At 35.6% G+C, this 112,161-nt stretch overlaps 2 protein-coding genes and 1 non-coding gene across 9 annotated transcripts; 1 reads left to right on the top strand and 2 right to left on the bottom strand.

Annotated features, from left to right (window-relative positions):
• The first annotated feature begins 9,878 nt into the window (after positions 1–9,878).
• On the top strand, positions 9,879–55,416 carry NBN (nibrin). The gene is given in 17 exon segments (XM_004321482.3): positions 9,879–9,983; positions 11,815–11,945; positions 13,095–13,243; positions 13,698–13,857; positions 16,574–16,677; positions 24,998–25,115; positions 25,729–25,919; positions 31,044–31,141; positions 36,475–36,604; positions 38,848–39,123; positions 41,097–41,532; positions 45,334–45,367; positions 45,370–45,398; positions 46,591–46,746; positions 48,016–48,129; positions 54,040–54,089; positions 55,247–55,416. Coding segments are annotated over 17 exon segments (2,244 nt in total). The 5' UTR covers positions 9,879–9,946; the 3' UTR covers positions 55,278–55,416.
• On the bottom strand, positions 17,908–17,980 carry TRNAE-UUC (transfer RNA glutamic acid (anticodon UUC)). The gene has a single exon. It is a non-coding gene; the product is annotated as a tRNA-Glu (tRNA).
• Positions 55,417–66,714: 11,298 nt separating the features above from the next.
• On the bottom strand, positions 66,715–89,433 carry OSGIN2 (oxidative stress induced growth inhibitor family member 2). 7 transcript variants are annotated; one of them, XM_073794580.1, is made up of 7 exons: positions 89,055–89,428; positions 85,066–85,734; positions 81,327–81,434; positions 75,805–75,941; positions 75,055–75,246; positions 72,423–72,514; positions 66,715–70,003 (listed from the first exon to the last, which is right to left on the bottom strand). In XM_073794580.1, the coding sequence occupies exons 3-7, from the start codon at positions 81,391–81,393 to the stop codon at positions 68,968–68,970; spliced, it is 1,524 nt and encodes a 507-aa protein (XP_073650681.1). In that variant the 5' UTR covers positions 81,394–81,434; positions 85,066–85,734; positions 89,055–89,428; the 3' UTR covers positions 66,715–68,967. The 7 variants fall into 7 exon arrangements, with proteins under 7 accessions (XP_073650681.1, XP_073650678.1, XP_073650679.1 ...); XM_073794577.1 differs by having other exon boundaries at positions 81,327–81,481; positions 85,319–85,734; positions 89,016–89,427; XM_073794578.1 differs by having other exon boundaries at positions 81,327–81,481; positions 89,055–89,427.
• Between the last annotated feature and the right edge of the window lie 22,728 nt (positions 89,434–112,161).

Below are 112,161 nucleotides of genomic sequence, written 5' to 3'. Positions count from 1 at the left end.
GTGTAATATCAATACTTTTATGGTACCTAGGTTTACTACAAGTCAAATAAGTTCTTATCATTCCTGTTGCAAAATTTGTCAGCAAGAACATTAACTTGATGTGATGAAACTTTAAAGTACATTAAATATAAATGAGGTAAGAGATTTTTAAGTGAACTCTAGGAATAATGATGTTTTAGGACTGTCTACTTAAAATAGTTTCTCCAGATTTTTTGGTAACTTGAAACTGCTAAATTAATTTAAATGATGGGACTCTCTAATTAAAATAGAACTGTCTACTTAAAATAGTTTCTGTATACTTAAAATAGTTTCTCTTTTAAGGACTGTCTACTTAAAATAGTTTCTGCAGATTTTTTGGTAACTTAAAACTGCTAAATTAAGTTAAATGATGGGAATTCATTGAATATCCAGATCATTCCAAATAATGTACTGGAACTTTAATTGCTAAACAAGTCTAAGTTTACATACCTTTGTCTTCTTATTAGAGAAAAACTAAAGATATTTGGGTTCTTTAGATATATATTGTGCCTCACTGAGGAAAGAAATTAGGTTATAGAATATATTCCTAAGTTTGCCAATCAGGAAGTGCTTGTATGACAAATAAACAGTTCATAATTACTTGCCTGTTAGTTTGAGACAATAAGGTTTTAAAGTTAAGAATTCTAATTAAAATATGTAATTAAAACTACTAAAAATTAACAAGGAAAACATCTTTGTATGCAAGGAAAAAGAAGGTATAAGGATTGGAAATGAGTTTTCTTAAGGGAAAAGAAAGTAATTTTTGTCCTAAAGCTGGTTATTTCTAAATGGGAAAGGAAATAAGGGACAAATTAATATGGATATAGAAAGTTGTAGAAGGTGTGTGAGAAAGAAAATGAAAGAATCTTTAGAAAAGAATTCTATGTCAGGATTTGCTAAGATTAGAATAAATTTAATTGAGTAAATTAATTTTAATATTAAAGGTTAGATGGTGTAAAATCTGAACTTGGTGTTTTCTCTGTTAAGAGGGCAAAGTTTTCTTAGGATGCTAATCTGCTTTTGATAACAGATTGTAAAGTTTCTTAACCTTTTAAGTAATCTGTTAAAACTTTCTGTATTTTAGAGAGAAAAGATTATGTTTCGGTGGACATTAAGTTCTAGTGTGGTTTAAAAAGAAGTTCTAGTGTTGTTGTCTTTGAGGTTATTTGTATTTACTGCATAAGACTCAGTTCTCAAATGGCTCCTTATTGCTATGTTACATTATTGTAAAGTTTGTTTCTGAAGCTTATCACAGTAATCTATATTTGGATGAAGATCAGATGCCCCATGACCAGGAGATTATGCATACTGAAAAAAACATCAGATAAAGGATTCTTTACAGCCCTGATGGAAGGGACCATATCAGGCCTCTTATTCTCCTGAATGAAGTGCAACTCCTGTTTCTGACACCTGACTAACTTAAGACCAGCACTATCAGACCAGAACAAGAAGATGACATCTGAAGTAGACAGCTGACTCAAGATGCTAAGCCAGGCCTGTATTACTTTAGTAAACTTTTGTTTATGAACCAAATGTATTTCCTCCTTGGGCTCAAGGTCACCTACAGGTAGGTGGAAACAGCTCCTGCCAATCTGCCTTTAATGTGAGCATTCTGTATTCAATCAGTTTTCCAACAGTATGACCATTTGGTTACAATATTTGTTCCATCACTTGGAATAGAAGATGGCATTAATCACATAGAGGCTTTAACAAAATTTACTCAGCAAGCTTTGAATAATAGTAATCAAGTCATTATCTTGCTCAATTCAGAAGTCTCCATGAAGATCAGAATCACATGGTCCTCAATATTCTAACTGCTTCCCAAGGAGGAACTTGTGCTATAATAGATACTGAATGTTGTGCTTTTATACCTGATGAGTCTTTTATTGTAACTCATCTTATGACACATATGAAAAATCATATTGCCACTCTGAATGATCCTCTTCCCAGTTTAGGGGTAATACTAAGGAAATGGTTTGGTTTAGGAGGGTCTTGGCTTAAACCCTTACTAAATGACATTGTTACTTATACCGTCAATTTGATTACAGTTTGTGTAACTCATAAAGTGATAATTTTTTTGCCTTTCACACTATGCATCACCTACTCCTACTAAGAATGATATATAAACAACTTGAAATTATTGATTACATCTATAGTTCTCTATAAATTAATGAACATGCACAATGCACATGCAAGATAAAATTGGTGTAAATCCTATTGGACAACTTGGAATTGACATTAGTTCTTACTAGTACAACGCCTAAAAGGAAAAAAAGAACCAGGCTATTAAGACCTGACATCAAGGGACATGATGGACCCAGGGCAGATAAGCAATCACCCTATCATCAAGGGACCAAATATTTGATCACTCAATGCTTTCTCTCAAAAGATTAGTGATCAAAAGGGGGAAACTGATGAAATAAAATTCATTTTATGGCAGGACAAAAATTTGATCATAAATTTTTTTCCACCTATTTGGGCCTTCTCCATTCCCCTTAGTGTGTATTGTGCATCTGCATTAACCAGACCTCCTTAGGAGACAACCATCCTTCTTAATCCTGTAAAGGGTCATAATGACCAACTACTTGCTTTGTACATGCAGTCTGGATTGTGTAAACAGTCAATACATCATTTGATGTGTAACCCTTTGTCTCAAAAATTTATATAACTGTGCTTTGACCTCTAATGTGTGGAAAGTCCTCAGAGCTTACTGAAAGACTGTCTCCCAGGTTATAATTCTCAGGTTGGCTCAAATAAAATTTCCCATTTCTTTCTTAGCTCAACTATTGATTAAATTTTTGTCAACATTATATAGAAGGATGAGATTTCTTTCTGTCTTTGCAATCTCTTTAACAGATCACCTGTAATTCCAGTTTATGCTTATTCAATAATAAAGCTGTTCCCTTTCTCTTTTATCTTTGTGGAGAGGTTTTCTGGGGTAGCAGGAGATTTTGTTTTTAGTCATGCCCTGCCCCCCAGCAACAAACCACTCAGTGAGCAAAGCCAACAATGCCCAGTACTAAAGCCATATAGTCACACCAGGCTTGGGCCTGGACTGTGGGGTACTAAAGAACCATGACTTCCAGAAATGGCCAGAGGGTTGTTTAGTATTGTCTTGAAGAAGGATTAGAGTGACTAAGAAGTCCTGGCTTCTATCTCACTACTAGAGAATAGCAGATGTCCTGCTTATTTTAGGTGAGAGGTACTGAACATGTGACCTGTAACATCCTTAAAGGTATATGTCTGAGTCTGAGAAAAAGAAGAAACAGTTGATAATGTTCCTCCTTCTAGTTTCTGATCCAGTGTTCACTTCCCAGGCTGCACTACACAGGGATTGCTCAAGGGTAGGGCTCCAAGGATTTGGTCCAGGTTGCAGCTGAAGGGATCCAAAGAGAGCTGCACTGAGAAGCAGAAGTTTGTTCTTGTCATGACTCTACTGCACAATGGCTTTCTGCTACTGTGCAAATAAATTTTTATCAGCTTTATTTTCCTCATCCATGAAACTGGGGTGTTGGTATAAATTATCTCTAAAATCACTTGTAGTCTAAAAATCTGTGGTTTTACAAATAAATGAGATTTGGTAGAATTATTATAGACCATCTGGTATGGTACTACGAAAGTCATTGTTAAGTGCTGTTAACATAAAGTAATTGATAAGATATGACTTTCTTTAGAATAGTAGCTCTTATGTATTCTAGTATTTACGTACTTCATCTAATTTACACTTTTAGATGATTATTAAGCTTCAGATTTTTAAAGTGCTTTGCAATCATTTAGGGTGACTTGAGTGACTTCTGGAAGTAAAGCTAACCCATGCTTCCATTACGTAGACTTATTTGTTCTCATTCTGTAAAGTCAAGTCATACATTTTGCAACTTGGGGTCTTGCATTCTTTTAACTTCCAATTTTTTAACAAATAAATTCTGGTCAAACAGCCAATTTGATAATTATAATCCAGTAGATTAATTCATTAAGTTACTAATAATGCATAGATTAACATATATACTATTATACTCCCATGTAAAGACAAAGCAATTTAGTCACATAGAAATTAAATTGTTTATTCTCAAAAAATATAAAATCATTATAGTAGAATAATTCTAGTAAAATAGAATTAGGATTGGGCTACAAAAAATATAACTCATTGTTCTTTATTATCAGATAATCCTCAGAATCATAAAGATACACCTTGAGTCAACACTGTTTCTCCACATGCTTCTTATTCCCCCACACCCCATCTATCTTCACAGTTCCAATATAAGTAAAGGTTGGAAAGAGGGATATTCAATGAGATATTCAAAAGACATCAATGAGCAGTTAAGTTCAACAAACACTTATGTACCTGTTTGTGCCCATCACTATGGTAAATATTAGAGATATAAAAATGATTTATACAGTAGGGACTCAGAAATGACTTAGACACAGCCCCTACCCTTAAGGAACTAGAAAGGAAGGAAAGAAAAGGAACTAATATTTGTTTAACATCTACCATGCATAGTACAGTATCTCATTTAATGCTAACAATAATACTTCAACGTAGCTATTATTTAATCCCACTTATATGTCAGAGGAGACTGAGCTACCTTAGTTAGTTTGTGATCTTGAGACAATTAAATCCTAGCTCTATTAAACCTATGCTTTAGCTTAACATTTGTTATAAAATAATGGCAGAGTTAATGGAATTTGGGGGGAAGACAAGATAGTTTTTTTAAATGTTTTTATGATAATGTGAAGAAAACAAACAAAGAAATTGAAGATATGTAGTATAAAGAGGTAACTCATAAAACAAAACCTTAGTGGAAATGAGAGGAGATGGGTTTAAGTTAAGTACAAATGGAGAATTTGATCCCAAACTGAAAGGTCAAATCACACCCTGAAATAAGAGATAAGAAGGCAAGAATGAGGGACTTCCCTGGTGGTCTAATGGTTAAGACTCTGCCCTTCTAATGCAGGGGCCATGGGTTCGATCCCTGGTTGGGGAACTAAGATCCCACACACTGTGAAGCATGGCCAAAAAATAAAAGAAGGCAAGAATGAGATGTAGGTATAGCTTTTAAAAGAAAAGAAGTTTGTCTTATGATGGGGATAGAGGCAGAGTAGGAACAGAAATTGCAGGGAAGTTCTTGCATCAATTTCCTCAGTAAGGTATGATACCATATTCTTAGAAGGGGGCTAGGAGATGATCAGATTTGAGGAGATTTGCGAAGCTGTGGAATAGCTCTTTAGGTTTATAGGGAATAAATTTAAAAAAAAAACAGGAAATGGGACTGATGAATAATGCTCTGTAGTTCAACTGATATTAGAGCTTATGAATTTGCATTCATTTCATGTTTTCAAAGATAGGCAGATTTTATCCAGAAGCTTCAGTCTAGAATGTTACTGTATGATTGACTCATGACTGAGGGGTTGTTAGGGTTCATAGAAAAGTGAGCTATAGAGCTGAAAGTGAGAGTTGAAAGCTCGGAGAGTAAAAGTTATTCTGAGAGCTATTCTCAGTACTGAGAGATGAGCTAAGAGTAAAAGTAGTTCAAGCTCAGATCCTGGTGTCTATCCTGCATATGATGGAGGATAGAAGGATACAGATAACCTGGGTAAAGTGGAGGGCTCAAGTGGCTGGATACCTGGAAGAAGCTAAACAGCAGGTGTAATGGGAGTGAACATATAAGAAAGCGAGAAGGCCAAGCAGCTCCAGTCAGAAAGTTGGATATTAAAGCTGGAGAAGATTCTGGTGATATAAAGAGCTAAAACTGACCATCAAAGGGGTAGTATGTTTGAAGCAGAAATGAAAGTCACAGGAGCTGAAAGTCAAAGAAATGTGAGCCTAGTTGGTAGAATATGTTGTCCAGCTGTGTCTTACAATTACTTGAGAATGATGGCAGGAGTTGGGATGGAGAAGAAAACTCTCATATAGATGGCAATGTCCTCAATGAATATGGGCAAATGACATGGACATACCTGCAGTTAGTAACAATAAAAGGGGTATAGAGGGTGGGTAGTCATATGAAATAATCCTGACCTAGAAGAGATTTTGCAAGGCAGGGAAGATGAATATCTTAAAATGGAAATGAAAGTTTAGGGGGAAATAGTAATTCTATTGGCCAATAAATATGGTGCATGTCAGTGGGAGAGGTATTGGAATGACTATCCTAGAACTCATGGAAGGAAGCTGTGACCTAGGGAGAGAGCCATGTTTCATTTAAGGCAAGATGTAGAGGGAATTTTCCATGAAGACTTTAAAGATCTAAGAGAGTTTGTTTATAACAGAACAGAGGTAAGAGGAGATGCCAGCAAACTACACGAAGCAAGGAGCATGGAACAATGAGCAGACCAATTTGCTACCAATCTTAAATTCTACCCGCATTGTGTCCCATCTTTTTAATATTTCTCAACTCTGATTAACAGACATATATTGTTGCCAAGCAACAGTTAAGTTTTCCTTAATCACTCTGAGACTACTCAATCTGTCCTTCTGGTAATCAGACATAAACAGGACAAAGTTATAGCAAAAGCCAGCTAGGGAAGGACTTGCTCTGAAAAGGGAAAAAGTGACCTTATAGTGATGGAGCTGCAGGACCTCACCAACATGTACCAGCAGGAACAAGAAGAGTGCTTATGAGACTGTATTCTGAAATTGCTAAACAGGGAGCAGATGGAAAATAAATTTGCACAAGGGAGAGTTTATTGATTTGGCAGCACTCTCCAGGGAGAGAGGATTTAATACTATCAAGGACCCTAGGAAATATGACTATCATTCTTCCATGATGGCTCTTAGAAGCTTGAAGAAAGTGGTGGCCCACACGAAGAGAAGTAGAAATGGAAGAATTGTCATGGCAGATGGAAGATGTAAGGAGCAAAATGCTCAGAGAAGTAGGCATGCCAGTATTCCAATACAGATGCTCTATTTATCAAAGTGACTAGGAATTCTCTGGTGAGAGGGGCACCAGCATCACTGAGAAGCTCAGTGGTGGCTCTCCTCGTAGGTCATGGGGAGTGATAAAAGATGTCGTTACAGAACTGGGTTCACATATAAACAACAAGGCTAACAGAATCCTGAAACAGTAGAAGCCAGGTGGCAGCACTTCACCATCAGAAAGGTACCACTACACGTATCCAAATGAGTGGCAAAATAGGAGTGACAGTCAGAGATCCTGACCTCTGAAGATGATTAATAGAATACGGCATCCCTAGGGGGAAAGATAGAGGTTAGCTAACAAGGGCATGCTCAATCTATACAATGACAAGAAATCAAGGATGGGTGACATAAGGCTGAGAGCAGCAGTCTCAATAAAAAGTCAGTCTCTTACCCAGTTTTCTAACTTGAGCCAGTTTACCAATCCAGAACCCATTTACTGAAGGAGAGGCAGGATTGCCAGGAGGAAGCACCCTGTAACACTTTGGTGAGAATATATGGTAATGATTTCCCCGTCCATGCCCACCCCACCCTCAGTCCTTCCTCGAAAGGACCTATGGCCATTCCCTCGGGAAACCATACACTGAGGAAGAGGGAATGCTCAAACATTTTGAGGATTGTTGGACACAATCATTATTGACACCCAGGAACACAAAGAATTATTATGGCCCGCAGTTAGAGGTAGATAGGAGCCAGATAATAAATGAAATTTTTGCCCAGGTGTGGAAGAAGTACATCCACTGAGCACAGGGACCTATCTGGTGGTCATTTCCACAGTTCCCAAATATATAATTGAAAAGGACATATTTGGTAGTTAGTAAAGCACCCACATTAGTACAGTTCTTTGGCCTACGGAATAAGAGCTATCAAAGCGGGAAAGGCCAATGGGGAGCCTCTGAAATTGCACAGGCAAGATAGTAAATAAAAAACAATATAGAAATTTCCAGTTGTGATGTACAACATGACTATAAGCTAACAATACTGTTTTGTATATTTGAAAGTTTGTATGTGTGTGAAGTATGGGGTCAGTCTTCATTTCTTTTGTAGTGTTAACTAATAACCCTAGGACCATTTACTGAAAAAGGAAGAACTTTCTTCCATTGATCTGTAATATCACTTTTGAAAAATCAAATTACATATGCAGATCAACATGGTTGACCTAACATGGGTTAGGTCTATTTTGACACAGTTGCCTATTTTTTATCCTCGTGTCAACAGAACACTGACAATATAACTTTATAAATACATCCTGATACTTGGTAGTTGTAAGCACTCCAGCTTTATTCTTCTTCAAAATTTCCTTGGCTATTCTCAGCCTTTGCATTTCCATATAGATTTAAAAAACTGCTTATCAATTTCCACTCAAAAAATTGGGACTTTTTAAATTCATTTTTCATTGTATAGAAAGATCAATTTTGTGAGAAATGGCATCTTAATCCACGAACATGGTATACTATACTGAATTTATTTAGAACTTATTTTCATTTCTGTCAGTAGTTTTTTGCAGTCAATAATGTTTTGTGTCACATCTTTTGATAGATTTCTTATAAGGTATTTGATGACTGTTGGTGCTACTATAATTAGCTATTTAAATGTCACATTCTATTTATTTTCTGGAATAAAGGTATACAACTGAATTTTTTAGACATTGTGTTCAGTGACCTTATTAAATATACTTTTCAGTTCTTTTAGATTTTCAATGTACATGATCATGTTATTTGTGAATAATGACTGTTATTTCTTCCTTTCCAATCCATATGCCTTTTCTTTTTCCCTTTTACATTGCTTAGAACATCCGAAACCATGTTTAAAATAAATGGTAAGAGCAAATATGTCCTTATTTCATTCCTGATGTCAGGGGGAAACATGAAATAATTTACCTTAAGTATAATGTAAGCAGCAGTTATTTGGTAGATGCCTTTTATCTGATCAAGAATGTTCCCTTCATTCCAATTTTGCTGAGAATAAATGGATGAATGTGGAATTTTATCAAAGAATTTTACTGCAGCTACCAAGATGATCATTATTTTGCTCCCTTTTTCCTGTTATTCTGGTGAATTACATTTATTTTTTTCCCCCAGTTAACACCCACCCTTCTATTTCTGGAATAAGCCCCACTTAGTCATGATTATCCTTTTTATATACCACCTGATTCAATTCACTAATTTTGTGTATAAGATTTTTGCATCTATGTTCATAACAGAGCCTTTCATAAACCAGCCTTTTGAAGTGACATCTTTCTTCCTTCTCATTTCAGAATGCTTTTGAAAACCAAAAATTATGTGAATTATTACACATCAGAAGTGTACTCTAGGGTGTTTACTTTGTAGTGTGTAGACTGTAGGATGGATTAGTGCAGGAGGTGGATGGTGAAGGATTAGGAAGCTACTATAGCATTAAGAGAAGAGCTTGCACCAGCTTGGTACAAGTAGAAATGGAAAGGATGGATAGACTCCCCAGTACTTAGCTACTGATTAGATGAAAGTGCAACATTATGAAACAGAGAAATTAGGAGAACTTTATCTGAGCTTGGAGAAGAGTAAAAATAATTGGAGTGAAATACTTATCTTCACCATAATTATCACAATCATTAGGATCCATACGAAGGAATGACCGCAATTTAAGCAATTGCAAATGCATGGAAATACGTAACTGGTCACTACGTTAATATCTTTAATTAGAAAGTTTCCTTACGTTGCTTTGAAGCTGATTTTTAAAATCATTTCCATTCACAATCAGAAAAAAAATCGATAATCTTGTATTCATTGAACACCTTAAAATGGGATCCTTTTAAGACAGCACATTTCAATACACATTGCGCTATTCCTTTCCTAACCACAGGGTGGCGACTAGGCGCCAACGCCGCACTTCTGTCTACCCCTCCGCTTCTTAGGCAGGTGTGGCTTCCAGGAGCGCGCACGTCCCGGAGTCTGCGCCAATCGCAGGCGCTGCGGCCGCGCACGTCGGTCAGCCGCGGTTACGCTGTCGCGCATCGGCCAGACCCTAGTGTTCCAGGCCATGTGGAAGTTGCTCCCAGCTGCGGGCCCTGCCCGAGGTAAGGGCGGTAGGGAGATGTCCGGGGACCGATTTCCCGGGAGCAGATGCGGTGGGCAGAGGGTTTGCGGATGGTTACTTTCGGACCGTTCTCGCCCTGGGAGACTGCGAAAGCTGGTGCGAAAGCCGCGCATTTGTTGTGTGGGGACTGCGTAGTCTTTCTCGGCGGGTGCGCAGTGCTTGCGAACCAGGCTTTGGTCTGACGGGGGGAGGAGGCATGCGACACTGGGCCGTTTAGTGACCGCCGGGTCCTTTCCTCCCGGTCTACCGCCAGGTTCTCCGTGGTTGGGACCAACTCCTCTGGCGGGACTAGCTCTGACCTGGGCTTAAATGGTCTTCCGGATTGAGTCTTGGCCGGGTATATGTTACGACATCTAGCGTTTTAAGCTTTTGAGGAAACATCCAGAATAAGTTAACAGTCTGGAAGACTCTATGACTCTGTCTTGAGCGCATTGTGAGGAGCCACGGAGATGACTTGTGTAAATGGCAACTACAGGAAAGCATAATTTTGGTTTTGTTTCGGAGCCTTTTACCGTTTTGTCATCACAACAACTGAAAAAAATTTTTTCTGCATTTCTAGCAGCGGAAAATGGTAATTGCATGTAAATTGGTTGCCTAATATATGTAAGCACTTATTAGTTGATAGGTAAGCAGTTGTAGCCTATGATTGGCCTTGCCCTCCGGAAGTTTACATTATGAGTGAAGAAAAGATCTACGTAGAGGCTAAATGGACTGACAGTGTAAGGAAGTATGGAGAGGGCAAACTAATGGTAAGGAAAATAAATACTGTAATAATACTGTAGATACTAAAAAGTATAGAGACTCAAAGATCAAGTTTCACTGTGGACTTGGAGCATTGTGAGGTGTAACACAGTAGGAACAGTTTCCAGAAACAGTTGTAGCCTGTGGCTGGCTCTTTGAGTTCCTTTAAGGAGGCAGCAGAAGAAAAATGCCCCTAGTGCCAGTGGGTGGCATTCTTAACTTTTGGGGGATCTTGAACTCTTTTCGGAATCAGATGGAGGCTATGGGGTTCCATCCTTCTAAGAAAAATGTAGGGAAACCAACACAAAAGATTTTTGTTGAAAGAGTCCACTCTAGGTTAAGAATCTGATTAATAAAATATAATCCACGTCTCGTCAAGGTTTACCTGGACTCCTTTCTACTTGTCTAGTTTATTTGCCCTAATCACTCTACCACTCCAGTGGTACCAGACTAAACTCTACAAGTCTTCAACGTACATGCTATTCTTCCAACAATTTGTGATTTCCAAATTTTTTTAAAACTAATAACCTTTTCACGTTCTAAAAGCTACCTTTAACATAAAAAAAAAAATCCCCAAATTATGCACTTGAATCTGGTCCGGACTTTTCTTGCATTGATCTATATTTTTTACTCTTGATCCAATACCATACTTTTTAACTGCTTTCACTTTGGCATATTTTACCACCTGGTAGAGGAAGTTCCCAAAATATTCACATTTTTCTGGACAGTTTTTCACATTATATTTTCCTGATGGAATTTTGAATTCGCTTATCAAGCTCCAAACATAGTGTTGTGATTTTATTTGGTAGTGCATTAAATTATAAGTTAATTTGGGCAAGCATTGACAAAATTGTTTTCCTGTTAGAAAAATGGTAGAGCTTTCTATCTATTTAGATTTGCCTCCTTCAGTGAGGCTTTACTGGAAAACACAAGTTTGATTTATGTAAAGTTGATTATTAGCCTTTAAATAGCAAAATAAAAATGTTTAAATATTTGCCATATGTATATCTTAAATACATGTTTATGTATGTGTGTACCTGTTAATTTACTTTTTAAAAAAATTCTCTTAGAACCATACAGACTTTTGGCTGGTGTTGAGTACATTGTTGGAAGGAAAAACTGTGGCATTCTAATTGAAGATGATCAATCAGTCAGCCGAAATCATGCTGTATTAACTGCTAACTTTTCTGTAACTAACCTGGTAAGTTACTAATTTTATTTCACTAGCTGACAGTAAGAGGATTGAAATCACAAAAGTTTACCTTGGTGTATATGTAAGAGTTTGGGAGACTTTTTATAAAGCTGTTAGTTTTCTTTAAATGTTAACAAAATTAAGGACGTTTGGGCAGTGGTACTGGTGATATTTGTTTATTTAAGATTTGAAGTTTCTGTTTCAGTATTTTACTATTTGTTTTAGTGATTTAGAAACTCAGGGGAAGTAGAACATATTTCTATTTATTTACTTGAACATTTATTGAGTGCTTACTGTGTGTCAGTCACTGTGCCAAAGCCTGGGAATAGAACAGTGAATAGACCATCATGACTCCTGCTTTAATGAGTTAACGCAGCCATATGAACACTGGTGTTTCCTGTATATCTTAGGTTTTCACAAGGGAAATTGATTGCTTTACTAGGGAAAACAGCTGTTGTATATGCCCCACAGCTCCTTTGAATGGCTTTGAGTTTGTTTTGGTGTGTTAGTTGTTTTAATAATAAAGGTAGATTGTAAAAGTAATATAAATATATACAAATAGCTGTGCTCATGGTAATGCTGGTGGTAATTAAGGAAGAAAAGCCATTATTTTGAGCAAAGACTGCATGTTGGCAAATACTGGATCTGTTCAGTAATATTTAGGTTTTGTGTCTGTATTCTTTTAGGTATAGAAAAACATTGTTGAAAATACTAAAGAAAAAAAATTGTTACTGCAAGTCAGACACTCTAGCCTTTTTGCATTGGACTGATTTTTACTATGTGATTTTGATAATTTAAAAAAAAACAAAAACCTTAGGAATGAAGCTGTCATGTTATACATGAAACAGACTGTACAAAAGCAAACAATTCTCAAATTATGAGGGGTCAGGAAAATCTCCCCTGACTTACAAAAATAAAGAAAATGTGTGTTCTAAGAGGAGTGATTCTGGAATTGACATTTTTCTCTTAATTGCTAGTTGAGTGATCATTCTTTGCTTGCAACCAAAACAATAACTCTGTTGCCTACTGTGTTGGGAGGTTAGCCACCTATCACCTATTCCAGAAGTTATCAACCTTTTGTTTTGAAACCTTTCCCCTTAGGAATAGTATTTACTGAGCAGTAAGAGACTTTAAATTATGTATTGATTTTTTTTTCAGAGTCAAACAGATGAAATCCCTATATTGACAATAAAAGATAATTCTAAGTATGGTACCTTTGTTAATGAGGAAAAAATGCAGAATGGCCTTTCCCGAATTTTGAAGACAGGGGATAGAGTTACCTTTGGAGTGTTTGAAAGTAAATTTAGGTAAGAATTTTTAAATTGATATTAAAATGGACAGCTTTATTTTGTACCAATCAGATTCTAAAGGAAAAGGATATTTATGGATAATGAATTGGGACCAGTCTATTTAGTTCCTACTTAGGACAGTGGTGAACTTTGCACCACACGTGGTTAGTGCATTTTATTAATCATAGATAGTGAAAAGAGTGAATGAGAGTTTGAGTGGGCCCTAAGAACCTTGATAGGAGCTACTTTTGTTTGATTCTGCATAGGTCAAAGTATAATGTTAAACTTTGATCACTGTTTTTTTCTTAATTGCGACTTAAGACTTAGGAAGTGATCATTTCATAAGTTAGAAAGTTTAGTAATTTAATAAAAATTAAAATAATAGCATATGATGTGAGCTTAAAGTTTAAAGTACCATAAGTTGCCATCTCTATAACTATGATAACTTTGTGTAACTTATTCTCATTTACAGAGTAGAGTATGAACCTTTGGTTGCGTGCTCTTCTTGTTTAGATGTCTCTGGGAAAACTGCTTTAAGTCAAGCTGTATTGCAACTTGGAGGACTTACTGTAAACAATTGGACAGAGGAATGTACTCACCTTGTCATGACATCAGTTAAAGTTACCATTAAAGTAAGTTGAATGCCTTGTTATTATGTTAAAGTAAGTTCTCTGAATTTAAGTTTATTCCTTTACCCACTATACACGGATGTTTTAAAAGTCACTTGCTTTAAAACTATCAGAACTGTTAGTTGTAGATGTATATATGCCAATGAATCCCATATCTACCGTATAGGCTAGAATGGGGCAAGCAAAAGCACATTAAATTATATTTCAGATATTGATTTAGCATTTAAATGATTTATATTATCCTTTCACCAAGAAGTTATTACAGCCTATAGTTTGTGTTTTCAGTCTAAAAGCAAAGCAATTAGAGATCAACTGCCAATCTTCAAAGTTAGCAGCTCATGTCTTTCCTTCCTCCAGTCTCTGATACCATCTCATATTTTCATGCTCTTTTCTTTAGTTCTTATTTGGCTTTAGACCCTAATCACAAAGACTTTACATTCTTACAATATTACCTTAATGTATTGTCACAATCTAGAGATATGTAGATATATGTTATTTGTCAAAGCAGTGATATATTTTTGGATGTTTCAGACTTTGCATCATCTTCAGATTTGGTTAATCCAAAACTAATTGAAGAATGATTTTGGGAGGTGATTCGTCTCCTTCAGCAGGTTGACTATAGATATGTGAGATTGTTTTAGGTTAATATCTATAGTGAAAAGCAACAGTAGATTCCTTTATTCAATGATACAAAAATCCTTTAATATATAATTAATTAAATTAGAATATGTGTCTTATACCTAAATAGGTGTCATAGAGAAAGGCTTGCTGTTCAAATTGAACCTCATGTTAAACTTGGATCAAAGATTGTTTCATCTTTGTAAGTTTATGAAATTGATTTATAAATTCAACAGTGATTAGCCTCCTGAATAGTAATTTATGCTAATAAACCCAAATAATAGATTCATAATTCAAAATGTCCATTTATTAGTTTATAGTAGGGATGTATCTTTATAGTGACCAGAATATTTACATGTAGACTCCAGCATGGTCCCCTTGAAGATACCAAGGTACCTGAGAAATGGAATAGATAATCATGCCATTGCTTGGTGGGTATGAAATAAGAGCAAAGGCAGTTAGATTGTCTTGAAAGATATTTTACTGAGTCTGTGACAGACCTGGAAACTAGGATCCATTTACCATAGTACACAGTATTCCAGTGACTAGGATGCTAACGGCCACCCAGTCCCTGGATATTAGAGAGTACTGTATATATACCAACAAAGGCTTGCAGAGCAATACTCCTTTTTCAATATTTATGATCAATCGTGTGCAAAAAATATTTGTCATTATATTATTTTTTTAGTAAATTTTCCAAAAATACAGGTTAGTTTATGTTTTTTAAATTGTTGAATGTTAGAACCAAAAGGTAACCTAAAGAGCATTCAGTTCAGTTTTTATTTTCTGAAGAGGAAACTGAGGCATGGAGCAATTGAATCCTTTGCCCAGGATCACATGTATTGGAGTTTACTCAGTCCAGTGTTGAATTGCACATTACTGCTTCATGCAAGAAGTCAATTATTTCATTCATATTTGAGGTTCATAACTTTCAGATTTCATTCTTGAGAGATACCCTAAATTGCTTGCTCACATTTAGGTAATTTCCCATGTTTATTAGAAGCATTCTTACCAATTCTTTAGTTGTATTATTTCCTGGAATTATGCTGAATCTTATTTTCATTGCCAGTGATGGTATATTTTAATCTGTCTCAAATTTTGTGGATACATCTTATTTGAGGCTTATAGTTTAATTCACTTGCTAGTTGAAGTTTCTTCCCCCACTCCATCTGTATATACTTATTTTCAGCTTTTGTCCAACACTAAAGAGTTATTCCTTTATTTACTTTCTTAAAAAGACTTTATTCCATAATTAAAATCAGTTTGAAAGGCAATTAAGGTGAAAGAACTCTCTCATGTTTATCTCTTGTTACTGTCTTCTCTAGGGCAGACATTACATTTCCTTAATTCTAAGATGTACATTTTAATGTTTTTAAAATGGTATACATTTTTAAATTGACTTGTATTTTATGTTATGTTGTTCTGCCCTCCCCAGGCAGTTTTTAAATTAATATTGTAATTGGTAACTTCTTTTTTTTCACCTTTAATAATGATTGTTTATTGTTTATTGCTACTTGCCTGTATGTTACATTTATTTGTTATTTCAACAGTCTTATTGCTATTTTAGCATATAGGCCTTTGCTTTGCAGGATTCTGACTTACATGAGTTGTAGTTACCACAGTTTGTTTATTTTTAATTTTTATTTTATATTGGAGTATAGCTGATTAACAACCTTGTTAGTTTCAGGTGTACAGCAAAGTGATTCAGTTATACATACACAGGTATCTATTCTTTTTCAAATTCTTTTCCCATTTAGGTAGTACAGAATATCAAGCAGAGTCCCCTGTGCTATACAGTAGGTCCTCATTGGTTATCTATTTTAAATATAGCATTGTGTATATGTCAATCCCAAACTCCCAATCTGTCCCCCCCTGTATTGTAATTGATAGCTTCTAATAATCAAGTGATTATACAGGGATTTTTATACTAAAACTAGGCAGTGACCAGTACTGACTTCTGTTTTATAGATTGTGTCTCCTTTATAAATTTAGAGAGACAGGAGGAAAAACAGAATAGAACAGCCTCTTTGTAGTCTATAACTTACATCTTTAAAAAAACTAGGGTATGAGTATATGTATTCACATGTTTTCTTCTTTTTAGACAATATGTGCACTCATTTGTGGGCGTCCGATTGTAAAACCAGAATATTTTACTGAATTTCTTAAAACAGTTCAGTCCAAGAAACAGCCTCCAGAAATTGAAAGGTATATTGCTTATTTTAAATATAATAAAATATGACATACAAAATATGATAGCACTGGTTTTATTTAGGTTAATTCCCTCTTTATTGACTATTTCAGGATGTAATGTTACAGTTCAGTATTATTAATGAAGTTTTCTTGTTAGTATGTGAAGAAAGTTTCCCAGTTCTTTGTTGATTGTTCTTATCTCTGTGAAACACATGTTACATATGTGCCAATATTAAAAGGAAAATATTGAAGGACAGTAATAGCATAGAGGTGAAATCAGTAGAGCACACATGCCAATGCTGGGCATCATGCATGCAGGACACCAGGAATTGTGTGGTGCAGCATCCCTGTTGTGGAGCCTCAGAGTCCTGGGCCAGAATATTAACAGCGCTGTGGCCTTGGGAATTGAGCTGATTTCTTCTAAGTGTCCGTTACCTCCTTTGAAAAATGAGACTAATACCTGTCCTGCTGAGTGTCTAAGTATTCAGTATTGTTAGTATTAGTATAAGTATTATTTATCTTAACTAGTGGCATACATAAAGTCTGAGCATATTGCCTGGCATCATAATAGGTGCTTATTAAAAGAAGTGTAGCTAATTGCAATATCTGGGAAGATTCATAGTAGCTTGATTATTTATTATTTTTTGGATGCTCTGCTAAATTTGTGAACCACCAGACTAAAGGATCTATCCACTGTATGTATTGTATTAGTAATGTTTGCAGTAATATAAGCTATGGTTGAGGAGGAAGATATTTGTGATTTTTCTTTTTAGATTACATGGTTAAAATACTGGTGACTATAAAACGGTGGGTGTTTTTAGTCAACATAAGAACATGCTTGCTTAAAATGTATGTCAGTAGCTTATAGTCTATATGGCATAATAGATTTGAGGAAGTTTTAAAAATCTAAAATTCTATGCAAATTAAGTATTTTATAACCCAATTTAAGTTAAGTATTACCTATTCAAGCTAAGTATTTTATTACCAATTTAAAAATATTACTAGCTATTATAAGCTAATTTGCCCAGTACATATATTTTTAGGAACTATTTATACCTGATAATATGTATTTGCTTTTAAAAGTAATTGAATATCAGATTTTTCTCTTTGTTTTTAATTTTCATTTGGGAGGTTTCTTGTATTTTATAATCTGGTTAACAGAAAATATGCTTTCCTCTGGAAAGAGATCTTCAGATTTTATTTTATTTATTTTTTGGCCACACCAAGTGGCTTGTGGGATCTGAGTTCCCTGACCAGGGATTGAACCTGGGCCCTTGGCAGTGAAAATGCAGAGTCCTAACCACTGGACCACCAGGGAATTCCCGAGATTTTAAAATAGATGATTCTTAACCTTTTTTGAGTCCTAGATCCGCTGTGAGAAAATGAAAGCACTGGTCTCTCCTCTAGAAACTTCACTTACTACCAACTTACATAGTATTTCAACAGAATTACATTTTTCCCTGAAGCCTATTTATGACCCTCCCTAGAAAAGTTGATAAATCCTATAAATAATGACTCTTGTTACAGATAATAAACCATTGTTAATTCTAGATTACTTAAGAGTGGAGGGGTCTGATTTTTTACTACTGGTGATATGTTTTATGGTCTTAGAGTTTTTAGAATTAGTCATTGATTCTTGCTTATTTGTTTAGATTCTCAGGTGTATTTAACCTTGGTTTTTTGGTTTTTTGTTGTTTTTACTTTAGATTAGGCATAGTTTTTTTCTGGCTTCAATTTGCGATTGTATTAACTTAGATGACTATAATAAAACATCCCTACTCTAAGATTGTTCACTAACTCCTAATTCAGTGTTAACCAGGAAAGACTATTACATTAGTTCATGTTTGATGATGGCAACTGATAATCAAGTTTTTAATACTATTTTAAAGTATGTAGTTTTTTTGCCTTAATAGATTGCTATACTTATTGGGATCCATTTTGATATGTTTGTTGAAGACTAATTTGACTCCATACTCAATTAAATAGAAAAATGATTAAATTTAAGATATTAAATAGTAGTAGGATGGGTTATAAAAGGGATATGAGATAAATTGTGGTGGCTCTTCTATTACATAACTACCTGTTCTTTTAGTTCTGTAAAAGCATTATCACTAGTCCTGAATTTAAATTAGGAGGCATACTATATTTTTACCTAACAAAATGTGTAGTCCTTTTTGGTACAGTTATGTCTGCATCTTTGCACTGTTACCACGAAACAGAGTAAGTGAAGGGTTAAGATAGAGTACCTGATATGGTTTGTGATACCTAATTTTCCTATACTGTTATCAAAGTACCAATGTAGATGAAGTCATTTTTAGATTACATTTAAAAGAAGTATTTAATTTTGATACTCTGTGCTCTAATAAAGGACGTTCATTAAAATATTATATATGTCTGAATGTAAAAAAAATGATCCTCAAGAGAAAAAGGGAGTTTCCCTTTCTCAGTTTATTTTAAACAACAAGCAGCATTGTTTACAGAAAACACTGTTGGGAGAGAGTCCTTACATCATACAAAACTTGCTGGTTATGCCAAGAATGAAAGGCCCTGACTACCCTATACCCAGGCCATTTCTCAGGGTTATGTTTGCAGTGAGAAACCTGGAGGGATGAGGTAATATCTCCTTCCCAGGACAGAGAGCAGGCCTGCTTATAGCTTGTTATAAAATGGGTGGATTCCCAAGTTCAGTGTAACACTACCCATGGTATATACCTCTCCTGTAACACAACCCATGGTATGTACCTTCTGTGTCATCCCCAGGGGACTTGGCATGGAAGGAGACCTGCTGCAAACACACTGAGGCTTGCTGCTTGCTTTGTCTCTGACCCAGGAGTCTTGTGTCTTCTGCCAGCATCCATGAAAGAGGAATAGGTTAACTTATTAGCTTGTAATAAAATCTCAGACCCAAGAGACACATTAGCATGAAACAATCTTGGTAAATGAAAGTTTAGGAAGCTTATAGAGTTGACCTTAAATAATCAATTAAAATTTAAAGCAAAGAAATTTAACACACACTAGAGATTTTTTTCCTGGAGATACAAGCTCAGATTTACAAGGTGTGGATGCCAATGTAATTCAAACCTTTTGGAGATCACCAAAAAAAATCATGAAATCATGGACATGTACCTTTGGTACTAATGAAATAAACAGCTATCCAGATGTTGGGCAAAGAAATATTGTGGCTTGGAATAGTTTCCACAGCCATGAATTCAGAAAATTTCTGTATTTGGAAAATCTTGGGACAGAAGTGAAGATGATGTGCTTTGAGTTAGATGAAATTTATTGAACATCATGTGAAGAATTTATATAAAGTTATAAAATGTACATAGGAAAAAGTCAATATTTCTAGATTAATATTTTATAGAATTTGTGAATGATATGTACCAGTTACTACATAATAAAGCATAATTATTTTATTTGTAGCTCTTGAAGTTTCTGTGTAAGTATGCCAAAAAATGTTTTAATTTTTTCATTATAGAAGTTAGAGGTCACTTTATATTTGTGGTATTCTTATATTCAGGCAGTGTGCCTCTAACCTAGGTCTCTGCCAAGTTAATTTACTGTTTTCCAATTTTATTACTAGCTGTCAAATCACTATAGCCTCAGTGATGCTTTAAAACTTCTAGAATGTAATTTTTCAGAAATATTGACTTTTTAATGATGTTTTCTTCACATTTATCACTAGTCTCTCCTTTCTTGTTTTCATCCTTAATACTACTAAAGAGAGAAAGATTTTTCTGCGTATATGAAGTTCCAGAACATGGTCTATTATTTGTCACTGTATTATATATATCATATATGTATATATATATGATATATATATTATATGTATATATATATGATATATATATTATATACATATATACGATATATATATATCGTATATATGTATATGTATGTATGACTCCAACATTTGATTCGATTCTTGATAATACGGTGGGTTTTTTCCTTTCGAGATCAGTCTTATTGAGTATTGGGGCTCAAATTTACCAATATTTTTAAAAGAAAACCAAAATACATTTTTCTAGTCCCAGAATTTTAATACTCACATTTGTATTGAGGGATGTTTTTACTTTGTCTACTTCTAATTTATTAGGCGAAATTTTTATTTCTGTTTTATACTGCGGGTTTATTAAATATTTATTGAACCAGGCAAGATAGACCTGAGGATATAATGATGAGCCAAAAAGCATTACAGTTTCTGCCATCTTGGCACTTAGTAGAGGAACCAAACATCAAAGAATCACACAAATAAAAGTTAGAACTCTGGAAAGCTAATTGCATATCATTCTCATGGAATGTGACTTGGTATAACAAATGTTCACTCTTCATTGAACTAAACTGTAGTTAACTGTTATCTGTTACCTGTGGCAAAATTAAGAATGACAATGTGAAAAACACAAAGCTGTAGATAATTTTAAAATGCTATTTTAGTCATTAGAAAGCAGTAGGAATCTCACATTTACTCAGTCATATGTATGTATTAAACATTTACATTCTATTTTTGTCTGAGACTGGCCCAATAATCTAGTGTTGTTACATTACTATGTAGACTAATTTGTAAACACCCATTTGTATATATATGAAGCCTTTTACACTAAAAGAAGTGTAAGCTACAGAAGAATTTTCTTGAAAGGGATGTAAGGTGTTTGATGAAGAGATATTAAAATTTTTCCTATTTATGAATTAGAATGCCTGTTAATTTTTTAGTGCTACCTATTTTCTCATTGTAGATTTAATTAATAGTTAAAATAGTTTCCACTATTCTCTGTATGTGTTTAAAAGTAGAATAAACAGAATTTTAAAGTCAGTTATTTAGAAAACTGCAATAACTCCCCGGGTTTGCATTCCATCCTACCAACTAAATCTGCTCTTACCTGCAGATAACTCAGTCATTTGACATTGCAGATTCTAGGAATCACTACTTTAAAATAGCCTTAAAACATCCATTAGTAATCTAGCAGATTAAAACCCATGCATTTGTGGTTTAGTCAGTTATAAAAGTTTTTTTTAATTAATAAAATTTTAGTCATGACAGCTTACTGTATGAGATAATGTATGTTTCCAAGGAGAAATCTGGGGGGTGGGAGGAGGGAAATGTAAGGAAATTAGTTCTAAAATGCTGGATTGTGACTCTTATGACCAAAACATTTTTGTCATATTGGATGTTGCTCTCTGTGGATAGTTAACTCTAGTGACTGTCCAGATTCCCCCCCATCCTACATTGTCCCTTCATCATCACCATTATGCTTTAGTAATTTTTTTAAAATCTTTTTTAAAGACTTAATTTTTAGAGCAGTTTTAGGTTCACAGCAAAATGGAGAGGAAAGTACAGGTTTCCTGTATTCCCATTGCTCCCACACATGCATAGCCTACCCCATTATTGATATCCCCCACCAGAGTAGCACATTTATTACAATCGGTGAGCCTACATTGACACATCATAATCACCCAAAGTCCATAGTTTACATTAGGATTCAGTCTTTGTATTGTACATTCTTTGGCTTTGAACAAATGTAGAATGACATATATCCATCATTATAGTATCATATGGAGTATTTTCACTGTCTAAAAACCCTCTGTACTCTACCTATTCATCCCTCCACTTCCCCAACTCCCAGCAATCACTGATCTTTTACTGTCTTCATAGCTCTGCCTTTTCCAGAATGTCATATAGTTGGAATCATACAATATGTAGCCTTTCCAAATTGGCCTTTTTCACTTAGTAATATGCATTTAAGTTTCCTCCATGTCTTCTCATGGCTTGATAGCTCATTTCTTTTTAGCACTAAATAATATTCCATGTTTGAATGTACCACAGTTAATTTATTCATTAACTACTGAAGGACATCTTGGTTGCTTCAAGTTATGGCATGAGTTCATCTCCTCTGGGTAAATGCCAAGAAGCATGACTGCTGGATCATATGGTTAAGAATGTGCTTAGTTTTGTGGGAAAGTGCCAAAGTGTCCTCTAAAGTGGCTGTACCATTTTGCATTCCCACCAGCAATGAATAAAAGTACCTGTTCTTCTACATCTTCACCAGCATTTGGTGGTATCAGTGTTCTAGATTTTAGCCATTCTAGTAGGTGTGTAGTGGTATCTCTTTGTTTTAATTTGCATTTCCTTGATGATATATAATATTGAGCAACTTTTCATATGCTTATTTGCTCTCTCTATTTCTTGGGAGAGGTATCTATTAAAGTCTTTGGCCCTTTTTAAAAATCAGGTTGTTTGTGTTCTTGTTGAATTTTAAGAGTTCTTTGTATATTTTTTATAACAGTCAGATGTGTCTTTTGCAAGTGTTTTCTCCTGGTCTGTGGTTTGTCTTCTCATTCTCTTGATGTTATCTTTTACAGAGTGGAACTTTTTAATTTTAATGAAGTCTAGCTTATCATTTATTTATTTCATGGATAAAGCCATTGGTGTTATATTTAAAGAGTCATCTCCATATCCAAGGTCATCTAGATTTTCTCCTGTGTTATCTTGCAGGAGTTTTATAGTTTTGCATTTTATGTTTAGGTCTATGATCCATTTTGAGTTAATTTTTGTGAAGAGTGTAAGATCTGGGTCTAGATTCATTTTTTTTGCATGTGAATGTCCAGTTCCATCACCAATTGTTGAAAAGACTAAGCTCCATTGTACTGCCTTTGCTCTGTTGTAAAAGATCAGAATTGATTCTATGTGAGTTTATTTCTGGGCTCTTCATTCTCCTCCACTGTTCTATTTGTCTATCTTTTTGCCAGTACCATGCTTTTTTTTTTTAATTAAAAATTTTTTTTTAATTTTTAAAATTTTTTGGCTGCGTTGGGTCTTTGTTGCTGTGAGCAGGCTTTCTCTAGTTGCGGCGAATAGGGGCTACTCTTCGTTGTGGTGTGAGGGCTTCTCATTGCAGTGGCTTCTCTTGTTGCGGAGCACGGGCTCTAGGCACGCGGGCTTCAGTAGTCGTGGCATGTGGGCTCAGTAGTTGTGGCGCACGGCCTTAGTTGTTCCGTGGCATGTGAGATCTTCCCGGACCAGGGCTCGAACCCATGTCCCCTGCGTTGGCCGGCGGATTCTTTTTTTTTTTAATCTTTTATTTATTTATTTATTTTAATTTATTTATTTTTGGCTGCTTTGGGTCTTCGTTGCTGTGCGCGGGCTTTCTCTAGTTGCAGCGAGCGAGGGCTACTCTTCGTTGCCGTGTGCGGGCTTCTCATCATGGTGGCTTCTCTTGTTGCGGAGCACGAGCTGTAGGGGCGCGGGCCTCAGTAGTTTTGGCGCACGGGCTTAGTTGCTCTGCGGCATGTGGGATCTTCCCGGACCAAGGCTCAAACCTGTGTCCCCTGCAATGGCAGGGAGATTCTTAACCACTGCGCCACCAGGGAAGTCCCACACTCTCTTGATTACTGCCGCTTTACATTAAGTCTTGGATTCTGTAGTGTTAGTACTCCAACCTCGTTCTTCTTCCTTAATATTGTGTTGGCTGTTCTGGGTCTTTTGCCTCTCCATGTAAACTTTAGAATGTTTGTTAACATTCACAAAATAACTTGCTGGGAGTTACTGGGATTGTGTTTAATCTATAGATGAAGTTGGGAAGAACTGACATGTTAACAATATCGAGCCTTTCTATCCATGAACATTAATAGTTTTTACTAGAAGGTAGAGAGAAACTAAAAGTCTGCTCAGTTATGAATAGCTGTAACAAAAGATCTGATTATATAGAAAGTTATATGAACTGAATTATCTGTTGATTTTACTTCTCTATTTTCTTCTTTTCCCTAATCTCTATGGATGATTAAGATGTGTTTATAGTGTTACATTAAAAAGCTAAAAGATTGTATTTTTAAATCTTTGGGAATTTTATTTAAACTCACAAAATGTAGGTTTTAAAATTCCCTGAGCTTCTCCAAAGAGATTTGTAACAAAACACTTATAGCAGTAGTTCATAGAATTACAATATGAACATTATTACTAATACTTACTGGTTCCTAAGCAAGCACAGCATGCTAATAGAATTTGATCTTTAATGGATGATGTTTCAACCATTTGGTTTTGGGGTTTTTTTTTTGGTTTGTTTTTACTTTTTTAAAAAACTTTTTAATTACTTTTTTCTCTCTTAACTATTTGTAATTTACATAAGTTGTTTGATTCATATATATTTAATTGTATCTCATTATGAGTCCTTAAGTCCCAGATAAAACTCTTAATTTTTTAATAATATAATGGTATTATGGAAATTAAGCCTTTCTAGTGTCTAGATTGCCATTCCATTTAAAAATCTAATGTTATACATTAGATTATACATACATACAGTGTAGGGTATAATTAGAATGTACTTTATTTTATTTTTTATAGTTTTTACCCACCTATTGATGAACCAGTTATTGGAAGTAAAAATATTGATCTGTCAGAACGACAGGAAAGAAAACAAATCTTCAAAGGGAAAACATTTGTCTTTCTAAATGCCAAACAGGTAATGTTATAAGCTAAATTTTTGTAAAGAAAATGTTATAAACTAGGATAAATTATTACTGTTGTCAATAGTTGTTAATACACTTCCTTTTGAGATTTTGTGTAGAAGTGTGAAGTGAAATAAAAAACTGCCCAGGCACCAGAACTTGCCCAGCGTTCATGTATATGACTATGGCATTTCTTAATATCTCTTAATTGGCTTATTAATTGTTTATATAAATACGTACAGGGAGGAGACCAAAAACTTTGGTTTAAGTTCTAACTTGTTCGGTTAGTAAGCAGCTGTTGAATGTCTTCTGTGTGCTGAAATGACAGTTCCAGGAGTTAATGTTGCAAGTGGAAAAATCATGCAAGTAAGCCCACAGTTACAGTGCTGTGTGAAGAGGAGCTGTAGATGATGTAAGGATTCCAGGGTGCAGTGGTACCTGGTGAACTAGGGATTTTCTCAGAGTGGAAGCTCAGATTGTCCTCTCAGGAAGTATTATAAAATCAATTTTTCTTCAATTCTGCTTATATTTTATTTCCCAAATCAAATGCTTATAATTTTAAGAATGTATTCAAGACATTAATTATGGCTATTTCATTACTTTTTTTCTTTTTCTTTCCATTTTTAGCATAAAAAATTAAGTGCAGCAGTTGTATTTGGAGGAGGAGATGCTAGGTTGATAACAGAAGACAATGAAGAAGATAGTTTCTTTTCAGCTCCTGGAACTTGTGTTGTTGATGTAGGAATAACAGATTCACAGACCTTAATTCCTGACTCTCAGAAAAAACGGATTCATTCAATTATGGATATACTCCAGAGGTACAGAATTATCTTTATTAGTTAAAAAAAAGGGCAAGTAGGTGATTTTATAGGTAACTTTTTTTGCACTCCACATAATAATGTAAAGGTATATACAAGAATTATTGTAAAGATTTTATTGTGTATGGTACTTGGAAATTTATTGTGACTTAGTATGCTAGAAATAGAATATATTTATCCATGTCAGTTTTATCTCAATATTTATTTTCTGCTGCTTTTTTGTTACTTTAATAGAATTTGCAGAATATACCTCTCTTAATAAAGCAGTATTTGTTTTTCTCTAGAATATGTAGTTGAGGAAGTTAAAACTCAAATGTAAAATTGTTCTGAAATAGCCTCAAGCTGGAATGTATTTTTCCTTTGTTTATTACCCATCGAAAATTTGTATGAAAATTAGGCTATTATGGCTATATAGGCTGTTATGGGAAAGCAGGAAAAAAAGTATCAAGTATCCTAGAATAGTGTTTGTAGTGTGGAGGGGAGGCAGTTTGAAAGCACTAAAGCAAGGGTTTTTTTCCTGGACTCTTTACTGGTGTTAATAATCTTAGCATTTTTGAAGCACAAAGTAAAAAAATCAGCCTTGGCAGTCCGTTGACTGAATTTCTATTCACCTAGTAAAAAATAGTTAGGGCTGGGACTTCGCTGATGGTCCAGTGGCTAAGACTCCACGCTCCCAATGCAGGGGGCCTGGGTTCGATCCCTGTTGAGGGAACTAGATCCCACATGTTGCAACTAAAAGACCCTGCATGCTGCAACTAAAGATCCTGCATGCTGCGACTAGAAGATCCTGCACACCACAACTAAGACCCAGCATGGCAAAATAAATAAATAAATATTTTAAAAAAATAGTTAGGGCCCAGGGTATTTATATGTCTAAAAAGTCCATAAAATAAGCTCTCCACAGTATTCATTTTTCCTGACCCAGGAGTCTTTCTGACCATGAAGACTGCTTTTTTTAAAAATGGGTTTGCCGAGGTAAAAAGTAAAATGTCAGTCATGTGTCCCATAAATATTTTGCTTAATGGAGATGTGCTAACTGCTGTGAAAAAGAAAATATTTGTGTAACAAAAATACCATCTTACTACTACAACCAAAATATACTGTGATTCTATTGTGTTTTAGGCACTGGGAATATAATGGTTAACAAGATAGCTATGGACCCTGCCACCACTGGAGCTTACAAGTAAACAGATAATTACAACTGTGTATAAGAAAGCAGAATAACAGAGCAGAGGGGAGAAGTTTATTTTAAATAGAGAAGGCTTCTTTCAGGCAGTATTTTACTTATGACCAGTTTACCAATCTTTAAAAGCCATGCTGAACAATAGCAATAATAGCTTACTTACATAATACTATATACTGTAGCAGGTCCTGTTCTAAGAGTTCTACATATATTAAGACATTTAATCCTCATACAATCATGTGTATTTTTACTGCTATGTTCCCCGTTGTGCAGAGAGGGCAAAAGGGGATTTGAGTAGAACACAGGGAGCGAGCAGAGGAGCCAGGATGTGAATACATGCAGTCTGGTTCCAGAGTCCATGCTCTTTACCATTACATCTTGCTGCCTTGCTGGAGTGGAGGTTGCTCAGAGGCTGGTGACTTGATCATGAGATGACATTTTGTTCTGTACTCTCTGGATCCTGTTTCAATTTGGTCATAGAGAGAGGACAATTTTACAGTTTGAGAAAGACTATCACTTAAAATAACACCTGTCCATTTAGTCCAAGCCGTTGATAGCAATTGAAGGTACAGTTATATCAAACCAGTAAAGTCAGCTATTGACTGAATTTCAGACAATAGGGCAACATTGGGATGGGTTAGTGCCATGGTGCTATTGATTAGTTGTCAGAAGTGGGTATAGGAAATCAGTGATTAAAATTAAATATCTCTGAAAAAGATTAGAAGTCTAGGGGAACAATATAACCCTGATTTTTGTTCTTGCTGAGATATTTTCCCAATGTCTTAGCCCATATTTGGGAACTCTTCCTGTTACTAATTTAATTATTTTCTCTTTATCCTCTCCTCCTTTGCCTTATCCTCTTCTCACCTGTTCCATAGCTTTGCATAAAATTGAATGAATCATAATCTTTGGATCATGATACATCGTCATCACTGAACTATAAATAATACACATTCATTTTGTTCACTAATTATTTAGTTAGTTATTTTAAATAAATTTTTATTATTGTAAACTGCTACTGAGATTATCTTTGTATGTTTCCTATTGGTACTTGTGCAGGATTTTCTTTGGGATATATTACTACATTACTAGAGTTAGAACACTCAACAGTATCAAACTGTTTTCCGCTTTATACTCCCACCCACGGTATATAAGAGATTAAGTTAGATGCACGTCATTTTCAATACTCGGTATTTTCAGACTATCATTTTTGCCAGTTTAATGGATATATAATCATATCTTGTGATTTTGATTTGTATTTCCCTGATCACCAGTGATGGTTAACGTTTCTTCAAAAGTTTATTAGATGTTAATTTTTCCATCTTTGTGAAATACATGTCTCTTGCCCAGTTTTCTATTGGGATAATTGTATTCTTTTTTTGTTTTAAATACAGATTTCCCCAGTTTTATGTGTTCTTGTGTGTGTAGTGTATGTGTGTGTATTTAGTTCTATATAATTTTATTACATGTGTAGGTTCATGTATTCACCATAGTTAAGATACAGAACAGTTCCATCACCACAAGAATCCCTTGTGTTGTTCTTTTATAACCACACACCCCTCCCTACCTCCCCCTCCATGTCCCTAAACTTTGGCAACCACTAATTTCTTCTTCATTTCTAAAATTTATTATTTAGAAAATGATATATAAATGAAATCATACAGCATGTAACCTTTTAGAATTTTTATTTTCACTCACCATAATTCCTCAGAGATTCATCTAGGTTTTGTGTATCAGTAGTTCATCCTTTTTTTATTGCTGAGTAGTGTTTCATGGTATGGATAACCATGGTATGGATATTGTCTCTTTAATTACATTTTCTAGTTTACTGTTGATGTATAGAAATTCAGCTGACATTGATATTAATCTCATATCCCACCACCTCGTTGGACTCCCCTTTTATTTCTAATACTTTATAGTCTTTTTTTATATAAACCATATCATCTGTAAATAATATTTCTCTCCTCCTTTTTAATCCTTTTTGCCTCTGGTACTGCTCTCTCTCTTTTATTCTCTTGGTTTTGGACCAACTGGGACATCCAAAGGTGTTGGATAGAAGTGGTGATAGTAGCCACCACATTTATCTCACTATTGACTTTAAAAGTAATGCTTCCAGTATTTCCCCATTTAAGATGATGTATGTCTTATAACATCATTATTAAATGTGTATTTTGTTTTACATAGCCAATCTTTTATAACTAATTTTCATGATATGACGTATGTATAGTTTCAAAAGTATTAGTAGGGTAGTAAAATACCAATTTTGAATTGCCTGAAATACAAGTAGGTGTATGTGATCACTTGATGATAATACTTTTTAAAATCTTTTTTTGTGTGTTATTATAAATTCACTTAGAGTTCAAGTCTAAGTTAAACTAATACATATAAAACAATGAATGTTAAGCATTTGAGAAATAACTTTTAGACTACTACAGCCACTTAAAATACATATACATATGTATATTTTACGTATTCTGTAGTATGGATATACTATAGTTTGTTGAGTCATCCATCCATTGAAGGACATCTGCATTTTTCCAGCTTTTGTTACAAATAAAGCTGATATGAACATTCATATACAGGTTTCTTTGTGAACATAAGTGTTTATTTCTCTGGAATAAACTCCCAAGAGTGCAGTTTCTGGATTATATGGTAATTGCATATTTGTGTGCCTTTTTTTTTAATTTGTAGGAGTTTTTTATATATTCTTGGCATTAATCCTTTTTTCACTTGTATGTGATTACATAAAAGATTGCAGAATCTGTTACCACTTTGTAAATTAACTTTTTATTGTGTTGATGAATGAAAGCCCTTAATTTTAATATCCTAAAAATTAACAATCTTTCATAGTCAGTGCTTTTTGTATAAGAAATCTTTTTCTACTCATAGATCAAAAAGATATTCACCTATATTTTTTACTAATTTTTACTAGTATTTTGATATTTTGTTTTTGAAATTTATTTTTGATCTATCTGGAATTGATTCTGTTTTATACCAAGGGACCTTACATGCATGGGAATGTTTTTGGCCGTCTTTTCCATTGAGCAATATGTCTCTTAAACTAATACCACGTTTACTACATTGTCTTAATTACTATAACAGTTTAAGTCCTCATATCTAGTAGGACAAATATTTTCTTTCTGCTCTTCTTCAGAAGCATCCTGGCTATTCTTGGCTTTTTATTTTTCCATATACATTTTAGAATTATCTTTTTAAAAACTTAACAAAAAAACAAATGTTAAGCATTTGAAAATGACTTGTTAAGCTACTACAACCACTTAAAATATCTCTACAATAAGTATTAAAAGGAGTTGTAAAGCTCTTAAAATTTGAGGTTTAGTTTCTATGTAGCATTATTAAGTTATATTAAATTATGTTTTATAAAATCAGTCATTATTCACATTACAGAATAACAGAAGATAGGTTCACCATAAGATTCCTTTAATAAGAAGATTCATTAATACATGTAAATTTGGTAAAATGATTTGATTTACTAACATACGTATAGATGTAGCTTATTTATAGTTCTTTGTACTTTTCTCCCTCCTTATCCTTCTCCCCTCTTTTTCTCTCTTTTAAGTTTTATCTTAGGATTCTAGTAACCATAGATTTGCTTTAAAAAATCTTTTTTATTGCTTCATCTGGGTATTACTATTATTCTGAAAATTACAGAGTTTTAGAACTGGAAGGATCTGTATCCTTTACTCTAGACCTTTGTTTTACAGATGAAATAATTGAATTACTAAAAGGTGGTGAACTTGCCCAATGTAACATTGCTCCAGTGAATAAGCTAGTACTATAGGTATTTGCAGTTCTCTCTGTACCATAAAATAGTGATGTCACTTTGCGGGGGGGTGGAAGATAGATTCAGTTTGACATCATCTTAATAAAAGTTGTTAGTTTTAATATATCATCATACTTAAACTATTTTATTCTAACAGGCAAGGTCTTAGACCTATTCCTGAAGCAGAAATTGGATTGGCAGTTATTTTCATTACTACAGAGAATTACTGTGATCCTCAGGGCCAGCCCAGTACAGGTAATTAAAATACTATTTTATTGATTCTTTAGCAACTTTATTTTATAAATTGCTGATTGGCTGTATCTCCATTATTTTTTTAAATATTTATTTATTTATTTGGCTGCATCGGGTCTTAGTTGTGGCACGCAGGATCTTTGTTGCAGCACGCGGGCTTCTCTCTAGTTGTAACGTATGGGCTCTAGAGCGCACGGGCTTTGTTGCCGCGCAGCATGTGGGATCTTAGTTCCCCAACCAGGTATCGAACCCACGTCCCCTGCATTGGAAGGCAGATTCTTAACTACTGGACCACGAAGGAAGTCCCTGTATGTATGTACTATACTTGCCACAGGTGACCATCTTCACCGTCTTTTAAAAGCCATATGTTTATCTGTTCATTTATTCATTCGATAAGTATTTGTGGCTGCCAAGTACTAGGCACAGTTGTAAGTACTGAAGATACAGTGGTGAATAAAGTAAACAAGATACTTGTTACTGTGAACTTTATATTCTAAAAGTCAGGATTCAGACAGTTAACAAGCAAACAAACACATCTGATAAGTTCTGTTAAGGACAAGTACAAAGAGAAAGCTAAAACAAGATGATGTGATAGTGACTGGGAGTAGGCTATTTTAGATTGGTAGTCAGGGACAGTCTCACTTAAGATGTCATATTTGAGCCTCACACGTCCTGAATGATGAGAAAAGGCAGCCATGGGAGGATATGGATAGCAGAATTCCAGGTAGAAGGAACAGATCACAATCGTGTCTGCGTGGAGAATGGATTCCAGGGGTCCAAAATGGAAGTGGGGATATGAGTAGAAGCTTTTGTGGAGGTCCAGGTGAGAGAGAGCCTGGTGCCTTGGACCATGGTGGTAGTAGTAGAGATGCAGAAAAGCAAATAAATTCAGGCCAAATTTTGGAACTAGACCCAGCACATCTTGCCCGTGGAGGATTTAGAAACAACTCCTAATCTTTTGGCATGAGTAGCTGGTTGGGTGGTGATGCCATTTTACAGAGATGAAGAATACATATTATAATTATCTCAGTGTTGACTATCACAAAAGCCAGTTTACTCAGGGCAGCTATTACCCCTTGGTTTGTTTTTTGTTTTTTGTTTTTTTGGTACACGGGCCTCTCCCGTTGCGGAGCACAGGCTCCGGACTCGCAGGCTCAGCGGCCATGGCTCACGGGCCCAGCCGCTCCACGGCATGTGGGATCTTCCCAGATCGGGGCACGAACCTATGTCCCCGGCATCGGCAGGCGGACTCTCAACCACTGCGCCACCAGGGAAGCCCTACCCCTTTTTTTTTTAAAACTCATTCCCCTACTTTTCTTGATAAGGTGATGTTGCCATCAAGAAGATGGTTCATTTATTCTTTTCTTCTCGCTTCTTTACCTTAGATATTTTTACGTTTATTCTTCCTCATAACTTTTCTTTGTCTAGTTATGTGTGCATCCATTTGGTATTTCTTTATACATTTATTTGCCTCCTAAGTTCTTTTTATAGCTATTTGTCAGCAGTTATTGGACTTTGGCTAAAAGACAAGTAAGGGCAGCACTATGTAATAATACACTCCAGGGGATATCATTTACATTGTAGCCCACTGAATGGCACCTATAGAATTGGACAGTGTGCCTCCTGATTAGTAATAATAGCTGCTGTCTCTTGAGTCTGCAGAGACTGAAGTATGTGCTTTACACAAGGCATTACAATTTAATCTGCAAAACAATCCTTTTAAGATAGATGACATTGTTTGCATTTTATAGATGAGGGAACTGATGTACAGAGAGGTTAAGAAATTAGCCAGAGGTCACATAGCAAATAATTTGATTCAAACTGACTCTTGAAGTCAAAGCTTTTATGATGTTATTACACTGCTATTATGATTGATGGTGTAGGGGTTACTGGGAGCAGATATAAAAGGATAAACAGACTAGTACTTGGATTTTATGATTTGGTTAAGAATGTTTATTCGCCTGATATCTGTACCCTTTCCCATGAGTACACTAGATATGTTTCTGTCTATACGTGGGTAACCTTCAAATACAGTTTTAAGAGCTTGTGAAGTTTCCATAATAATTGTGATACGGTGAATGTTTCCTCAAAATTCAGGACTAACATTCTTAGAATTTATCCTTAGAGTCAGAAGTCAAAGACCAGCTCTTCAACCTCTCTTAGAGAGAAAACTACTTTGATGTGGATACCAAAATGAGCCATATTCTTATAGAAGCTGTCCATTAGAAAGCTCCACAGCCCTTTAGAAATAGCATGTACTGTAAATACTATTTTGTTGATTGTGCATTTCTGTTCTGTTACAGAAAAAAATAAAATGCTATGTGTAATTTCAGACTTTAACAACACAACAAAAAATATGTAAAAATAAACAATCATTGGGTCTATGTGAGTATCTCCTCTTGTCCCAGGTCCCTGTTTGGAACAACTGTCCTCTGTTCTCTTTTAGAAAACTAATCTCAACTAGCTATATGCTTCAGAAACATTTTTTTAAAATTCAAATTCACATTCTCTGTATTCCAGGATATTCTGGGATGCAGCCAAGGCATCAGATTTTTTTGGTTTCTTTTGCTTGATTTTAACCTCCTGTTTGTCATATAAACTCCAAGAAACTAGGGAAGGACTGAACTAGAGAGGAACCTTCTTTTATATAAATGGAGGAGGCACTCAGACTATAAATTTAAGTCATTTTTTTACTCATACAAGTAAAAAAATTGTTTTACATTTTTTTACATTTTTTTACATTTTTTTTACATTTTTTACTCATGAAATTGTTCCTCTGTAGCTTCTGCTCAAGAGGTCTGCTACCATCCCTTCCCACAGCCACTGCCCTATTTAACCCTCCATGTCTTTATTTCCTGAGGGCTGTTCTAACCGCCCTCAGTAAGGTCCTGCCTCCATATTCATCTCTACAGTTAATATTTCACTTTGCCACTAGAATCACCTTCCCTTCTCCTAAAAACTTTTACTAGTTCTTATTATCTATAGAATAAATCCCTGAGCCCTTTGTCTAGACTTTCGAGCCTTCAACAGTTTAGCTGTAGCCTATCTCTTCCCATCCTCATCTTTTTTTAATATACTTCCCTACAGAATACATACGCCATATTTTTTTATGTGCCATACTCCTTGACCTTGCTCATCATGGTCCTTGTTCCTAGAATGCTAGCACTGCTCTTCAAAATCTGACTCCTTCCACAAATGCTCACCTCTTTCGTGAAGTTTTTCTAGGTTTTTTCCTCTCCCATAACTCTTCTCCAAGTCAGGTTAATTATTTTGGTTTTTTATACCCCAGTAACTTTTTTTTTTGCATTCCAGTTAGAACTTTTTCCTACTTTGAAGCATAGCCAGTTGTTTCCATGCCTCTTTCAACCACTAGACTGATTATAAACTCTTACTAATTTTGGTTTCTCTGACATCACCAAGCCCAATACTTGTTTATAGTTGGTATAAATATTTGCTTAATTGAACTAAGTTATTGGTACACAAGATTATCTTTGCTAGGGTGGAGCAACAAAATTTTATCATCCACTGTTAGAAATGTATTTATGGCCAGAAGGTCCTTAAAGATCATCTAATCTTTCTATTAAAAGGTAAGAGACCTCAAGGCTGAGAAAAGTTAAGGTCCCATAAATAAAACAGCCAAGACAATCCTAAAATTGGGGTTTTGTGACTGCTAGACCAGCATCTTTTCTATTGTGTTATTTCATATGGGAACAAGGTCGTAAGGAATTGATAAAAAAATCTACATTATAATTAGTAGTATTATTTCTTGCACATATTCATAGGTAGATCTGTGTGGGTTCCAAGTCATAGACATCAGACTTACAAACAATTTTAGAACACGGCTAGTTTTGGGGGGAACAGAGTGAATGCATGTCTTCTTTCCTCCCTTTTTCTCCTTTGTTTCCTCCTTTCCTTCCATATTCATTCATTTATCTTTCAACAGGTATTTATTGAACCTTGTTATATGCCTTTAATTACTCTAAACACTTGGAATAAAGAGGTGAGCAGAGTAGAGCAAATCCCTACCCTCCTGGTATTTTAGCAAGGAGAATATTATAAATAATCTTATTGGCAGACATTAGTTATTCTGGGTCATTAGATTCAGCTTATGAATATTTCTTTTAATGGTTATATACACATTTATAATTATTATTTTTTGCAAACTGTGCAAGCTAAGAAGAATTTTAGGGATATGTATGTATAAGGAAATGCCAGTGAGCTAAGGTGGTCATATAAGGAGAGTGGCAGAAGTAAGTTAAATACCTGAATTTGGAATCAGTTATAAACATTTTATTAAACACATCCTGTGTCAGGCGCTAACAGAGTGGTAATTTAGCTTTGATACTTAATAAATGTCAACTTAAAATTTTTTTTCAGTTAATTTAATTCTGTTAACTTATTTATATCCATAATATACCAAACATTGCTCAGAGATGAGATACAGAAATGAGCAAGACTCAGTCCCTGTTCTCAAGGAGGTTCCAAGTCTAATAAGAGAAAGTAACAAGTAAACAAGTACGGTATACAGTGATGATAACAGCTAACACTTCATAGTCCTTACTATGTTCCAAGCATTTTTCTAAGTGCTGTCCATATATTAGTTCACTTTGCCCTTAAAACAATATGTGAGGAAGAAACAGCATGTAATTATCCTCATTTCATAGATGAGGAAACTAAGGCATAGAGAGGTTAAGTAATACAGGTCACACAGCTAGTGTTAAAAAGTTAGTAAGAGTGTGTTAACAGTTAGTAGAGTGATGTAAAGGGTGGTATGGGATTTAAAATGAGGGGTATCTAATTCAATGTGGGAGGTTCAAGAGAAGTATTCCAGAAGAGTGGCACTTGAATTAAATTGCTATTTTGGTATATAAAATGATGAAGTAATCATTATGGTTTTCTGGAGTAGCCAAAAAATTTATGTCTAAAACTGTTCATCTCTTCTTTTCAAATAGTATATTCCTTCTAAAAATTAAATTCACATTGATTTTGATTTGTGTAGACGGTAGATATACTTTCTGTGGGGGAGAAATTTTAATTTTTGGTCTCCTGACTAAAGCATAATTTGAATTAGAATTTAAGTTGAGTTTGTTTTTATTTAAGTTGATAATAGTTTAACCTGAAGGATTTGATGTGTCTTTAAAATGATTTATTTCAGATAAGCCCATCACAGATGCCAACAGGCTGCTGCTCATAGGCTGTTTTGTTAAGTATTTGGAGACAACTGTGTGCTATAGTTAATTCTCTCAACATGGCACAGTCCTAACAATTCTAAGTGACCAAATGTCTATCTTGTGTCTAGCAATTGTGATTCTTTCTTTCACTTCTGTGATTTACAGGATTGAAGACAACAACTCCAGGTCCAAGCCTTTCCCAAGTCTTACCAGCCAATGAAAACTTAATGCCAGGTGCCCCAGTGAATACTACAACATATGTAGCTGATACACAATCAGAGCAAGGAAATAAATGGTAAAGCTTCATTGTTAACGAACTATTGTTATTATTCTATCAATAAATTAATGAAGTAAAGTCAATGCCTGTATCAAGTCATCTCTTGGGAGATAAAGAATTGGGAGTGTGGGATGCCAGGGAAAATAACATTTTGGGACAGGGTTTAGCAGACTTTATAAAGCACTAGAGGGACTTCCCTGGTGGCGCAGTGGTTAAGAATCTGCCTGCCAATGCAGGGGACATGGGTTCGATCCCTGGTCCGGGAAGATCCCACATGCCGCAGAGCAACTAAATCCGGGTGCCGCAACTACTGGGCCTGCGCTCTAGAGCCTGCAAGCCACAACTACTGAGGCCATGTGCCGCAACTACTGAAGCCCGCACACCTAGTGCCCATGCTCTGAAACGAGAAGCCACCGCAGTGAGAAGCCTGCACACTGCAAGAAGAGTAGCCCCTGCTCACTGCAACTAAAGAAAGCCCATGTGCAGCAACGAAGACCCAACACAGCCAAAAATAAATATAAAAATTAAAATGAAGCACTAGAGAGTAAATATTTTTGGCTCTGTGGGTCACTGATCTCTGTCACAGCTACTCAACTCTGCCATTGTAGGATTAAAGCAGCCATAGACAACGTGTAAATGAATGAGTGTGGCTGTGTTCCAATAAAACTTAATTTACAAAAACAAGTGGCAGGCCAGATGTGTCCTGCAAGCTGTAGTTTGCCAACTCCTGAAAATGATAAAGTTTTTTTTTTAATTCCGTGCAAATGTATATGGAAGACTACAAAGAATTATACTGTTTTATTTGTGACTGGTGAAATAAGTTTGAGATCAATTTGTTTCTATTATATGATGTTGCCTGTATGTGAACATTACACAGTTTTAGAGGTACTTTATATGTGTGTACCTGGCTATCTAAATAATCAATATTTGTTCATAAAGGTAGTTTTTTTAGTGGTTCTCTATTTTTTTAAATTAATTTATTTATTTGTTTATTTTTGGCTGCACTGGGTCTTCGCTGCTGCGCGCGGGCCCCCTCCAGTTGTGGCGAGCGGGGGCTACCCTTCGCCGCGGTGCGCGGGCCTCTCACTGCGGTGGCCTCTCCTGTTGAGGAGCACAGGCTCCAGGCGCACGGGCCTCAGTAGTTGTGGCACGCGGGCTCAGTAGCCGTGGCTCGCGGGCTCTAGAGCGCAAGCTCAGTAGTTGTGGCACACGGGCTCAGTTGCTCCGCGGCATGTGGGATCTTCCCGGACCAGGGATCAAACCCGTGTCCCCTGCATTGGCAGGCGGATTCCCAACCACTGAGCCACCAGGGAAGCCCAGTGGTTCTCTATTTGAAGAGGGTTTTTTAAAATAGTTTTTTGGAATTTTTTTTTTTTTTCGGAGAGCAAGGGTAGCTCATATGTATCCTATGGCATTTTTCACTTAAGACAGTGTATTTTAAATACTCCATAGTGAATTATTCGTATTGGAAGATACTTCTGATTGCACTATATTAGACCATACTTAAATTTTCACTATACCTATGTTTTATATTGAGATCAAAACTTTTAAAAGAGAAACTACAAATTTTTTTAAAACAGAACTTTTAATATAACTTTTAAAAGAGAAACTTAATTTTTTAGAAGTCAGTTGAATGACAAGTTTGGGGTTTTTGGTGAAGTAAGAATAGCAAAAGTAGTATATATTCAACCATACATTGTAGAACTGTGTGTTTGTGTGTGTGTGTTTAAAATATTTTTCTGATGATCTAGAGTTCTACTCTAGAGTTATGTTCTAGAGACTGCCATCTGGTTGGAATATAACCGTATCAGTTCATCAAAAGTGATCTAAATACCTCATTATATTTGAAATTGGAATGATAGCTTATTCTTTTTATAAATTTCCAGTTTTTATTAATTTTTTTACATGGAAATAATTTTACAATTTTAAACAAAGCAAACATCACTTCAGTATATGACCTGGTATAATTTATAATAGGATACTAGGTTGTTATTCCATGTGTGTTTGGCAGTTTTTTATAGAGCATTCCTGACAGTATGTGCTATAGGGGATGAAGAAGAGAAAGGTATCTTGTCTTCAGGGAGCTTTGATGACAAAGGAGCTACTGTCTTGGGATAGTAAAATATATTCACTAAACTACTGTCTCAAGATAACTATGTTCTAAAGCTGTATTACGTTAGTACTACTTAAAGGACTTTGTTTCTGGATAAAAATTGCTGTAAATGTGATTGTTTACCTTGCATTCCTTTCTTTTGCTGCAGTATGAATTTGAGTGAAAGGCCAAAAGAAATCAAAATCTTCGGAATGGAACAAAAGTTCAGAATACCTTCACAAGAAACATCCACTGTGAAGGAACCCCACAAAGTAAACTCTAGTAATAATAATATAGTATCAAATACTCTTGTTAGTATGAAAATCCCAAAATGTCAGCTTTCACCAACTAAATTCCCAGGTGTAAATAAAAGTGGAGATTGGGCTTCTCAGCATCAGCAAACCAACTCCATCAAAAACTACTTTCAGCCATCTACCAAAAAAAGGTATAATTTTTAATAATACTGCTCTGTGTGTCTAAAAATATTAATATTTGTTATACGATTGTAGAATGGTACTAAGTCCATGTTCTGCTTAAGTATGCTTCTGTGGAAAGCTGTGGCCCTTTGAGCTTATTCCCTCTCAGAAATGTCCAAGTCTCCTTCTTCACTAAGGTCATTAGATACATTTTCCCTCATTTTTTTCCTTCTGTTGTTTCATTTGCTCTACTTCTGTTGAAGAAGAGGTTTCCCACACCTCAGTTTTTTTGACCTACCTATTTCCCTTGGTCATGTCTCTCATTTCCTCTAGGACCATGCTTCATCAATTATTCTTAATTTCTAGCATGTTTAATATCTTCTTCTAGGTCCTTTTCGTCTGTGTTCAAAGACTCTATCTCATTTTTAGTTTTTAGAACCTTCCCTTGACTTGATTTGTTCCTCTAGCTACTGCCCTTTATCTTTTACAATCACTGTTAAACTTCTCATAAAGAGGAGATTATTGTTATTGTTCCCATTTCTATGTGAAATATTTCTTAACTCGCAATATTTCATCTTGACATGACATCCTTGAAAGTAATCATTGACACAAGTTGCCACCTCTTGTGGCCTTTTGGTAACACTCAACTCTTGAACTTTTGTTCTCCTTCTGGTCTCTTCTTGGCTTTTGTGGTAGTGTCCTATCCTGGGTTTTTTTTGCCTCTCTGACTTTCTCCTTTGCTCCCTTTGAGGACTTCTTTTCGTCCTGCTATGTATATTGTACTTCAGGTTACAGATGATCAGTATATTTGGTCCTGACTTATTCTTTAAGCATCATTTCTACTTTCCCACAGAAATCTCCTGCTTTTTCCCCTAATCATAGGCCTAAAACTTTCTCCCCTATCACTGCCTTGTATATATATTTTTGTTTGTAATTTACTTTGTCAACATCTTTGACTGTTTCTCCTCTGCCTCCCCAAACCAGTATTGCTGATTCTTATTTTCCTTGTCTTATAAATTCCTCTGTTTCCATCTGTTTGTGTTGCTAGCTTTCTGGTTCAAACGCTGATCATGTAAATTATTACAAAAAACTTCTTGATTGGTTTATTTAGGACCCTGACATTAGATTAGTATTATTAAAATATCACTCTAACTGTTCCAGTTCAACATGAATCCAGTAAACTAGAGAGCAGAGACCCAAGTTTTTGTGGGCCTCAGTACAGTTTAAGTGAGTCAGGTATTCAGTACTCATTGAATGAATGATACAGTATTGTATAGAATACCCTTAGTCATATATTCACATATTACTTGCAGTATATAGTTTATACTGTATTCTGGATTTAGCCACTTTAACTTACTATCTTGAATCTAGCTCTCATTAACCCATCAGGATTTAGTCCCAGGGTAATTTTTCCATGTCCACAGGTTCCCTGCATTATAAAGTAAGCTGTTGTTTTCTGACAAGTCTTTTTTTTTTTTTTTTTTTTTTTTTACGGTACGCAGGCCTCTCACTGTTGTGGCCTCCCCCGTTGCCGAGCACAGGCTCTGGACACGCAGGCTTAGCGGCCATGGCTCACTGGCCCAGCCGCTCTGCGGCACGTGGGATCTTCCTGGACCGGGGCACGAACCCGTGTCCCCTGCATCAGCAGGTGGACTCTCAACCACTGTGCCACCAGGGAAGCCCCAAGTCTTTTATATTTTATATTTTTCTACCTTTTCCTCCACACTGATTCATCAACTACTGCAACTTCCAGAAAAGAAGATAGACATTTCCCTATTTTTTAAGCCATGGAATTGACCAGTCCTATCAAAACAGTAGGGTGTGTATGAATTATGTACTGTTTTCAGATGTGTTTTTTTATTTCTGGTGAGATTGTTAATCAGTAAAACCAAGAATATTGTTAATTAAATGAAGAAGGGGCTGAATACTGCCAAACTAAAAAAATTACTTAGCTGTGTTCATTTCCTGTTTTTGTTTTCTTCTCTCCTTTTTTGAACCTAAGGGAAAGGGATGAAGAAAATCAAGAAATGTCTTTATCTAAATCAGCAAGAATAGAAATGTCTTGTTCTCTTTTAGAACAAACACAGCCTACTACATCCTCAGTATGGAACAATAAGGAGCAGCAGAATGAGCCTGTGGAAAGAAACCCAGATAACTCGTATGCAGATATAGATTTAAAATCCACTGTGAAAAATTCTGCCAATAAATCTCTCTCTACAGAAAAACTAAGATCAGAAAAAAGAAAAGAAATTGATGATTTAGCCATAGAAAATGAAGTATTGGAACAGTTATTGAAGAACGCAAAACCAGAGTTAGAAATTGAAGTGAAAGTTCAAAAACAAGAGGAAGATGTCAATATTAGAAAAAGGCCAAGATTGGATATAGAAACAAATGGCCCTTGTAATGATGAAGCAATACCAGAAAGTAACAAAATCTCTGTAAGTAACATTTTTTAATAAGAAGTATTGCAAATAGGAACTTAGAATGTTAAAAAGTACTTGAGGTATTTGTATTGACAGTATGAGCAGTCATGATGTTTATTTGGGGGAAAAAATTAGTATCTTCTACACCTAGTATTAAGTATAAGAATTTGTTGGTTGATAGGGTGAATGTTAAAAATACAATGATTCCTTGACTATATATAATAAATGACAACAAATAAAACTTATTCATGATTTTTTTTTTTAAAGAATCAATTTTATTTATTTATTTTTGGTTGCACTGTGTCTTCGTTGCTGCACGGGAGCTTTCTCTAGTTGCAGCGAGCAGGGGCTACTCTTCGTTGTGGTTGTGGTGCACGGGGGCTACTCTTCATTGCAGTGCGCGGGCTTCTCCGGTGACTTCTCTTGTTGCAGAGCACGGGCTCTAGGCGGGTGGACTTCAGTAGTTGTGGCATGCAGGCTCAGTAGTTGTGGCTCGTGGGCTCTAGAGCGCAGGCTTAGTAGTTGTGGTGCACGGGCTTAGTTGCTCCGTGGCATGTGAGACCTTCCTGGAGCAGGGCTCGAACCCGTGTCCCCTGCATTGGCAGACGGATTCTTAACCACTGCGCCACCAGGGAAGTCCCCATGATTGTTTTAATAGATTTCCAGGCTGTACTATTTTATTATATCAGACATTTGGCCATGATGGTAAGTATAGGAGGAACTTTAATAGAGTAAACAGGCACAGAGAGATGAAGAAAGTTAGTAAAAACAAAGTATCTGCTAAATGAATTTTTAGGATAGAACATGTATAACATCACTCGGGATTTTTAATTTTCATTTTTATCTTTAATGTTCTGTCCTCTTTTCATGAAGTTGGTATATTTGTCTTACGCACTTTGGTCTAAGAAAACTCTTTATTTTGTATTTTATGCATCATTAAGTTGCCTACTGTTGGTAGACTGGTTACCTCATTAGGTGAGAGCACAGGTACAATGATTTGATAAGCATTTGTTGAGAACCTAGTGTGTATCAAGCACTATATAAATCTATAACTACTATTGAAAAATCAAAATATATGTCCTGTTTAGCCTATATACTGGCATCTTCATATGAGGTAGAAAATCCTCAATGTTTGTTATTCCTTATGAGTGAATACTTAATGCCATTTTGTGGACCAGCTGCATCAGAATCACCTATTGAGCTTTTTAAAAATAGGGATTCCCAGACCAAAGCCCCAGAGATCCTGATTCAGCACATCCAGTTTTCTTCCCAGAATAAGTTCCCTCACTGTATTAGTTAAGAATTCCTTTTGCTGTCTTTAGAAAATTCTAAAATCAGTGGCTTGAATAAGATAGGGCCAAGATTTACATGCTGTATAATGATATCAGGGAATATAATTATTTTATTTTGCTCTACGATTCTGCAGCATAATTTCCTTTGTCCTTATTTTACTATTTTAGAATTCATGACATTCTGAATAAAAATATGGTACAACATAAATATGTTGTAGCAGACGTTTGGAGAGTGAATAGCAACTCAGTTGTGACACACTTCTGGATATACTAAAGTTAAATCACTGTATTTTAGCACTGTACTTTTTTAGTAAGAACATTGTTAACAAAAGTAATTTTGCTTTCAATGTAAGATAATTTTTTAAAACTTTTTATTTTGAAATAATTGCTGATTCACATGCAGTTGTAAGAAATTATATAGAAAGATTCCATATACCTTTCACCCTGTTTCCCCTACTAGTAACATCTTGCAGAACTTAAGTATAATATCAAAACCAGGAAATTGATATTGATATAATTCATCAACCTTACTCAGACAGTGTGAAATTATTTTTAATTCTTTCATTTTTACTGTTTTAAGAATTTGTTGTCTGAAGGTCCTTGTGGATACTCGTGAATTGATAGAATTACACTTAAATTTTCTAGCTACAGAAGTGATGATCAGAAAAAATATTTTTTAATCCTTTCATTTAAAAAACTTTTTGCACTTTTAAGAAGGCAAAAATGTCATACTTCTCTGGCATTGAATTCCTTAGCTGTATATCAGAAGGGCATTTTCTAAAATATATTGATGATAGAACTACCATTTTTCTGTTTTGGGATCAAATATGGATTCTAGCATGTCTGTAAGATTTACTATAAGCTGAAATAGAGGGCTATTGGCTAGATAACCCTGCTAGGCATTTATCCTTGTGTAAATGACAACTTGTGTCGGGGTCTTGGCCTTACTTTCAATTTCCCAGTCTCCATAAAATGCAAACATGTCTCCATATCCTTGTTAACATTCCTCCTCTTAACAGCAACCTCTGTCTACAGAATATCTCTTCTTCACCTCTTTCCATCCTTCTATTCTAAATTAAGGTTTCCTCTTCTCTTACCATATAACATCTTTGAAAGCCTCACAATTATACCTACCACCTCCTGGATACCATCATGCTATTTATAGCAGCCTGCAGTGAAGTAGTACTATACACATTGAACAGATGTGGAAACTGCAGTGGGAGTTAAGTAACTTGCCAAAGTGACTTAGCTAGGTTTTGACAACTGAGACAAAAATGCAAGGTCCACTCTGTTCTTTTGGCTGTTTCTTTTGTCAGGTTTCTCAGAATGTCATTCATTCACTTATTTATTCTAGGCATTGGGCATGCTAACATGAAAGGCAGTCTGAGAGAATAAGTTTGATAGGCCTTTAGGAGGTAGAATCTCTAAGACTTGGTGATTGACTCAATATGATAAATGAGGAGAGAGGAAAGAGTGTAGAAGTCCCAAGCTTGCAGTCGAAGGGTCTGGGTAGGCTGTAGTATGATTCTCAGAGATAGGAAATAAAAACTTGCTCAAGAGGTTAAGCAAGTTTGAGGGAGTAGGACAGGATGGGGAAAATGTACGGGGGAGTAAAATGTTCTGATTGTAGTAACAACTTCCAGTGGGTAATGTATGTGAAAATACTCAGTAAAAGGGTACATGGTAGGCTTGGAATCGAAATTTTTAATCTTACAACTGACAAATAGCATTAATTTTCTTTAGTCTCTAAGCAAGCACAGAGTACATCTTGCTTTTTCTTTCCAACTTTCTACTTATTAAAATTTTTCTGAATTTTTATTACTGAATCATTGAAAATTTGATGTAAAATGATATGCCCCCCTATTGTATACAAAGGAATTGTAGTTTTTATTGGAAGTATTAGAAAGCTATCTGTGTAATATACTTTTGTCTAGTACGTGGTCTGGATATATGAATATGAAGGATAGTATGATTTTATACAAAGCAGTCTCCATAAATATCTTGAACAATTAAAATAACTCTTTTGGATTAAGGACGACTTAACATTCAATTCTAAATAAATTTAGATAGACTTCTTTAAAAATTTGTTTTTTTTTTTTGACTGTAAAAGTAATACACGATCATGTAGAAATATGAAAAATAAAGAAAAACATTACAGTTTGTTGATAATCCTGCCATCTGCAGATAACCATAGTCAATATTTTGGCATTTTTTTTTAAATCTTATTTTTCAAATTGGACTCAAATGTTAATGCAATTTTATAGCCATTTTAAATTCATTTGTATTATTATCATTTCTCTTATTACATTCTTTAGATGTATAACTTGTATGAACTTAAATTGCTTCTTGTTCTTTACTCTTATACGACAGTCTTTTTATATGTATATTTCTATTCTCACGTCATAGTTTCTCTAGGAAAGATGCTTGAAAGTGAAATAACTGGGTCAAGGGCATGAGTATCTCTAAGGTTTTCAGAAAGGTACCATCTTACAACTCTTATGAGCAATATTTTTTATTTCTTTAGCAAGAAAATGAAATTGCGAAGAATTGTGAGCTCAAGAATCACTCTGGTCAACTAAAGAACTATCTGTGAGGGATTTGTATTTTATTTTTATAAAGATTTGACTTGTATGGACCATCATTGCATCAATTTCTGTCAGTCTATATATTCTTAGGATTAATTGATTCTCTTTCTATAATTTTGATCTATTTCATAATTATGCCTCCTCTGGAAATGGATAGATCGTATTATAACCATGGTATAGCAAAAAGAGTATGGACAAAGCCTGAGTGTAATTCCCTGCCCTCTACTCCATAGATAGTGACCTTGAAAACAACAGTTTCACATTTATGAACCTCAAGTCTTTTGTTTATAAAATCAGGTTAACACTTTTACAACAGGGTTGTTGTTTATATCCAAAAGAGTAATGAAATATTTGTAAACTCTAAAACAAAATACAAAAGTATTAGGCCATTGTTATTTTGAGTTCCTGATTACGTTCTGTCACTGTCGCATGAACCTTTTCTTTTGACTTTTCCCTTTTTTCTTCTCTCCCTGACTGTTTTTATCTTAGTCCTGTTAGCAGCTTCCAAATGGATATATAGTAAAGCAGTTTTAAAAACTAAGATAGCCTTGAGCAGCTGTAAGAATGTGGATATGTAACTAACTAGTTAGTTAATAGTAAGTGACATAAAGAATCTCTTCCAGCAACAGGAAGGAATCTTCAAGCTGATTTAATAATTATTAATCTGGAATAAAAAAGTGGCTTTCAGTTAATGAGGTAGTGTGCCCAGAATTAATGATTGACTTTTTTTGAGGTGTCCAAAATAATAAAAAATATAAATTATTGAAAATCCAAGAAACCTTAAACATAGTATAGAGAACTTCTAGGATGGATTGTATAATAATCGTGGTGTATGGTTTTAATGAAAAGAAGCAGACTATTTCTTGCCAAGAAAATGTATACAAGAAGATAAATTGTTTATTGGGATGATTTTTATTAGAATATGCTACTAAATTTCAAACACTATGGTTTTTTAGCCTTCTCTCATAGATAATGTGTTATAAATGTTTCTAAAGTTGTAGAGTAATTGAGTAATTTTCTGGTTTTGAAATAGATATGATTTGATTTCAAGTACAAAGCAGGTGCCAGAAATAAACCTTTTTTTTTTTTTTTTTTCTGTTTTTGTGGGTATTTGAACTTTTTTCTGTAAACTCCTAAATGACAAGTAATTTTCCTTTTCCTTCTAATTTCTTCTCTCCATCTTAACACCATTTAAGAACAATGATGAACTTCAGGGTGATGGTGAGATGCTTCCAAAGACGGTGTTACTGACTGAATTTAGGTCACTGGTGGTTCGTAACTCTACTTCCAGAAATGCATCCAGTGTAAATAATGATTATGGTGAACTAAAGAATTTCAAGAAATTCAAAAAGGTATGTATTCCTTTAACTAAAATATCACAAGAGGCCAGTGTTTGAAATGTTTTTAGAAATATGCTAACTAGTAATAAAAGCAGTTTATGTTGAAAAGTGATGCTATTTCTTCTGCTTAAAACAGTTAAAAACTACTAAGGACATAAACTGACACTTAAATGAATATATAAAACAAATTTTATTAAGGTTGAATTCTTTAAAGGTTGCTGTTTACCTGTTTTTTTCTACCTTAAGCAGCAGGCTTTTGGCTGTATCGACAGTGTCCTCCTAGTTCTTTTTTTTTTTTTAATGTCTTTTGGCCGCACAGCATGGCTTGCGGGATCCTAGTTCCCCAACCCGGAATCAGACCTGTGTCCTCAGCGGTGAACGTGTGGGGTGCTAACCACTGAACTGCCAGGGAATTCCCAGGTCCTCCTATTTTCTAATATTGATCTATGACTACCTGAAGACGTTCTTTAACTTAGGACTTTGTGACAATAACAGATTTGTTCAAACTAACTGAGCACATTCAATAATGAAAACTAGGCATTTTATTATTACGTGTGTATATTAAACAAAATATAAATAAGTATACTGAATATCAGATCTGAGTTCCTCCTCCTTTAGGAACTGACAAGATATTTAAGAGAATTTTTTTCCCTTTTTTTTTGAATTTTATTTATTTTTTATACAGCAGGTTCTTATTAGTTATCCATTTTATACATATTAGTGTATATATGTCAATCAGAATCTCCCAGTTCATCCCACCACTACCACCACCCCCTGCCACTTTCCCCCATTGGTGACCATAACGTTTGTTCTCTACATCTGTGTCTCTATTTCTGCCCTGCAAACCGGTTCATCTGTACCATTTTTCTAGGTTCCACATATATGCATTAATATACAATATTTGTTGCTCTAAGAGAATATTTCTGATCCAGTCTGTATTAATGCATGCTTACTTCATGTTCAGTATCGTGTTGCAGAATCTCATTGTTAAATCAAAATTCAAAAGGCATACTAATTTTTAAAATTAAGTTACCAAACAACAATCAATAATACTCAATAAAAAGAAGCTTAACTGGATTGCCTCTAGTGAAAGAATTTGACTTTTTCTGTATATACTCAAATCAATGAAACAGCTCTATTTCCTCTCACACTCATTTTCATTTATAATATATAAACATCTTTAGTACTTATATGTGATTTACAGTCTTTGTTTTTTTAAGCTTTTTTAAAAAAAAGATTGTCAATTTTTTAGTGCATTTACCAAGGTTTACTATTTAACAGGTCAAATTTCCTGGAGCAGGAAAACTTCCACACATCATTGGAGGATCAGATCTAATAGCTCATCATACCCGAAAGACTACAGAATTAGAGGAGTGGTTGAGGCAGGAAATGGAGGTTAGTAGGAAGTAAGACCCAGTAACTTGTTTGATTTGTATTTTGATCCCTTGTGATTTCCTTAGAGCAAATTCTTCTTAAAACCAAACTTAAGATGAGTGACCTAAGGATATTCTTTCAGAAAAATTCGTGAGTTACAGAGCATTAAGATTAATTTGTACCTTTCCATAACACTTCATTAAGGGACTTCTAGATTTATTGATCATATCCTATCTAATATGCCATCTAAGCCTCAGGAAACCAAACCTCAGTTACAGTGCTCTTTTGGGAAAATATGAACTGCTTTACAGCTCTCCATGTTAGAATGTGGTTTCCAAAAACTCACTGTTTTACAGCTATTGGCTGCAAGTAAATATTTATAAACTACTATAATGAGAACTCACAGGGAAGAATACAAAAATATGCTTCTTTTACTTTCTCCCTGGGTGTTTTGAGTACTAGTGTATGTTATATAACAAGACTGTCCACGTGATCCATAATTCTTTCAACCCCTTTTTTTAAACTGGTGAATTTGAAAAAAATTCATTAAAGTTGGGAGCTTTTTAATATAGAAGTACTACGTGGAAGTTAAGAATTCAGAAACACATGACCATTGGATTGAGAGGTAATCAGAGTCCATATCCAAAGGTAGAAAGTCTTCTTCTTAGTCTTTGTATTGCGTGATTATCCGGTGCTACTGAAACCCAAAGGTGGGCTCCATTGGTCATCTCAATGGGCTGTTTGAAGTAGGGCTGTTTGGTAATTAGGGGGTAGGGACAATATCTCTTTCTTGCACTCTGATGTGACATAAGTTAAATCCCACTTTCTTCTCAATGTATCTTAGCTCCTTTCTGTATATTTCACTGCTTTGTTTCTTTGGATTGTACTTTGGTAATTTCTTTAGATTGTCTTCCAGTTTAGTACTTCTCTCTTGAGCTCTGTCTGGTTGGTATTTCATTCATCCACTGAGTTTTCATTCAACCTATTGGATTTTTTCATTTCTGGAAATCTTTGTCATTTATTTCTAAATCTTGTTCCCTGCTGACATGTTAAAGTTCCTCTCTTGTATTCTTTTCCCAATGATACCAATACCTAAAGTGTTGATCTGTTTAATGTAGTTCTCTCTTACGGTGCCTTGTTTCCAAGTATGTATTTTGTGATCTTTGAATGTGAACTGCTCATTTTCCTTGGAACTTGATCTATGGGAATTCCTTAAGTCCTAATTTGAGGTTTATTTCCTCCAGAAAAGATAAGTTTGTGTCTGCCAATCTTGTTCTACCAATATGAGACTACTTTAATCTCTGCTTGTGATGTTTTGGGATCATTCAGGTAGTTAATGTATTTGGACCAGAAGCTTGGGTGAAGGCTACCTTGTCATTATAAACATAGTGAGATTTTTTATTTATTTCTTTCACCCTGTGTCAGGGTCAAGATAGGCAGGTTTCTTTGCTGTCTCCTTTTGTGTTGTAGAGTTTGTTCCTCTTTCGCCCTTTAGTGCTGGAGTCTTTTATTCTATTTATCTTGGATTTTCTTTAATAATGCTCATTTCCTGTACAGACATCAAAGGAGAGCCTGGGTTTTTTCCTGCTTTGTAGATCCCCCCAGGGCAGGGCAAAAGCTGGCTTTGGTACTTGGTGACATCTCAGGATTTATATTTTGCTTTATTATGGGTTTAATGTAGTATTCAGAAATTTGTTTTTAAACATGCTTTTTTTAATCAAAAAATTGTTAGGTCACTCAAAAATAGGGTTGTCAGGATTTTTAATGTCAGAAAATGGAAGGATGGAGGTACCATCCTTCACTTCATTCTTTTTTGAAAGGATAACTGGCTTTGCCATTTTATAAATGTGCATTCCAAATAATTATGGTAGTACACAAAAGAATGAAGAAGTGAAAATCCTAAGTACCCATTTAGACATTAAATACATAATGTTCCAGACGTCTGTTTATTGAGGAGGAGTGGAGGCAGGGAGGGATAATGTAGGAAGGGAAGGAGAGAGATTGATAGAAGGAAGTAAAACTGAAAGCATTGCTGAATTCGTATAAATGTTTCTTCCTTCCAGATATTTCCTGAGATCCCTAAATAAGAAAAACACTATCAGGTTACAATCAGTATTTGTTTCAAACTACATATTTTGATTTTAGATACTGTTTGTTGGCTCCTACTGTGAAGAGTGAGGAAATTATTTGTGCTTCCTCTGCTTCCCCGCCCGCACCTCATGCCAGTGCCCCTTTTCTCCCTTTTTAGGTGACTTGCATGCCTTCAGTATTCCTTCTTAGGCTTGAAAGTCAGTAACAGTCAGAATATATCTCAGTGTTGATCATTCTCCCTTCATTTTTCCCAGAGTAAAGTATGCTATTTTGATTTGTAGGTGCAGTTCTTTTTTTATTTCAAGGAACTTTTCTATTACATCTTTAAAAACATTTTTATATTTGCTGGGTTCTCTACATTTAAGACATAACTCTCCTTTTATTAAATCACCTTTGCCCTTCACATGCATTTCTTCTACGTTCATTGTGGTTTTCTTAAGCTCTTTCACTATATCAGAAATCCAAATTTCAGTTGTGTCTCTTCTGTTCCTCACCAGCTATGTTATGTGACCTTGAGGAAATTACTTCTCTATCCTTCTGTTTCTTCCTTTGCAGAATGGGAATAATAATAGTACCTCCATTTCACAGGCTTTTTGTGAGAATAACATACGATACTACTTAATAAAGCATTTATAACAGTGGAAACAGTGTTAGCTATTTCTCATTTATTTAATTCTGAAATGGTGTTATTAGAGTTCTCGGTTTGTTTACTTAGCATTCATTCCCATTTCATTTCATTGTGTTTTTTCTATATTTAACTCTTGTTCTTATTTTATTGCATTCATGTTCTTATTAATTTTATTTATTTTTTATTTATGGGTTATTATTTGTTTCAGACTAGGTTCTTTAACTGTCTTTTGCAGGTTCTATTCCAGTCTCTCTCTCTTTTTTTCCATCTGGATGTGGAGTGGCTTTCCTGTTTTCTTTCATCTTGCAGCTATTTAAAGTAAAATACCCTTTCCAGATATTGTTTGCTGTGTGAAACATTATATGACATCTTATTGCAGGGATTACATTCTGAAACCAGTTTGTGAAGCAAAAATTGAATGTCGTTGAAGTCACTCCTACCCATCTTAGCTTGTTCATAAAAAACAATTATCCTGATGCCTCCATACTGTTGGTATGGCAGCATGTTCAGTCAAAGGCACATTGCATGTCCCATCTAGTTTCTATTGCCTGAAAACATTGAATTGAGGAAAGGCAAGGGTAATGTAAAGCTGTGTGCAGCTCTTTCTTGGAACTGGAATTAAATATGTACCAGGGAGTATATCTTATCCCAGAAGAGAATAACTTACATTTTAGGTTATTTGCCTAATTTGTCAGGGATGCCTGGAGCCTATGCCTTTGGTCAGTGTCAGTCCCACTTACCTCTCCATGCCATTAGTCCCCTCCCAGCAGTCCACCAGCAGTTGTTTTCTCTTTCCTGCTCAGGCTACTTTTTCCCAAATTTGTATTATTAGTAAGAATTCTCAGGTTTGGACAGTTCCGTAGCACTTTTTAATGAGTTGGGGGAGGGTTAGGAATCAGTTGCATTAATCTTTTGGTTCTTTGCACAGCCACCTTTTTGAAGTCTGTGGCGTGGGGTTATGTGCTTCTTGATTAATTATAGCTGTCGAGTTTTACTTGTTCTTGGATGGGGAGGAGTTGACAGAACGATGGTGCAGCTGCTGACTTTTTCCTATCTTTCATTTATTTCATTAGCATTAGTAGAGAGGCTGTGTCCTAGATTTATTCTACCAAATCTCTCCTTTTTTTGCTAGAACAATTTTAGGTGCTCTAGGTAGGATTTGCTCTCTAAGATAATAGAGTTGACTTTGCTCTTCTACATGACTGCAGCTTCTATGTATAAATGTGCTACTGTCTTGATGTTTCCCTAGGCTTGCTCTAGCTACTCTTCTGTATTCCCTGCCTTTGTTCTTTTTTAGCCCTCCTTTTTCTTCTTTTGCTGCAGACCAGTCTTAGTTTTCATAATCACTTAGTTCCCAAACTTTCTTTGAATATAGGATATTTTTATTCTGTGCATTAAACGTAATAACTCTTTGACCTCTACCCAACCTGATTTGACTTTTGAAAGACTGTGATTTGTAGTTCTCCCAAGCCACTGAAAAATGCCAGTAATAGGAGGATTTCTGGTTTTTAATACTTTTTTACTTAATGATTTTACTAAGATATATAAGATAAAGCTGATTTTTGTTTACTATTTAAACTTTAAAATTCACATCCCTTACTAGGAAGCCTCTAAGAATATTTAGGAGAATGATACCAGCAGCTTTTTTGACAACTGCTTTATGAAAATCATGTGCCTTCCCATTTGTGTTCTGCTGTACTTATTAGAAAATGTAAAAGATGTAATTTCAGTTTGACATTTCACTGTATGAATAGAAAATCATTCTATAAGTTTGAATCCCTGCAAGTCTTCTTCTAGGCCCTTCCCAAAGACTCAGAAGCAGTGTAACAGCCTGGTTAATAGCTGGTGCTTTTATTCAAGGAGACCTGGTCAATCCCAGTTCTTCCATATGACAATTTTTTGATTTTCTACAATGTACTTAACCTAAGTCTCTGTTTCCTTATTGATTACAATTGGAATAATAGTGTAAAAGTAGTAATGAGATTATATGAAGATTAAATGAGTTCTTTTTAGAAACAGTTTTAAGATAGTATCTGGAAATACACAAATGTAAATTACTTACAGTAAGCAAACAGTGTCTGCATTCAGAGAACTTACAGTTTTTTAGTGGAGATGTGATATAAATAATTATAACAGAAGATAGAAATTGATGAACATCTAGGAGTCACATAGGTAAAGTTCTGTGGGAGTTCTTCATAGCAGACTTACTTTTAAATGAAGAGGATTAGAAAGCCATTGTTAAAGAGGTGAAGAACATGTTCCTTGATGCATAGTAGACACTAAACAATTATTGAGTGAATGCACCTTGAAAGATGGTCAGATGTGGAAAGAGGAGTATACTGTATCACATTTTTTGTCATGAACAAAAGCAGAGAGGGTCCCAGTATATTTGTTCGGAGATGAGCCTGGTTTTTTGTTTGTTTTGTTTGTTTTGTCTTTTTGTGTGATTCAGTTTAACTGGCATACAGGGTTCATGAAGAGGAGAGTGAGAAGTGATTGAGGAAGTAGAATGGAGCCAGGTTATGAAGAGCCTTTCCCATTTAAGGGTCAGACTCAAGAGTTTGTGTTTTCTTTGGTAGGTGGGAGAAGTCATTGAAGGGTTTTGAATGGCACATGATAGGATCATGGCACATGATAGGATCATACATACTGAAGTCCATCATACTGGACTTTAGGAAGATGCACCCAGCACAAGGTATTTCCAGTCCTAACTGTCAAAGGTACTTTAGGAGTTTGGTGAGTTTGTGTTTTAAATTATTTTGTGGGTGAGGTGATTCAGCAGCAACTTCTGAGTCCTGATTTGGGGCTGTGAGGAAGAGAGCCACTTTACCTGCAGAGCTGCTCTGGTTGAAGGGGGGGTAAATATTGCCCTTTCAGCCCCTCCATCAGTGGTATGATCTCAAAACACTGAAATTTCATTTAGTAAAAGGGTTCTCCTGGAAAAAAATGTTTAAAAACTCAACAAGCTAGCAATGTATGTGTTGGTTGCCTTTGAGGGGAGATTGGCTGGAGAAAGTTGTTCAATTAGAGGACTTTCGCAGTAATCTTGGCATGAAGTGAATACGGAACAGACCTGTTGAATGGGCAAGAAGTCATAGAGGCAAAAACTTACAGACCTGGTGACCTCTGGGATGTGATCACCCAGCATGGCAATTTCATTAACTATATTTTCATCACTTAGCAAGTTTCTGAAACTATGTTAATTTTGACAGGTGCAAAATCAACATGCAAAAGAAGAATCTCTTGCCGATGAACTCTTTAGGTAAAGTTTAATTTCAGCTTTCTCCTGAATCTTTGTATATAAAATTCAGTTCTATTGATAGAGTTTAAATATTTGTTTCTTCTATCCTTAGAAATAGACACTTCAGTACCTTCACCGAAAGAATATTTTGTCTTGTTTTTAATATAGGTATTTCTTTTTACTACTTGAGCACCTCATAATTAGGTTTACTGGATATAGCTTCTAGGTTTGAGCTTAATTCACTTATACTGTGTCAGAAGATATTTAAAATTTATTTGGGGCATTTAGGCAAAAGAAGGGTCCTGAGCTGGGTGAATTTGGCTGATAAATTTGTGAGATTTTCAGCTCTGAGTAGAATTATGAATGAATGGGGTTTTGAAATAAGACAAGTAAAATACCAGACCATTTGTTAGTTTTATTTGGCACATACATAAAAATAAGAAGCTGGATTAGAGTTTCAAAGCAGGTTTTTGTGGGAGGGTTAGAGGAGTTATAATGGATGATTATAATTTAATTCTGATTTAACATTTTCAGCATTCCTGCAGACCCAACAAACATTATAATAATTAGCTCACAAATATTCATAAACAATATTGTAGGTAGATACTGGCTAGGGGAGAATAACATTTTCCCAAGAAATACTGTATTTTGAGTCTGTTTTGTAACCAATTTGATTCTTTAATTTCATTATTGACAGTGTGAATCATTGATGAAAATGTTGACAAATGGTGCTGATTTTTCATAAGTACAAGTCAGATGGGAATAGTTGCCCAACTACATTGTTTGTTATAGGAGAAGACTTTATAATTATATTTGAGGTTCATTATGCTCTTGGTGAAAATGATATAATTTAATTTGAGAGTGGAGAGGTCTGTTTGCAGCCATCCTGGAGGAAGTATAAAAACATGTATTAATTTTTAAACTGTTGTTTTCATTAATTATTTTAGTGCTTTTACAGGATTTTTTGATGATGTTTTACCAAATATTCATCAAAGCAGCATCAAAAGGATAAATGACAGTAAAAATGTCAGTGCTTAATATCTGATCCCAAGGATAAAATTAGCATTCTCATTTCTGTTTGCAGAAGTATGTCTATGTTTTGAAAGCTCTTTAACTTGAAAAGTGAAAGGAATGCTGTCATTTATCTAGATATCATTTAACTGTTTCTTTCTTTGCAGATACAATCCTAATGTAAAAAGGAGAAGATAACAGGGTTTTATGAAGAAGCCATGGAAAAACATTTCCTATCAAGTATTTACATCGAGTTTCCTCTGGGATACATGCATATAGTGTATAGAAGATTTAAGTTTATGGCCTAAATTTGTTAAATAAAATGAACAAAACTCCATTTCTTTTGTGTGTGACAATTAGTATTGTTTATTCTGTTTTCAGTCTTTGTTATCTAATCTTTTATAATAATGTTTTTTTCATTTTTAAACGTTACTTTAACTTATTGAATAGTTACTGTGGTCTCAGTTCAAAATTCTAAAAGTATAAAAAGGGTAAAAGATTAAAAGGTCTCCCTTCTACCACTGTCCTAGCTATTCGTTTCCCCTCCTCTGAAAAAAATCCATGACACTCATTTCTTATGAGTCTTTACAGAGATTTTTAATGTCTATTCAAATTTCTCTGCATATCGTTTTTCAGTAATTTCCTATAAAATGATAGCATAATATATACAGTGTTCTGTACCTTATTCTTCTTCACTGACTAGATTGGAAGGTTATAGTCATATCAAAACATAATTTTTTTCTGTTTATTATTTTTTTCTTTTCCATTATGCCATAGTCTTCCCTGAGCTGAAGTAACCCAAGTGAAATGGATTTCAGTGTTGAAGATGTCACCCACATATTATTCTAGTACTGGGAATGATAGTGGAAGACTTCATCAAGCTTCTGGATAGATCTCACTAGAATGAGATAAGACCTATTTGGTGGTCTTACTGAGCTGGGTGTTTTGAGCCTTTTAGAATCCTAGTTTTTGTATCTATAAAGTAGAAATGGTAAGATCGTCTTCTTTCTACCTTAAAGGGAGATGGTAAGAAAAAAAGAATGTCTTTTTCCACATTTTGTCATATAGACAGCTTTGGCTGTACATTATAATTAGGGTAAAGTCTTTTTACCTGCTCAAAGGACTGATGCATTTTGTCTTAGGAGGTAGAACATGCTTTTTATACTGACTGAAAACTTCCTAGTTTCACGTAGGTTCTGCCACCCCTTTTTAGGTTGTGAGAGATAGCCTAGCATGAAAAGTTATATCATAAATTAGTTTATAGTGTTGCTAGGCCTTCATGGAAGATTTAGTGTTCCTTCATATTCAGTCAAGGGAAGTCACCATATTTAAGTATCTGACTAATATACTTTGCACCCTTGACCAGCCTTCAGAACATGTTATTTCCTTTCAGGACATAGTTTTTAAATGTCCTAGCTTTTTCTTGTTTCTTCGTTTTATTATCCCTTCAAATTCTTTGTTTAGGAAACATTATTAAATGTGTATTTTATATAAAACATTACCCTCCACAACATTGAAAGAATTCAAAGATAAATGAATAATGGTCTCTCTAACTTTCTAGGAGTAGTCTAAAAGCTCAAACACTCCAGAACTGACTGAGTTTTTTAAATTCCCTTTAAGTTCTGTTTAGCTTAGAAAGTATTGTTAAATAGATGAAAGATGTTTGCCATTGCTTTGCATAGATCCTTCAGTGCTGCACAGTTTTTATAAAGCTCTTAGCTCTGCCCTGAACAACTTTAGTCACACCCATGCTTGGGTAAGGTGTGTACCTTTTCCCTTGGATTTTGGGGGACTCTTCTGTAAGCCTTTACATGTTTTAGGAGAAAGAGGGGAGGTGTAACTTGCCACCTCCCTTTCTTAGTCAGATGAGTGGGAACTCTGCCCCCATTTTTGACCTGGGCCTTTAGGTGGTGGCAGGGAAGAGGTTAGCCTAGCCTTTGACCATAATCTCACAATTGTCCATTGCCCAGCAGCACTTTTTTTTTTTAACATCTTTATTGGAGTATAATTGCTTTACAGTGTTGTGTTTCTGCTGTATAACAAAGTGAACCAGCTATATGCATACGTATATCCCCATATCCCCTCCCTCTTGTGTCTCCCTTTCACCCTCCTTATCCCACCCCTCTAGGTGATCACAAAGCACCAAGCTGATCTCCCTGTGCTATGCAGCTGCTTCCCACTAGCTAGCTATTTTACATTTGGTAGTATATATATGTCAATGCTACCCTCTTACTTTGTCCCAGCTTACCCTTCCCCCTCCCTGTGTCCTTAAGTCCATTCTCTACGTCTGTGTCTTTATTCCTGTCCTGCCCCGAGGTTCATGAGAACATTTTTTTTTTTTTTTTGGATTCCATATATATGTCTTAGCATAAGGTATTTTTCTGTTTCTCTGACTTCACTCTGTATGACAGACTCTAGGTCCATCCACCTCACTGCAAAAAAGTCAATTTCGTTGCTTTTTTTGGCTGAGTAATATTCCATTGTATATATGTGCCACATCTTCTTTATCCATTCATCTATCGATGGACACTTAGGTTGCTAACATATCCTGGCTATTGTAAATAGTGCTGCAGTGAACATTGTGGTACATGACTTTTTGAATTATGGTTTTCTCAGGGTATATGCCCAGTAGTGGAATTGCTGGGTCATATGGTAGTTCTATTTTTAGTTTTTTAAGGAGCCTCCTAACTGTTCTCCATAGTGGCTGTACCAGTTTGCGTTCCCACCAACAGTGTAAGAGGGTTCCCTTTCTCCACACCCTCTCCAGCATTTATTGTTTGTAGATTTTTGATGATGGCCATTCTGACCGGTGTGAGGTGATACCTCATTGTAGTTTTGATTTGCATTTCTCAAATGATTAGTGATGTTGAGTATCTTTTCATGTGTTTGTTGGCAAACTGTATATCTTCTTTGGAGAAATGTCTTATTTACGTCATCTGCCAATTTTTGGATTGGGTTGTTTGTTTTTTTGATATTGAGCTGCATGAGCTGCTTGTATATTTTGGAGATTAATCCTTTGTCAGTTGCTTCATTTGCAAATATTTTCTCCCATTCTGAGCATTGTCTTTTTGTCTTTTTTATGGTTTCCTTTGCTGTGCAAAAGCTTTTAACTTTCATTAGGTCCCATTTGTTTATTTTTGTTTTTATTTCCATTTCTCTGGGAGGTGGGTCAAAAAGGATCTCCAGCAGCACTTTTAAAGTTGCATACCCCCTTCCCTTTCTCTAGGTATAATGCTCTTTCTACCCAGAAGTATCTTCCTTACGTATTTCTTCCTAATTCGTTAACTGAAACCTTGTGGTTGGGCACACTAGTGGGAGTCTATATTTGCCTATTTGAATGATCATGATCCATATTCCTTCCTAAGAGATCAAAGCACATTGAGACTTAGGTAAAGTTTTCTCCTCCCTCAAGTTTAACAAATTTACTGGCGTAGAGTTCATAATATTCCTGTATTAAGCTTTTAATGTCTGTATAATATATAGTGATGTCTCTTTTGTTCTTTTCAGAGATTTGTGTTCTTTTTTTTTTGCTTGATCAATCTAGTTAGAAGTTTATCAATTCTGTTCTAAAAATTTTAAAGAATGTTTAGTTTCGTTGATTTTCTCTATTTTTTGTCTTGTTTCATTGATTTTCACTCTTTATTTCCTACCTTCCACTTACTTTGTGTTTAACTTTGCTCGTATTTTTCTAGCCCCTGTAGATGGAAACTTAGATCATTGATTTTAAACCTGTCTTCTTTCTAATATTAGAATTCAAAACTATATGTTTCCCTCTGTGCACTGCATTAGCTACATGTGACAACTTTGGATATTTGTGTTATTATTCAATACAAAATATGTTTTAATCTCCTTGTGCTTTCTTCATTGACATGTGCATTAGCTATTTAATTTCCAAATAAAAGTTCTCTGTCTATCCAGAGATATAATAGCTAGTTAGTTACCAGTTCTTTGTTACTGCTTTCTAAATTAATTGCACTATGGTGAGAGATGTATTTAGTAAGAATTTCAGTCTTTTGAAATTTTTTGCAACTTGTTTTATCACAGCATATGGTTGGTCTGTTTGTGTTCTATGTACACTTAAAGTGTATTATGCAGTTTGTGCGTATAGGTGTTCTATAAATGTTAGTTAGGTCAGTGGTTAATAATACTATTGAAATCTTTAATATACTAATTTTTTTTCTCTTTGACCAGTTACTGAAAGATGCATATTAAAATCTCCAACTGTAGTTGTGGATTTGTCTATTTCTCCCTTTAGTTCTGTCCATTTTTACTTCATATATCTTTAAGTTTTATTGAGATATAAATTAGTTTAAGGTATACAACATAATGATTTGATATATGTACATGTTGTGAAATGATTACCACAAGTTTAGTTAACCTCAATCACCTCACATAGTTACAAATTGTTGTTCTCTCGTGATGAGAACTTCTAAGATCACATCTTAAAGGTTACCAACTTTTAAATATACAATACAGTATTGTTAAAGGTAGTCAAGATGCTGTGCATTCAATACCCAGAAACTGTTTATCTTATAGCTGGAAGTTTGTTGTACCTTTTGACCACCCTGATCCATTTTCCCTACCCCCCTGCCTCAGGCAACCACCAATGTGTTCTCTGTTTCCGTAAGTTGGGTTTTTTTAGATTCCACATGAGTGAGATCATACAGTATTTGCCTTTCTCTGCCATTTTAGTATAATGGCCTCAAAATTCATCCATGTTGTAACAGACAACAGGATTTCCTTCTTTTTTATGGCTGGGTAATATCCCATTTTGTATATATACCACATTTTCTTTATTTGTCCATTGATGGACACCTAAGTTATTTCCATGTCTTGGCTATTGTAAATAATACTTCAGTGAAACAGAGGTGCATATATTTCTCTGAGACAGTGATTTTCTTTCCTTCAGACATATAGCCAGAAGTGGAATTGCTGGGTCATATGATGTATTTTTAAAAAACTTTTTGAGGAACTTTCATACTGTTTTCTATAGTAGCTACACCAATTTACATCCCCATCAACAGTGCACAAGTGTTCCCTTTTCCCCACATCCTAGCCAACACTTGTTATCTCTTGTCTTTTTGATGACAGCCATTTTAATATCTGTGAGATACTTTTGACTTCCCTGATGGTTAGTGATGTTGACCACTTTTTCATGTACTTGTTGGCTATCTGTATGTCATTGGAGAAATGTCTATTCAGTTTCTCTGTCCGTTTGTTAATTGGATTGTTTGATTTTTGCTATTGAGTTCTTTATATATTTTAGATATTAATCCCGTATCAGATATATGTTTTGCATATATTGCATATATTTTCTCCCATTCCATAGGTTGCCATTTCATTTTGTTGGTTTTCTTTGACATGCAGAAGCTTTTTAGTTTGATGTAGTCCCACTTGTTTACTTTTCTTTTATTGGCTTTGCCTTTGTTGTCAAATCCAAAAAAACAAATCATTGCCAAGACCTATGTCAAGGAGTTTACCTCCTATGGTTTCTTCTAGGAATTTTATGCTTTCAGGTCTCACAGTCCAGTTTTTAATATATTTTGCCTTGATTTTTGTATATGGTGTAAGATAATGGTCCAGTTTCAGTTTTTTACATTTGGCTGTCCAGTTTTCCTAGCACCATTTATTAAAGAAACTATCCTTCCCCCCCCCCTTTTTTTTTTTTTTTTTTGCAGTATGCAGGCCTCTCACTATTGCGGTGTCTCCCGTTGTGGAGCACAGGCTCCAGATGCACAGGCTCAGTGGCCATGGCTCACGGGCCCAGCCGCTCCACGGCATGTGGGATCCTTCCGGACTGGGGCACGAACCCGTGTCCCCTGCATTGGCAGGTGGACTCTAAACCACTGCGCCACCAGGGAAGCCCCTCCTTTCCCCATTTTATATTCATGGATCCTTTGTCAAAAATTAATTGACTGTAAATGCATGGCTTTAAATCTGGGCTCTCTTATGTTTGATTGATCTATGTGTATTTTTATGCCAATACTGTACTGTTTTGATTGATATAGCTTTGTAATATACTTTGAAATCAGGAAGTGTTATGCCTCTAGCTTTGCTCCTCTTCTTTCTAAAGACTCCTTTGAATTTTTAAGTTTTTTGTGGTTCCATACAAATTTTACAATTATTCTATTTTTGTGAAAAATGCCACTGGAATTTTGATAAGGATTTCACTGAATCTGTACACTGCTTTGTGTAGGATGGGTATTTTAACAATATCAACTATTTCAGTCCCTGAGCTGGCTTAATTAATGCTGGCTTCATAAAACGAGGTTGGAAGCGTTCCCTTCTCTTCAGATTTTTGGACTCACTTGAGAAGGATGGGTATTAACTACTCCTTAAATGTTTTGTAGAATTCACCAGTTAAGACATTTAGTCCTGGACTTTTCTTTGTTGGGAGATTTTTGATTATTGATTCAATCTCCTTAGTATTAATTGTAATTGTTTATCACAGCAGGGTATTGAAATCCCCTACTGTTATTGTATTGCTGTCTCTTTCTTCAAATCTGTTAATATTTGCTTACATATTTAGGTGCTACTATGTTGGGTGCATAAATATTTATGTTTGCTATATCCTCTTGTTGGATTGACCCTTAATATTATATAATGACCTTCTTTGTCTTGTATTATACTCGGGATAGAAGTCTATTTTGTCTGACAAAAGCATAGCTACTTCTGCTTTCTTTTCATTTTCATTTACATGGAATATCTTTTTCCATCTCTTCACTTTCAGTCTGTGTGTATCCTTAAAGCTAATGTGAGTCTCTTGTAGGCAGCATATAATTTGGTTTGTTTGTTTGTTTATCCATTCGGCCATTTTACGTCTTTTGATTGGAGAATTTAGTCCATTTACATTTAAAGTAGCTATTGATAGTGTGAACTTACTATTGCCATTTTGTTGTTTTCTGACTAATTAATTTCTGTAAATTGTTTTCCAGTTCATTTGTTCCTTCTTATCTTGTTCTCTTCCTTTGTTTTTTTGTTTTTGTTTTTTGTTTTTTGTGTTTTTTTGCGGTATGTCGGCCTCTTACTGTTGTGGCCTCTCCCGTTGCGGAGCACAGGCTCCAGACGCGCAGGCTCAGCGGCCATGGCTCACGGGCCCAGCCACTCTGCGGCATGTGGGATCTTCCCGGACCGGGGCACGAACCCGTGTCCCCTGCATCGGCAGGCGGACTCTCAGCCACTGCGCCACCAGGGAAGCTCTGTTCTCTTCCTTTGTGATTTGATGATATTCTGTAGTGGTATGTTTAGATTCCTTTATCTTTTGTGTATGTACTATAGGTTTTTGCTTTGTGGTTTCCATGAGGCTTACATAAAACATCTTATAGTTATAACAGTCTATTTTAAACTGATAACAACTTTGAATGCATACTAAGCTCTGCAGTTTTACTCTTCCCACCCCCATGTTTTATGTTTTTGATGTCACAGTTTACATCTTTTTACCTTATGTAACCATTAATAAATTATTGTAGCTATAATTATTTTTTTCTACTTTTAACCTTTATACTAGATTTTTAAGTGATTTACTCATCACCATTACATTATTCTAAATTTATATTTATCAGAGATTATATTTTCATATGTTTTTCTGTTACTAATTAGCATCTTTCTTTTCAGCTTGAAGAAGTCCCTTTAACATTTCTTGTAAGGCTAGTTGAGTGGTGATGAACTCCTTTAGCTATTGCTGTCTGGAAAATCTCTCCTTTGATTCAGAAGGACAGAACAATTCAGAACGTTGCTAGGTAGAGTATTCTTGGTTGGAAAGTTTTGTTTTTTGGGGTTTTTTTGGTTTGTTTTTTTCTTAGCAATTTGACTATATCATTACATTCCGTTTTGGCCTGCCATGTTTATACATGGTTTATACATGATAGTATATTTAGAAAATCCTAAAGATGCCACCAAAAAAAACCTATTAGAACTACTAAATGAATTAAATAATATTTCAGGATACAAAATTAATATATAGAAATCTGTTGCATAGATTTCTTTTTTTAATTAATTATTGATGAAAGATATTGAAGATGATACAAGCAAATGGAATTATATACCATGCTCGTAGATTGGAAAAGTTAGTATTGTCAAAATAACCATACCACCCAGAGCAATCTACAGATTCAATGCAATCCCTATCAAATACCAATGGCATTTATCACAGAATTAGACCAATAATTTAAAAATCTGTATGGAAACACAAAAGACCTCACATAGCCAAAATAATCTTGAGAAAGAACAAGGCTGGAGGAAGTCTTATGCTCCCTGATTTCAAACTATACTACGAAGCTACAGTGATGAAAAGTTTTATGGTACTGGAACAAAATAGCCCGGAAATGAGCTCATATTTCTATTGTCAATTAATTTATAACAAAGGAGGGAAGAATATACAATAGGGAAAAGATAGCCTCTTCAATAAATGGTGTTGGGAAAACTGGACAGCTATATGCAAAAGAATCAAACTGGGCTACTTTCTCCCACCATATACCAAAATCAACTCAAAATGGATTCAAAACTTAATAACACTTGAAACCATAAAAACCCCAGAAGAAAACACACATAGTATGCTCTTTAACATTAGTCTTTCCAGTATCTTTTGGTGGAGATATGTATCCTCAGGCAAGAGAAACAAAAGTAAACAAACAATTGGGACTACGTCAAACTGAAAAGCTTTGGCACAGCAAAGGAAACTAAACAAAATGAAAAAGTTCTACTGAATTGGGAGAAGATATATCTGATAAGGGATTAATATCCAAAATATACAAAGAACTCTTAAAACCCAACTTCAAAAAAAAAAAACCAATTGAAATAGGGGTAGAGGACCTCAAAAAGACATTTTTCCAAAAAAGACATACAGATGCCCAACAGACATATGGAAAGATGCTCAACATCACTAATCATCAGAGAAATGCAATCAAAACCACAATATCACCTCACATCTGTGTCAGAAGGCTGTCTTCAAGGCAAGTAACTAGTGTTGGTGAGCATGTGGAGGAAGGGAACCCTCTTGCACTCTTGGTGGGAATGTAAATTGGTACAACCACCATGGAAAACAGCATGGAGTTTCCTCAAAAAATTAAAAATGGAACTACCATACAATCCAGTAATTCCACGTCTGGGTATTTTTCCAACAAGAACACTAATTCAGTTAGATATATGCACCCTTGTGTTCCTTGCAGCATTATTTACAATAGCCAAGATATGGAAGCAACCTGTGTCTATGGTGTGTGTGTGTGTGTGTGTGTATGTACATATATATATAATTCAGTCATAAAAAAGAATGAAATCTTGCCACTTGTGACAACATGGATGGACCTGGAGGGTATTTTGCTACATGAAATAAGTCAGAGAGAGAAAAAAATACCGTATGGTTTCACTTATATGTGGAACATAAAAAACAAATGAACATACATTATAAAACAGATTCCTAGATGCAGAGAACAAACAGGTCATTCTTACAGTGCAGGGGGCTGGGGGATGAGTGAAATAAGTGAGGGAGATTAAGAAGTACAAACTTCCAGTTGCAAAATAGAGTCATGGGGATGAAATGGACAGCACTGGGAATATAATCAATAATATTGTAATATCTTTGTATGATGACAGATGGTAACTAGACTTATTGTGCTTATCATTTTGTAATATACAGAAATATCAAATCACTATGTTGTGCACCTAGGAAAAAATTCAAATTTTAAAATGTTTTTTGGTATTCTACTTTACTGCCTCTATTGGCTTTACAGCCACACCTTATAAAATTCTCTAGTTGCTGTAAGGAATACATTTATTGCAGTTTACCTTAAATAACATACCACTTCCAGTGTAATATATACATCTTATAAATGTGTACTTCCATTCATCCCATTACTTACAATTATCACGTATTTTACTTCTACATGTCCTTAGTTCTTAATTTCTGCTTTAAATTTTCTTCTGGTTAAACACTGTCATTTTCATTTTAATAGTCAATTAGATTTTAAATAATTTAAGGAATTAGAAAAATAATTTAAAATTTTCATTTCTGGAATTTCTTTCCTTCATGTAGATATATGTTTCACCAGATATCACTACCTTCAATGTGAAGAACCTCCTTTAAGATTTCTTGTAGTGCATATCTCCTGGTATCAAATTTTTTCAGTTTTCATTATAGGATATTTTCACTGGATATAGAATTTTAGTTTGACACCCTTTTTTAAACTTCAGCACTTTAAAGACATTGTTCCACTGTCTTCTTGATTACATTTTTCTGGTAAGTTGTTCATTCTTCTTGTTCACTGCTATGTGTCAAACTCTGACTGCTTTTTAAAATTTCTCATCTTTTTCAGCAATTGATCAGTTTCCTTTTATTTATCCTGTTTACATCTTGAGTTTCTTGGATCTGTGAGTTTTTATTTTTTAAATCAAATTTGTAAATTTTTTAATCTTTATTTTTCCATATATATTTTTCTGCTCCCGTCACTCTTCCTCTCCTGGATCCAACTATACAGGTTAGACCATTTGTTATTTATCTCATATGTCAGGTTTTTTTTCTTTTTTTAAATCGTTTTGCTATGCTTTAGTTTGAGTAGTTCCAATTAACCTATCAAGTTCATTGATCTTTTTTTCTACAGTGTCTTGTATATTTTTATGCCCATGTAGTGAATTTTTCATTTAAGAATGTATTTTTCAGCTGTAGAATATATGGGTTTGTCTGTTTTTGTTTTTGTTGTTCTGAAACTCACCACCTATTCACTCAATGTAAACCTTTTTCTTTAATATTTTAAACATTTATATAGTAGCTTTTAAAGTGCTGTCTGCTATTTGTAACATCTGTGTCAACTCTGGATCCTTTTTTTTTTTTTTTTTTTTTTTTTTTTGCGGTACGCGGGCCTCTCACTGTCGCGGCCTCTCCTGCTGCGGAGCACCGGCTCCAGACGCGCAGGCCCAGCGGCCATGGCTCACGGGCCCAGCCGCTCCACGACATGTGGGATCCTCCCGGACCGGGGCACGAACCTGTGTCCCATGCATCGGCAGGCGGACTCTCAACCACTGCGCTACCAGGGAAGCCCTCTGGATCTATTTTGATGGCTTTTTTCTCTGGTTATGTCACACTTTCTTGTCTTCACACCTAATAATTTTTTATTGCATATTGTATAATGTGGATGCTGTGATGTTGCTAAGGATCTGGATTTTGCTGTCTTCCTTTAGAGAGTGTCCAGTTCTGTGGTGGCAGGCAGTTAATTTACTGGCAAATACGTGTGATCCTGTTGAGGACTGGTTTTAGAGTAATGTGGATTTATAGTAACTGTATTCCCAAGGGTTGGCCTGTTTGGGGTCTCAACTGAATGCCTGGCTTTTTTTTTCTTTCTTTCACTTTAAAAAAAGATAAAGTTGAACAAAGTTCACATACTCAGACTGCTTAAAACACAGAGCCGTGACTAAATCTTATTTTTATTGTATTATTTTCAAAACCCCAAAGAGGTTCTGCTTTTTAATCATTCTTTCAAGAGCTAGACTTTTGAGGGATGAAAGAGATGCCCACATCATGGTATGACTAGTAAAAATATTTAGTGCTTTCCTCCCTCCCTGAATAGGTAGTTGATACTGATGAATAATGAAAGATTTGGAATTATGGGACAGAAATTGATCAACTTAAGAGTACAAGAGTATATTACATCAGAGAATAAGCTTTAATGTTACATGCAACATAGGACAGCTAGGTCTGAGAGAGAATTGAGAAATGTGAGGTTGCTAAAAATGAAATTATTCACCAGGGCCTTTAGGGCCTTTAGGGCCCTTCTGAAGTTTTATTTTCCTTGAAGTCTTTTTGTGCGTGTATGTGAATACTCTCATTGCAAAAATGCTATTGGTCAGGTAAAAGAAAACTTTTGAGACACAAGGGGATGTCAACAGTTTTTATCCTTCCCTAGAAACCATCTTTATAACAATGTCATTTTCAATTTAGAATCGACATTAAGAAAAACATCCAATCCAACTCATTCAGAACTCAAAAGAACAAACAAGAAAGTGCTCAATCAAGTGCATGAAAGGATGTTATACCATATCAATAGATGTGAAACTAATCTGAAAAAGTTACCATTATAAAAACTGGGTAAGTCATTTCTAAAACCAAGTTAATCATACATGACAGTTATCAAGAGTGTAAGAATTCATCTGAAACAGCTAGTTGTAGATGTCTATTCCAAACAATTCTATTTTAAGGTGAATTGTTATTCTGTAAGCACATAACATTGCAATAACATGAACAGAAAAATACTTTTAGTCCATTTTTTAATACTAAAAAAAAAAAAAAGAGGGACTTCCCTGGTGGCACAGTTGTTAAGAATCCACCTGCCAATACTGGGGACATGGGTTTGATTCCTGGTCCAGGAAGATCCCACATGCCACAGAGCAACTAATCCTGTGTGCCACAACTACTGAGCCTGCGCTCTAGAGCCCGCGAGCCGCAACTACTAAAGCCCGCGCACCCAGAGCCTGTGCTCCGCAACAAGAAGCCACAGCAATGAGAAGCCCACGCACTGCAATGAAGAGTAGCCCCCACTCACTGCAATTAGAGAAAGCCCGTGCACAGCAACGAAGACCCAATGCAGCCATAAATAAATAAATAAATAAATAAAATAGAAATAGACTTTGAATAAACACATTCCAGGTGAAATAAATTTTACCAAAAAAAAAAGAGAGAAAAAGACTTCAGAAATTCAATTTGCCATGGAGAACTTCACAAGTAACACTTTTCTTGTCTAATACTAAATTTCTGGGGATCTGCATGAAAACACAAGACATTAAGCACACCTAAATATAAATCAAGATAGAACATAATTCAATAAATAACCAAAGGATTAAATGCTATGTCATCTCCAGTGAACAAATTTCAAAGTAATCACCTTGAGAATAGAAAAGACAGGTTTTAACTTTTTCAATTTTAATGTTTAATAATTCTGGTAATACTCAAAAAGTATTGCAATATTATAAGTACTTATGCCCAAATATCTTAAGTTTCAGTGACAGAACTTAACTCAGTGTTCACAAAGGAATAAATTGTTCCATTCAAAATTTATTGAACTGCAAATAGTATTATGCTAGTTAACTAGAGAATATATCTCTAAAAAATATCTCAGCAGGTTCCTGGATGTCTCAGTATATGCCAACATTATTGGACTGTTTAAATTAGAAGCTGAAACTATGAATTACCTGTCAAGGTTTCAACAATAAAACTTTTAAAAGCCCATATTTGTTAATAAATTAGATTTATACAATTGATAATTTCAAAATAAATAAAACCTGAGTAGTATATGCCCTCTACTTCCACCCACCCTCAGCATCTATCTGTACCTTTTTACATCCCATTTTCTTTTAGACTGGTGTGTCTCAAGCTTTAATAAGCATACATATTCCTTGAGGATCTCATTAAGATGTAATTTCTGATTCAGTAAGTCTGTTGTGGGTCCTGAGAGTCTACCTTTCTAACAAGCCAGAAATGAAGCTGATGCTATCTTTGAACCACCCTTTGAGCAGCAAGGTGACCCAATATATAAAGTGAGGGAAACCTCTGGCCTAATGACTGTGGTTTTATAGATTCAATGCTGTCATATTTTGTAATCAAACATAAATAAGCAACAATGATCACAAAAAATGTCTTGGAAGAAAAGAATGTTTTAGTTAAGTGAGAACTTAAAGTATACCAAATTGGCAGTGTTTCTATTTGTCTGACAATTAATTGACACCTTTGATACATTATAATGTAATTAGGACACCAAATTCTGGTAACTTTAAAAAATAGTTACTATAGCTTGAGGCTCTCTCAGTTAATTCAAGTTCAGAAAATTCAAGCCAGTACACTGTAAAACCACTATTAAAAATCTTTAATGGTAAAGTGTTCATATAAATTACTTGTAAACCTGCTCTAAGCTATCCCATCTCCTCCTCCTCTTTCAACAAATAAATGCTGCTTTTTTTTCTTCTGTCTTGTAGCTAAACAGCGTGTAACACCCAGTGCCCCTCCCTTTAAAAATCGAACAAAATTGTCTCCAACCAAAGGACCCAATGCAAAAAGGTTGGCTTCTTTAACACACTCATATGTATATGCATCTATTTCCACAGGATTACCCTTACATGTGATTGGCTGGCTTGAGTTGTGGCCCAGGTAACACCCTTGCTCCTTCAGAAAGGACAGATTGGGATGAGAACCTATCAATACTACTGCTGCAGAGAGCTTAAATATTTTTTTTAATCCAGAGATATTTTGAAGAATGCATTTCATGTCCGACTTAAAGGAAAGCACATGGTGCTCAGGAAAACTGGTATAATCAGATAAAAGATTTGAGTCTAAAGAATATGACTGAGTACACATCATATGATAGACTTTATGGTATTCTGGATAAAGCTTTTTGGGAAGCTGTTTGAAAATTAAGCTTGGATCAGTTACTCGTCTGCGAAATACATGAATCACAGGGACATTATTGTTGTAAGCACACAGTACTGCATCAGCTGCGGTAAGCCCAGAACCTACAATTAACACTGGATCCACTTTGCCACACAACTGTCCTTTGCTTATAGCGGCTCCAAATTCAGGCATTGAATGAAACACAAAAGGAAAATCTTCCCCATCAATTTCCAAACGGCCAGGAGAATCCAATGTTCCGGTTGCCAGAGCTACATTTTCAGCAAAGAGACAGAAGGGAATATGGGAACCATCTCTTATTCGCTGATAACCCCTGATTTCCCAGTTTCTCTTGGTAAATTTTGACTTCTCTATCTGTAAATGCTGTGTTGAAATATCTCTGTCTTGACCATCATTATCAACTTGATCTCTGTAGAGTCTTGATACAGAGGTAATGTAAGTATTCTCTCTGAAATTCTTCTGAAGACCCATGACTTTTACATAATGTTTATAGTAGCGAGCTATTTCCTCTGGCATAACTCGATCCCCTTTTAGGTTCCTATAAAAAGAAAAGGAAATATATTCTATGAGGATAATACTTTTAGTTTCCATGATTAGCACTTCTCCATCTAGTAAACTATTACATCTTTTTAATTCCTCTGGACTGTCCAAGCTAAAGCTAACACTTACCATAACACTTTACAAAGAAAGAAAGCCTTTCCTTTTCTTTAAAAATGTTAATAAATTAGTTTATCAATGGAGGAAGTCCCATGAGGGTAGAGATTGTATTTAATGCATCTTTGTTTCCCCAATGCCTTGTATAAGTATCTGTTCAGATTAGCTGCCTTTATCAATAAACTTTTATTAAATAAATGGATTAAAATGTGGATATCTGAAAATTAGACTATTTTAGTCTATGTCACAATTGTAATCTAAATAATTCAGTCTATAGCTATACTATTCAGTCTGTATTCTATTTAACTATTGACTGAATTGTTTACAACCATTGAGATATTACAGGTCTGACTGCAATACATATACTTCTCAAACATAATATCTAGACACGATTTTTAATAAGTTGCTTTCTGTTTTCCTAATGACCAAAAATAATTCAGATCAGTCTTTTGCTGAACAAAATCATATTTAAGTAGATAACAGTTCTCTCTCTGTGTTTTCCTACTCATAAAGAGATCTATAAATATAAGCTGCTCTTTATGAAAAAAGCACGTTAATACATCTTTTATTTTTCACTTGAAATTTAAAGCAATGGGCATTAGTATCCTTAAACAATGCCCCAATTAGAAGTAAGTAGAAATAAAAACACCAAATCAGGGAATTCCCTGGTGGTCCAGTGGTAAGGACTCCGTGCTTTCACTGCCGAGGGCCGGGGTTTGATCCCTGGTTGGGGAACTAAGATCCCATAAGCCATGCAGTGGGGCCAAGAAAACCCAGAAAAAACACCAAATCATTTCACATAATTCAGTGTAACTTGTAACTGGAAGAAGTTCAAAGTTTAATGACTAATAATTAAGATTTAGAATGTATTAACTCTCAATTTGTACAGAAACCCTATGTAATAGTTACTATTATTATTATCTTCATTTTGCAAACTAGGAAGTTGATAGCTAGTTTAAGTTATTTGACCAAGGTCATAACATTAGAAGGTACAGAGTCAGGATTTAAACCCTGCCAATCTCTAGAGGTCTAAGAGTCTTAACACTATGCAAGGGCAGGAACTAAAGCTAATATTTATCACAAGATTCATTTTCACATATTACTTAAACACACAATATGCTCAATTTAGGATGAACACTCTGGTATGTAAATCATAAAGCTTTCTTTCCCTTTCTTACCCACATCATAAAGGGAAAAATATGTTGAGCAATTTCACTTTCTTACTTATGAAAATCAAGAACTTGTACAATTTGCCTGATTTTGCAACTTAACATTTCAAACCCATATAAAATTCCTTTTTAAAAACCCAAAAGTCATATTTGAAAGGTTTAAATTTACTCTGGTCTAAATTTACTTTCCTTAAATCTTCTTAAATTAAGGATAATTACTGTAGATTAACATGGTTTCTATCTAGCAGAAAGTCAAGCATTCAAACATTACAGCCCTGTTCTAACAAAGGTTGAGTAACTTCCTGCTTTAATTTATTGTTTCTGGCAGCAAAGTAGAGTAGATTCTGTGTATTAGTAGTTCCTATCTATAGGAATTAAAATGGCTTGAAAATGATAGAGCTTTTCATATTTCTTTTTAAATTTTGGGTTCTTTCTCCCAAATAAATACAAAATAAACTTTTATTCTTTCAAGTTGAGATTTTCATATTTTCTTTGTTTTAAAATTAATTTTCATTGAGGTATAGTTGTTTTACAATGTTGTGTTAGGGGATTTTCATATTTTCTATTCTCATATTTTAGTATTCTTATTAAATATTCACCTCTACAGCCAAGTAGGCAATCACATCACGGATTCTATTTTATTCCATCATTCTAAATTATTCATTATATATATTCTGGTTTCTCTTCAGATCATATAAATCTTAAGCGTTTTAAAATTATTCATTATATATACTCTTCTACTCTGAAAAGTCAAATACTTTAGGTATGTATACATGAGATATGCATACATGAAGTTATATATCCATTCATAAAAATAAGTTATATATATCCACTGATAAAAATAAGTAAATAAGGAAAGGATATGTAGGTGGACAAGAAAGTAACAAAACAGAGTGGTTTAACAGGAGAGTGGGATAAAACTATGATTAACAATCTGTAGACAAGCCCTTACTTCTGTGTGCTTAGTTTTATAAAATCTCTAAATAGAAACTAGCTCATAACCACTGCTGCAAAGAGGTTTTATTTGAAAGACAGATGCATCAATATTATTCATCTAAGACAGGATCACAGCTAGTTTGAGATTTGCTGACAGACTCCCATTGTACACCAAAATTTTAATAGTTTTATCTTTACCTTCGTTTGCTAGATACCCAATCTTTAAATTTAAGTCCAGGTAGCTCCATCCAATTTCCAAAGCTGATTGTCAACATCGAGCCTTCCATATTCTATTTGAATAAAAAATGTACAATCAAAAAACACATTTTATCAGTAACAAGGTTTTTTTTTCTTTTTTTTTAACCAAAGCCATCTCATTTACTATAATTAAGTCTGGATAAGCAGGCTCTAATAAATCCTAAATGGTTGTGTAAATCACCTCTGGAAATTTATTCCAATTAACTTTCAAATATTTTCAACACTTGGTAGTATCTATATTCCTTCTTTCATGTAACTATATATTTATAAATCAGATTTACAATATTACCCAATGCCTATAATCAACATAATTAGATGCAGAATATCGTGTTAGAGGAGCAAATCAGTATTTTCATTTTAAACAAAAGGGGAAAAGTTCATTCATTTCTAACGCTTTAAATGTCTTTCCATTTTAATATTATTAACAAATCTTTTCTTTTTTTTGCGGTACGCGGTCCTCTCACTGCTGTGGCCTCTCCCGTTGCGGAGCACAGGCTCTGGACACACAGGATCAGCGGCCATGGCTCACGGGCTCAGCCGCTCTGTGGCATGTGGGATCCTCCCGGACTGGGGCACAAACCTGCGTCCCCTGCATCGGCAGGCGGACTCTCAACCACTGCGTCACCAGGGAAGCCCAACAAATTTTTTTAAATGGGCAGCAAAATGGCTTCCCCCCCACCCCAATCAATTATGATTGTGAAGTCTAAGCTGGTTTCAATATAGCAGGCATCACTTTCTAAAACTAGGGAAATAAGTTAGTGGTTGCCTGATTAAAAACAGACTCACTGCTGAGGCTAATGCTGCCTTTAAGGAAGTGAGCCCCTTCAAGCTTGCCCTACTTCTACTTTGCTCAGTACAAAGCAAGAAAAGCCCAAGGGCCAAAAGCACCTTTCCCAATGATCTCTTTCAACCAACTCTTTTAGGCTATGCCTTCTTTTATCTGAACACTTCTTGTCCTGTTTCTACACAGCCCAGTATTGGGAATGGGACTTGTTATTATTATTAGCTAACATTTACAGAGCACTTACTATGTGCTACGGCTTATAAAGTCATATTATTTGTGACAGTACAAGATCACCACAGGAAGAGAATGTAGCAAGTTGCCACTGCTTTGAAGCAGGCTGGGCCTGATACTAGGATTAGAACCAAGTTTCAGGTATATATCGCTTTAGCACTGATTCAAATATGTTTTTAGTAATCAAGGCTTATCCATACTTTAACTTTCCTGAATGTAAGTGGGAGAAATGAAGTAACAGAGATCAAATATTGCCTGCACATTTTTCCAAGCAGAAAATATATATGTACAATAAAACCTCAGGAATTTATAGAAGGTTCTCTAAAAACTTAAAAAATATATTATGGCTTTTCCAATAAATGCAGTTTTATTAAGAATGCTACTTATTAACAAAGCAAATATAAACATGTAAGCTAAAAGGCACAGATATTTTGATAGTTGCTATCCATTACTATAAAGGTAATTAAGATGAAAAAGTCAGTGATATAATCTATAAAGTCCCCAAATACTCTGAAACAATCGTTTGATAAATGTAAACAACTTTTAGCCATATAACATTGCACTAATATAGGAATATCCAACTGAAGTTTATACTAAAGATTTGATATTTAAAGTTAAAATTCCCATGAAGTCTTTATTTCATAACACAGCAAAAATTATTTAACATTTATTTGTACAAGTGAGCACTCACCACACACTAGACACTGTACTAACTGCTAAGGACACAGGAGTGAAGAATTATTAGTTGCTGCCCGCTAATGAAATATGCTGAATCTTTATGTTGATAGTCCTCTGGTTTAACCTCTGCTATGGACTGAATTGTATCACCCCCCAAATCCACATGCTGAAACCCTAACCCCCCAACGTTATGGCACTTGGAGATGGGGCCTTTGGAAGGTAATTAGGGCTAGATGAGGTCATGAGGCTGATGCCCTCATAACAGGATTAGTGGCTTTACAAGAAGAGAGTTCACACTCTCTTTGCTACATAAGGATATGCAAGAAAGCAGCTGTCTGCAAGCCAGAAAAAGAGCCCTCACCATAAACTGAATCATCTGGCACCTTGATCTTGGACTTTCCAGCCTTCAAAGTGTGAATCTGTTGTTTAAGACACTCAGTCTATGGTATTTTATTTTAGCAGCCCAAGCAGACTAATACAAACTTTTTTCTTTTACATTTTTCATTTAAGATCTTGAAAATGTAGGGAAATAATACATATTAGAATGAAATACTGTGTGAAATTTTGTAAACTCTACAATGAATAAATGAATTAAAAATGTACTATAAAAAAAAAAATGTACTATGCAAAACATCTTGAAATATTTTCTGTATAATTCTTAGAGAAACACTTATTCTAAGACATTATCACTAATCAAATTTGGCTTAATTTCTACTAGTAATTAATTCATATTTATCCAAACACATTAAAATTCTCAGATAAAGATGTGGTAATCATCATATATAATATTATATCATAATGTTTAAGAATCAAAATGGTCTTATCAAGATGACGTATAATAATTCACATTCACTAAAATGCTAAGGAAAATATACTCACATGCCAAGCTCCACCAGGTGGACCTTTACCAAGAACTAAGTGAGGGATATAATGATGCTGTTCCAATTTCCAATGCAAAATGGATGGATAATCATACCCAAAGTCAGCATCTGGATGAAGAAGTGCGTCGAAAAGTACTGCAACAGGATTGGATGATCGACCCTCAAGGCCCTCAGACAAGTACTCTAAGTCCTGAATTTTTTTTTTTTAAAGAAAGAAAAAAGGCAGATAGAATTTGGAAAAACAAACAAAAAAACTCCGGCTAACATAATAATAGTGAAGACCATTATTGTAATCCAGCATTTCCTATAGAGTGTGCTACAAAACACTGACATTCCTTGAGATCTTAATAGATTCTCTGGTCAAATGAGTACGGGAAAAGGTTGGGTTTCAAAAAGCTAATCAGATCATTTTACTATAAAACTTGAAGATGCCTTTAATATGCTAGTATGCCTTACTATGTCTACCATGACACTCTAATAATAAAAAGCAGCATTTCCCAAACTTACCAGAGCATAGAGCACCTATTAAACTCCATCAGGAAATAATTTGTGAAATTCTGCTCTAATTAATTCAGGAAAATAAATGGAAGCAACTCAGCAGAATATATTTACAATTCTAAAATTAAAATGTTAGGTGTTACTTAGAAGAAAAGGTTTTCAGTTAAGAAATACAATGCTTATATAGTAGAAAACTAACCTTGTCTCAGTATAAATAAATTTAAAAGCATCAACATGTGAAAAATAATACCTGATCAACAATGGAAAGATGTCTCGCTTCTTCTAATTTGCTATGTAAGATTGTGTTTGGATGTATTGCTTCTGATGATAAATATGGTCTGTAGCCTGACAGCATATAAGAAAGGCAGATTCCTGAGGGTCCATTTCCTATTAAAAAAAAAAAAGGTGGAGAGGGGTGTATCTTGCATCTTAATACTCATGTTCTTTGGCTTTTCTATTTCACAGATGGTTTTTCTCCTTCACCAATTCTTCTTTCTCTAAACTCTCAAAGCCAAGTATTCACAAGAGAAGATTTTTGTCTTCTCTCCTATTTTCTTTTGGGAGTCTCACCTACTCAAAGCTTCAACTCTCTATGCTACTAACCCTCAAAATTAGATATCTAGGCTGACCTCTTACCCCAAAAATATATCCCAAATTTCCATATGCCACTTCTTCACCTCACTGAACCACTAATAACTTAATCACAATGTGTTCAAAAGCAAATTCATGAGTTCTTCCATTTTGGTGCCCTCTCCTTTAAACCTCATTCCTTTGCTGGTATGATACTTACCAGGAAAATCCTAAGTTAATCAGGTTCTGGTTTAAACGTATTTTGTCACCTATATCCATTCAGTTGCCTTTGTTATTCTCACTCAGAAGACAAAAATCTCTTCTTGTTCCTCTTCAAGATTCACCTACTTCAAATCATTTCACATTCTACATTCAAATGAGTTCTCATAACAGAGTTCTCATTATGTTACCCGCGCTATGTTACCCACTCTACCCAAAGCCCTTCATTGCTTGTTTCTTCTATCCAGTGTTCTCCATGTTCTGGTCTCAACCATCTTTCAAGTCCCACCTCTTAATAATTTCCCTCCTGTATTTCTATATCCTTTACCCAAAACCAAACTGGATTTTTTGTTGTTGTTGAACTCCAACAACTACTTTGATTTCTGTAGTTCTTTTAGTCTGGGTTGCCACTTCTCTATTATATCCATCTACCAAAAATTTAATCTATCTGGGACAACTGTAAGCCATCAGAAAAATATCCTGTTCCTTGTCTAATATTTTGCCCCAAATAAGCTCAAAGATATAAACATGAAAAGTAACATCATAATATTAGGAAAGAGGTTAATATTTCTACTTATAATGCTGTAGCAAGAAGCCTTTAAGTACAACACAAAACTCAAAAGACAGAAAGGAAAATAAACCATTTGACTTCATAAAATTTTTTTTAAATGGCAAATACTGGGAGTTAAGATCTGAGGTAAAGAGCTAATTTCCTTGAATCAAAAAGAAAGAGACAAAACTAAAGAAAAATCATGATACCAACAGAAATAGAAAACAACATTTGAGAAAACCCAACACTTATTCATGTAAAAACTCTCAACAAACAACAGAGGGGAAATTCCTTAACTCGACAAAGAGTATCTACAAAAATCCTACAGCTAACATCATAATTAATGGTGAGAAATTAGGGGGGTTTTCCCTATAAGATCAAGAAAAGGATGTCTCTTCTCACCTTTCCTACTCATCACACACCTTAATGGAAATCCCAGCTAATGCACTAAGACTAGAAAAGGAAATTAAAGGTATACAGATTGGGAAAGAAGAAACAAAACTGTCTTTGTTTGTAAATGCCATGATTATCTATGTCAAAAGTCCCAAAGAATTTACCAAAAAAAACCTCCTGGAAGTAACAAGCAATTATGTTGCATGAAAAAGGTTAATATATACAAGTCAATTGCTTTCCTACAGACCAGTAATGAACAAGTAGAATGTGAAATTAAATACACAACCCCACTTATATTTGCAAGAAATACTTGGGTATAAGTCTAACAAAATTCACATAAGATCTAAATGAGAAAAACCACAAAACTCTGATGAAAGAGATCAAAGAATATCTAATTGATGGAAAGCTATTCCATGTTCATGGATAGAATGATTCAATATTGTTAAGATGTCAGTTCTTCCCAACTTGATCTACAGATTTGATGCAATCAAAATAAAAATCCCAGCAAGTTACTTTGTGGATATTGGCAAACTGATTCTAAAGTTAAATGGAAGGGCAAAAGACCCAGAACTGCCAATATAATATTGAAGAACAAAGTTAGGGCTAATACCATCCAACTTCATCTTACTGTAAAACTACAGTCAATAAGACAGTGTGGAAATGAAAGAATATATAAATGAATGGAACAGAATAGACAGCCAAGAGATAGATCCTCACAAATACAGTCAACTTATTTTTGACAAAAGAGCGAAGGCAATGCAATGGAGAAAGGATAATCTTTTCAACAAATGGTACTAGAACAAATGGACATCCACATGTAAAAAATGTGAATCTAGATACTAACTTTATATCTTTACAAAAATGAATTAAAACAGATTATAGACCTAAATATAAAACATAAAATTATAAAACATCTAGAAAATAACTATGAGAAAATCTAGGTGACGTTGGGTTTGGTAATGAGTTTTTAGATATAACACCAAAAGCAAGATCTATGAAAGAAAAAAACTGATATGCAGGACTTCTTAAAACTTATGCTCTGCCAAGTAACTGTTAAGAGAATGAAAAGGCAAGTCACAGACTAGGAGCAAATATCTGCAAAACATGTATTTGATAAAGTACTTGTTTCTAACATATACAAAGAACTCTTAAATCTCAACCATAAGAAAACCACCAACACAATCAATTAAAAAGTAGGGAAAAGCTCTGTACCTCAAGGTATAGAGATGGAATATAAGCATATGAGAAATTACTCAACATTGTATATCATTACAGAACTGCAAATTAAAACAAGATACTACACACCTATCAGAATGGCTAAACCCCAAAACACAGACAGTATCAAATGTTTCCAAGGATGTGGAACAACAGGAACTCTCATTCATAGTTGCTGGGAATGCAAAATGATACAGTCACTTTGGAAGACAATTTGACAGTTTCTTAAAAAGCTAAACATAGTCTTACCATATGACCCAGCAATCACACTCCTAGGTGGGTTGAAAACTTAATGGCCATGCAAAAATCTGCACATAAATGTTTGCAGCACTTTACTCATAAATGTCAAACACTGTAAGCAACCAAGATGTGCTTCAATAAGCGAATGGATAAACTGAAACATCCATACAATGCAATAGTATCCAGTGATAAAAAGAAATGAGTATCAAGCCATGAAAAGACAGAGAGAAGGATCTTAAATGCATATTGCTAAGTCAAATAAGCCAGTCTGAAAAGGCTACATACAGTGATTCCATATATATGACATTCTGGAAAAGGCAAAACTATAGAGATAGTAAAAGATCAGTTGTTACCAAGGTTTGATAGTTGAAGGAAAGGATTAATGGGTGGAACACAGGAGGTTTTTAGGGCAGTGAAACTATTTTATATGATGTTATAATACATGACATTATACACCCAGCAAAACCCATAGAACTGTACAACCCAAAGAGTGAACCCTAATGTGCACTATAGATTTTAGTTAATAATAATGTATAAAAACAGTGGTTCATCAATTGTGACAAATGTACCACACCAAAGCAAGATGTTAATAAAAGGTATAAAAGGGGGTTGGGAAGGAGAAGAAAAGGAATATATAATAAAGATGTTAATAAAAGGTATAAAAGGGGGTTGGGAGAGTATTTACAGAAATATTCTCTGTAATTTGTTTCATTTTCCTATAGACTTAAACTGCTCTAAATAAAGCCTATTAAAATAAATACTGACTATACGAAAAATAGTGGGAGTTAATATCTCAAAGAATCAAAAAGAAATAACACTCAAAAGACAATACAAAAAGAATACAAATAAACAGTTCATAGAGAAATATATACACAGGCAGAATGTGCCCCAACTCCCAAAGATTTCCCATTCCTAACCCCAAGAACCTGAGCGTGTTACCTTACAGAGAAAAACGACTTTGTAGATGTGATTAAATTAAGGACCGTGAGCTAGAGAGAGTAGCCTGGATTATCCAGGTGGGCCCAATCTAATCACACAAGTCCTTAAAAACAGAGACCCTTTCCCACCTGTGGTAAGGAGGAACCATAACTATGAAAGGTTAAAAGAGAAACAACACTGCTGGCTTTGAAGATGCAGAAGGGGTCCAGGAGCCAAGGAATACTAGCCTCTAGAAACTGGGAAAGCAAGGAAACATTCTATCTACCCTAGAGCCTCCAAAAGGAATGCAGCCCTGCTGATACCTTGATTTTAGCCCAGTGAGACCACTGTTGGACTTCTGTTCTATAGAACAGTTAAATACATTTATGTTGTTAAAGCCACCAGGTTTGCGGTAATGTGTTATGACAGCAACAGAAAACCAATTACATACATTAAGGAAATTAGCCCTTTATTATGATCAGCTGGCAGTGCTACTGCCAGCAATAATAGCCCTATATACATGAGGTTAAGCTACGCTTTGGCTAGCTGAGGCAAAATAGGAACAGATTGTTTTGGGGGAAGTAAGGTGCAGATGAAAGTAGTTTTTCCTTTTCTGACCCTGCCATAGCCCAACTAGAACAAGAAGACATAGGTTCCTTTGCCTATGGCAAGACATCCAGGATGGAAAACCAGGGTTGGATATAAGTGGGAAATGAACGTGAGATTTAGTTTCCAAGATATCTTGGATGAGAAATACTGCAAACACTGTCAGCTCCCCTAGAGGGGAATCTAGTGTAGAACTATCTTGCTTTCCTTCCTTCCTTCCTTTACTGAATCTCCTATGGAGAGATGTCAATATGCCAGACAGAGCACAGGACTTTCCTCTCCATTAACTTGAAACAAGTCAAAGAAACTAAGGAAGTTGTATGCCATCAAGGTACATTATGTCCCATAATTCCTTCCTTTGGCTTGGTTTCACACTATAGTACTTGTCAAACTTCATGAGTTTGAATATTAAAGATACATATGACAGGTAATTAAATACATGCAATAAAACAAAATCATAAAATTTTATAATTTTGAATTAGGTTTTATTAATAACTTAATTTTTAATCTTATATACCTATCTATTGAGGTGGTACAATAGATATACAATAGTAACATATGGTTAAAATATTATAAACCTAACTGTACAGTACTATAATGTTCTTTACTAACTGAGCACTGACTACTAACTTGCACAGGTTACTCAACTACTGAGTTTCCCTGTCTGTCCATACCCTACAACCTCAGAGGGCTATAGCGTTTTAAGGCATAATCCAATAATGTACACAGAATGCTCTATACAGGGCTCTAATAACATTGGTTATCATCATTATCATGACACTGTCATATAAGTAACACAACTGATAGACTACTGATATTTTAAAATAATAGAGTAATATCAACCCTTCAATGAAAAAATGTTCTATTCTAACACAGAATCTAATATCAGATCAACCAATTCCTCTCTCCAAGGATTTGGTTATTGGTTATTTAAAAATATTAAGCAACCTAAGAATACTTTTCAATACAATCCTAAGAACTTATGCTATGCAACTGTGCATTTATAAAAGTAGTAAGGATCAGAACTGTAATTTTAAGAGATAAAAGGCAATAAAACTTACCTATTACTACCACAGGCAAAGTCACTGATGAATCTTCAAGTAAAGAAGTTTCTTCAACTAATGGCATAGCTTTAACTTTTCGCCCCAAATTATCACCAAAATATTGCACTAAGGAATTAAAAATCTCTCCTTCAGTTTCAGGGTCACTATAGTTTCTTTTAAAAGGAAAATATGGAACAAAAACAAAACAACAGATATACAGTCAATATAGCCTTTATAAAAATCTGTCTTTTATTCAGATTTTATTTAGGCCATAAAATATTCAATAGTTCCATAAAAGGAGAAAAGGAAATCCTTTTGATTAATGCTTTCAAATTAGTACCTTAGCCACGTCAATGTACACCACTTTGCTAGAAATCCTAAATACAGTGGTCCCTCGGTATCCAAGGGGGGTTGGTTCCAGAACCCCACCCTCACTCCCCAAATACCAAAATCCATGGATCCTCAAGTCCCTTATATAAAATGGCATACTATTTGCATATAACCTACCTACATCCTCCCACATAGTTTAAACCATCTCTAGATTACTTATACCACCTAATACAATGTAAATGCTATGTATGTAGTTGCCTGCATGCAGCCAATTCAAGTTTAGCTTTTTGGAACTTTCTGGAATTTTTTCCTTCCCAAATATTTTCCATCTGCAGTTGGTTGGATCCATGGAGGCAGAACATGTGGATATGGAGGGCTGAATGTAGCTGCTCATGTCTCTTTAATGCCTTGAAGGCAAGTCTTAAATAAGAAGCTATTTTTAATGACCAAAGACATAACATTGTATTAGGGATTTTTATAATTCTGAGATCTCCTAGGACTGGAAAGTTTCTCATTCACTTTTTTCTCATTAGTAAAAAGATGAGTGCAATAGAGGTAGTATATTTGGGAAAAAAACAGTCACATAATACTTTAAGGAAAAGTTACTGAACTTATATATTACAAATGGTGCATTTTGGTAAAAAAATAAGGTTTATACATCTTATTCCCAAAGAGATACTGAAAAATGCAAAGATCTTAACATTAATTTCCAGTCTACCTTCTTTCCCAACTGCCTCCCTAGAAACTAGTTTTGGCGTTCTGACAAGCTCATGTAATAAATGGAGTATCCTTCGAACACAGTTAGTTTTGCATTATACTAGAGATAACTTCAGAACAGAATTCCTGAATTATTTTTCATTTTCATATAGTCAGAAACAGGCCAATGTCTGAAAATATTAAACAGTACTGACCAGTGGGTGAGTGTGCTTATTACTATTCCTAAAATGATAAACATGGGAATGGATCAGTTATTTCACAGGACTCACTGATCCTTGGGCGAGGATGACACATGGAAAGAATTAGGCAGAGACCAAAATTTCTGCTTCCCTATAACCTTCCAACTTCCCGAACTACCCCAGGATAGGGCAGAGTTCCCCAGGATACACTGATAGATTTCCCACCCCCAGTAATTGGGCTCCCCTAACAATACATGGCCCCTTTTGGCCAGAACTGATACCCTCTGGATATGGCTACTTAGGAAAGCCCCTCCTCACATTGCAAGCCTGCCCCTGAAAGAAGTCTTATGCTCAATCCATCCCTTTCAGAGCATTCCAACTCCCACCACTGATCAGATCCAGATGTACTGGCTGTCTTGCCTTCTGCTTCTTGACAACTGAACTCAACAAGGATATATTATACTTGAGCCTGTCCCTGATATTTCTCCAAAGTGTGTGCCCAGGACAGGTTCCCCAGCTTCCTTTGGATGCTTCTGATTAGTCCTTTTAGGTATCCAGGCCTCGTTAATATTATGGTGGTTGTAAAGGCCACAGTTCTTTTTCATGAGATGCAGACATCATGGCCAGTCTCCTCCTGACATCCCTATCTCAAACACTGTTGCTTCCATATATATAACCTGGAATTTAATTAATAAAAATGATCATCACTCTAAGATTCTGATAATTAAAAAGATGTCTCCTTCTTCAAACCCTAACAAATGTTTCACATTAATAAAAGGGCAGATATGCTGGGGGTTAGAGTCAACTTGAGACTATATAAATATTAAACTAGATACTTGAATATTATCTGATATCCTGTACACTCTGAGAGCAAACTGATAATCCTCTGAATGACTGAATGAAGGTACTTTAGCAGTTACTACCATATTTGATTTTATAAGCAAAACTCAATGATCTAAAATGCCTTGGTCAGTTTCTTAAGTCTAAAAATAAACACTGTGAAACAAATATTTAATATTTAAATTCCTTAAGAACAAAAAAATCATGGCTAGAAGTGTTGGCTTAAACTCCGAATCACTTTTACTTAAAGGTACAGTAGAATTCATTTTTTTAATAACTTATTAAGAAGCATTTAATATTCTAAGTCAAGATGTCTCAAGAAACCTTTTTTTTTTCTTGCAGGCCTCAGAATTTTAATATAGCTATCAATTCTATAAATTGACTATACATTTTGTTTTGAATTTTATTTATTTTTGTACAGCAAGTTCTTATTATTTATCTATGTTATACATATTAGTCAACCCCAATTTCCCAATCATATATGTCAATCCCAATCTTCCAATTCATCCCACCACCACCAACCCCGACTATACATTTTACAAGGATCTTTCATTACACTGGACTAGTCTTCTCAAATAATTGGTTTATACTTAAGAAAAAAGAGGTTAAGACAATTAGAAATAAAATGCCTCCTCTGTTAGGCTTCTATCAAGAAAGACAAAGTTTTCAAGAGCTCAAAAACATCAGAAAAACAACAGATCATCTGATCAGGCCTTAAACCAAGGTAAATAAATAGAGGGAACTTGGTAATGCTTTAAAAAAAAAGACCTTTAATGAGATATAATTCACATATAAAATTCACCCTTCTATTTATTTTTTTTTGGCGGCACCACTTGGCATGTGGGATCTTAGTTCCCTGACAGGGATCGCACTCACGCCCCCTGGAGTGGAAGCACGGAGACTTAACCACTGGACTGCCAGGGAAGTCCAAAATTCACCCTTTTAAAGTGTACAATTCAGGGTTCTAAGTAGTCACAAGGTTTTTCAATCACTACCAATAACTTCAGAGAAATTTTATCACCCCAAAAGTATATGCTGCACCCCTTAGCACTCATTCTTCATTCTTCCCTCCCTGCAGCCATTGGCGGCCACTAATCTACTGTCTTACTGACGCCTACTCTGGAAATTTCAAATAAATGGAACTCCTCATACATTATGTAGCCTTTTGTGTCTGGCTTCTTCCACTTAACATGTTTTCAAGGTTCACCCAGGTGGTAGGATATATTGGTACTTCATTCCTTTTTATGCCTGAATAATATTCCATTGTATATTACCCACTCATGAGCTGATGAACATTTGGATGGTTTCCACTTTTTGGCTATTACAAATATGCTATGAACATTCATATAAATTTTTGTGTGGATAAATGTTTTCATTTCTCTTAGGAGTGCATGCAATGGCTGGGCCGTAAACGCTATGTTTAACATCTTGAGGAATTAGCAAACTATTTTCCCAAGTGTGCATCATCTTACATTCCCACCAGTGATATGAGGGTCCCAATGTCTCCACATCCTCACCAGCATGTTATTTTTTGTGTTTTTTAGTTTAGCCACTCTAGTAGGTGTAAAGTAGCATCTCATTGCAGTTTTGATTAGCATTTCCCTAATGACTAATAATGTTAAGCATCTTTTCATGTGCTTATTGGCCATCTGTGTATCTTCTTTGGAGAATAATTCAAATTATTTGCCCACCTTCCAACTGGGCTGTCTTTTTTATTGTTGAGTTAAAAAAATTCTTTATATGTCCTGGATACAAGTCCCTTTTTGGATATATGATTTGTAAATATTTTCTCCCATTTTGTGGGTTGTCTTTTCACTTTCTTTATATTGTCTTTTAAATCACAAAAGTTTTAATTTTCGATCAAGTCCAATTTATTTTTTTCTTTTGTTGCTGTACTTTTGGTGTCATATCTAAGAAAGCACTGCCTAATCTAAGATTACAAACCTGTTTTCTTCTATGAGTTTTATAGTTCTAGTTCTTAAATTTAGGTCTTTCATCCATTTTGAGTTAACTTTTATATATAGTATGAGGTAGCAGTCCAACTTCATTCTTCTGCTTGTGAATATTCATCTGTCCTGGCATCATTTGTTGAAAAGACTGATATTTCCCTTTTGTCTTGGGATCCCACAGAAATCAACTGACAACAAATGAAGGGAATTATTTCTGGACTCTCAATTCTATTCCATTGATCTATGTTTATCTTTATGCCAACGTAACACTGTCTTGATTACAGTTTCTTTGTAGTAAGTTGTAAAATTAGGAAGTGTGAATCCTCCAACTTTGTTCTTTTTTCAAGATTGTCTTGGCTATTCTGGGTTCCTTGTAATTCCATGTGACTTTTAGGATCTGCTCATCAATTTCTGAAAAAAAAAAGGCAGCTAGGATTTTGATAGGATTACACTGAATTTGTAGATAAATTCAAGGAATATTGCCATTATTGCCATCTTAAGAATACTAAGCTTTTCAATCCATGAACATGGGATTCCTTACCATTTATTTAGGCCTCCTTTCATTCTTTTCAATGTTTTCTAGTTTTCAATGTACAACTTTCACATTTCTTCTGTTAAATTTATTCCTAAATATTTCATTCTCTTTGATGCTAGTATAAACTGAATTGTTTTATCAATTTCACTGTCAGATTGTTCATTGTAAGTGTACAGAAATACAACTGATTTTTGTATGTTGATCTTGTATTCTGCAATATCACTGAATTCATTTACTAGATCTAGTAGGTTTTTTGTGTGTGTGTGGGCCTCAAGCAATTTGACACTAGTCTCTCCCAAGACTCAAGTAGAGTATATACAGCCAAAGTTTTAGCTTATCTTAATTCTCCAGAGTATATGTAATTTGTTCTGATTTTCTACTAACTGGTCATAGGTATAATCTTTGTGTATATAATCCATAATATTGGTATAAACTATTTGTAATAAACTTGCATGGTACTTGATAAATACTGGTTTAACACAGGCATGAAAAACTGAACCAAGAGAAGAAATGAAAATAAGGTTCACTGAATTTACATAAAGCAACAATGAAACAAAGACCTATTAGTAAGTATTCTTTCTAAAAAATTCAGAGTCTAAACTATAAATTTAGTATTGCTGTACATATTTTACAGTATATGCATACTATATGCATACTGTGTTCACAGGTCTATGAACAGTGAAAATTTCCACTGCAGATATCCAATTTGCTGAATGTTTGTTCTATTTAAAACAAGTACTTGAGTAATAAAAAAATCTACTTTAAAAAAATCTACTTTTCCTTTGAGGCAGTAAATTGGAAAATATAATTAAATTTTAGGAATAGTAAAGAACAGCACTTTACACATATGCAGAAATAGTTACCTTATTCTTAGGCATCAAATTAGAAGACTATTTGAAATTTCAGATGATTTTAGATGCCTTCCATGTTGTGTTTTTGAAACATTATGGTCCAAAGACTCAAAACAAATTTAAAAGGATGGCACAGACATAATATTTGAATAACAAAACACTTTTCTCACACCAGCAATACTTTTCTAAATGATCCTTCAAAATGAAATGCTTTACTACCTGAGTTTAGTCTTTGGAAGCATGAGCTTAGATTTTTACCAAATTGATATTACCATAAGAAAAGAAGGTTCTAAAGTCACAAAGGAAGTCAGTCACACTCTTTATCTTCTAGAACAGGAAGTATGGAAGTTTTCTTCCTTGGAAAGTTAGGAGACAGTTCTCTCACAATATTTATTCTTTCAGATATAAGGCAAGATCCAAAATGTAGACACTGTCACTATTGGTTTTAAAATGTGCTCCTAATGAGATTACTCAAAAAAAAAAAATTGTGCTAGTAAATTATAAACCTTCTTCTAAGGAAATGTTTTAATTATTAAATAAACGTTTTCTTTTTTAAATTTTAGATAAGATAGAGCTGTTTATACAATGGAAATATGGTTTATCAATCACAATTTTTATTCTTTGGCTAGCAGGCTTGTTTTCCCTTATCCCTCAAGATCAAAATATAGCAAATACATTGTTTTCACCTCCTCCTCCACATTTCTGTACAAGGACGTAAGCACATGATATTTACTACCTAGGGTTAGTTGAACACGTATGAATCCCAAGCTGTGTCCTTAGAATTCAACTGTACCAAAAGGTGTCAAAAGGCTTTTGGACAGTACTTTCTAAAAAGCATATTATTTTCTCAGGGGCTTCAGTTTAACAAGTTTTCACTAGGCGAACTTGTTTTCTAAAGTTCTCCAAAGTGGATCTGATACTCTCAAATCACTGTCAAGTAGCACCACACAAATCTGCCTAGAATTTAATATCCAGCAGTTTATTACATAAAATAATTTTTAATATCCAGAATTTAGAGACTCCTACAAAACTCACTGAGAAGGTAGGCAAGCCTGGATTGCTGCTCTAGTTCAACAGGAATTCTGAGTCTTTTCTGTGCCTTACACACCTTTTGCAATTTGGTGAAGCCTCTGGACCTCTTCTTTGAATAATATTATTAAACACATAACAGGATTTACAAGGAAACTAAAACGTAAACTTGGAATATGTTTTTATGTATTCCCCTATTGTATTAAATAACAAGTTCAGTGATGTAAAATAATTGCTGTAATCTTGAAGAAATAAATAAACAGTATTTCTAGGTATCTGCAACAATTAATGTGGTATGAAAATATTTGTGATTTCTATTGATGACAAAGTCACAAATACTACTGTGATTTACTGCTTATATTCACAGTTGAAGAAAACAGATTTTGGTTAAAGTTGAGTGAAAATTCCTGGTACCTTTCTTTACATCCAAGTTCACTGGCCACCTAAAGTCTATATATGCAGCCCAATTTAAGAACTCTGATCAGAATTTCATATTTTACAAAAGAAGTTTTGCATATCATTATTCTAGCACATTCGTGTATATATAAGGCAAGGCACTTCACTAAAGTCTTCGCTAAGCTTATCTTTTCTTCACCACAAGGTTAAAACTAGTTTCAAATTGCTTTCGGTCTTTCTCTCCATAACTGAATGAAATGTTGGCCAACTGTGCTAGATCTAGTAAATAAACTTTTATTTTAAAATGTATTATCCGTATCACCCCTAAAAACGTTCCTCATAATGTTAGTCTAGAATCGCGACATTTTTCAAATTTCTACAATATATATGACTTACAATGACTGACATCTTAAAAGTCAGAAACATATTTGTAGCTAGAACATCACATTTTAAACATAGCTCCCTGCCTCCCTTCAACCCAGTAACTTACGTTATTAGATTTTTTTTTTTAAGAAAAAAAAATGTTTAAGGTGTGTGTGGGGCTGGGAGAACCTCACAACCCTTCACTAAAACTTTGCACTACTTTTAAGTCTCAGTTCGCCGTAACCGCCTAGATCCGGGCCTAGCCGGTCCCGCAGTCCCGTGACTAGTACGGTCCAGGGAGAGGAAAAGGGGACAACAGAGGAGAGTCCCCCAGAGCCAGGAGCCAAGGCGGGGAACCTCGACTAGAAAGGAACCAGGAGGAAGCAGCAGCCGAGGCGGGAGGCCTCTGCAATTCAGGCGCTTGCCTTCCACCCCCGACCCGTCCCCGACTCCCTAACCCGCGCGGCCTCTACCCATTTCGGCCCCTGCCCTGCCGCAGGGCCCCGCAGCACTCTAACCTCCGCCTGCCCCCTTTTCTTCCACGGTGGAGAAGTCACCTGAAATGACCGGCCAGGGAGCAGCGGCAGCACCACACGGGCATGGAGCGCGGCGCACGGGGCGCCCGAGCGCGACCGCCACGGCCACCTCCCTCGGCGGGGTTGCCCGTTCAGGACGCCCGCCCGGTTACGGGGTCCTCGGGGCGCCCGCGCCCCGCGCCTAGCCGTTGCAGCGGCTGCCGGAAGCTGCGGTTCAGCAGCCGGCCGGGCTCTGGAGCACCCAAGCCCGCTTCAGGAAAGCGGCTTCCGCTCCTCGACTACTGGCAGCCGGACGCCGGCGGCCTATGATCTCTGGGCGCCGCGAAGGGGGCGGAACGGGGCGGGGACGCTGCGACGGCTGCGGCGGAGGCGGGCGGGCTCCTCCTCGCAGGTGCGGAGGCGGTGGCGGCGGGCGAGGCCCGGGATTGGTGGAGCCGCGGCCAGAGCGAGGGGCCCGGCCTGAAGAAGTGTTGGCTGAGAGGGCGGGGGGCCGAGGCAGTCCGCCCACCAGACGGCTGGCGGTGGCTACTGGGGCCCGGGCCTCGGCCTGCGCCCTGCGGCGTGGGAGGTTGGCAAGGCTGGGAGGATGTGCGTCCTGAGTGCCGGATGACAAGGGGAAGAGGAAGAGCTACTAACCTCGGTAGCGGGACGGATAGGGGGAAATCCCTGCGTGATGCGCGGCCTCTGCGACCCGAGCACCCCAGTGTCTCCAGAGTCGGTCCACGCGGGCCTCTCACTGAGGACGCCCGGCAAGACCGAGATTCCCGCTCGACGAAAACCACTTTAGCGCCTTACCTCGCGCTGGCCTGGGCGCAGACGCCCGGAGCTTGCGCGCGCTTTTCGTTCTTGACCCTGCCTCACAATCGCCTGAGAGAACTCATCAAACCATGGGTGCCCAGGCCCCACCCCAAGGGTTCTGATGGGGGAAGTCTGGCTTTCCGACTGAGGCCCCCCTTCCTGAAGTGGCATCGCTGGTTAAAAATACAGGTGCTCAGCCCCGCCCCAGATTCACTGAGTACCTTTCATGGAGGGGGAAAGGGCAGGGACGTGTATTTTTTTAAGTCCCTCCAGGTGGTTATAATGCAAGAAAAATTAGAAAGTACCGAGTAATGAGTGTTCCCATTCGGTATTTTCAAGAAATGAAGGGGGGGAAAAAAACTGGGAGAAGTGATTAATTGCATATACTGTTATATAGAGATGTCTTTCTATCCCTCTTTCCAAAGAGCGCTAATTATTTTTGCAGTTAAAATCTGGGATACGTAAGTTTCTGGTTTTAAATAATTTTTTAAGTTCTCAATTTTTGCTGAATGTTGTCATTGAACAAACTTGGACTTAGCAGGTATTTTAGAGTCTGTGGAGCTTGAAATGAAGTTTTAGGACTCAGCCTGACTCCAGGATTATACAATCTAAAATAATATATTTATTCATACATATACACTTATATTCATGTTACTCTAATGTTTATTTTACTTTAATGTTTCAGAAAGTGAAGCATAATTTTCTGTTGATATTCATAACATTATCCTTTTAAAGGAACTAAATTCATAATAGCTATGCCAATCCAGAGAACTGAAATATTTAAAACTGTAAGTTTTATGAGTACTTTGTATAACTTTTTCTTTTCTTTATGGCTTTGTTTTCACATTGAGTTTCTTGTGGTATTTTCAGATGAATTAATAAAGTGAGCATATCAAATTTTAGCCTTAAGCAGACGTGTATTTAAACCTCGGGAACTTGCTATCATGGTTTACCCTTGATAAGGGCTAATGATTAAACCAGGTCACAATAACTACATAGAGGATTTTTCTTATAGCAAATGGGGCACATCAGAATTTTTGTTTCTGTTTTTTGAAATTGTAGGGTGAGGTGCTATTTAAATATAAAATCCAGGTTTGATGAGGTCATGGAGCAACAGACTCAGATACTGCTGGTGAGAGTGTAAATTAGTATGTAATCCAAACTCCCCCGTTTGCATAATAGACTCTCATTCCTCCTTTCAGCACATGCAGTAGCACATTCAGGGTGGAGCTTATCTCACACTATCAACCATTCCTAAACAACCCTCCTTACTGGTGTATAATATACCAGTATTTTATACATTAAATTATACTATAGTAGTTAAAAGGACTGTCTATTGGAGTCTTCACTGTGCTAGCAGTGTGATCTTGGACAAGTTACTTAGCATCTCTGGGCTTTGATTCCTCATCTGTAAAATGAGATAATAATAGTTCATTGGTTATAAGAATTAAATTAAAAAATACTTATAAAGCACTTACCACAGTACCTGGTTCATGTTAATAAATATTAAAATAAATATAAAATATTAAATAAATATGAAAATAAATACTTTTCATTATTATCAATAATATTGTAAAATATTTTCACATTTTCTAAAATCAGGAAGTATGTGTATGGATTGAAATGTGCTCTCCCCCACTCCACCCCAATTCATATATTAAAGCCCTAACCCTAATGTGACTGTATTTGGAGATAGGGCCTGTAAAGAGGTAATTGAGATTAAATGAGGTCATGAGTGTGGAACTCTAACCCAGTAGGTTTGGTACCTTAGAAGAAGAGGAGCGGTCTCTTTTTGCCAGATGAGGACACAGGAGAGGGTGGCAAGCCAGGAAGAGAGCTCTCACCAAGGACCAAATCAGCAGCCTCCTTGGTCTCAGACCTTCCAGGCTCCAGAATTGTGAGAAAATAAATATCTGTTTAAGCCACCTACTGTATGGCGTTTTGTTTTGGAGCCTGAGCTGACAAAGATAGTATGTTTTTGCATTTTCTAGAAGCAAACAAAAAATTGTAATGGAAATTATTCAAAATAAACTTGCATTTTGTATACTAGGTAAACCTGTCAATGGACCATTTCATATGCTTGGTAGTATAAGACTAAGTTTTAGAGGGGTTTAGAGAATAGAGTCATCAGCTCTATTCTCTATCTAGATGGCAAATTAAAAAAAAATGCTTCCCTGACTACATGGGAAATTGGGGACTTACTGGTGCTGGGGACTTAAGATAAAGTTTGTTCCTGCAATTTGAACTCAGGGGATTAGAAAATTCTATACCAAGAAGGCTGCTTGCTAAAAATACAATTTATTTTTGTGGCTATTGTAGCAGTCAGATTCAGTTGCAGAGAACAGAACTCATAAAATTCACTCTAGCTCTTAAGAATCACTCTTAAGAGTTGCTTTCGGAGAGGAACCAAGATGGCGGAGTAGGCGGATGTGCTCTCACTCCCTCTTGCAAGAACATCAGAATCACAACTAGCTGCTGGACAATCATCGACAGGAAGACACTGGAACTCACCAAAAAAGATACCCCACATCCAAAGACAAAGGAGAAGCCACAATGAGATGGTAGGAGGGGTGCAATCACAGTAAAATCAAGTCCCATAAATGGTGGGTGGGTGACACACAGACTGGCAAACACTTATACCACAGGAGTCCACCCACTGGAGTGAAGGTTCTGAGCCCCACGCCAGGCTTCTCAACCTGGGGGTCCTGCAATGGGAGTAGGAATTCCTAGAGAATCAGACTTTGAAGCCTAGTGGGAATTGATTGCAGGACTTCAACAGGACTGGGGGAAACAGAGACTTCACTCTTGGAGGGCACACACAAAGTAGTGTGTGCGTCGGGACACAGGGGAAGGAGAAGTGACCCCAGGGGAGAATGAACCAGACGTACCTGCTAGTGTTGGAGGGTCTCCTGCTGGGGAGGGGGGGTGATGTGGCTCACCATGGGGACAAGGACACTGGCAGCAGAAGTTCTGGGAAGTACTCCTTGACGTGAGTCCTCCCGAGTCTGATATTAGCCCCACCAAAAAGGCCAGGTAGGCTCCAGTGTTGGGTTGCCTCAGGCCAAACAACCAACATGGAGGGAACCCAGCCCCACCCACCAACAGTCAGGTGGATTAAAGTTTTACTGAGCTCTGCCCACCAGAGCAACAGTCAGCTGTGCCCACCACCAGTCCCTCCCATCAAGCCTTTTAGATACACTCATCCACCACAGGGCAGACAGCAGAAGCAAGAAGAACTACAATCCTGCAGCCTGTGGAACAAAAACCACATTCACAGAAACATAGACAAGATGAAAAGGCAGAGGGCTATATACCAGAAGAAGGAACAAGATAAAACCCCAGAAAAACAACGAAGTGAAGTGGAGATAGGCAACCTTCCAGAAAAAGAATTCAGAATAATGATAGTGAAGATGATCCAGGACCTCGGAAAAAGGAGGGAGGCAAAGATCAAGAAGATGCAAGAAATGTTTAACGAAGACCTAGAAGAATTAAAGAACAAACAAACAGAGATGAACAATACAATAACTGAAATGAAAACTACACAAGAAGGAATCAATAGCAGAATAACTGAGGCAGAAGAACGGATAAGTGACCTGGAAGACAGAATGTTGGAATTCACTGCTGTGGAACAGACTAAAGAAAAAAGAATGAAAAGAAATGAAGACAACCTAAGAGACCTCTGGGACAACATTAAATGCAACAACATTCATATTATAGGGGTCCCAGAAGGAGAAGAGAAAGAGAAAGGACCAGAGAAAATATTTGAAGAGATTATAGTCAAGAACTTTCCTAACATGGGAAAGGAAATAGTCACCCAAGTCCAGGAAGCACAGCGATTCCCATACAGGATAAACCCCAGGAGAAACAGGCCAAGAAACATAGTGATCAAACTGGCAAAAATTAAACACAAAGAAAAATTCTTGAAAGCAGCAAGGGAAAAATGACAAATAACGTACAAGGGAACTCCCGTAAGGTTAACAGCTGATTTCTCAGCAGAAATTCTACAAGCCAGAAGGGAGTGACATGATATACTTAAAGTGATGAAAGGGAAGGACCTAAAACCAAGATTACTCTACCCGCAAGGATCTCATTCGGATTCGATGGAGAAATCAAAAGCTTTACAGACAAGCAAAACCTAACAGAATTCAGCACCACCAAACCAGCTCTACAACAAATGCTAAAGGAACTTCTCTAAGTGGGAAACTGAAGAGAAGAAAAGGACCTACAAAAACAAACCCAAAACAATTAAGAAAATGGTCATAGAAACGTACATATCAATAATTACCTTAAACGTGAATGGAATAAATGCTCCAACCAAAAGACACAGGCTTGCTGAATGGATACAAAAACAAGACCCATATATGTGCTGTCTACAAGAGACCCACTTCAGACCTAGGGATATATACAGACTGAAAGTGAGGGGATGGAGAAAGACATTCCATGCAAATGGAAATCAAAAAGCTGGAGTAACTATACTCAGATCAGATAAAATAGACTTTAAAATCAAGAATGTTACAAGAGACAAGGAAGGACACTACATAATGATCAAGGGATCAATCCAAGAAGAAGATAAAACAGTTATATATGCACCTGACATAGGAGCACCTCAATACATAAGGCAACTGCTAACAGCTATAAAAGAGGAAATCAACAGTAACACAATAATAGTGGGGGACTTTAACACCTCACTTACACCAATGGACAGATCATCCAAAATTAAAATAAATAAGGAAACAGAAGCTTTAAATGACACAATAGACCAGATAGATTTAATTGATATTTATAGGATATTCCATCAAAAAACAGCAGATTACACTTCCTTCTCAAGTGCGCATGGAACATTCTCCAGGATAGGTCACATGTTGGGTCACAAATCAAGCCTCAGTAAATTTAAGAAAATTGAAATCATATCAAGCATCTTTTCTGACCACAACACTATGAGATTAGAAATGAATTACAGGGAAAAAACGTAAAAAACACAACCACATGGAGGCTAAACAATACGTTACTAAATAACCAAGAGATCACTGAAGAAATCAAAGAGGAAATTAAAAAAAAAATACCTAGAGACACATGAAAATGAAACCACGACGATCCAAAACCTATGGGATACAGCAAAAGCAGCTCTAAGAGGGAAGCTTATAGCTATACAAGCCTACCTCAAGAAACAAGAAAAATCTCAAGTAAACAATCTAACCTTACACCTAAAGGAACTAGACAAAGAAGAACAAACAAAACCCAAAGTTAGCAGAAGGATAGAAATCATAAAGATCAGAGCAGAAATAAATGAAATAGAAATAAAGAAAACAATAACAAAGATCAATAAAACTAAAAGCTGGTTCTTTAAGAAGATAAACAAAATTGAGAAACCATTAGCCAGACTCATCAAGAAAAAGAGGGAGAGGACTCAAATCAATAAAATTAGAAATGAAAAAGGAGAAGTTACAACAGACACCACAGAAATACAAAGCATCCTAAGAGACTACTACAAGCAACTCTATGCCAATAAAGTGGATAACCAGGAAGAAATGGACAAATTCTTAGAAAGGTATAACTTTCCAAGACTGAACCAGGAAGCAACAGAAAATATGAACAGACCAATCACAAGTAATGAAATTGAAACTATGATTAAAAATCTTCCAACAAACAAAAGTCTGGGACCAGATGGCTTCACAGGTGAATTCTATCAAACATTTAGAGAAGAGCTAACACTCGTCCTTCTCAAACTCTTCCAAAAAATTGTGGAGGAAGGAACACTCCCAAATCATTTTATGAGGCCACCATCACCCTGATTACAAAAACCAGACAAAGGTACTACAAAAAGGAAAATTACAGACCAATATCACTGATGAATATAGATGCAAAAATCCTCAACAAAATACTAGCAAACAGAATCCAACAACACAATAAAAGGATCATACACCACGATCAAGTGGGATTTATCCCAGGGATGCAAGGATTCTTCAATATACACAAATAAATCAATGTGATACACCATATTAACAAATTGAAGAATAAAAACAATATGATCATCTCAATAGATGCAGAAAAAGCTTTTGTCAAAATTCAACACCCATTTATGATAAAAACTCTCCAGAAAGTGGACATAGAGGGAACCTACCTCAACATAATAAAGGCCATATATGACAAACCCACAGCCAACATCATTCTCAATGGTGAAAAACTGAAAGCATTTCCTCTAAGATCAGGAATAAGACCAGGATGTCCACTCTCACCACTATTATTCAACATAGTTTTGGAAGTCCTAGTCACAGCAATCAGAGAAGAAAAAGAAATAAAAGGAATGCAAATTGAAAAAGAAGAAGTAAAACTGTCACTGTTTGCAGATGATATAATACTATACATAGAGAATCCTAAAAATGCCACCAGAAAACTACTGGAGCTAATCAATGAATTTGGTAAAGTTGTAGGATACAAAATTAATGCACAGAAATCTCTGTATTCCTATACACTAATGATGAAAAATCTCAAAATTATGGAAACACTCCCATTTACCATTGCAACAAAAAGAATAAAATACCTAGGAATAAACCTACCTAGGGAGACAAAAGACATGTATGCAGAAAACTATAAGACACTGATGAAAGAAATTACAGATGATATCAACAGATGGAGAGATATACCATGTTCTTGGATTGGAAGAATCAATATTGTGAAAATGACTATACTACCCAAAGCAATCTACAGATTCAATGCAATCCCTATCAAATTACCAATGGCATTTTTATGGAACTAGAACAAATCATCTTAAAGTTTGTATGGAGACACAAAAGACCCTGAATAGCCAAAGCAATCCTGAGGGAAAAATAACAGAGTTGGAGGAATCAGACTCCCTGACTTCAGACTATACTACAAAGCGACAGTAATCAAGACCATATGGTACTGGCACAAAAACAGAAACATAGATCAATGGAACAAGATAGAAAGCCCAGAGGTAAACCCACGCACCTATGGTCAACTAATCTGTGACAAAGGAGGCAAAGATATACCATGGAGAAAAGACAGTCTCTTCAATAAGTGGTGCTGGGAAAACTGGACAGCTACGTGTAAAAGAATGAAATTAGAACACTCCCTAACACCATACACAAAAATAAACTCAAAATGGATTAGAGATCTAAATATAAGATCGGACACTATAAAACTGTTAGAGGAAAACATAGGAAGAACACTCTTTGACATAAATCACAGCAAGATCTTTTTTGATCCACCTCCTAGGGTAATGGAAATAAAAACAAAAATAAACAAATGGGACCTAATGAAACTTCAAAGGTTTTCCACAGCAACGGAAACCATAAACAAGACGAAATGACAACCCTCAGAATGGGAGAAAATATTTGCAAATGAATCAACGGGCAAAGGATTAATCTCCAAAATATATAAACAGCTCATGCAGCTCAGTATTAAAGAGACAAACAACCCAATCCAAAAATGGGCAGAAGACCTAAATAGACATTTCTCCAAAGAAGACATACAGATGGCCAAGAAGCACATGAAAAGCTGCTCAACATCACTAATTATTAGAGAAATGCAAATCAAAACTACAATGAGGTATTACCTCACACCAGTTAGAATGGGCATCATCAGAAAATCTGCAAACAATAAATGCTGGAGAGGGTATGGAGAAAAGGGAACCCTCCTGCACTGTTGGTGGGAATGTAAATTGATACAGCCACTATGGAGAACAGTATGGAGGTTCCTTAAAAACTAAGAATAGAATTACCATACGATCCAGCAATCCCACTAGTGGGGATATACCTAGAGAAAACCATAATTCAAAAAACACATGCACCCCAATGTTCATTGCAGCACTATTTACAATAGCCAGGTAATGGAAGCAACCTAAATGCCCATCAACAGAAGGATGGATAAAGAAGTTTTAGTACATATGTACAATGGTATATTACTCAGCCATAATAAAAACGAAATTGGGTCATTTGTTGAGATGTGGATGGATCTAGAGACTGTCATACAGAGTGAAGTCAGAAAGAGAAAAACAAATATCGGATATTAATGCATGTATGTGGATCTTAGAAAAATGGTACAGATGAACTGGTTTGCAGGGCAGAAGTTGAGACACAGATGTAGAGAACAAATGTATGGGCACCAAGGTGGGAAAACCGTGGTGGGGTGGGGATGGTGGTGTGCTGAATTGGGCGATTGGGATTAACATGTATACACTGATGTGTATAAAATTGATGACTAATAAGAACCTGCAGTATAAAAAAACAAACAAACAAAAAAACAACTAATACTAAACTTTCTTTAGGTTATTTGTATGGAAATATGTTAATATAAATGTTTCAGACATTACATGAAATTTCTAGAAATCTTATATGTTATTAATATTATAAGTCATAATTCTAGTTATTACTTTAAAATGTATATCTCAGAAATAACTAAATTTCCTTGTCAATTGCATTATTATGAATGTTCCTCAAATCTTTATCCGAGGTCATTGTTAAGTCTTTTGTCATTTTCAGACAGTTCTGGGTGTACTCTGATGCTTTTGCAAAAATGTTCCTGTAAAAGGGTTTCATCTTCAAAGAATTCATGGAAAAGACTTTGACAAGTACAGGTTTCTGGTAACTGAGTATACTGCTGAACTGAATGAATAAGCATTTTCAGAACTCTAATGGAAAACTGATGAATTCATAAAAGTGCTAACAAAAGATCAAGATAAAAAAAATTAATTACGTGGGACTGAGTGAACTGATGAGGATGATTATAATTTTTGTGACTTCCTGTTTGAATAAAAAAATAAAATCCCACAAGGACTCAGAGACAAAAAATATACAAATCAATTTTCACTGCAAAATAATGGAGCTGTTACAGTGGAGGATTACTGGACTGAATGTCAATATTATGACATAGTATGAGTGTGTTTCGTGTTTGGTAATTGCAATCATTGTTGCTTTTGTTGTGGTCATCCATTTACGATGCTTGGTGTCAGTTTATTTATATTTTGTATAAATAAAATACAGTGTGTGTGTGTGAAAAAAAAAAGAATCACTCTTAAGAATAAGAAGAATTTTTACAGGATATTGCAGAAGCATAGGAGAGCTGAAGACACATAGGTAGAATTATGAGAAAAGTACCCAAAGTCACACTGCAAGAGCAGTTCACTATCAGGAAGGGGGAATTATTCCCCTCGACCCCTCTTGCATCCTTGTGGCTATACTAATACAATTGATACAAGACAGATCAACAGGAGAAAAAGAAACAAATTTTAATCATGCACATGGAGGTCTTGTAGAAATGGGTCCTAAGAAGTGGCTGAAGCAAGCAGCTTTTATACTTTTAGGCAAATAAACAATACATTTGTAAGGAATTGATAGGACAAAGGAACTTAGGTTTGGGGTGCCCAATTAGTGAAAAATCTAAACAGAATTTGGGTTTGGGGTAGTAAATTAAAGTAACAAGTTTTGTTTATATAGGCTTCTCAGCCCCAAATTCCCTATCTTTGGTGAAAAGGTATCACTCTACCTCCAGAGGCATGAGTGCACTTGTCACAATTTATTTCCTCTTTTCACAGAGACAGGAGAGTATTTTTTGTGTTGGCTGTTTAGTAACTTTAATTCAAAATAATCAGTATGCCATTGAGGCACATTTTGGGGCTGCCTAACCTAGTACCCCAAACCACCAAGGGAGCTGCTGCCTATCTGTGACCAAGATGCTGCCTGCCTACTTGAAATCTTCAGCTACAGCTGCTCACTCTAGAACTACACCTGAAATGCAACCCTTTATTGCTTTTATTCCTCTAACAAAGTAAGTACAGGATGTCAGGAACTTTGTTTCTCTGTTCACTATTGTATACTCCAGTACTGAGACCAGATATTGGTTTGTAGTAAGAGTGAACACACACCACCATAGGTGACACTCACTCACTGATCCAGGAGGACTGATGTTGGATAAGCCTTTAACTAAATGGAAGGGAGAAACATGACTTATGACACATTTCTCTGTCTCACTGCCTGTAAGGTTGACTTGTAGACTATATTTGCATTACTACAAGATTAGAGCAAAGGAGAAATGTAGAGAACAGTAGTCAGAGACAAAATATGAGAGAAAAGATAATTCATACAGAATTAATTGTGGTTTCCAACATGAATAGAAGTTCCAGAAAGAACAGTGAAAATGATTGGATGAAACTTACAAGAAAAAAAGAATTCAGAGCTAAAGGGAGATGTGAGTCTGCAAATGTATAATATCTACTGAGCAAGAGAAAAGAAAAAAATCTATGTGTGGGCATATACAACTTAAGGATAGCAAGAATAAAGAGAAGATCCTAAAAGTGTCCAGAGAGCTAATACAGGTCTTCCATAAGGGAATTAGAATCAGGCTGGGAATGACTTCTCAGCAATAGGAGAAGAGGTTAGGAGAAAAGCAATTCCCTGAAAGTTCCACTTTCCCAAGTCAGGGAAATGACTTTGAAGCTAGAATTCTATACCAAGCCAAACTATTGACAAAATATGAAGGCAGAATGAAAATGAAAACTAAACATAAACTGAGGAATCTTTATATCTCAAATACTCCTTTTTAGGAAGTTACTTGAGAATGTTGACTGGCAAAACAAGAGAACTGTCCTAGAAATTGGAACAGGTTGGATCTATTAACAATAGAACTAATTCAGCAAAGCAATGAGGGCAACTTCCAGGGAACGACTGTGCAGCAGGCCTGAGAGCCACCCAACCAAATTGAAAGGAGACTACAGAGTTGTAAGAGAATTTTCTGTAGCAACGAAAGAGCCCCCAGATGTGAGAGTAAATGGAAGTGTTGGAGAACCTATATGAATGATGGCATACAAATAGACCATTCAAAACAAAAAAAAAAAGGCAGAAGTCTAGTAGGGTGGGGGTGTATGGCAAAAAGTATACAAAAAACATATATAGTCATAGAATACAACTTGGCCGGGTAGATGTAAGATATACACTGTTTACTGATTTTCACATATATAGTCCACCTGTAGACAAATCAAGAATCCCTTAACTATGGCTACAAATCAGATTATAAATGTCATCCACGATAAGGTAAAAGAGAACAAGACAGATGAAGAGTAGGGTATGGGATACAATATTCTTGTTTGACAAAGTGAAGAGGTACTCCTTATAGTTGAAATAAGAAATACAAATTTAAGTATATTAGTTAACCTAACAAATGTAAACAATGGAAAAGCTAACAATAGTGATATAATTTATTAGGTATTGTAGGTCGGGAAAAATTAGAGTGGTTAATTTAGTAAAATCCTTACCTATTTTAGCAGAAAGTGAGTATGCAAGATCTAACACCGATACACCTAGAATGAACAGCATAAACATATAATTTAGAACTAGTAGGGTAACAAATGAGGTAAATGCGACTGCCACTGGGGAACGAGATTGGAGGGTCAGGAAAGGATGGGTTGGAGGCTTGGTGCTTTTTGTGTTCAGCCCGCTTGAATTCATTCATTCATTTATATAACAAATATTTGTTGTGTGCCAAAAATGTGCCAGACACATAAATGAAACAGATGATTGGGGGAGACAGGGTATTTTCTACCACAACAATGCCAAAATTTGAAATTGAATATTAGGCAGCCTTGTTCTTAAAATTTTTTATTAGGCAATTGATGCCAACATGTTGCTCTCCTCTTCTCTTACCCTTCCTCTTACACTGTCATTCTGTAACAAACTTTTCAGTCATCTGGTGCCCACACCCAGTCTTGTTTTTTGGTGTTGTGAGGAACTTATGAATGGGGCAGTAAAGGAGAACTCTTACCTGTCCTACCTTTCCCCTCCAATGGCATGGCTAGGAGAGGTCCCAGGATTTCTGTGGAGGGGATTTGTGGTTGTGGAGTTCCAGGTAGTTATGAGACACTGCAGTGAGCTGAAGCAGCAAGGATGATAAGCATACTGAGCAGACTACTTTGGAGCCCAAATGAGAAAAAGGTGTCTCTTTTTTATATATACAGGTACCAGAGTAGTGCATATAGAACCACCTGGGAGCACTTAAAAAACTCAATGCCCAGGCAAAACCCCCTCCCTTCCCACCCTCACCACTACCAATTAAAAGTCTCTGGCAAAGGGACCTCAGGCACATGATTCAAATCATTAACATACAGTTCATAAGTGATTTCTGCACAATTGATTGAGTTAAAAAATTAGAGCTTCAAACCACTTTTCATTCTGATATTCATAATATAAAGTCCAAGAAAGAACAACACTCACTTCCTTGACCTTATAATACATAGTTATAGTGTAAATAGAAAATGTATAGCTTTTATTTCATTAATAAGGTTAATTCTGTAGTCAAAAGCCCCCCCCACCAACAAACATACTAGTTTACAGTTCTATTCTCACCTCTTACCCTCAGTGTCCCCATGCTGTTCTCCAAACATACCAGGCAAGCTCTCCTCCTTAGAATTTTTCACTGGCTGCTCCTACTGCCTGCAACACTATTTCCACCATATCCATAGGGCTAAGTCCCTCACCACCCTAGAGTCTACTCAAATATTACCTCCTCAATGAGGCTGCTGATGAAACAAAATTATTTTAAGGCAGGAAATAAAATTTAACGTGAAATTTTCTCTGCTGTTTGAGCCACTATACCTTCTCCTTAGTGTGCATTGTGCATCTGCATTATACATTAACTAGATTCCCTACAAAGACGCAGGAATGCCTACACACACACACACACACACACACACACACACACACACACACACACACACACACATCAATTTCCTGCTGGCACCAGCAAGGAAATTCCTTAGGAGATAGCATTCCCTCCTTAATCATGTAAGGTGTTATGAAGACCCACTACTCACTTTGTTGAGCTATGTAAACTGTCAATGTCACCTTGATGTTTAACACTTTGATGTATAACCTTTTGTCTCAAAAACTTATATAACTGTGCTTTGACCTCTAATGGGCAGAACAGTCCTCAGAGCTTTCTGAACGACTATCTCCCTAGTCACAATTTTCAGATTGGCTTGAATAAAATTTTCCATTTCTTTCTTAGATCGCTTATTGATTATTTTTTCATCAACATTTGCATAACATAGTTGGCAGGATATCAGAGATACCCACAAGAGCACACCTGGAGTCTACCCTGAACTGGTGTTTGGTATCAGCATGGGCCATTTGAGTCCCACTGACTTCTTGGTACTCCTCAGATGTTCCGGTGAGTTCTCCTGATATGTGGATCTCATTGCTTTTAAGTGATAAACCTAAAAATTTTATTTGAGCTATTTTACTTAAGACTTGGAGTCTTAAGTGACACTGATGTATTTCCAAGGCAGGGACCTAGGGGGATCTTGGTGGGAGGTCAAGGGAAATATAGGTGTCTGGTTTTTGTTAAATTTGGCTGAAACTGAAAAAAAAAAAACCAAGTAGATATATGGTCTGAACAAACTATTTGCTAGTGAAATGAGAGATTGAATTATTTAGCTCTAAAGAACAAGGGATGTTGGTTCCTTCCGGCCATAAGGTGTCCTCAGGTGACTGATAACCTAACACATGTATCTGAGGATCAATCCTGTGACCTGCAGTAGTCCCACAGAGAACCCCACTATAACCATTAAGTAAATACTCTTCCTCTAACGATGCATAAGATAAAGACTGATCATCCAGTGCTCCAAGCACCCACAATGGTTTTAGACTGTCAGAGGGAAAAACTATGACACCTAAAAGAGTTGAACCAACCCTTGGGGAACTGGACTCAGAAGCAGCACACATCCAGTCCACCACACTGTCCTCAGAAGGTTGTTCATACCATATCTCATATCTAAATTAGGCTACTAAATTAATAATGAGAAATTGTGCCCCAAAGGACAATCAGCTCCCTGATGGACAGCCACCTAAGTGGATACTAGCTGGGTTTATGTATCACACTTAGCGAACGGATAACTTGCAAGTGCTTAGTTGGGAACAGAGAGAAGTCTCAAACTGAAAATGGCCAAGATGGAACTCTTCTGACATTCCAAAACAGGCTTTGGTACACAGTTAGAGAAAGCTGGCTTGATGAAACACCTTTTCAGAATTCTGACCCTAGGAACAGAGCTTGTTTTCTTCTCCCTGTGCCTTGAGATGTAAAGGTTCTATCAGGGCTCTCAGGAATTTTTATCTTACTCTTATCTAGAGCATCTCCAATTCCTGAGACTGAGAAAAAGAAACGGGGCAGGGAGGGGGACTTTTTAACCTGAATCAGGAAGACTGTGAGATTTCTGTGTCTATATGTATGTATGTATGTCTGCATGTAGATAGATACATATAGATATGTCTTTACCTCCAGATGGTATTACCAAAATTAATTTGTAAAAGAGCTCTAAATAAAATTGGCTTAAATAAAATTGGCTTATATAAACACTCAGAAATATAAAAGAAACTAACCCAAAAGAATTTCAGGTTCATGTGATCTGGTAAATATTCAGTATTAAAGCAATATCTGGTATTAAAGTTAGTTTAAGTTTGTTGGTTTAATTAACACAGAGATATCTTTAGAGTCATCAATATTAAGTATAATAATTTCATTGTACCTAGGTTTACTAGAAATCAAATAAGATCTTGTTATATCTGTTGCAAAATTGTCAGCAAGAAAAATAACTTGGTATGATGAAACTTTTAAATAACTTAAATATAAATGAGACAAGAACTTTTTAGGTGAGCCCTTTAAGAATAATTATGTTTTAGGTATGTCTATCTAAAATAGTTTCTCCATATTTTTAGTAACTTGAAACTTTAGAGTTTTGCTAAATTAAGTGATGGGAATTCATTGAATATCCAGATCATTTCCTAAAAATTCCTGGAAAATTAATTGCCAAACAAGTTTAAGTTTACCTACTTTTGTCTTATTAGAGAAAAACTAGAGATGTTTGAGCTTATTGGACACATGTCTTATGCCACAGTGAGGAAAGAAATTATGCTTTGAGAAAAATGTATGTTTCTAGAGGTTATAGAATATGTTCATAAGTTTGCCAATCAGGAAATGCTAGTATGACTAACAGTTCACAATTACTTGCTTCTTGGGTTTTGATAGAGATTAATAAAGGTTTTCAAGGTTAATATTATAATATATAAGTAATTAAATTTACTAGAAATAATAAGGGAAATATTTCAGTATTCAAGAAAAGGAGGATGTGTGTTTTCAATAAAAGAAGGTATGGAAATGCATTCTGTTAAAAGAACAGAAAGTAATTATGTACTAAAGCTGGTTATTTCTAAATGGGAAAGAAAATAAGGAACAAACTAATACAGATATAGAAAGTTGTGGGAGGTTTGTGGAAAAGGAAACCTGAGAAAAGAGTTTTGTGCATGATCAGGACTGGCTAAAACTAGATTGAACTAAATAAGTAAATGTCTTTTGTTATTGAAAGTAAGTTGGTACAAGACTGGAGTTTGGTTTTCTCCCTCTGTAAAGAGAACAAATTTTTCTTGGAATATTGAGCTGCTTTTATTGTCACTTTGATTATGTGAATAAGTATTGTTTCGCAGCACCCTATTATCCATTGGACCAAATGTTAAAACTTCTTTAAAATTTTTGACAAACTTCTTCAAATCATCTAAATGAAGTTCTTTTGACCGCTAGCTAACTTTGGGATATTTCAGAGGGTCCCTGAAGCATTTCAAAGAGAGATATTCAACTAATTAGGATTATTTGATATGTTAAATTAATGGGAAGCATTGTCAAATAGTGATGATAAAGCTTCTTAGGTTATATTGTATGGGTAAATGTCATTAATATAATGTTCTAGAAATTATATGAAATTTCTAAAATTAGATATGTCCCAGTATAATATTATCAGTCATAATTCTAGTTATTATCTTAAAATGTTTATGTCACAGCCATAATCAAGTTTCTTTGTCAATTGCATTGTAATCAAATCTTTGTCATTCATAGAGAGTTGTTTTACTCTGATACTTTTGCAAAAATGCTTCATCTTCAAGAAGATTCATAGAAAGGACTTTTTGACAACTACAGGTCTCTGATAGCTTTCAGATCATACTGCTGAAACAGGTAAGAAATTTAAAAGTTTTAATGGAAACCCCAATGGCTTCTAAACTCTTAACAGATGATTAAAATCAAGAATTAGTTGGGCTTCCCTGGTGGCGCAGTGGTTGAGAGTCCGCCTGCTGATGCAGGGGACGCGGGTTCGTGCCCCGGTCCGGGAGGATCCCATGTCCCGCGGAGCGGCTGGGCGCGTGAGCCATGGCCGCTGGGCCTGCGCGTCCGGAGCCTGTGCTCCGCAACGGGAGAGGCCACAGCAGTGAGAGGCCCGCGTACCAAAAAAAAAAAAAAAAAAAAAAAAAGAATTAGTTACATAGGACTGAGTGAACTGGTGAATATGGTTATAATTTTTATGGTTTTTGTTTGAAGTATTACTTTTAATCTTTGTTTTCCTGATATAAGTAAATCTTTCCCCTTACACTAATTGTGACTTACAGCAATTTGGTAAATTATATTTTTGTAATCAGAATTGAAAATTTTATCTTTTCTCTCTACCTGATCCCTCCAGATTTTGGAAACTCTTAATGAGTATTCTTATTTTATGGCAATATAGTTATTTCCATAATTTCAATAAGAATCTGTTCTCCTTATTAAAGGACATAATTGGAAACATTAGTTATATTATCATGGCTCTGACTGGAATGTCATATTTTGAGAATGTACATAGAATCAGATATGACCAGACAGCTTTAAAGAACTAAGGTGAACTTTATGGAGACATAAAGCCCCTTGGAAAAATGACTTGATACCCCATTTACAGGGTTCTCAGAAGCCTTACCAGGTAAATGAGGAAGGCCACCTCTTGGCAGGTGAAAGAATCTCAAGATATTTTCGGGACCTTGAGAAGAGAGGAATTCACCCAAATCTGTAGATGTTGCAGGTGGAGTCTGATAGCAAGCTCTTGGTGTGGCTTTCCTGGCCTTGAGATGCCTTTTAAAAATTCAATCTAAGATTCCTTATGAACAGTTCTTTAAAAGAGCCTATATGATCAATTAGACTTATGTAAATAAAGAGACCAAATTTATTGAAACCAGACTTATTTTGCAAACAAATTAGTCTTAATTTAGCTATATTTGGTGGAAATGAGGACAATTTTAGAGAAAAAATTATGTTTTAGCAATATGGTTTTGTGGATATTAAATTCTAACAGTGTTCTAATTGTCTTTAAGGTTCTATATTTACTGCCTAAGACTCACTTCCTGGATGGCTCCTCATTACTGTTACGTTATTGTAAAGTTTAATTGAATTATTAAAAGGACAGTCTAAGTTTGTTTCTGAAGCTTATCATAGTAAACTATTTTTGGATGAAGATCAGATGCCCCATGACCTGCAATCAGGAGATTATGCATATTGGAAAAGACATCAATTACAGGACTCCTTATAGCCACATTGGAAGGGGCCATATCAGGCATCCTCTACTGAATGGACTGCAATTTCTATTTCTGACAACCAGCTTTGACTAATTGAGACCAGCAGTACCAGACCAGGACAAGAAGAAGACGACATCTGAAGGAGACAGCTGACCCAAGATGCCGAACCAGGCCTGTGTACTTGTTACATTGATGGTTGCTCACACTTTTGCTTATGAACCAAATGTGTTTCTTTCTTGGGCTCAATCATATGCGTTTCAAAAATCAGTCCAATTTCTGCGTTTGTGGACAATTACCTGTGTCTAGTACTCCTGGGTTACCTTGGTGGATTTCTCTTCTCCAAGACTCTAATTGGATGGCCCTTAGGAAATTTATTCTAGAAGAAAGGACTTATAGTTCTGTTGGGGCCATTATTGATATTTCTAGATGGGACCCTCCTCCCTTGGCCAGTTAATCATACTTGCTCTGACCATGGCAATAAATATGGATTTTTTTTCCTTTTCTAAAAATTTTTATTGAAGTATAGTTGATTCACAATGTTGTGATAGTTTCACATGTACAGCAAAGAGATTCAATTATACATATATATATAAATATATATATTCTTTTTAAAATAAATTTGTCATAATTCTCTTCCATTATAGGTTATTACAAGATACTGAGTATAGTTCCCTGTGCTATATAGTAGGTCCTTATTGATTATTTTATATAGTAGTAGTGTGTATATTTTATTTTTTTTTATTGGAGTATAATTGCTTTACAATGTTGTATTAGTTTCTGACATACAATGAAGTGAATCAACTATATGTATACCTATGTCTCCTCCCTCTTGGACTTCCTTCCCACACACCCCCCCCATCCCACCCATCTAGGTCATCACTGAGCACTGAGTTGAGATTCCTGTGCTTTATAGCATATTCCTGCTAGCTATCTATTTTATGCATGGTAGTGTATATATGTTGATCCTAATCTCCCAATTTGTCCCACCCTCCCCTTCCCCTTCATGTCCACATGTCCGTTCTCTATGTCTGTGTCTCTATTCCTGACCTGCAAATAGATTCATCTGTACTATTTTTCTAGATTCCACATATACGCATTAATATACAATATTTGCTTTTCTCTTTCTGGCTTACTTCACTCTGTATGACAGACTCTAGGTCCATCCACATCTCTATAAATCACCCAATTATGTTCCTTTTTATGACTGAGTAATATTCCATTGTATATATGTACCACATCTTCTTTATCCATTCATCTGTCATTGGGCACTTAGGTTGTTTCCATGTCCTGGCTATTGTAAATAGTGCTGCAGTGAACATTGGGGTACATGACTCTTTTTGAATTATGGCTTTCTCAGGGTATATGCACAGTAGTGAGATTGCTGCGTCATGGTGGCTCTATTTTTAGTTTTTTAAGGAATATCCATACTGTTCTACATAGTGGCTGTATCAATTTATATTCCCACCAACAGTACAAGATGGTCCCTTTTCTCCACACCCTCTCCAGCATTTATTGTTTGTAGATTTTTGATGATGGCCTTTCTGACTGGTGTGAGGTGATACCTCATTGTAGTTTTGATTTGCATTTCTCTAAGGATTAGTGATGTCGATCATCTTTTCATGTGCCTCTTGGCCATCTGTATGTTTTCTTTGGTGAAATATCTGTTTAGGTCTTCCATCAATTTTTTAATTGGGTTTTTTTTTTGATATTGAGCTCCATGAGCTGTTTGTATATTTTGGAGATTAATCCTTTGTCCATTGCTTCCTTTGTAAATATTTTCTCCCATTCTGAGCATTGTCTTCTCGTCTTGTTTATGGTTTCCTTCGCTGTGCAAAAGCTTTTAAGTTTAATTAGGTCCTATTTGTTTATTTTTGCTTTTATTTTGGTTACTCTAGGAGATGGGTCAAAAAAGATCTTGCTGTGGTTTATGTCAAAGAGTATTTTTCCTGTGTTTTTCTCTAAGAGTTTTATAGTGTCTGTTCTTGCATTTAGCTCTTTAATCCATTTTGAGTTTATTTCTGTGTATGGTGTTAGGGAGTGTTCTAAATTCATTCTTTTACATGTAGCTGTCCAGCTTTCCCAGCACCACTTATTATAGAGGCTGTCTTTTCTCCATTGTGTGTTCTTGCCTCCTTTGTCATAAATTAGGTGACCATATGTGCATGGGTTTATATCTGGGCTTTCTATCCTGCACCATTGCTCTATATTTCTGTTTTTGTGCCAGTAGCATACTGTCTTGATTACTGTAGCTTTGTAGCATAGTTTGAAGCCGGGGAGCCTGATTCCTCCAGCTCTGTTTGTCTTTCTCAAAATTGTTTTGGCTATTCAGGGTCTTTTGTGTTTCCATACAAATTGTTAAATTTTTTGTTCTAATTCTGTGAAGAATGTCATTGGTAATTTGACAGGGATTGCATTGAATCTGTAGATTGCTTTAGGCACTATAGTCATTTTCACAGTATTGATTCTTTCAATCTGAGAACATGATATATTTCTCCATCTGTTTATGTCATCTTTGATCTCTTTCATAAGTGTTTTATAGTTTTCTGAGTATTGGTATTTGCCTCCCTAGGTAGGTTTATTCCTAGGTATTTTATTCTTTTTGTTATGATGGTAAATGGGATTGTTTCCTTAACTGTCTGATCTTTTGTCATTAGTGTATAGGAATTCAGGAGATTTCTGTGCATTAATTTTGTATCCTGCAACCTTACCAAATTCATTGATTGGTTGTAAAAGTTTTCTGGTGGCCTCTTTGGATTTTCTATGTATAGTATTATGTCATCTGCAAAGAGTGACAGTTTTACTTCTTTTCCAATTTGTATTCCTTTTATTTCTTTTTCTTCTCTGATTGCCATGGCTAGGACTTCCAAAACTATGTTGAATAAGAGTGGCGAGAGTGGACATCCTTGTCGTGTTCCTGATCTTAGAGGAAATGCTTTCAGTTTTTCACCATTGAGAATGATGTTAGCTGTGGGTTTGTCATATATGGCCTTTATTATGTTGAGGTAAGTTCCCTCTATGCCCACTTTCTGGAGAGTTTTTATCATAAATCGTTGTTGAATTTTGTCAAAAGCTTTTTCTGTATCTATTGAGGTGATCATGTGGGTTTTTTTTCTTAATTTATTAATATGGTATATCACATTGATTGATTTGCGTGTATTGAAGAATCCTTGCATTCCTTGGACAAATCCCACTTGATCATGGTGTATGATCCTTTTAATGTGTTGTTGGATTCTGTTTGCTAGTATTTTGTTGAGGATTTTGCATCTATGTTCATCAGTAATAATGGTCTGTAATTTTCTTTTTTTGTGATATCTTTGTCTAGTTTTGGTATCAAGGTGATAATGGCCTCATAGAATGAATTTAGGAGTGTTCCTTTCTCGCAAATTTTTGGAAGAGTTTGAGAAGGATAGGTGTTAAGTCTTCTCTAAATATTTGATAGAATTCACCTGTGAAGCCATCTAGTCCTGGATTTTTGTTTGTTGGAAGATTTTTAATTACAGTTTCAATTCATTACTTGTGATAGGTCTGTTTATATTTTCTAATTCTTCCTGGTTTAGTCTTGGAAAATTGTACCTTTCCAGGAATTTGTTCATTTCTTCGAGGTTGTCCATTTTATTGGCATATACTTGCTTGTCATAGTCTCTTATAATCCTTTGGATTTCTGCAGTGTCAGTTGTAATTTCTCCTTTTTCATTTCTAATTTTATTGATTTGTATCCTCTCCCTTTTTTTCTTGAAGAGTCTTACACCAATGGACAGATCATCCAAACAGAAAATAAATAAGGAAACACAAGCTTTAAATGACACAATAGACCAGATATATTTAATTGATATTTATAGGACATTCCACCTGAAAGTGGCAGAATAAACTTTCTTCTCAAGTGCACATTTAACATTCTCATCACATCTTGGGTCACAAATCAAGCCTTGGAAAAATTAAGAAAATTGAAATCACATCAAGCTTCTTTTCCAACGACTACACTATGAGATTAGAAATCAATTACAGGAAAAAAACTGTAACAAACACAAATACATGGAGACTAAACAGTGTGCTACTAAATAACCAAGAGGTCACTGAAGAAATCAAAGAGGAAATTTTAAAAATACATAGAAACAAATGACAATGAAAACACAATGACCCAAAACCTATGAGACACAGCAAAAGCAGTTCCTAGAGGGAAGTTTATAGCAATTCAATCTCACCTCAAGAAAGAAGAAAAATCTCAAATAAATAATCTAACCTTATATCTAAAGCAACTAGAGAAAGGAGAACAAAGAAAACCCAAAGTCAGTAGAAGGAAAGGAATCATAAAGATCAGAGCAGAAATAGATGAAATAGAAATGAAGAAAACAATAACAAAGATCCATAAAACTAAAAGTTGGTTCTTTGAGAAGATAACCAAAATTCATAAATACGGATTTTATTTAAAATTACTCAAGCTCAATCAGAGCAATGAGCTAAATTTCAGTCAAAGAATATAACTTCCCAGTTATTGGGAGGGACCCTCCTTCAATTATGGCATGGGTTTATATGGGTTTAAGTTTAAAGGCCCTTATATTCAGAACAGTTAAATCATACTAAGGATAATCAGCCTAATAACACTAGGAGATTGGGCTGAGTGCCTTATGAACAATGCCAATACGTCATTACCTTTGAGAAGCAGTGACTGGTTTGGAACTGATTGGTTGAGATGACCAGGAAAATATTAGGTAGTTCCTAAGAGGACCCGATGGATTTATGGAGCAAATTTACAGCGTTGGTTCTTCCCAGGTTGGTTAGAAAGATGCACAATTGATTTCTCTTGGGCTCAAGATAAGCTATGGGCAATACTGAAAAGAGCCACTGCCACTCTACCTTTAATGCAGGCACACTGTGTTCAATCATTTTTCCAATGGTATGATAATTTGGCCATGGTATTTTTTCCTTCACTTGGAATAGAAGACGTCATTACTCACATA

This window comes from Tursiops truncatus, chromosome 17 (assembly GCF_011762595.2).
Source record: "Tursiops truncatus isolate mTurTru1 chromosome 17, mTurTru1.mat.Y, whole genome shotgun sequence".
Lineage (NCBI taxonomy): Eukaryota > Metazoa > Chordata > Mammalia > Artiodactyla > Delphinidae > Tursiops > Tursiops truncatus.
Note: the sequence above shows the minus strand (reverse complement) of the source record. Positions and strands in the feature narration are given on the sequence as shown.

What these genes read in the sequence shown, in the direction of transcription:
- OSGIN2 (XM_073794577.1), bottom strand. Translation starts at nt 85,422, where the DNA reads ATGAAGTTGGACTGCTACCTCATACTATATATAAAAGTTAACTCAAAA. An exon ending in ATCTTTCCATTGTTGATCAG is followed by an intron (nt 75,247 to 75,804) that starts GTATTATTTTTC and finishes AAAAAAATTCAG; the next exon opens with GACTTAGAGTACTTGTCTGA. An exon ending in CACCTGGTGGAGCTTGGCAT is followed by an intron (nt 72,515 to 75,054) that starts GTGAGTATATTT and finishes TTATTCAAATAG; the next exon opens with AATATGGAAGGCTCGATGTT.